General features: G+C 32.3%; 1 protein-coding gene, 1 long non-coding RNA gene and 1 other non-coding gene across 4 annotated transcripts in view; 2 read left to right on the forward strand and 1 right to left on the reverse strand.

Moving 5' to 3' along the window:
- Window positions 1–1,102: 1,102 nt before the first annotated feature.
- LOC134694786 (alpha-1,6-mannosylglycoprotein 6-beta-N-acetylglucosaminyltransferase A-like) lies at window positions 1,103–65,243 on the reverse strand. Of its 2 annotated transcripts, XM_063555837.1 has the most exons (19): window positions 65,161–65,243; window positions 48,773–48,950; window positions 46,873–46,972; window positions 43,854–44,024; window positions 37,282–37,364; window positions 36,332–36,421; window positions 35,033–35,110; window positions 34,308–34,478; window positions 33,733–33,799; window positions 26,346–26,448; window positions 23,710–23,844; window positions 21,326–21,340; window positions 18,981–19,114; window positions 18,177–18,301; window positions 13,593–13,757; window positions 13,066–13,212; window positions 12,114–12,233; window positions 9,305–9,488; window positions 1,103–8,869 (listed from the first exon to the last, which is right to left on the reverse strand). In XM_063555837.1, exons 2-19 carry the CDS (start codon window positions 48,917–48,919, stop codon window positions 8,610–8,612), a joined length of 2,295 nt encoding a protein of 764 aa, XP_063411907.1. In that variant the 5' UTR covers window positions 48,920–48,950; window positions 65,161–65,243; the 3' UTR covers window positions 1,103–8,609. The 2 variants fall into 2 exon arrangements, with proteins under 2 accessions (XP_063411907.1, XP_063411908.1); XM_063555838.1 differs by lacking the exon at window positions 21,326–21,340.
- Window positions 65,244–80,626: 15,383 nt separating this feature from the next.
- On the forward strand, window positions 80,627–80,746 carry LOC134695553 (U5 spliceosomal RNA). Its single transcript, XR_010102796.1, has one exon. It is a non-coding gene; the product is annotated as a U5 spliceosomal RNA (small nuclear RNA).
- Window positions 80,747–128,735: 47,989 nt separating this feature from the next.
- Window positions 128,736–144,179, forward strand: part of LOC134694975 (uncharacterized) — a 15,727-nt gene continuing 283 nt past the window's right edge. Inside the window, exons 1-3 of the long non-coding RNA XR_010102663.1 lie at window positions 128,736–128,931; window positions 129,351–129,462; window positions 143,941–144,179. The exon at window positions 143,941–144,179 is cut by the window's right edge and continues 283 nt beyond it. This is a non-coding gene — a long non-coding RNA (uncharacterized LOC134694975). The remainder of the gene's footprint in view (window positions 128,932–129,350; window positions 129,463–143,940) is intronic.

Consider the following 144,179-nt stretch of genomic DNA (forward strand, 5'->3'; position numbering starts at 1 on the left):
GGGACCAAAAATTAAGAATATTCATACACAGTTAGATTTGGAATATCAAAGAACCCCAATCATTCAATTTTTGATAAAAATCAAACAAAAGTTTAATTTTGGCCCCCGATTTTGGCCAACTTGAAAACCAGGCCAATAATAAAAAATCTAAGTACATTTTTAGATGCAGCATATGTCAAAGAACCCCACGGATTCAATTTTTGTTAAAATCAAACTAAGTTTAATATGGACCCTTTGGACCTTAATGTAGAGCACTTTGAAAATGGGACCAAAAATTAAGAATCTACATACACAGTTAAATTCGGCATATCAAAGAACCCAAATTATTCAATTTTTGATTAAATCAAACAAAGTTTAACTTTGGACCCCATATCCCTAAACTGTTGGGACCAAAACTCCCAAAATCAATCACAACCTTCCTTTTATGGTCAAAAACCTTGTGTTTAAATTTCATAGACTTCTTTTAACGTATACTAAAGTTATGGTGCCAAAACCAAGAAAATGCTTATTTGGGTCCCTTTTTGGCCCTTAATTCCTAAACTCTTAAAATCAATCCAAACCTTCCTTTTGTGGTCATAAACTTTGTCTTTAAATTTCATTGATTTCTATTTACTTATATTTAAATTAATGTGCAAAAACCAAGAATAATGCTTATTTGGGCCCTTTTTTGGCCCCTAATTCTTAAACTGTTGGAACGAAAACTTCCAAAATCAATCCCAACCTTTCTTATGTAGTCATAAACCTTGTGTTAAAATTTCATAGATTTCTATTCATTATTACTAAAGTAACTAAAAGTATTCAGACACCACAGACAAGGATGCAAACGTGATAGCAATATAAGACCAAATTTTTTTTAATTTTTGTGGTCGTATAATAAAATTGTACTTCTATAGATAAGGCCTTCAAACATCCACTTTAACTACCAGTTAACCTGTTAGTCAGTCGAACGATTATCTAAGTAACGGATTAGGCAATACTATACAATTTGGCAAAACTTAAATATTTATGTTGCAGTGTTAAATAACTTTGCCTACCTTTGTTTTTTCCTTTTAACATGAATTCCATCATTTCATCTTTTTCATAAGAAACACTAAAAGCTCAGAAAAGGTTAAATCATTTATTTGTATATTTCATGTAAACATAGACATTATATCACATATTTTCATAACAATTTCATCATTTCTATTTATAGTAACAATGAGACAAAAAGGACATAATTCACAACATAAATTAAGAGGGTTTAATTATGGAAGTTCACACAAAGCACTGCATAGCTAACTTTTTTTGTTAGCTTGATTTCTTTTTTAATATGGTAAAACCTGTTTAGTAGAGTTATTTCCCCTTATAAAGGTACTTCCAACCTTTTTCAAAGATACAGAGCTCTTGATGTCTTTACTACAGACATTGTTTACAATTAATCCAAATTTTCTACACCACTGAAGTCATTGCAGTGATTCTTTTTATAGTTTCCTTTACATTTACTTTTAGTCTGCAATAGTTATTCCTAAAAATCGTTATTTTAGATATAATACGACACTTCAGCAATCATATGTTTTAGAGTGTGGTATACATGTATGTATATTTTATGTGTAAAATGTAAATCCCTTTTGAGAAGATATCCAATTATGGACATAATTTTTAAAATGCACCATATTTGCTAAAATCTTTGAAATTATTCAGTCTTGGCAGGCAAAGCATATCTATGGCAATTGAAAATATCATAAAAAGAAAAACTATTACTTGTTGGTTATAAAATTTCAAAGTTTAAATGGCACTGAACAATGTTTGATTAAAGAAGTTTTGAATAAATTTTTAAACAAAAGGCACTGATCATATGGTGTACTCTAGTAGAAATTTAGATTGTCTCAGTATTTATATAAACTTTTACCCTAAAACAATACAGCAATTTTTTCAAAGGAATTGCACATTTTTAATGATTAAAATAGACTTAAAATGCATTGTATGACAAATAAATGCTAAATATATCTAAACATGCTAACCCCTAAAAACACTAAATAAGTACAATTTTAATTAAAATTTGATTTTCTGATTCATCAGTGTATAGCAACTAAGCACCATCTAATTTGTCAATAATTCAAAATCTTGCGTAGTTTTGTTGAATCAAGAATAATATTAGTTTAAATTCAAATATGAATACTGTGGATTCATTTATTTGGAACAAATCTGTGTGAATTGAGTAAAACTTACATTTGTAACTCATTGAACATTTAAATTTGTTGTTCAACTTTACCCACAAAATCCACTAAAATTTGTATCCAATGATTAATAAAGAATCCACAGCATAAGGGATGTACATCAATTTAAATCAGTTACTCAATGACAAAACTAACCATCTAGGAGGCAACATACAATACACAGGTTTCTATAAAACATGTCAAGCTTCTAGTGGTCCAGAGTTTATAAAAGATAAAATTCTAAAAAAGTTAAAAGGGACGATTAAAGATTAACGTACTCAGACTCTGAATTCAACCAATCAAAATACTGGATTTGGTGTTTCCAGCACAGAATATCAGAGCATGGAGTTAAGTTTATTATACTCAAGACTTCAACCAATCAAAAGACTGGATTTGGCGTTTCCAGCACAGAATATTAGAGCAGCAAGTTAAGTTTATTATACTCAAGACTTCAACCAATCAATACTGGATTTAGTATTTCCAACACAGATTCCTGTACTCTGAGCAATGAGTTAAGTTTAACATCTGCCGATTCTCATAATAATAAATAACATTAAACCAGAAAAAAACATTTACTGACTTCGGACATACAAATTTAAATGAGGTGGATAAAACATTTTTTTATGAGATCTCAACCCTCACTCATTTTTTCAAAATTTTAAATCAATAAATAAATAACCCATACATAAGCTTTAAACTGCTTAGGGATAATTATTTTGTTCAACACATTTTTAGTAAGGACCTTTCCAAAGTAATTGTATAAGTTAATATAATGGATTCCAATTTGAACTATTTGTCTAATTTATATGAAAAATAACAATATGTTATTGCAAAAATACAAATATTAAGCATGATAGTGTTCTCTATATAAAAATGCAGTTATCAACAAGACTTTAAGTTATGACCTTTCATTCTAGCTAAGGTCACATGATATATCTAGTATAGATATATCGTCTATTTATATATGAATGTATATTGACCTCTTGTACACTGTTGTGTCTGAGGATAATAAAACTTTGAAACTTGAAAACTTGAAAACGGTCTCTCTCATTGCTGACATAACTAACTGCAAGTTCACAAATTTTGCTCGCATTTATTATTATGATTTTAAAAAAAATCATGGATGTTATGTTAATAAGTGCAATTTCAGAAAATAATGCATACTATTATCAAAAGTTCAAAACTGCAATTTTTTATTAGGTATTTTTTTTGTTGGTTTTAGTAATTATTTTTTTATTTTTTGCAAATCCAAGTCAAGTGGCAATTTTCTCAATATTGAAAGAATGGCAAAACATTCTGAATTTCCAGTCATTGAGTGTTCTCTCTTATATTTACAGACTAGGCGCTACTAATATGGAAAAGACAAATATATTTGGTTAATAATTGTACATCTGTTGAGGTAATATGTTAGCCTTTGCTTGAAATCTTATGCAACACTCCTAAATATAAATGAACGCGAAAATCAGATAAAGTTCCTTGTTTCACCAGTCAATGCACAACTGAAGAAATTCAAAAGATCTATTTTTAAACTATAACATATCAAAGATATGGGGCCAACTTATCCTAAATAATAAAAGATATGATATCATAGAAAAAACTATCCAATCTACACCACATGATTTAGATTGAGGCAATTTTATCATACACACTTGACTGCAACATATATATACAATGGAACACTAATATAAGTGAGGTAAATATGACCCAATTTTATCGTAATAGAAATACTGTGGATTCATTTAGATTCTTTCAGTACTCATTTACGTATATTTTGAAGGTATATGTGAAGCTAAAATTAAGCTGTGCATGTGTAAAGCCACTATCAGCGCTCCTAATTATATCATGGCAGCCATATTTTATTGTTGGAGGTAGCAGAGAACACCAAACATCAGGATTTAAAGCAGGTAAAAAGGTTATCTCTATAAAGCATTTTCTCTAGTCTATAAATATTGTACCAAATGATAATAAATGAATGCACAGTACATATGGTGCTGCCTGTGTTACATGATTAACATTAATAAATGCGAAAGGCCATAGTTGACAATGTATTTGTTTCCTCTTTTCCAGGGGTATCATTTACTGTTGTTTTCTTTCTAAAATGTCATTTTGATTTATCAATTGTTAATTGCTAAATATGTTTAACTTGCTGTATATTTTTGATATCTATAGTATATACATATGGTTCACCTAGAAACTGCTCTGCATATGGATGTTGACTTGTCAACTACACATAATACAAACAGGTGTGATGTCCAAGGGGGTCTCATTGGGGGTTCCAATCCCAGATCCCGCTTACTGTAATGTCAGATTCACTTATACTGCTTACACTATGTACATAAGCAATTCTCATTTTTTTTGTCATATCCCGGGTCCTGCAAGACCTTATTTCCCGTTTTCACGACACAATAATTTGACTTTCACGTGTCCTGTTTACAAAAAATAGGCAATCCCGCATCATGCTTATTTATACCCCAATGAGACCCACAATATAAAGTATCAGATATTTCATGCTCATTCAGGAAGAGACCAAATAAGGAGAAAACATAGATAGGTTATGTATAGATTAATTCGAAGGGTAGAAAAATGTTCAATGTCTTAAAACAATTAAAGCCAATTTATTAAGTGAAGTTATTGACACAAAAGAACAAATTCTATTTCATGTCTGGTTGAACAATTAATAAACTTTCTAATTCACTGAAAATCCAACCAAACCTCTGTTTTTAAGAATTGTTACAAAATTTTTTATTAAAGCAAAAACATCTAAGTAAAGCTATGTTTGAAAGAGTTAAAAGATTTGATGTCAGATTAAAATCAAATTAAACAAAAAGGTGTGATTTTGGTTTAATATTAAAGAAATCACATATTAAAACATCTCAGAATTCATAAAGGCAGCTTTGTTACAGATAGGAATATGGAGAATTAAACACTGCTTGCTAACAATTTGTCAGCATGGTAGTAAAATTGCTAGAAGGCATCCCTCCCCTCTCTGTTAAAAATTCAATAACAGCTCTTGAAAAAAATTCTGACAAAAAAAAAGACATATACCTATTCTCTTTTTCACTAAAAACTGAGTCAGTTGAATTGGTTATGAAATCAAGAAATTATCCTAAAATTGCAATTGGATTACAGTTATCTTACTTTATCATGCAAATGAAGATTTTGATTAATTGATGGAAGGATTCAACAAACTGAAAGATACATGTTTTGAATAAAAATGTTGATATAAAATATTATAAAATGAATTATTTGACATTTGGAATAGTTTACAATAAATTAAATATACAATTACCGGGAACAACACACATTCAAAAAGCTATATCTTTTTTTATACATATTTACCATATTTTTAAGTCTACAGTGTAATGAAAATAAAATTATGTCAAAAAAAATAAAATGCAATGGTTTTTTCTTTTCTATCAAAATTTCAACCCAAAACACATGTCAAATGCCTAAGCCTGAAATACTTTTGATATCTGATTCTTTCCACAATAATTCATATGACAGTTCAAAAATCAAAATAGCAAAGGTTAAAACATGAAATTAAAAGGACACTGGCTACTGGGTTTGCAGAGAGGTAGTCATTACTAGTTTTTACTAAGTACATCTAATTCTCCATTGGAGACCTCATGATTCATGACATGAAAATGAATTGACAACAAATTTATATGCATGTTTTTAACCTCTTCTACTGATATGATCAGAGGCGGATTAAGAGGGGTTTTCAGGGGGACCAGTCCCCCCCCCCTTTTCTGGGAAAAAAGGTTGATTATATAGGAATCACTGAAGCATGACTGAAGTGAGCCCCTTCTTAGGCAGTCAATGGGCCCCCAATTATGAGAATTTCTGAATCCGCCAGAGATGATCGTAAACTGTAAGTGTGAAGCTTTAAAATGTACAATTATGAAGAAAATATTAAATTTGAAAAATATTAATTGAAGACACTTTCATATAAACCATTTCCCAATGCATATGATTTACAACCTTCACAGAAATAAACATTTCAAATACTATTAAACTGCTAACCCTTTTTTCAAGCTCAAGGCTTGGAAGGCTGACTGCGTATTTTTTTTTAAAATTGGCATCTCTATAATTAAGCATAGTAACATACAAATTGCTAAAATCTTAAAATTGATTTTTAAATGAGCTATGTCAGATAGAAAGTGACCTTATGGGTATGCAAAAAGCACATATACATGTACATGTATAAAAACTTTGATTGATTTTGGAACATTCAAATACAAAATAAAATATGAATTTGGGTCTTTTTTGTAGGGTTCTGGTCCGAGACCACAATTGTCGTCCCTTGATTTTTCGTTGTTCACGAATATAGTCCCTAGTGTTAACAGTGGGTTACTTGCCAATAATTTTTATACCCATTCCAAATTTATTTCTCCGAGTTTAATGCCTCAAATTGTAAGTAGGGGGGTGAAATTACACTGTAAAAATTTGGGTCCAGAATTTTACAGGAAAGTAGTGATTTGGTCCAGCTGAAAAAGGTTAAAAATTAGCACTTCGGAAGCTGTCAAAAGATTTCAAGACACCCTAAACACAAAATTGTCCATATTTTGAGTTAGAGGCGATGAAGTTTTCTATAATTTTGATATAATTTGTCCCAAAAGTAGTACAACACACTGTAAAAGTTTCATTGAGAAAGCGCAGGTGGGATTTTTTTAATTTTCATTTATGTTCTAAAAGAAATGCACTACGAATTAATTGTGTTCTCGGACCTTCTTATATCAACTCTATTTTAAACCAGTTACAGACTTTGCATAGAGATTTTTAAACTGAAGATAAGTTTTGATTTTTCATTTGCATCAGGTCGATTTTTATTTGACACAGCTAATATCTTTACAAAATGTAATAAATCAAGCTATATATTAATTCATATTGAATAATCACATACATACATATATATGCAATGTAAGTAACATTGCTAATTTTTCTCAAAGTTTCAATTTGGTTAAAAATAAATGAGATCTACACAAAGACTAATTATGCATTTATAATACACTTCATAAAATTAATGATTTTTTAATAAATAGTTTTAGACATATTAAATATTACAGAAATAATTACATCATCATTGGCATTGCCATGCATGGCACCAAAGTTATTTATATAATTATATATATTTTATAAAGCATTTACTTTTAAGTAGCTCTCGGACAAGCATTTAATTTAGGATGTTATAATCAAATGCTACGTTTATCATTTCTATAAACTTAAAACTTCTCTTGATTGTTAGATTTTAATTTGTCTGTTCAGAATCTAATGCATTCTGGGTAATATTTTTAAAAGCATACACCAAAACCTTTTTGCTTGGCAAACACAAAGGAAATTTGACCAATGGAGTGAGGTTATTAGCAATGAACAGTAAAAGGCAATGGCACCAATTAAATTTATAGTGCTGTAGCTTATAAATTGAAACAATGAATGCTTTATTTTGTTGCAAATGAAAACTGTTTTGGGGTATTTTTCCCAATATTTTCCCCAAAAATCTGCATTGTATATTTAAAAGATTTACTTTAAATTTTGATATTTTTTTCACAATTTACAAGATATATTGCACTCTAACAGACATTAACGTTATAAACATAAGCACCATTTCTGATACAATACAATTGACCATTTTCAAATAAAGCCTTATATTCCAGAATATATAATCTTTCGAGAGGTTACCTTCTCTACGGGTAGGACTTCCTAGTACTCAGTCAAGTAAGAGCCACCAAAAGGAATAAAACCAACATATAATGGGTGCAATTTGGTGGGCGGTTGACTGTTCTTCAGATAATTTATAACAGTTTCCCCTAAATTGTACCAATTGTAAGTTTGTTTTTACTTCTATAAGTTGATCTTACATGACGGAGTCCAAGATATCTACAGAAAAGGTAAACTTGTCGAAAAAACATAAATTCCAAAAGTTGAAAGTCAGATATAAGAAATGGTATTTTTAAATGCAAATTTCTAAGTGTTACTACTATTATCCTTAAAAACAGATAACATATCTGCTAGACAAACTACAAATATAATGGGAGGGTAGAAAAGGAATTTTTGGCATGGGTCATGGGTCATTTATGGTTGCAAGTCCAAATGATATAAGTTAAATTATCAGAAGAAATTATGTTGATAGATAGGTGATTTTTGAAGTCCCTTCCTACCCAACCACATCCTATCTAATGGAATAATCCTACAATAACTACAATAATTCTACCATGATCTAAATTTTTAACAAATTGGTAACACACACCTCACCACAAATGAGATGATTTGATTTTCAAAACACACTTAATTTCAAAATCTCATAGAGAAAATAATTAATCAAAATTTCTAAACGAAAAAAAAAGTTTCAGACCCGAACTATGAAACAAAAGTACAATATCACAAAATGTCATTCTATCTGTAACCATGGCAACATCATACTTCACAACCTTGACACAATGCTGTTTGAACTTTGATATAGTTCCGACAAGGACAAAGTCTCTGTAATTCTAAGTGTTCCCCAACACAACTAAATAAAAATTCTTCCTTCTGAATTTCACACTCGTTAGTCACTGTATTAAATGATGGATAAAGTATACCGGTAATTTCTTTACTTTGAGCACATGTTGCTCCGTTTTCAAGCAACGATTCTTTTGAGTTTATATCTCGGAAGTGACTAGGATCACAGATTAAATCTGAAAAGAAAAGAATAAATAAAAACATATTCTTTTTCTAATTCTATTGGCAAAAATTTGCAAACAAAATTAAACAAAATGGTTCCAGTAGCAAAGCAAAAGCAAAAGCAAAAGTTAAAAATCACTTTTTTTTTTAAAGGTATAAAACGTTTGAACAAACAACTTTATATAAGTTATTATTTTTCAAAATTCATAATAAAGGTGCTGAAATGTTACCCTTTCCTCCCCATTCCTTACAGAATGACAATTAACAAGGTGCCATTGGTTGAGCAAGACCAGAGCAACAAAAATTGCCAATGGTTTTGTTGGTGTTAGTATTATTTATTCTTTTAGAATTTTATGTATGAAGACTGTTGATTATATTTAGACAAACATGCATCTTTACATATAACTAACTTAAAGCCCAACAGGCCAAGCATCTTTTCATAAACTTACTTTTAGCCCAGCAGGCATCTTTACATGACACTCCTTTTTCACCAAGGATAAACTTTACAGCACTATTTGGAGGCCACTTTGCTGGTTGTTTTTGAAACTGACAGAAGTTTTGATGTTCTATATAAGCATTCATTCTCTGTAACATACCTTCCTCAGTATACTCGTATGGCATGTAAGGATGGAACTGAAAATAAAAGGAATACAGTATAAAACAAATCTTTTGCAATATTGCTTTAGGTTCCCATTGGTTGATATATACTTATGCGGTATGGGCTCTGCTCATTGTTGAAGGCCGTACGAAGACCTATAGTTGTTAATGTCTCATTGGCAATCAAACCACATCTTCTTTTTTATATTAATTAACTTTAGATTTCTCTTTCTTTTTTTTTTTTTTTTTTTTTTGGTTAGTTTTTTTAAGTACAACACACAGGCACTTGTCTCAATTTTTTTTCCCCTATATACCTTAATATAACACAAGGTACTTAACTAAATTTTTGAATAATGACACCCAGTCCCAAATTCCCGTTATTTTTTTATTTCTCGGTTGTCAAACCTACTTAAACTTAATATGCCGTAAATCTAAATTGATATATCTACACAATGGTATATGACACGACTATCATTGTTATCGGGATCATTAGTAGCAGGCCTCAGAAGTCGGTCAACGGGATGTTTTTTGCATTCGTCTCAATTTTTGGCAACACCCAGCCCGCAGTGATTGAATTATTATTAAAAATTATTAAAATAAAAACTGTCAGCTTCCCTCTGACTATGAATTATTACCTTTATTGTAAATTCTTTACAGATTATGTGAAACAAACCCAAATAAGTTTGTTATGAAACACACGTGTACACAACGACACTAATGTAGAGTTATAAATTGACCAAAATTTCCCACATTTATTTTTAGCCAGGCGATTGACCAATGAGAAAACAGTATAAAATTACATGCGGACTGGGTGTTGCCAAAAATTGAGACGAATGCAAAAAAACATCCCGTTGACCGACTTCTGAGGCCTGCTACTAATGATCCCGACAACAATGATAGTCGTGTTATATTCCATTGTGTAGATAAATCAATTTAGATTTACGGCATATTAAGTTTTAGTAGGTTTGACATTCGAAAAATAAAAAAAATAACGGGAATTTGGGACTGGGTGTCATTATTCAAAAATTTAGTTAAGTACCTTGTGTTATATTAAGGTATATAGGAAATTTTTTTGAGACAAGTGCCTGTGGTACAACATACTGATCTTTTGGGTCAAGCAAATTGTTTTATTTTCATTTTTTCCATTACAGCATTTGATATTAATAACTGATCTTTGAAAGTTTCTGTAGAAAACTCCATTTAAAATTGTTTTCAGACTTGAACGAGAGATTTAAAGGAGGGTTGAGAGCTCACTTCAGATATGTAGAGCTTTACATAATATAATGCCGTTTGTCTTGTCCGCTCAATATGATAATCCTTATGACTTTTGTTTGTTTGTGTGTTAATTTGTTTGTTAGTATGTTAATTTGTTGCTGCCACCAATGAAATGTATTTGTCATCACCTGCTATTCAAATTTAGACATTTCAATGATGGTATCAATGGTTGATTAGGCCCCAAAATGAACCTTCTCCAGTGTGCTGTGTACTGTGGATTTATAATTATTCATTGGGTACCCATTTTTTTAACCACATATTTTATTTTCAACAACTTTTTTAAACTAATTGTATGCAGAGATTGTCAAAACCATGAAATCAAGTATCCACAAAAATGTAGGTTTTCCTCAATCCACGAAAATTGGTACTCATGAAAAAAATTGAATCCACAGCATTATGTTGCCCAGTATTTCAAGGTTGGGCGGTAAATACCACCCCAGGTATTTACAAGTGGTATTTACCGGTATTTACCGCCCTGGACAATACTCCCCAAGTGGTCAATACTGGCAAATACTGGTCAATTGAAATTTTTATGGTTGTATCTACTATTAATTGAAGTAAAATCTTGATAAAAAGTCAAATATAATGTGTCAGCTTATAACATTAATGAATTTGATATGTTTTATACATTTATAACACTTATTGTTACTGTCACTGATTTAAAATTTTAGTTTTTATGAATTATGATATTACATACTTAAGATATATATATATACAAATTTATATTTTATTTCAACATGTTTAAATAAATGAATTTTTTATTCAAAATGTATGATTTTACAGGTAATTAAAATTGAAGGTAAATAAAACTACAGGTAAATGAAGTTACATGGGTCTTTTTACCTATCACCTGGCATTGCTAGGTGTCAAAATTTAATTACTAATACAACAGCCTCCAATAAAAGTTGACAGTACATGGGTTGAAAGTAATAAAATTGATATTTGAAGACTCCCCTAAACAATAAATATTTCCTGTCTATCATGTCTATAGCTATGTAACTGTGAGATAAAAACCTTCTTCATGCTGGAAATGAAAATTTGAAATAGGGACAAAAAGTTTTTATCCTTTATTATAATATTATGTTCACATTAATCAATATAGATTCCTGTTTGAATTTACAATAGAATTAAAAATTAAAGCATTAAAATGATTTCTATATAAATTAATTGTTAATTGTAATTATAATTGACCAAATAGATAGTGGTTTTTATAGTAATGACCACTCAAAATTTCAATTGACCAGTATTTGCCGGTATTTCCCAGTATTTGCCAGTATTTCCCGGTAAATACCGGTATTTACCACTGGCATGGTCAATACTAGTATTGACCACTTTTTTGCCAACCATGCAGTATTTCATCTGAACCTATCTATGTAAAACACTAACCTCATTTCTATGCAATATTCTTGCCACTGTATCTTTAACTTGCTGTATATTTTTGATATCTATAGTATATACATATGGTTCACCTAGAAACTGTTCTGCATATGGATGTTGACTTGTCAACTACAAAAAATACAAACAGTTGTGATGTCCAACAATCTAAACAAATCTATTTACACACATTATATGACTTTTGTTTGCTTTGGACCATTTCCATAAAATTTTTCCATGACAGTTGTCAATTAATACAACGAAATGTTGACAAATGTGAATGCTAACCAAACCTGCAAAGGTAGAAATTTTACTGTGTTTTTTTTATATTTACTCAAATTGTATGAAGTTTAAGTATCACTCTTGAAATCTATAAGCTTTTCAGTACACATGATTGCTGTTGACATATTTCTCTTTTCAGACTGTTGTGCAAATGGGGTGTAAACATGGTAAAAAGATAGCAAAGTCTCCTCGACTTCACTCTTTTAGGTTGTTTTTTTTATCAGAAAGTATCTGAAGTGTTAGAAGAGACATTACATTCATTTTGAATAGCTGTCATAAAAGCTGGAAGTTTAAGGCTAGATTCATTAATACTTTTAACTTGTGAGTTGACCTACATTTTTGATTTGAAAATGCAAGTGACAAATAAGAAAGTTATTTTGTTTTTAATGATTAGATTTCAAATCATTTTGTGTAGGTAATAAATTAAACAAGAAGTTGAATGCCCTCTCACCAAGCATACGTCCCAATTGTAATTCAAAGTATTAATAAACAGAAGTAGGTGTCTGACAGATCTGAATTGAGCCTGTAAATTACATCCATCTCTGTTCAGAATCTGAGAAAAATGTGATGAAAAATGTTTGTTGGACAAACAGAAAAATTGACTGAAAGATTAAAATGTAGCCCTGAAATCTAGAGAGGAATATAGCAATTACAAATAGAATAATAGATACTCAATACATACCTTCCTTTCTGTGGGTTTTCCTTTAAAAAATTTGGTATTTTTACTACTATGAGGTGGGTTAAATTTAGGATTTATAAATACGGCACCATTTGCTATGGCTTCTAGAGGGGCTGGTCCTTCATAGGGAAATCCCAGTCCTATAAATATCTGGAATAAAAAGGTCTTTAATTAATAATAATTAAACTTAACTGCTATATTCTTCAATAATTGCATTTCGTTAAAAATTCTGACCAATTTACAATGTTTTTCATCAAAATCAATATAAATGTTTACAAACTTTATCAACCTGCTCTAAGAGAGACAAATTTTCAACATCAATGCTTTGTCCTGGCAATAGAACCTCTTCCACTAATTTCTCAACTGTGGCTCTTTGAGTTGGTAATACATGTATTTGCATGTAAATATGCCTAAGTTTTGAACAAGTACACTATAGGACTAACAATTGCAATATCTGGAAATTTAAACCTATCCTACTTCAATATTGGCAATAATAAAAACATGCAAAAAAGTGGAATTTCTACACTTACTTTTGATTGGCGTAGTAATGTGTGTAGATCTTCTCCATTTAATAAACCGTGATTATTTACATAAGATGGAATGGTATGAGTTTTATTTTTAGCTTCTGTATCTATATATACTGTCCCATGTATTTCTACCAATGATTTAATGACCTCCAAGTATGCTGCTTTACCCTGTAAATATAAAATAATAACAGTTTAAATGCTATTACTTAAACAAAGTTCATCGGCATTCTTTCTTTCAAAATGACTTATGCAGCTATATATAATCACTGAAATATCATTAATTTGTGAGTGTATTAATTATTATTGTGATTATGGAACAAAAAACATAAAGCAAGATTTTTATTATTCAGATTTTAGTAAATGGTTCCTTCAAATAATGTTATCAACCATTTCAAATGCAAATCTTTATTTCTTTTTGCTGAATATATATTTTCATCACAATTTTCAACATAAAAAAAACCCATAGCGAAATCGAATTTACAGTACGAAAATTTATGATTAGAATTCAAAAAGATAATATAACATATGGATTTGATTAGGATGTTAATTTTGCAAAGCTGTCTAGATAGTGCATGTATAACCCTTTTATAGAAAAACCTATCTGAAATCTCACTGTCTGAAAGGCTTTTAAAATATGAAAGTTGTAGCTCTAAAACCATTGACTTTGTTTATAAACGATGACTTATAATTGACACTCAGTTGTTCTATGAACATCATTGTATGAATACAAACAAACCAACATGATATATATATGCCTGCCAACTGTCACTATTTGTGGGGGATATCCCCCATGGAGGCTCCCAAATTGAAATTTGAAGGAGCATTTTTGTCCACAATTTAAAGAAAACAATAATAATATAATGGCAATAGGCTTATAAAAGTATGAAAAAGCCAAAAAAAAACATTAACATGTATTTGAAGGCCCCCTTCAAGGTTTTTGAGAACAATGACAGCCATCTTGCACACAAAACCCCCATAGGCATTTTGAAAAGTTGGCAGGTATCATATGTATCATTTAAAAATTTCTTATACATGTTCATGATGTTAGTAAACAAAAAAAAAACAAAAAATTGGAGTCTCATGTTATAAATTTATCACAACAAAACTGTGTTTAGTGTTAAATTTTATCTAAGCATTTCACTAATTTAAAAACACACATAATATCATTTAGACTGGAGGGAGCCATTTTATTGTCTTTACACCTCAGAAGTCCTCTATAGGTCTCTTCATGTTTAATTACATTGTTTGGTTACTGTCCAGGTGATGTATTTTGCACATTTGAAGAGGGCTTACATTGGCTTGGCTTGTTGTTCAATCCAATTTAATTCATTTTAAAATAAACCAATTAAAATATATTACACTTTTATTAAGCATGATAGTATGCAGACAAACATTTGTATCACTTGTTCAATACACTGATATAAGTTCATCTTCTAACCTGCTCTTATTATGAGCAAGGGCAAGTGACAAATTAATCTATCAATAAAGGTCTAAACAACATCAATTTCATTTACAAAGGCATAGTGGATGGGAAGGGAAAATTATAAAAAAAAAAACCAAGCATCAATAAAAAAGCCTATTAGCTATACAATAACAGTCAGGGTACACATTGAAAAAGGAAAAAAACTAAATGTCTTCTGAGATTGACTGTGTTGTATGGATTATGCCCTTTGTTAAAAACTGACAGTGAGTTATGATTACTAGTTACATCAAACTAGTTTGAACTCTGGTGGATAGTTGTTACATTTGAAATCATAAAATAGTGGCTGATCCACAGGGGGATTGGACAATCAACAGATCAAGGCATTTGAATGGGGATATATTTATCCTGGTTTGGAACCCTCTTTTAAGAATGGCTGTACATATTACAACAAATGGAAGTTTTTAACGACCTTGACTGGTTATACAGCCCTTGCACGGTTGGAATGGCTGTATTCACATTTTATTTTACATAGGACGTTATGTCCTGCATATGAGAACTGAAAGGGTCTTCTTATTGACTACCTACAATAAAATTCATCACCCCATTAGCTCTCTGGTTCCATCTATGTACTATCAGCCATGCAATACCAGTAATACCTCATTTCTCCATTCCAATTAAATTTAAATATTACAGTTAAACATCATATTCCACATCATCTCAAAACTCGCATATCAACCCGAGTGTAAAGCCAAAGGTCTGATATGGATTCCAAGGATAACAGCTTGACTGTTATTCATAATAATTTTTCGAAACTTAAAAAAATACACTTTCAAACAAAAATTTTATTCTTAATAATAAAAGCATTGAATTCTAAATCCTTTGAATGAAATTTAGACTTTTTACTAAAAGTTGAATCCAAGCCTAGTTTTTTACACACTGATGTAATTCCCATCATATCTAACACTGTTAAGTATCTGATACTATAAAATTAATCATAACATTGAACATTTAATATCTGCAAAAATAAATGTCAATTCAAGATGTAAAATAAATACAGCATGGCTCCTCAATTGCTCGGTCTATATTTATATCTTGTATGAAAACAGGTATCACCAATCTGCAAGACCATTTCTTGGCCTAATTAAAATTGGTATATTGTTCAGAAGTTATCAGATTTATTGGTTTCACTTTCAAACACTATAGATTCCATTAAACTATTTCAGGAATTTTCAGTATAAGCAAAAAATTGAAATTTAAAACATAATAAAAATATAAATATTACTTTGATAGAAGCAAATGATATAACCATGAAATAATATTTCTCAAATAACAAAAATAATATCAACTCAAAATATAAATCAACAGTAATAATATCAATAGCCCTTTAAGTCCTGTTCCGTAGGAATCTTCATTTCATTTATATTCCAAAAACCAGTATTTAAAAATGTTTAAAATTAAAATCAGCATCTATTGAGGTAAAAAAGGATCTATGAACAGAAAATTTCTAATGATAAAAATCCCTTCAATACCATTCTGGATGGTGCTCCCTCAAAAGGAGGAATGTTTTTGTTAATTAAAAAAACAAAATCACTCTGCAACAATTTAAAGCAAGTGTACATCTATAAAAGTAGTGTTGAAATAAAACATTTTTAATACATTTTTCTTATTAACAGCAAAACCCATTTATAAATATGTTCACTAATTTCTTGCATGTGGTCAGTTCATTCACATTACTATAGGAATTTTCAAGAACAATTAGTTTTTAAAAAACTAGCCCTGCCAAATTAGAAATTGGGTTAATCTATAATCATTGCTTTACAGATTTTTCTCTTTCCACCAGTTTTTTTTTTTAGTGTAAACAATATTTTATTTAAAGAAAAATAAACAAATACACAAATAGAACATCAATACACCGATAGGAAAACATGTGACAAGTCACTTAAACAAATTTCTCTCCTTTTCTTTTACATATTAAACTGACCACTGGCAAGAAAATTGGTTGTAAACAATGAAATGGTTTATGCTTCACGACAACTCCCAAACCATGACCTTACCTGAACTAAATCATTGTCCTGGAAGATATGAATGTTAATAGGTCAAAGGTAAATATTTTTGGGGTCAAGGTCATACATACTTATTTGCAACATAGATACCAAGTTAAGGCCATACAAATCTCATTTGTATCATTTTATATTGTTTCAAATTGTCTGAAAACAAACTAACATTCACAATCAAAACATTCATGCTTTACTGTGCATTGATTTATCATCTTATATTTATAGCATGCAATATACTTATAGTTAAAGTGACAAAGACATGTTTTATATAATTAGGAAAAAACTACAATTCAATGTTCATGGGTGCAATATTACATGCTATGTTTAGAGTAATGTGTTATGGCTCATGCTTTGCACATTTATATATCATATGCTGACAGAAAATTTCACAATATGTAAAATAAAAATTTAAAGATATTGTTTCTTATGTTGTTGTCCATGTACCAATTAATACTGTAACAAGTGTAAGAGCATATTTAATTAAAAAAATAAAGTGCGAGATAAAAATAAAGTTGATAAAAGTGCTAAATGTCTTTCTGTATACTGTACATCATGGTGGTGCACCTTAGAAAAGGAGGCTTATACAATGTAAACTGAGCATATCAGAAAAAGGTTCATGCACCCAAAAATAATTTAATGCAAGTGGTAATTTTTAATAACTTCCATAAGTAAAATGTTTATACAGGTGTATTTATAAATAAATTTCTTGAAATTAATATGCAAAGTGTGCCTTAAAAATTTTATACCATAAACAATGTAAATAGAAACTTTACATTCTGAATGCATCCAAGTCATATAAAGTTTGTAACACAAGACTAAAAATGGTGGCCATGGATTCATCAATTTTCGTGGAGTTAAAAATTATGAAATTTTTCATGTGATTCTTTTACCAAAATCTGTGCAGTATGCATGCTTATCGAAAATGGGTACTTCTTTTAACATTTAAATTCATAGTTTTACCCATGAAACTCATAAAATTTTTCAATTTAACCATGAAATCCATGGTATCCCCATGAAAAATCAAGATTCCATACACAAAATAGTACATCCCCAAAAATGTGGTGCCATTCTTGTAAGAATATTCATTGATAATTTTATACCACTCACCTCCCACATATATTCATTTTTCCCATAAACTAATGCTTGGTTTCTCCGTTCAATCTTTACAACATTGGTATCATTTAAATGTTGTTCCACTACAAATCCCATAAAAGAATTATCCGGACTATGAGCTGAAAGTAAATGAAGAACTGACTGGTTAAATATATGTATAGTATAGTCTTAGATACATGATTTTTTTATTAGATGTTACTGTAAACCAACTTATTTTTGTGACTTTTGCGAGTAGAAAAATAAAGCAAAAATAAATCGTCATGAATATGTATAACTTGGATCTTTCCATATCAAACTACATCAAGTAAATTAGAAAATCGTGAAATTAAATAGCTGCAAAGTGGATTACAAAAGGTCAAGCGTGAAATGAAGTATCCGCGAAAATAAACTGGTTTACATTATTGGCTTTGAACTAGCTGTCAGTAACTGTGAGTACTCTCAGGTCAGTACTTAAAAGTGTCTTTTTTCTTGTTAGCATGTATAGATATACTGCCACTTCCTTTTTCCAACTAATTTTTATAGTCTGTTCATATGTTGAATTTCTACACCCCTCTCTTGGGTTAGGGGAGGGTTGGGATCCAGCTAACATGTTTGCAATCACAGTCTGTATGTATGTACCTGTCCCAAGTTAGGAGACTGTAGTTTAGTGGTTGTTTTTTGTTGCTATATATCATATTTGTATGTCATTCATTCTTTTTTAAATTAATCAGACCTTTAGAGTTTTACTCTGGGACACATAGGTAAGAATTTTATTCATTATCAATATTTTTTATATGTTTTCCTCTAAAAAAGACTTACGAAACATAGTAAAAAATTGCTGAGGCTGTAGATCTTGTCCTCCCCATGTTGTAAGAATCTTATGTGCCTTGGCCCATGACCTCAAGTTATATGCTGGCTCTGTTCCAAAAGAGTCCACTATTCTTAGTAAACAACTGAAAAAGAAATAAAGACAATGTTAACTTAAAAATAGTCTTAAAATATCAAATTAAAATTGGTTTTCTGGTACTAGTTTAATGCCAAGAGTACTGTAAATATTATGTTATAACAAAGCTTTTAATACTCTGAATGTTGATTTTTCAATATATATATCCATGTCCAGTATATTATAACATGCATAATGAATGAATATAATTAAAAGTGTTAATCATTGTACAATGAAATGTTTTTTAATGTTCACAAATTACTGAATTAACAATACTTAATTATCATGTTTAGGTAATAATTTGAAGACCAGCCCTATTTAAGGGTCATCTTAATTTCAACTGGTTGAGATTGAACTGAAACAAATTTGGATGATTTGTTTCAGAAACTTGAGGACTTTTCAAATTTTCATATTTAATACTGTTAATTATTGTTAATTATTCAAGAATGTTTTAATCTTACAAACAAAATACTAGTTTTTGAAATGGTTACTTGGTGTGCTTAGATTTGTTCTGTTTCTTCCTCTGATGACACAGATACAATTTTATAGCAAGTCAGTGAAACATATTTTTATCTAATGTTTAAGCTTGGAGGTTATAAAATAAAATCTAAATGGTTCCAACATCATCCTTCTTTTTACTGTTGATAGAATATGTGAAAAGGAAAAGTAACTCTTGTTCAATTTGATGCACAAAGACTTTTAAAATATTTTAGGAAATAAATACATGTGCAAAATGTCTTTTATACAAAAAACTATAAAAACAACATATTCGTCATATTCTTTTAAAATTCAAACAATGAAAAAAAAATATCATTAAAAAATAACAAGAAAAGGAGGGGAAAAATACCAAGTTACTAAACCACTCCATACAAGACTGAAGATTTGAGTTAATTCAATGGTACATAGTATACTGGTAGTTATTAGTCTTCACTTATCCAGAGAATCACCAGAAAAATGGCTTATATTCCAAAGAAATTAGATGTGTAGGGGTTAACTGATATACATCATTACTTTATTTAGAGATAAACTCATCATAGATACCAGGACTAAATTTAGTATGTACGCCAGACGCATGTTTCGTCTACAAAAGACTCATCAGTGACGCTTGAATCCAAAACAATTAATCCAAAAAAGAGAATGACCAGAAAGATGTATTGCAATTCAATATGTGTAGGGACACCATTACATTGACAGTCTCTTGCCTAATTCCAAGGGCCATAACTCCTAATAAAATATTGGTATGATCTTATGATGACAAAAGGACAGACATTCTTTCTTTTTTTGCAAATTGAATCTTTAGGGCAGATTTTTTTTAATTCATTGTTTTTATTAAATTTATTTACTTTTTATAAACTCTGGACACATATTGAAAAATCAAGAGCTCATAATTCTTCAAAAACAGATAAGAGTCTATACAACACTTTTCTGTTTTTAAAGAATTATTATTCCCTTTGTAAACTTGTGGTAACAGCAATTTTATTAAAAAGCGTTTGCCTATAAAAGTATTATATCCATCAAAATCTTAGGTGCTCTGCATACATAAGCATACTCATTATTAGCATAGCCATTCTACTGACTTCAAATTACTACATTCTGCACATGCATTTTAGCAAAGCAACTTATATCATGAATTACAGCTAGCTCTAACATAGGGACATATAATGGAATAAATAATGTCCCAGACATTGGTTTTGCAGTTTTATTTTTTAATCCGTCTGATCCCATCGTATCATAAAGAACCAAAAAACTGGTCCAACACATGCTTATTGATGACAAGCCAAGGTATTGTAATATTCCTTGAACAACTGCAACATTGAGGTAGGCATGTATGAGAGTTACCTCCCCTTATACAATAGAAGAAACTCAGTCTATGGAGAAATGTATCTACTTAGAAAGATTAATTGATCGAATCCATAAGTGCAACAGAGATCATGTGCATACATTTATAAATTGACTGCAAGATTGATTTACAACAAATGACCTTCATGATTGTAAAGAAATACTAATTTTCTGACCAGACTTGAAATGCTAATATTTGAGGTATCAAGAATACTAAGAACATAAATATAAAAGGCATATACACATTTAAAAGTCATAAAGAAACCACAGCCAGACTCAGGTTGCTATAGAAACAGAAGTTTACATTTAGATCAGCAAGAAATATCATGTGACCAGCCATGCACATGATGAAGACCATGTGACTAGTCAAGTGACCTCTTACCTGTTCTGTATCTTACTACAAATGGAATTTTAATTGTTTTACACAGCTTACAATATAACGAAAAGTTTTTTACACTTTTTTTGTTTATTTGTTGCCACTGATTTTTTGATAAGGAAAACAGAAGAATTCATCGATTGACAAAAATGGGCATGCTCATGAAAAGTTGTTGTACATACAGGGGTTGAAATTAGCACTAGTCCGGTAGTCTTGGAGTGGTAAAATTTGCTTCGGACCAGTAGAAATTTATCGATAAAAATCTCCGTTTGTTTACAATACAATCTACCTGTGAAATCAATTACACGGTACTGGGGGGTATTACAATTGACCAAGTTAATTAATATCTTGGGTGAGTGTCCTTCACAACAATATAAATGTGGAAATTTTTGGAAGGAGTTAAAACGCCAGACAAAAAATTAAGATAATTTAATCCTGTCCCTTCCTGCTCATTCTGCTGATGCAGAAAGGGGTTTTTCTGAGATGAAACTTGTAAAGAATGATTGGCGATCAAAATTGCGTCCAACTGTTTTATCAGATCTTTTATTCATTATGTTTTACACTGAATATATAGCATCATTTGATCAAGTCCCGGCTATTGAAATGTGGAATATTTCTGGACAGCGCTCCAGACGATCTAGTCAGGCACCCTATGGTCGTGAGGATTGCGATGACGTGGAAGACAATGTTGATATTTTTTCTGTCCTTGATCCTGATTTTGATAAAGAAAATCATTGAGATTACCAAATCCTTTATCAAAATCAGAATAAAGACTATTCCTTTGTTACTGTCTAACTTATGGAAACAAAAGCATCAAAATTAAACATATGTCATTTATATTAGTGTTTGTCAAATTAATGTCATTTTTGCAGGACCAGTATATTTGGAGCCAGACCAGTAGAGTTTTAAGTCCACTGGTCTGGCTGGCCAGTACACAAAAAAGCTTAAATTCGACCCCTGTGTACATATGTTATCAGATCATAGGATCATTGTTGTACATCTTAAGGTAACCTTGTAAGTGGAAGCCTTCTAAAATAAACCTGGCATTAAGAGGGCCTGGTCTTGATTGAACCCTATGTTAAAGTGTGAACAGAAACCTATTTTCATGTTAAACTGAACTCTAAACAGAAAGTATTGTATAGGACCTCCTTACTGGTAACATAACCCTACTTAAACTTAACCCTGTGTACCCTTTATGATGGACAAAACAACAAATTCCAGATCCTAAGCTCAATACTCACCCATTCTCCCTCATAAATTTTCTGTTTGAATATCATTATTTACACTTATATATACTGACAATTTTGTTTTATGAAAAAAGTTTACAAAAAGACTTGATTGTATTTTGTTGAGTTTACATAGCTCAATCTAATTTCATCTGTGTGTTTTGATGACAGTTGTTAGTTTTCAAGGCAGTACAATTATGAATAAACAATTACATATAACTGTGAACTCAGAAGGTTTTTTTATGGGATTTTTTTGTTGCAAAAATTGCAATTGGGTACTTTTCCATAAATTCAAACTAGCAATATAAATTTTGCTATAATTTATCTGCAGCATCTGAAGTCGCTAATTAATTTCATAATTTTGTCCATTATTCATTCAATAATAAATGCATGCCGAAAAATTTAATAATCAACATTACTTAAACATCTATAGTATATATATAAAAAATTCAACAATTATATTATTTTATTTATCATTTTTGATTACCTTAACCATTTTACTTTCCACAATAAAAACCTTTTGACACAACTTTATAAAACGAATTATCATTATCAAAATAATAAGATGTTGAATGATTGCGAAAGAGAAAACTATCCACCAGATATGTTGTTGATGTAAGCAATTATAGGCCAACTTTCATCCTTTAACAATGAGTAAAACCCATACTGTATAGTCAGCTATAAAAAGCCCCAACATTGACTACTATTTGCTATTTTCATGCATAAGCTAAAAATAAATCTTATTAGGCCATATAGAAGAGGTCAGACTGGTTTTTCCATCATCTACCCTTATCCAACATAACACTTTTCTGCTAATTAATTATCTGAAAAAGGGATTTTTTTTATTTTGGGAGTTTAAATTGCCCTTTTTTTAATATTACAAACTAAGAAGCAAAAAAGATCACAAATACTTTTGACACTTTGGGAATCATTGGAAATGACAAGTGCTAGCAAACTCATTGATGAAAAGAGCTGATGGTATAAAAAAAAATCTAAATAATCTGTATTGCTAGCAATGACCAATTTAATACAGCGAAGTTTAAATGCAAAAATAAATAACATTATACATGAAGTGATAAATAAACAAAATATAAACCCCGTAAAATAACAACATGAAGATAGATTATCTCCTGAGGCAATTACGCCTTGAAAAAAACTTCTTACCTAAATTTACCATAGCCACCTTTGACATGCTTTTTAAACTGTCGCAGACCAACTATGTCAGTATATATAATATCAACAGGTAACTCTTTTCTACTCTGGCAAGGAGAATTGGCAGCTGGGAGTTTGTTTAAAATCCTGAAAACACAAAAAAGAAAATATATTACTTATTCTTTATTTGATATAGGGATACAGGGCAGTTAACCCCACCACATTTTTGCACCTGTCCAACATCAGGAAACTTTTGTCTTCATTAGTCTTGTTGATTTTTTTATTTGGTTCATTTGTATATTTGGGAGTTCAGTGTGGCGTCCAGTATACATTATTGTTGAGAGCTAGGTCAGCTGAAGCCCACCTCTAGGTGCAGGATTTGTTTTGCTGCGTTGAAGACCAGTGGGGTAGCCCTATATTATGAATCACTTACTGAAAAACATGCCCAAATGAAGACTGAAGTCATGACTTTGTGTAATATAATAAAGAATAAGGTTGTTTTTACTCCCATAAGGGAATGTTGGGAAATTTACTTCAGGGATGACAAGCAAGGAGGTTAAATTTTGTTGTATAAAATATTGGGAGTCTCAATCCCCAATTCATGAAGAAGCAATGTTAAGCAATAAATGGTTATGTCAATAATAAAGTAATGGACATGATCTGAATATTTTTAATACTGGACTTTTTTTCAATGATTTTATATTATTACAAAATTTGCAAAAAATTTAGGCAACTAAAAAATATGAACTCTCATTCAGTCCAATATTCAACAAATGCACATTCTAATTTACAATATTGTAGATTCATTATTATTGGTGGGATTTCAATTTTGTAGATTTCATGGGAACAGATGATCAATTTTATTTGGAGTAACAACAAAATAAAATATACAGGGACATGCAATTTTCTTCAACTGAAAAATATTAGTACCCACGAATATATCATTCGACGAAAAATAGACGAATGCACAAAAACCAATTTTCTATTGAAACTTTTAATTTCATGATGATATTAAATGTATAAGTATGATTCATTCAATGTTGGCATGTACATTGACCAGGAAATAAATTTTAAAATATTTGGTCTAGATACATGCATGTGGTTTTAGCTGTTCCTGCTGTTTTTTTAGAAGCTCCAAAATAGCTCACCTGCAAAAATTTGAAATGGATTATGGAGGAGCTATCTATAGAATCATTTCTGTTTGAAGGAACCAGTCATGTTGGATGACTTAATTGGTTACACAACTTCAAACAAAAGCTTTCACTGGAGGAAGTTATTTTTTTCAAAATTAGCATCAATAAATTCTACTTTTTTTTCTGTAATACATGTAATATTGCATCTAGTATTAATCTAAGAATTTAATAGTACCTGTCCAATGTACATGTTGAAATTAAATATCTATATGCAATATGATGAATATAAAAGTATCCCTCTTTCGAGCAAGTCCCTCTTTTTAACAAATCCCTCTTTTGAACTTACCTTTACATAAATGAGCTATGTAGTAAAATCATATAGTTACTAAAAAGATTCATTCTGACAAAAACTTTCACTTTTGTTTTTTATGAAAGCAGTTGTAGACTTTGCTTTAACAAAATGACAGAGTAAGGTTTTTCAAAGCAGTAAACAGACTTAAAGGATTTTATGGTAATGAAGGCAATTTTTTAACAATTTACCTATATTTGCTAAAGGATGTTATGGTAATGTGGGCAATCATTTACATATTGAAATTGTAAGATATCTGCTTATCAGCCATGAGTCACAATATGAAGCTTTTTTTAAGGGTGGCCTTAGGCATGTTAGAAGAAAAATATTGTTGTCCTCTCCTCATATAAAAGTCACTATGCTATGAGTAGGGATATATAAAGTGCATGTGTACCTATACTTTTCATTCATTACTTTTCTATAAAACAAGTTGTTGGACAAGCTCAAATATCCAAATATATCAAAACCAGCAACTGACTGAAAAGAATGACTTCAGTTTTATATATTTTCATCTTTGTCCTAATTGAATCGTAATAATTTATGCAAACTGTAGATTTTCAATTTCATATGGCCTAGGTTGATATTGGTTTATTTTATCCCTAGCTTTATAGATGCTGTTTTCTACAAACTATCAAAAATAAATAAACCCCTACCTGGAAAAAAACTAAGTGTGTTGAAATAATAAAAATATTATACAGTGATATTATTACATAATAAATCATTTAAATGTAAAAAAGTATTTTCTGATACAGTGTGTTCAATGATTGGTTATGAGATACAAGCTTTTCCCCAATAATCTCTGAAATGCATTTGATGAAAATGACAAAAGATTTTAAAGAGGGTGGTGTGTATGCTTTTTAAACTAATAAACAAAATTCTAAGTTACAATTAACGCTTCATCAACCCTCTTGAAGAAGTAAGCAACTATATATTTTGGGTAAAAAGTGTGGATTATACACAACCAATTATGATACCTACATCATGTACATGAAATAGTGAAATTGAAATGTTAAACAATTAATCTGGTAAAACTAGTTTCCCTAAAACCCATTAAAAATTCTAGAATATTCCACAAAGCTTACACTAACTGTTAGGCAATTATTAAATGATGTGCTGACGAGATATTATCATTTTATTTCTTCATCATTACAATTCTTCTATCTTACCCTGCTAATTGTTCTGCTTCACTGGTTATCGTTAATTGATGCCCCAATAAAAACAATGTCGCTACGAGATCACTCCACTGTACAAGTTCTCCTAAAGGTCCACCTACAAATTAACATTAAAAATAAGAAAACTACCTCATTGAGATGGGATTTTATTTCTTTGATGCATATATGAAGTGCCCTGTACTTGTACATCCCTTCATTAATGTTATTGTACTATGGAATATTTGTTTATTCTTGTCTTTGGTTTTTGCTAATATGCTTGGTCTTTATGCCATTTTGTGCTTCTTTTTTACATTTTTTTTTACTGATTAAGATTATAACACATTTGTTGACTGTTGTACCCCTATTTTGACATTTTTACCTATTATGTCTGTTTGTTTTGTTCACACATTAATGTCAATATAATTATGGAATTTGATGCCACTATCATACAAGTGAGAGGTTTAGCTAGCTTTAACCAGATGCTCCGCAGGGCGTAGCTTTATACGACCGCAGAGGTTGAACCCTGAACGGTTGGGGCAAGTATGGACACAACATTCAAGCTGGATTCAGCTCTAAATTTGGATTGTGATTAAATAGTTGACACAGCATAGGTTTCTGACACAGAATGAATGTGTTCTAATGAAATTAAAATTTTTGTTTTCTCTTAGAGCAATTCACTATGCTGTTGAATATTATTCCTCTCAAAAAAATGTTTGAAGAAATTTCCTTTTTATTTATGAAATTTCAAATGAGAAAATTGAACCCAATTTTTTTAATCACATCCCCCTTTCCCTTATTCCAAAACTAATCTCAATTAAAATTTCTAATGGAGTTTGCAACAATTACTACTCATTTAAATACATCATAAAATATTAAGATGTAAAAAAAACTGCTTGTTATCACTGAATGGTAAAGATTATTTTAATTTATCAGTTGGTAGTAAAAAGTGAATATACATTGTATATTGTATATATAACAAAGATTTAAGTTGATTCTGGACAAAGAAAGATAACTCCAAATAAAAAAAATTCTTACAATTAGATATTTCTTGCTTACTATTCTGGACAAAGAAAGATAACTCTAATTAAAAACAAAATTGCTATTTCACAATATTTTGCAATAAGATATTTCTTGCCATTGCGCAATACTGTGCAATTGAAAAGACCTGCTATTGCACAAAACTTAATATAATAATTTCAGATCCTGATTTGGACCAACTTGAAAACTGGGCCCAGAATCAAAAATCTAAGTACATGATTGGATTCAGCATATCAAAGAACCCCAAGATTTCATTTTTTGTTAAAATCAAACTAAGTTTAATTTTGGACCCTTTGGACTTTAATGTAGACCAATTTGAAAACAAGACCAACTAGAGGCTCCAAAGAGCCTGTGTCGCTCACCTTGGTCTATGTGAATATTAAACAAAGGAAGCAGATGGATTCATGACAAAATTGTGTTTTGGTGATGGTGATGTGTTTGTAAATCTTACTTTACTAAACAGTCTTGCTGCTAACATTTATCTCTATCTATAATGAACTTGGCCCAGTAGTTTCAGTGGAAAATGTTAATAAAAATTTACAAATTTTATGAAAATTGTTAAAAATTGACTATTTTAAGGACAATAACTCCTTAGGGGGTCAATTGACCATTTCGGTCATGTTGACTTAATTGTAAATCTTACTTTGCTGAACATAATTGCTGTTTACATTTTATCTCTTTCTATAATAATATTCAAGATAATAACCAAAAACAGCAAAATTTCCTTAAAATTACCTTAAAAGAGGCAGCAACCCAACAATGGGTTGTCAGATTTATCTGATAATTATAGGGCAGATAGATCTTCATCTGTTAAACAATTTTACCCCACGTCCGATTTGCTCTAAATGCTTTGGTTTTTGAGTTATAAGCCAAAAACTGCATTTTACCCCTATGTTCTATTTTTAGCTGTGGCGGCCATCTTGATTTGATAGTCGGGTCACCGGACACATTTTTAAAACTAGATACCCCAAAGATGATTGTTGCCAACTGGCCCAAGTCTGGATTAATTTGGCCTAGTAGTTTCATAGGAGAAGATTTTTGTAAAAGATAACTAAGATTTACGAAAAATGGTTAAACATTGACTATAAAGGGCAATAACTCCTAAAGGGGTCAACTGACCATTTCGGTCATGTTGACTTATTTGTAAATCCTACTTTGCTAAACATTATTGCTGTTTACAGTTTATCTCTATCTATAATAATATTCAAGATAATAACCAAAAACAGCAAGATTTCCTTTAAATTACCAATTCAGGGGCAGCAACCCAACAAAGGGTTGTCTAATTCGTATGGAAATTTCAGGGCAGATAGATCTTGATCTGATAAACAATTGTACCCCATGTCAAATTAGCTCTAAATGCTTTGATTTTTGAGTTATAAGCCAAAAACAGTATTTTACCCCTATGTTCTATTTTTGGCCGTGGCAGCCATTTTGTTTGGTGGACCGGGTCACCGGACACATTTTTTTAACTAGATACCCCAATAACAATTGTGGCCAAGTTTGATTGAATTTGGCCCAGTAGTTTCAGAGGAGAAGATTTTTGTAAAAGATAACTTTAATTTAAGAAAAATGGTTAAAAATTGACTAAAAAGGACAATAACTCCTTAACGGGTCAACTGACCATTTCGGTCATGATGACTTATTTGTAAATCTAACTTTGCTGAACATTATTGCTGTTTACAGTTTATCTCTATCTATAATAATATTCAAGATAATAACAAAAAACTGCAAAATTTCCACAAAATTACCAATTCAGGGGCAGCAACCCAACAACAGGTTGACCGATTCATCTGAAAATTTCAGGGCAGATAGATCTTGACCTGATAAACATTTGTACCCCTTGTCAGATTTCCTCTAAATCCTTTGGTTTTTGAGTTATAAGCCAAAAACTACATTTTACCCCTATGTTCTATTTTTAGCCGTGGCGGCCATCTTGGTTGGTTGACCGGGTCACCCCACACATTTTTTAAACTAGATACCCCAATGATGATTGTGGCCAAGTTTGGTTCAATTTGGCCCAGTAGTTTCAGAGGAGAAGATTTTTGTAAAAGTTAACAACGACGACGGACGACGGACGACGCCGGACGCCGGACGCAAAGTGATGGGAAAAGCTCACTTGGCCCTTCGGGCCAGGTGAGCTAAAAATGAGGAATCTACATACACAGTTAGATTTGGCATATCAAAGAACCCCATTTATTCAATTTTTGATGAAATCAAACAAAGTTTAATTTTGGACCCCGATTTGGACCAACTTGAAAACTGGGCCGAAAATCAAGAATCGAAGTACATTTTTAGATTCAGCATATCAAAGAACCCAACCGATTAAATTTTTGTCAAAATCAAACGAAGTTTAATTTTGGACCCTTTAGACCTTAATGAAGACCAATTTGAAAACGGGACCAAAAGTTAAAAATCTACATACACAGTTAGATTCGGCATATCAAAGAACCCCCATTATTCAATTTTGATGAAATCAAACAAAGTTTAATTTTGGACCCTTTGGGCCCCTTTTTCCTAAACTGTTGGGACCAAAACTCCCAAAATCATTACCAACCTTCCTTTTATGGTCATAAACCTTGTGTTTAAATTTCATAGATTTCTATTTACTTAAACTAAAGTTATGGTGCGAAAACCAAGAAAAATGCTTATTTGGGTCCCTTTTTGGCCCCTAATTCCTAAACTGTTGGGAACTTAACTCCCAAAATCAATACCAACCTTCCTTTTGTGGTCATAAACATTGTGTTTAAATTTCATTATTTTCTATTTACTTAAACTAAAGTTATTGTGCGAAAACCAAGAATAATGCTTATTTGGGCCCTTTTTTTGGCCCCTAATTCCTACACTATTGGGACCAAAACTCCCAAAATCAATACCAACCTTCCTTGTGTGGTCATAAACCTTGTGATAAAATTTTATAGATTTATATTCACTTTTACTCAAGTTAGAGTACGAAAACTAAAAGTATTCGGACGACGACGACGACGCAGACGACGACGCCAACGTCATAGCAATATACGACGAAAATTTTTTCAAAATTTGCGGTCGTATAAAAATCATAAAAGCTATTTATTACGATTAAGAGTTATATCATTATGATAAAGAGGTTTTAATATGATATAGATAGTAACCAGATGCTCCGCAGGGCGTAGCTTTATACGACCGCAGAGGTTGAACCCTGAACGGTTGGGGCAAGTATGGACACAACATTCAAGCTGGATTCCGCTCTAAATTTGGATTGTGATTAAATAGTTGACACAGCATAGGTTTCTGACACAGAATGAATGTATTCAAATGAACTTAAAATTTTTGTTTTCTCTTAGAGCAATTCACTTTGCTGTTGATTATTAATCCTCTCAAAAAAATGTTTGAAGAAATTTCCTTTTTATTTATGAAATTTCAAATGAGAAAAATTGAACCCAATTTTTTAATCACATCCCCCTTTCCCTTATTCCAAAACTAATTTCAATTAAAATATTCTAATGGAGTTTGCAACAATTACTACTCATTTAAATACATCATAAAATATTAAGATGTAAAAAAAACTGCTTGTTATCACTGAATGGTAAAGATTATTTAAATTTATCAGTTGGTAGTAAAAAGTGAATAAACATTGTATATTGTATATAACAAAGATTTAAGTTGATTCTGGACAAAGAAAGATAACTCCAATGAAAACCAGATGCTCCGCAGGGCGTAGCTTTATACGACCGCAGAGGTTGAACCCTGAACGGTTGGGGCAAGTATGGACACAACATTCAAGCTGGATTCCACTCTAAAATTGGATTGTGATTAAATAGTTGACACAGCATAGGTTTCTGACACAGAATGAATGTATTCAAATGAACTTAAAATTTTTGTTTTCTCTTAGAGCAATTCACTATGCTGTTGAATATTAATCCTCTCAAAAAAATGTTTGAAGAAATTTTCTTTTTATTTATGAAATTTCAAATGAGAAAAATTGAACCCAATTTTTTATTCACATCCCCCTCTCCCTTATTCCAAAACTAATTTCAATTAAAATATTCTAAAGGAGTTTGCAACAATTACTACTCATTTAAATACATCATAAAATATTAAGATGTGAAAAAACTGCTTGTTATCACTGAATGGTAAAGATTATTTAAATTTACCAGTTGGTAGTAAAAAGTGAATATACATTGTATAGTGTATATAACAAAGATTTAAGTTGATTCTGGACAAAGAAAGATAACTCCAATTAAAAAAAATTCTTGCAGATATTTCTTGCTTACTATACTGGACAAAGAAAGATAACTCTTAATTAAAAAAAATTTGCTATTTCACAATATTGTGAAATTAGATATTTCTTGCCATTGCACAATACTGTGCAATTGAAAAGACTTGCTATTGCACAATACTTAATATAATAATTTTAGATCCTGATTTGGACCAACTTGAAAACTGGGCCCATAATCAAAAATCTAAGTACATGTTTAGATTCAGCATATCAAAGAGGTCCAAGAATTTAATTTTTGTTAAAATCAAACTTAGTTTAATTTTGGACCCTTTGCACTTTAATGTAGACCAATTTTAAAACTGGACCAAAAATTAAGAATCTACATACACAGTTAGATTTGGCATATCAAAGAACCCCAATTATTCAATTTTTGATGAAATCAAACAATGTTTAATTTTGGACCCCGATTTGGACCAACTTGAAAACTGGGCCAATAATCAAAAATCTAAGTACATTTTTAGATTCAGCATATCAAAGAACCCCAAGGTTTCATTTTTTGTTAAAATCAAACTAAGTTTAATTTTGGACCCTTTGGACCTTAATGTAGACCAATTTGAAAACGGGACCAAAAATTAAGAATCTACACACACAGTTAGATTCGGCATATTAAAGAACCCCAATTATTCAATTTTGATGAAATCAAACAAAGTTTAATTTTGGACCCTTTGGGCCCCTTTTTCCTTAACTGTTGGGACCAAAACTCCCAAAATCAATACCAACCTTCCTTTTATAGTCATAAACCTTGTGTTTAAATTTCATAGATTTCTATTTACTTATACTAACGCTATGGTGTGAAAACCAAGAAAAATGCTTATTTGGGTCCCTTTTTGGCCCCTAATTCCTAAACTGTTAGGACCGAAACTCCCAAAATCAATACCAACCTTCCTTTTGTGGTCATAAACATTGTGTATAAATTTCATTGATTTCTATTTACTTTAACTAAAGTTATTGTGCGAAAACCAAGAATAATGCTTATTTGGGCCCTTTTTTGGCCCCTAATTCTTAAACTGTTGAAACCAAAACTCCCAAAATCAATCCCAACCTTTCTTTTGTGGTCATAAACCTTGTGTCAAAATTTCATAGATTTCTATTAACTTAAACTAAAGTTATAGTGCGAAAACCAAGAAAATGCTTATTTGGGCCCTTTTTGGCCCCTAACTCCTAAAATGTTGGGACCAAAACTCCCAAAATCAATACCAGCCTTCCTTTTATGGTCATAAACCTTGTGTTTAAATTTCATAGATTTCTATTCACTTTTACTAAAGTTAGAGTGCGAAAACTAAAAGTATTCGGACGACGACGACGACGACGACGACGACGCCAACGTGATAGCAATATACGACGAAAATTTTTTCAAAATTTGCGGTCGTATAAAAACAGGTTTAATCCACCATTTTCTACAAAATGAGAATATGACAGTAGTTATCCATTTGCTTTGTTAAGTTTGAGCTTTTGATTTTGCCATTTGTTTAGGGACTTTCCTTTTTGAATATACCTCAGAGCTCAGTATTTTTGTGTTTTACTTTTTTTATTTCAACTGGAACCATGTATTTTTACCTTGACCTTTGACCTAGGAAGTTGTGCAATCATTATGAAATACAAAATTTCCTTATTTCTTTAACATTAGGGTTGTTTCATTAAAACATGAATGGCACTTCATAATCTCATCTATGGTAAGTTGTTTTTGTACAATAAAAGTATAAGTGAAGTGAAATTCTAAAATTGCCTCTTTAGGATGTTACCTTTTTTCAAAGAGCCTCCTTGGGTGTCATGTATTTTTAAATAGGACAGCCCTTAGTATGTCAAAACACTGCAGCATGTTTGCGCCTGTCCCAAGTCAGGAGCTTTTGTTAGTCTTGTAGTTGTTTTTTTTTAGTTCATTTATATGTTTCAGAGTTTAGTTTGACTTCTAGTTTTTGTTTAGGGGCTAGCCTAGGACCACCTCCAGTGTAGGATTTTCTGGCTTTTAGGAAGACCCATTGGTGACCTTTGGTTATTTTCTTCTCTTTGGTCCAGTTTTTGTCTCTTTGACACATTCCATATTTCCATTCCCAATTTCATCTGATAAACATGGTATTGGTATTTTATACTAAGCACATGGCTTTTTACCTTTAAACTGGCTTTCCGCAAATTTCCATCCTGACTGTTTAGATAAAAGTCCTAAATGTACCAAGATCTACAATAATACATTAAAGAATCTTAATGTGGTACCTACCACTACAGGGAGATAACTCTGTAAAGTCAGCTAAACATTTTAATTACGTTGTGTTGTAAAGGGAATATTAAGCTTCTCAATGATCAAAATTGGTGTTTGTCAAACTGCTATATAACCAGTGTAATTTTTCTGACAAAGCGGTTGATTCAAAATTTTCATTTTTTTTTATTATATTTTTGTTAAAGGTTCAAAGTAAATACATTGTCAAAATATTATGAAAATTAAAGGAGCCAAATTAATTTAAGTGAAAGTGTTGGGTACCACCTTAACTAGTTAGCAAGCTCACATGACCACACACCTTGATATAAAGAGGTTATGACCTTAATATTAGAAAAAAGTTACTTCCAGGGATCAAATCGTATTTAGTTGTTCTAATTCTTTGGGACATGATTGACCGTAAAATCAATAGAACTCATCCTTTTACCAGATGTACCATAAAGATATTTATAAATATCTAAATGTATGTTACCTTTTTCTTCCTTCTGCCATTCATATCTTGTTTTAATTGGAGACTTTTCATGGCTTTACTAAACCTAGGCCACATTCTTCTTATCCTCATTCTTATCCAAGCATATCCCTGTCTTTCATTGGGATCTACTAATACTTTCATTAATTCTTCTATATCTGTACTTATATTTGCCTAAAAAAGATAATGGATACATTATTTTTGCAGTCATACATAAAATTAGAGGCTACAAACAGTCTTTATCCAGTCACAAATTTAATATTATCATTCTATAGTATATCAAATAAAATCCTTCCTTAAATAGTGCTAGTTATATCAAACCTTTATTCATTTAATTTCCATCATTCAAATATTCATTTCAAAATTTATTGTAATCAGATGTAATCATACATCTATTAAATGTAATCGTACAATTGACCAGTTACATTAATTGACAGTTATAAAACCCATCCTTGATCCTGTCTAATTTAATCCCACTACTTTTGAATGTTTCAGAATGGATAGAAATTCATTATTTACTTCAGCTATCACACTCATAACCCCCTTTCAAATGATGCTGAAAAAATATTTTGCTTTGGTGAAAAAGGTGGCATAAAGAAATTATCCAAGGGAAAACCTTCCTAGGTAAATTACACAGGCTCTTTACAGACTCTAGTTATTTTTAATATCACATTCCTAATCCCCTTCACAATGCTCATTTAACGTCAAAATAAAATGATTTTTCTTACATATCTTATCAATTTTGTATCTTCTGGTATAATCTGTACTTTCCCTCTCCATGCTTTCTTGGGACACCATCCTTCAACCTGTCAAAATATAAAAAAACAAAAACATTTACAAAATTACAATTACATACTTGTCTCTCTTATCACATGTAATATTTATTAGTAAGATTTGTTTTTTCATTAAGACAACCAAATGGGTATCCTTATTCCAAATTTGAGTAATCCTAATATCAAAGTTTTCACAAAACTCCACTTTTTGAAATTTTCTTCACACTTTTTTTCATTTTTACTCTAGATCCCCCTTAGTATCCCCTATATCCCTCATCCCCACTTATTACACTTCAAACCTCCAGTGAAGATTAATTACCTAAAAAATAAGCTGAAAAACATGACTGATGCATTATTTAACATGTTTAAGGAATGACTAATATTTTTTTCTGTCTATGAAGAAATAACATAAAAATGTGGTGCACACTGAATAACGCGCGTAGCGGGTTATTTAACAGTGTGCACCACCTTTTTTTATGTTATCTCGTTCTAAATTTTAATTCTTAATTCAACTTTAAAACTGTAGAAAACCATGAAAAAACGTTGATGACGTCACGGTCATATTACTAAATTATGTCTATGGGCTCATAACAAAATAACGTCAGCCAATCAGAAGACATCCAAAATTAAATTATTGGTTAGTAAGTCAATAATTCAACCTCATCTGAACCTGTATGCATGTAACTTTTAATCTAACCTCGAGTATATAGTACAAAATTAAAATCAAGTTTCCACAATTTTAAGCTTATTACTTGCATACATACATCCTTCTTTGGTAAACACTACAGCCAGTTATAACAGCTTCTTTGTTTATTCCATACATATGCCGCAAGGGTTTATAAATTACAAGTCTACAGTACTGTTTGTGTTTAATCATACCTTATTTCCCATTTTCATTATCAAAAGCCAGGTTTATGAAGATACTAAGTCAATTAATCTATCAATTAATTTAACAATTAATCTATCAATTAATTAACAATTAATCTATCAATTAATTAACAATTAATCTATCAATTAATTTAACAATTAATCTATCAATTAATTAACAATTAATCTATCAATTAATCTATCAATTAATTAACAATTAATCTATCAATTAATTAACAATTAATCTATCAATTAATTAACAATTAATCTATCAATTAAATAACGATTAATCTATCTATTAATTAACCATTAATCTATCAATTAATTAACCATTAATCTATCAATTAATTAACAATTAATCTTTCAATTAATTAACAACCAACTCACTTCACTTAGGTACATAACAAATGAGCATTCTGAGCCGTCCACGCCATAGGCCCCATAACATGGATCTGACTTCCACATCTGTCTCATCCACTGTAACAAACAATACAATTTTATAGAGAGGTTTAATGTTGTACATAACACTACAGGAAGATAACTTTGTAAAGTTAGCTGAATGTTTTAATCACTATCAATTGTTATGGAAATGTAAAACTTCTCAATGATTAACATTAGTGCCTGTCAAATTGCTATGATTCCAATGAAAAACAAATTCTGATAAAGTGTGAAGTTCAAAAGTTATGTAACTTTGACATTTTAGTCAAAAATTAAATAATGAGTCAAAATTTTCTGAAAATTTAAACAAACAAAAGTTTTTTTAGCTAAGGTGTTTGGACCTACGAAATAAGTTTGTCTCTTATTTTCTGAAATATTACTGAATGAAATGTTTCAAAAACAGGTGAGCATTTGTACGTTAATCACATAATAAGAGAAACACCACTCTTTCTGTACCCCCATTGCTTTTTATGTTCAATTTCTAGCCATCCGCTCTATTGTCTTAAGATCTTTATTAAGTGTTGTGTGTAAGTTTCATAACATTTGGTTGATACAAACTAAATTAAGAGAATGGAAACACAAAAATTCAGCATTTTTTTCCATTTGTAAAGGGGCATAACTCTAGAATGGTGCTACAGTAGGGGCATAAAAACTCAATCCTTGGTGTTTCGTTCAGCTTTTTTTCAAAGCTGTGCATTTGGATAATTTTTATTTGTTACTTTTCGTGGGATACCAAATTTTGTGGATTTCATGCAAATCCTAAAATGTGGTAACAACGAAAATAATTGAATCCACAGTAAGTTAGATGTTCAAATGTATGTTTTGTAATTTCTATCATGATCTGGATAAATGCCATACATTTAATATGTCACAATAGACACTTATAAACAATTTCATACCATGACTTTGCCCTCACAGTTAGGAAAGAGCTGTTTATCTTCAGCGGTTAAGGCGCATTCTTCTGTGACACCATTAATTACATCTGGAAAATATAATAATACAATATTACATCTATACCCCTTAATCAACTCAAACTTTTAAATGTGCAACAAAATTCAACACTGTATGGACACAATCAAATTTTGTATTGTTTTTTTTTGTTTAGTTTAAGAGGTTCTCCATACATTGATATAGTATATTTAGTTATTTTAAAACGTGCATGAAAATAATTCTTTTTCACACTGATAATTTTTACTGTGTCCATCAGGTGTTGAATATGTGGAAATATCCATGTTTGTGATGATAGAAGTCATAAAGGCCCTATTGTAAGACTATTGTGTCATTAAAGGGGGGTTGGCCTAAGTTCAGGGAGATAACTCTTTAAACTAATTATGGGTTTGTTAAAGTCAAGTTTCATACAAATTTTTAAAGCATTTACCTGAAACCGATTGGAAATTATCTATGTATTTTAGAAATTTGTGAAAATGGCTGACGCAAATGAAATGATGATTTTAAGAGTTATTTCCCTTAACCTAGGTCTACCTTCTTAATGCTTAGCATGTACACAGCATGCAATAACAACTGTAAATTGTAAAATCAAAAATTAATGCGAGGTTTTTATTATTGCGAAAAATGAGACTGAGTTGTAAACGCAATAATTTAAACTCGCATTTTAAAATATTTTATATGAATTTAACAGGATTTTTCTCAAAATCGTAAAAATTACAATCGCATATAAGTCTAAAATGACAAAATCACATTAATAAATGCATGCAATGATTTCTGAATTTACAGTATTAAATAGGTAAGGTTTCAGGATCATATATGTGGTATGGTTTTACATGTTTCAGGAGTGTTTATTATGAATACAACGTAGGAGGATAGAAAGTCAAAGGACCTGTTGAATATATCAACTTTCAGTTCAATTTAAAATTCAAATAAAAACATTAATCAATCAAAGCAAACAAATGGAAAAATAAAAAATTACTTGTGATAGTGATAACGTATTCTAATGCAACAACGTTTGTAACATTCATTTTGATTGAATAACGTCACTTATTTACATGGCATCAATTGAAAATTGATGCTATGAGAATTACGCGCAAGCGCAGACGGCATATGACAGATTTTAAATACATGTTTTAACGTTGTTTTCTGACAGTTTCATTAGAATGGAGATAACAATATTGTATTTTAAGCTCCGACGGCATCAATTGGTGATTTGATGGTCGCAAATACCTGTTTACTGTCTCTGCTAACACGTCGCCAGTAAACTTAATTTGCGACCATCAAATCCCCAATTGATGCCGTCGGAGCTTAAAATACAATACAGTTATCTCCTAATTATATGTAAATTAAGCACAAGACCAGCAACCCATATCTATGGTGGTACATTAAATTGAAATGAAAATACATTACACCAATACGTTGTAAAAACTTTTTAAAAAACATATATATGTGTACATAGTATTAGTAATAGCAACATACTTATAAATTAAATTGCAAAAAGGAAATAGCAGTACTATTATGCAACCCTTGAAATCAAAAGCAAAAATTAGCAGCTGCTAAAATGATACATATGTTTTTAAACGAAAAGGAATGGTTCTGGGTACATTATTGTGATGTAAAAATTGTTTCCATGGCTCTTCCAATCTATAATATCACATACGAAAAATCTTGTTGTTGTTGTAAATTAAATGCACCTAACTTAAGGTTGCAAAGCGGCTTTCAACAATGAGCAAAATAACCACACATAGCAAACTTTAAAAAAACAACAACATAACAAAATATTAAACAATTCAAATGAGAAAACCAAAATCTGGATTTTTTATACATAACAACAAAGAGATGGTAAAGAGTAACGAAAAGGCTCCTCAAGAATTAGGACAGGCACAAACTAATATTATTTTATTAAATTTACTTTTCATTTCATTGGTTAAATAGTTATACAATATAAGCAAGTATAGTATGCTAGAAAATCATGAAATAACACAAGATTTTGACTGTTTGACAGGGCCGAAAATAAAATATTATTTGTTTCCCCAATTCCGACTGACCCTGCAAAAACGGTGCTACTCACAAAACTTTATTGTCATAACTAAGTCAAAAATTATTTTATTCATTTCAGATGTTAATTTAGGCCCCAGTTATGTACAATTGATAAGAAATAATGTAAAGCACAAGCTTGGAAAATAAAAGTGTTGAGTAACATTCACTCTCCTTTTCAATAAAACAAAATGTAACAATTTTTTTGGCGAAAATCTTACATATACCCCTTGTGACTTCACTTTAAAAACATTACAGTTGATTTAGTCTTCAGCCGAAGCATATATAAGCCTTTAGTCTGAATATATAATATATATTATATTGATGACAAGAGAACAAAAAAATCTTTAAAAATTAAAGAAAATTTGAAACTATTTGATTCATATACAAATTCCAGGTAGGGTGCTTTTTAGGTCAATTAATAAGAAAAATAAAACAATTTAACTATTATGTGTCGGCGTCAATAGCAAGTCTCACTTATTCAAGGTTGATAGTTATCAAAAGTACCAGGATTATAATTTTATACGCCAGACGCGTGTTTCGTCTACATAAGACTCATCAGTGACGCTCAGATCAAAATAACCTATGCGGTCCTGTAGCCTCCTCCATTTGAACGCAGCAGTTAAAGAATCTGGCTCGGAGTGTTATTTAGTACAAAGTAAGATTCATATTTAGATCACATCAACATGTTCTCAGCCTGAACATAAAGTTAACTTGACATGGTCCCTAACACTACAGGGAGATAACTCTGTAAAAATCAGTTGAGCGTTTTAATTATTTTCTATAGTTAAGGGAATATTAGGCATCTCACTAATCAAAATAAGTGTTTGTCAAACTGCTCTTTATATCCAATGAAATTTTACCGATAAAGTGTGTGGTTCAAGGTTTTTGAAATTTTCATGTTTAAATCAAAGGGTAAAAGTAAATAGATTGTCAAAATCTTATGAAATTTCAATGTGCCATATTAATTTAAGTCAAGGTGTTTGGGACCACCTAAAACAGCTAGCAGTATCAACTAACATTCATGTTAATTTACCAAACTTTAAAAAGCGTGCATTAAATGTTCCTCATTCATTCAACTTAGGCTCTTGTTAGTAACCTCGTTTTTTAAGTGCTATGAAGATTGAATTTGATTTAAAACCAACAGAAAACATAACAATAAACTTTCTAATTGTCTGTAGAATAAAAAAAGCAAAGTCCAAAATATGTAACAAGTGAGCGTTACCCAATCCTAAGGCAAGCCTAATTCTGCTAAAAAGCCAGCTTCTTATTCCCTCTGAAAACATCAATTCACGATCATTTATATTTATATTCTATTTTCTAATTTTTTTTTTAACTTTTGCATATATTTTCAAACACACATGAAAAAAAAAGTCAAATAAAATTAAAGGACATAATAAACATAAAATAGTTATGAGGGAACATGTGATAAATATTTATGTATGCTATTTTCTATTCAAGTATTTTTTAACTCATGCATATAATTTCAAATGCACACAAAGAATATATTTAACAAATAAAATAAAAGGACAGGATTAGCAGTGCACTTTGCATGCTCAATCACACATAAAATAGTTATGATGGAACATGTGATGAAAAAAATTCCAAAAGAAGATGTACTGTTGATTCTTAATTGTTTAGCATTGTTTAGTGGATACCAGTTTTTTTAATGATTTTGTGTGTTCAGCCAATTTTGGGAAACATCAAATTTAAATGTTGAACTAAATGTGAATTTTCTATAGGCTTGTAAACAAACATTTGCAAAACAGGAAAATCAAACATTGATACGTGAAAAAATTTGTCCAATCCACGAAAATTGGCACCCACTTAAACAAATGAATCCACATCCTTTATATTTCAATCAATAATATGATCATGTTTTTCTCATTTTAAAAATAAAAACCAGATGCTCCGCAGGGCGTAGCTTTATACGACCGCAGAGGTTGAACCCTGAACGGTTGGGGCAAGTATGGACACAACATTCAAGCTGGATTCTGCTCTAAATTTGGATTGTGATTAAATAGTTGACACAGCATAGGTTTCTGACACAGAATGAATGTATTCAAATGAACTTAAAATTTTTGTTTTCTCTTAGAGCAATTCACTATGCTGTTGAATATTAATCCTCTCAAAAGATGTTTGAAGAAATTTTCTTTTTATTTATGAAATTTCAAATGAGAAAAATTGAACCCAATTTTTTATTCACATCCCCCTTTCCCTTATTCCAAAACTAATTTCAATTAAAATATTCTAATGGAGTTTGCAACAATTACTACTCATTTAAATACACCATAAAATATTAAGATGTAAAAAAAACTGCTTGTTATCACTGAATGGTAAAGATTATTTAAATTTATCAGTTGGTAGTAAAAAGTGAATATACATTGTATATTGTATATAACAAAGATTTAAGTTGATTCTGGACAAAGAAAGATAACTCCAATTAAAAAAAATTCATGAGATATTTCTTGCTTACTATACTGGACAAAGAAAGATAACTCTTAATTAAAAAAAAATTTGCTATTTCACAATATTGTCAAATTAGATATTTCTTGCCATTGCACAATACTTTGCAATTGAAAAGACTTGCTATTGCACAATACTTAATATAATAATTTTAGATCCTGATTTGGACCAACTTGAAAACTGGGCCCATAATCAAAAATCTAAGTACATGTTTAGATTCAGCATATCAAAGAGGCCCAAGAATTGAATTTTTGTTAAAATCAAACTTAGTTTAATTTTGGACCCTTTGCACTTTAATTTAGACCAATTTTAAAACTGGACCAAAAATTAAGAATTTACATACACAGTTAGATTCAGCATATCAAAGAACCCCAAGGTTTCAATTTTTGTTAAAATCAAACTAAGTTTAATTTTGGACCCTTTGGACCTTAATGTAGACCAATTTGAAAACGGGACCAAAAATTAAGAATCTACATACACAGTTAGATTCGGCATATTAAAGAACCCCAATTATTCAATTTTGATGAAATCAAACAAAGTTTAATTTTGGACCCTTTGGGCCCCTTTTTCCTTAACTGTTGGGACCAAAACTCCCAAAATCAATACCAACCTTCCTTTTATAGTCATAAACCTTGTGTTTAAATTTCATAGATTTCTATTTACTTATACTAACGCTATGGTGCGAAAACCAAGAAAAATGCTTATTTGGGTCCCTTTTTGGCCCCTAATTCCTAAACTGTTGGGACCGAAACTTCCAAAATCAATACCAACCTTCCTTTTGTGGTCATAAACATTATGTTTAAATTTCATTGATTTCTATTTACTTTAACTAAAGTTATTGTGCGAAAACCAAGAATAATGCTTATTTGGGCCCTTTTTTGGCCCCTAATTCCTAAACTGTTGAAACCAAAACTCCCAAAATCAATCCCAACCTTTCTTTTGTGGTCATAAACCTTGTGTCAAAATTTCATAGATTTCTATTAACTTAAACTAAAGTTATAGTGCGAAAACCAAGAAAATGCTTATTTGGGCCCTTTTTGGCCCCTAATTCCTAAAATGTTGGGACCAAAACTCCCAAAATCAATACCAGCCTTCCTTTTATGGTCATAAACCTTGTGTTAAAATTTCATAGATTTCTATTCACTTTTACTAAAGTTAGAGTGCGAAAACTAAAAGTATTCGGACGACGACGACGACGACGACGACGACGCCAACGTGATAGCAATATACGACGAAAATTTTTTCAAAATTTGCGGTCGTATAATAAATTTTATAATGAAAGCATCTATTTAAACTGTTGATATATTTACCTCAGTATTAAGAATGTTCCCTTCTCCTTGTTTTGAATTTTTACCAGATATTCGTAATTCTCTGATTTTGTCAATGAAGTGCCATTTAAATTTTTGCTAACACCTTCTTTTCTTTTCATAATTATTATTACATGTAATTTAAAAAGCCATTATTCAAAATCTTACAAAATGCTTGATATTTTTCCTAGCTTTTGAAAGAAAAATCTAGAAAGCACATGGACCATTATTTTTTACCAGTTTTAAAGTTCCTTTAATAAATACACTATCAGTTCATTACCTTTTAAAAAGCTTGATATTTTGAAAAAGAGTAGCGAACATCCTTAAAATCCATTATCATATATAAATAAGATAATCATGGCAATGTGACAACAACTAGCAGTGCAGAACCTAAACTTAAGGTGGTACCTAACACTACAGGGAGGTTACTCTGTAAAATCAGCAGAACGTTTTAATGAGATTGTGTTCTTAAAGGAATATTAAGCTTCTCAATGATCAAAATAAGTGTTTGTTAAACTGCTATATAACCAGTGAAATTTTTATGATTAAACAGTTGGTTCAAATTTTTAGAAATTTTTACATATTTGTCAGAGGGTCAAAATAAATACTTTGTAAAAATTTGAAGAAAATTAAAAAGCCAAATTAATTTTAGTTACGATGTTAGGTACCACCTAAATGTAATATTTCATTCCTACTAAAAACCTTGTAATTACCTTCTGCGTTGATTATGCCTTTAGCTGGATTGACATTACTATTTAGATGTTGTGATAAATTTGATGACAAGCCAAACAATCCCCCTAATCTTGTGATGTTAACTTTAGCTTCTAGCTGATCTATTCTGTCCAACATGCTTTCCAGTAATACAGCTATAGTCTTCTTCAAATCTGTAAAATTAATAAATATCATTAAAATACTCTTGTCTGATCTGGAAAATTACATATACATGTATCATAAAAAAATTCTTCATTTCTTTAAACTTATATATATCATTAAAATTTTCTTCAGATCTTTAAAATTATATTTCTTTCAAATCTAGATCTTCTTCAAACAAAGAAATGCTTGAAGAGCGCCAAAAAGTCAAAAAAAGTTGACTATAAACACAAAAATAAAGTCTAGTTTTAGCAAATATTTTTCAATGCATTCCTTTCAATCATCTTGTCCATGTTGTTTTAAGCTTTCTATATAAATCTATCAGAGAACATTTGCAATCTTGAAAGTTTAAATGCAACATTAATATTTAATCCTTTCATTTTAATGGGAGAGATCCGTTTGCGCAAAAAATGCGTCCTTTTGCGCCACAACTTTTTTTCTCTAATGCTACGTTTGCCCAACCTGTTTTAAAATCACATGGTATCATTTGCGCCAAAAAAAAAATATACTATTGCGCCAATTTAAAAAAAAAATCCTGAAGCAATGAAAACATTTTTCTATTACAATCTCCTGATTTGGAAGGCAAAAGGCAATATAAAAGTGGAATATGAGTTAAATGTCCATTCCTGAATCCATGTATTGTATACAATTGCTGGAAATACTTCGGACAATACTTAAATGTTCCATCAACAAAAACATCTTCTGCCTGCATACAAAGAAATTTCAAGTTAGCTTCACAACCGAGAATAACAATGCCACTTTCAATATCATTTTCTAAAACAAACTCTTCTTCTTTATTTGTGATCACTCCTACTTCACTTTAAATTAATTGAAATTCAATTCTACTGAACTTTTTGGTTGGGCAGGGTACAGTTATCTTCTCTCTCTGTACATAGACTGTCTTATGCACTTAAAGTCATTTTTCTGTAGATGTTCCTCTTCATGATAAAAAAAGCTCCGTACACATGAGCTTAGCTGGTCTTTCGGATATATTTTCTGTAGCTTTTCTTTTGCATGCTGTTCGTAGTATTTGACGCTCTAGCTTTTGTGGGTCTGTCTCATGTATATGTGCAAGATTTCCACTCAGACAAAAATGATACTAAATATATATTAATCTTTAATATGTACGATCAATATGTGTTCAGTTAAATTGGCGCAAATGAGTTCCGAAAACTGGCGCAATTGATACATTTGAATTTTTTTTTTTTGCGCAAATGATACCTCTGAAAAACAGTAATTGGCGCAAAAGGAGTGCTGCCATTTTAATAATGTATTGTAGGGGCATTCAATTATTAGATCATATTTTCATTTTTTCCTGGAAATGCATGAACTATATGTCACCCGAAATTAAGTAAATAACAGTAAATCTTTAATTCTAAATCTCAATTTGGTGTCAAAGATTGTTTATGGGAAAATACTTGATGAAATTTTTTATTAAATAGATCATGTGTATAGTTTTTCTCATCAAGTTCACATACACTAGTTTATTCCTTATATTCAACATTTTCAATAGCACCTCTTTATACACAAATTTAAATCTCAGTAAAAACTTATTAAAAATCAGAAACCATCAGTTGTTCAGTTGAGCATGTAACCAAAATTGTTCATTTAAAATATTTTCACCACTAAAAATCAAATTCAAAACTACTATACAGAAATTTTGTAAATAAAAGGGTTATTAACTTTATGCTTATAGAATTACATTTGTTATTAACCATACAAAACATCTACATAATGAACTTTAAAAATTCGCATAAAATAAAACTGTTCAAGTTTTAGATTTGAACTTATCATTTAAGTATGCTTAATAATTTTTATGATTTTATTCAGAACTTCTAGATTTCTCTATAATCAATTTTAATTGACTAAATCTTTAACAGATTTGGTAGTTTGCTGTTTCTTTTACATTTATTTTACAATTTGTTATGGTATATAGTTTACTATGCATGTCACTGGCAGATCTAGAAATTTTCATAAGTGGGGGCCCACTGACTGTCTAAGTGGGGGCCCAATCCAGTCACGCTTTAGTGTTTCCCTATATAAGCAACCAATTTTTTTTTCCTCCCCCTAAATCCGCCTCTGTATGTTTCATTGGCAATAATAATACCACATCAGCTTATTCCTAATGGTTGTTTATGATTATTGTTTTAATAATGCCATATAAGCTATAATCTAATTGTTTTCTGCTAGTGATAACTAAGTTGCTTAACTGTATTCAATTTGGCTTTGCTAATTGTTGAATAGTTGTCTCATTGGCAATCACATCACAGGGGGTCTCATTGGAGGGTTCCGATCCCGGATCCTGCTTACTGATTTGTCAGATTCTCGTATCCCGCTTACATTATGTACATAAGCAATTATCATTTTTTTGTCATTTCCAGGGTCCCGCTAGACCTTATTTCCCATTTTTACGACAATTATTTGACTTTCACATGTCCCGCTTACAAAAAATTGGCAATCCCGCGTCACGCCTAGACCCCAATGAGACCCACATCACATCTCCCTGTGATTTTCATTAATGTTTTTCTTATTGCTGATTAGGTAGGCAGACTGATGACCTAAAACTGTAACATCCTCATCCTTTGGTTTAGTTTCAACATATTTTATTTGCTTAAATGTGCTAAAGGGTTGAGACACAAGTTAATCAAACTTATATAGTCTTCTCCCATCCTTTTGTCTTCAGTGGATACAGTAGTGTGGATTCATTAATTCTAGTAGATACCAACTTCATGGATTGTGGGAAATTTGTATATTTTTGTAGTTTTGTAGGAGTCTGCGTACAAGCCTTTAATTTTTTTTCTTTATTGAACATATTGGAAATCAAACCACATCTTTTAATTTTCAAAACATAAGTTAACAAACCATAAGCTGTAAATCTGCCAGCATACGGACCATCTACGATGTCAGAGTTCTCCCTGGCGAGTGCTCGCACATAATTCTCGCTTAGTCGAATGATTTCAGCCTAAAAATAAACAATAATAACTATTCAGTATACTGGTAATTTAAAATCGTTCCCAATTTCTTAAGACTTTTGGCAATGGTCATGATCTTGAAATGTACACAAATATTGTAAAGAAAATTTGGTTTTGGTTAAAGACTACAGGGTTTAAAATAACATGAGAAACATGACAGGTACCAAATGTGGAGCTGAATCTGCCTTCCAGAGTGCACCTGTTATCAACCCCTGTTGTGTTGGGTTTGTGTTGCTTTTTGTATTCTATGTTTAGGTTTCTGTCCTTCTGTTTATCTTTTCATCTTTTTTTTTTGTTATTTGCCATGGCATTGTTAGTTGTTTTTTTGCATTATGAGAAATCCCTTTAATATCTTTCTCCTCTCTTTTAACATGTTTAAAGTGTAAACAATTACTTAATGCTTTTCAAAGGACAATTATTGGATGTGATATCACTCTAAATAGCAATCCTTTATCATGTAACATATATGTATAATATACTGTAAATTCAGAAATTATTGTTTTATTTTTGCGTAAAATGCAACAGAGTTGTAAACGCAATAATTTAAACTTGCATTTTGAAATATTTCATATGAATGAAACAGGATTTTTCTCAAAATCGTAATAATTAAAATCGCATTTAAGTGTAAAATGACAAAATTGCATTTAAGTGTAAAATGACAAAATCGCATTTAAGTGTAAAATGACAAAATCACAATAATTTTTGAATTTACAGTATTCATGGTATAAGGGCAAATATTTCAGTGTCAATCAATCACCATAAACAACTTCAATATAAAAATTCCCCAACATTAGCGATTTTAAACTGTATAAACATATGTGTACTCTGAGTCAATTATCCTGTGTGTATTTTATTCCAATAAACAAGATAAATATTTTACTGCAATAAGGTAACAGATGATAGGGATTGTATAACAGATTCATTAGAGTGCTATAGCTTTAAACTGTTCATAGCAGATCATTTGGCCTAAATTAATATATTGTTTAATTGTTTCCCCAATCATGACCCTGCCAAGCCAGGTGTGGGTAGGTAGGAAGGGAAATAATTTTATTTTTTTCCAACAGCTGAACAATATCCATTGATCTGGCATTAGTCTGAAAACCGGAAATGAATGAAATAATATTTGACTTAGTTTTGACAATAAAATTTTACGAGTCCAACCGTTTTTGCAGGGTTGGTAGGGATTGGGGAAACAAACAATATTTTATTTTAGGCCTTGTTAATACATAAATACATTGTATTTATCCATAAACTATCATAATATATTTTAATAAATAATACACTTGAATATTCCAATTTGTGAAGCAGTTTTGGTCTGATTGTCTTCTTGTATAGCATGTCATTTGAACGCTTAATTATCACATTCAATTTTACTGTATGGAATTGGGAGCTGTGAAGAGTACCCATTAATATTTATAAATCAACGATTTTAAAAGTACATTCAAACTGCTATTCTACCTGTAAATGTAATTTGGCCTCCAGTTGAGAGTTGTCTCATTGGCAATTATACCACATCTTCATCAATTTATTTCCTAATGAAGACCTATCTGTATCATTGGTTTAATGCAATATTTACAATAAATAAAATTACTTTTACTAAGCAGAACCAATGTGCATTTCCCATAAAAATAAGATATAATAATATTAAAATCACAGCCAACTTTGTGGGCAAAATAATGTTCACTACAAGTGTAGTTCTAATTTTGGGGAGCATGTGCCCCCATCTCCTAACATCAAATCCAGCCTTATTATCTCTGGGCATTATGAAACTATAAGTCACATACATGTACCTTAAGTAAATCACTCTCTCTTGATTGGTTGATGGTTGTTACTCTGTATAAGGATAAACACCAGAATAAGAAGAGGAAACAGGCTGTCACTAACAGTTGGCGACTATTTGGAGCTCGGCCACAAAGTCTCCATATCGTTATCGCCATAATTCTTTTACCAACTTTCGTACCATGATTTCTGCAAATAGAAAAGAAATATCATTTAGAAGAGAGTCAATTGCCTTTATTTGATGAAGTGGATTTTTTAGCATTAATAAAAAAAAACATTGGAATAATTTTTGAATTTGCAATATATATATAATTCAGCAATTTAGGCTACAACAAAAAAATTGCAAAGGATAACTTCCGAAAAAACAAGTCCAGTTATGAATAAAGAAAAACAACATATTGCTAAGAATGATGAATGTATATATATCTTTAAATTATAGGGAAACTCTTCAGAATCAGTAATAGCTTTGTAAAATACCATGAAGGTTTGTTAAAATTTATTGAAAAATTAATAAATATTTAACCATAATTTGTACCTACAATTAAATGTTGACCGCCAAGAAACAAAGTCCATTTATTAATCAAAGAGCAGAATGCTCTGAGGGATACGATTGCCATAGTTTTCATTGACATAGCAGTTCTGCCAAATTTTCATTAAACAAATGCAGGAGATTTGGCCAAAATTAAAGAGATCAAAGAGGAAAAAAATAGATCCAAGAATACTGCCGCAAAAAAGCATGAACATGCGGGAGTCTCAAGCATTTTTTGCTGGTAACCCTGGTACAGCTGGATAGTATGAGCCATGTACTTATTGTGTTTTATCAAATTATAGTTATCCTGTACCATTGTAAACTCGTACCACTAAAACAAACTTGTACCAATGCAAACTCGTACCATTGCTCACTCGTACCAACTTATTTAAATGCATTCAAATGATGTTAAATGATGAATATACATGATATACGTTACTTTCACCCAATACCTCTGAAGTCTGTAAAATGTATATAATTTGAAAGTACAATGACCAATTTGTAGCTAATGTTCCTTGTATATTGGATAGAAAATACTGTGGCAGATGTAGATAATTAAAGTATAAACAGTTTCACCCGAAGAAAATTTTTCATGAATGATTCAGTCTTAGCAGTTAGTCCAAATGATTGCCAAAATTATTTTTACTGTCTATAAATAAATGTAACAATGAAATGTAAGTGATTCCTGTTAAGGGGGTCCGCATTTTCCCCCGCAAAAAAAGCACATGGCTTTCAACAATTGTAAACATAGCATTCAATTTGTGATCATGGATTACAGCTTTAATTAACTTAAATTGGATATATATATATTCAACATGTTCAATTTTAATAAGGTACAGTTAAAGCAATGTTTTAACTTTCCTCTGGATTAAGTTCTACAGTGGCGGATCCAGATCTTTTCCTAAGGGGGAGCCTACTGACTAACCTAAGAGGGGGCCCGCTCCAGTCATGCTTCAATGATTCCCTTTATAATCAACCAAATTTTTTCCACGAAAAAGGGGGGGGGGGGGGGGGGGCATGGATCCGCCTATGTTCTAGCTTGAAAGATCAGTTAAAACATTAATGCTTTAAAACATTCTTTATTTTTGTCTAAGTTTTCATTTAACTCCTGTGTAAAATTCAAGTAATTCAACTTTGTTTCTATTAAGTTTTCAAACAGAAACCCATAAAACATCATATTTTTTAATATATTTTTCTGAATGGTACGACTTCCCAGTAGTACAAGTTAACTTTTTTGGTTCCAATGCCGTGGTACGAGTTAACTTGCTTCCATATCAGAATAATCTTATCACCGTAATTCTAGGAGGAACCCTAAACTGGACCCCTGTTGTGTTCACTTATCGCTACACTGACCTTCGGTGCTAAGCTATATATAGAACGGCGGACCAGTTTAGGAGGAACCCCATTTCTTACTCTTTAATTATTGAAGTTCCTTTGGGTCAGAGGGCATGACTCCTTTCCGTACACACTCCTCTGTTTACATTGAGATCGTTCTTAATATAATACGACGTTTATCGGCATTCACGAGTTAATTCTTCTTGACGAATACTTCGAAAAGGTAGACAACTCCAAACGATAATATGGAAGATTCCATTTCTGCTGCAGGGGTGTTATAGGTAATTTTTACGATGAAACATTTATTTTAATTTAAATTATGCATATGATTTAAAATTATGCAACAACAATAGCCCTCCATACGCAGACAGACATAGAAAGAATCTCATGAGTTTCAAATTAATCAATGAAGCGGGGAAACACTCAATCTGATACCCCTTGAAATCAGGAAAACTACACGCATGTGGGGTCTCACTAATTAGCGACAAAAAGCGTCAAGAAGCGACAAGAAGAAAAATAATATAAGTGACAAAAAGCAACAAGAAGCTATTTAGCGACAAGAATACATTTTGTCATCACATACATCAAAATATTTTTTTAGGATTACATTGAAAGATGAAGAAATAAAAAAAAATTCGAGGAAGAGATTGTGTACTTTTTATATCATATTGATAGATGAAGAAATTAAACATGTGTAAGAGCAAAGGAAATGTAAACGCTATAAAATGAAAAATAAAAACAAAGATTTGTCACCTTCCTTTTGAAGGATTTAATAAAACAAAAACATGACATATTATTTCCTTCCTAACTGTACAATTATTTTTTCCTGATAGGACCAACATTAGCTGTGGCTTCACTCTAAGGTAATACACAATTAAGAGCAACAAATGAGATTAACTAGGTGCGTGTCCTTTGTTTTATTGCTACAATAACATCCATTAACACCTTCATCAATTAATAGAATATACAATTATTGTACCGAATAGTGAACACCTGTTGAAAACTCAAGATTGTCATCAGTTTCCTTTAATCTTCAATCTATATGCATAAACATGATAAATGAGACAATACACTATAAAAATGATGAAAAATATTCACATTTTAATTATGTTTTCCTCTTGTTTGATTTCAGTTCTTAATTTGTAATTCACAATTTGTGTATGTATTTTCTGGACAATTATGCACAAATAATGCATTTTGCAAGTTAAGTATATATTGTACAAAAATAGTTTTAAGAACAAATAAAAAGACAAAATATATTATTGTTCTAAAACACAAGTAAAAGTTATACCATTAAACGACAGGGTAAAGGTAATACTTCCTGTGATACCTTATAAAATATCATGTAAATAAATGTAGCAACTGAATTTCATTTTTTCCCCTATCAAAATTAACTTTCCTGTCGTTGAAATTGTTTTCTTTTGCATATCTTTTTAATATTTATTTCGAATAAGTAATATAAATAAAAAAATGTTTTCTTATTGCTTATATTATTCTTCTTGTTGCTTCTTGACGCTTTTTGTCTCTACAATTCTTTTTGTCTCTAATTAGTGAGACCACGCATGGGCATTAATACATAAACAATCCGCGACTTGCGATTTGGAACAAGAACGTTTATTAAATGATATGATGAATGGTTCTGCATTTCTTTATGAGAGTACAGTATCAAATATCAGTTTCATAACGGTAAAATATAGAAATACTCCTCTTCAGTTCTTGTGACAGAAATAGAATTATCGATCGGCTTTCAGAGAACTCTCGCAAGTTATCAAAATTTGGTAATTCCCTCTGACGTGTTTCTAAATTTATAAAAACACTAAATATAAATACTGTTTAATTCTGATTTTCCGTATTGTTACAAACACGCATATAAGTCAAGGAAAATATCACACATGAAGATTATGAGTAAAACATTACAGGAAAGTTGTTTATGTTCAATTGTTTTGCTTGTTTTTACCTTTTAAAGCAAGACAATCATAAGAATCTGAGATGTTGCTGAATGTTTAGAATAAAACGAATGACGTGAGGGAGTGTATCATAGGGTCAACGGTAAAAGTCTACAGATTGCTTGACAGCAATCGTATCCCAAAAACAGAGGACAGCTACATGTAAATAGATAGTGTAAATTTTAATCGTTGTTTCTAATTAGTGTGGGGGTTGGTTTTTTTAAGAGAATAGGAATTAATTCTACTTACACTTTAGTGTAAATCAGCATGATCAGTAATTAAATAGATACTTGAGGGTTTGGATGGGGTTTACATAATAGAAAATAGTAGGTCAATAGTGGAAAAAAAAATGGCCAAAAAATATAAGATTTGGAGCTAAAATATAAAGAATATAGAGATTAATTTAATAAACAAAAAAAACAGAACAGAGAACATTCGTGAGTTAAAATATAAGGAATAGAGAAAAAAAGATATAAAATTAAAGAATATAAATATAAGGACCCCCTCCCCCTAATCCAGACCCTAATACTTAGCACGGGTTTTCCTTACATCATTTACAAAAATTACTTAAGTTACCATCACATGCACTTACCTTTCTTATAAGGAAGTAAATTGACTGACAATAACTTTTCTTTATACTGTGTAAATTTTCACATTATTTTCAGAAACCCATTTCCTGATTTCTGTATATTTGTACAAACCACCAAGTTGTTTACTTTGTTTTATTTAAAGTTATATAAACACATTATATGTCACCATGAACTTTAATGAATTTTTCAAAGCTTTTTTGTTTAAATTATAACACTACAATGTAAATTTGTAATATACAGCATTGAATGTATAATGTCATATCTTTTTGTAAATGAGGAAGACCTCACTAGCTAGTGATTTAGAATTACGTACATATCTTCTAAACAAATATACATAGAACATGTACATGTAGAAAGGGATAAAAGGAATCACCAAAAATACAACACCAGTCTTCATGATTTACTTTTGTAACCACAGGTCTCTGACTCTCATTTTTAAAAACTTGTTCTAGACCCTAAGCAGTATTGAAAGAAAACAAATACTTTTCAATGCAAAAAATAACTAATTTTAACAACTGAAAGCACTTTTACATCTATAAATCCAGCAAAAATAGATTAAATTTATTCAATTCAATCTAAATGTATAACGTGATGGTACCCAAATTGCACCTATTTTGACAGTTTTTTCACCTGCGTTTTTTTATGATCAAGAAAAAAATGTCCATACTGTGTTTATTTTGTAGCACTATCCTTCTTTATTGTACAGGTACACCAATTTGATTTTTAATCCATATTGAGTCATAAAAAAATGGGTTTGAATCAACCTCCAAACTATCCATGATTCTGTAATGAGGAGTACCCAAATTGCATCCATGCTTAAATTCACATCGTCAAAAGTCTAATAACCGAGCTTTTGTTTTATTTCTTCAAATATTTTGAACAATTGGATATTAGTCCATGCTTACTCTTCATATTTTACGAAATGGATACTTATAATATATTGTTTTTGCTAATTTTAAAAAGATGACGTTTTGATGACGTCGCATGGTGACGTTTTTTGTACATTTTGCCTTTTCGGTAAACAGTCCATCTGTTGATAAATATTGTGAACGTTTTGTGTATATCTAAATATGTTTACCTATGTTTAAAAACGTGCATAGTATCAAATCATAAAAATACAAATTGTTAAGTCTCTAAGAAATCTTGTAAGATTTTCATAGTTATTTTTTCTAAATAGGTGCAATTTGGGTACCCTTACGTTAATCATGATCTATTAAACTGTCCAATTTCAGACTAGAAACTATCTTAACAAATATTGTGCCACTCTGTCCCTCAATCCTACATGTAGCTAGAGCATACATATTTAACAGGCTTTTATTTGAACTTGGAATTATTTTTAATTATGGAATTTGCATAATTTCTTGGGTTTAAAATTTTTAATAAATTCCATGTTTATTTGGTACTATAATCTTTTGGGCGTTTAATAACACTTTCCATACAATGTATTTTGGTTAGATAGTGTTGTGTGCGGCACAGTACATTTTATTGAAAATATACTATTTTCTTTGTAATACAAAGTGTTGTACACAGCACAGAACATTTCAGTACAGAATAAACATGGAATTTATTAAAAATTTCAATAACAAGAAATCAAGCAAATTCCATAATTAAAAATAATTCCAAGTTCAAATAATAGCCTGTTATTTATACATCATGTACATGGACTGAGGGACCAGTGAAGTTATTATAAATACTGAAATATAAGCTTAGCCTACCTGCCCTATATAGTTAAATGTATATATATAAATGGATCAGAATTGAATGAAGAATTGATTACTTACTTAGCCATTCCAATTAAATGTAAAATGATATATTATAAATATAACTGGTGCGTGTTACTCAAACATATGGTTTATGTGTTATCCAATATGGTCAAAAAGCTTTGACAATGTCATTCAATTCATTTGTTATTAACTTAAATATTTATGAACCAAATTTAATTGCTGATCTTTATCTAAACTTGCAATTTTAACAACTTTAACAGATTAGCTGCACTGCAATTAAGTGCAAGATGATGTCTAAAGGCAATGTCAACTACATGTACGTTCATGTACTAAATTTAAATGAGTTTATGCTAATTTCAATTTTTAGTTTATTAATCACAATCATTGCTTCTCCCTTAGTATTTAAACAAAAATTGACTGAGATCTCCCTATTTAAACAAAAATTGACTAGAGTTTTTTTTTTAAATCCAGTGGCAAATATTTCATGAATCATATATAATTCAATCAGATCATTAAATATATTTATCGCTATTTGTGCATTTTTCCTTTGATCTTTTTTTGTGATAATTTTCATATAGTGCTTCTCGCCTGAGATGGAAAAAGTTATCGCTAAAAACTAAGGAGGCCACCTTGCGTTGCTAACGAAATTGACATTAGATTGACAATGTCGTCACAGGTAAATTAGCGATAAATAGATTATCATTGGTCATCGCAACTCGATTGCTTTTCTCACTTTCGCTGTACCAGCTCAAGAGAGATCAATGTCGTTGAGTTGATCAACGATAATCTATAAATAATATTATATCCACTGAAAAGTTGGTCAATTGGGATGATGAGCATAAAACTTGTAGTGCTATTTCTAAAAGAGAGTATATATAATAAACACTGGATATAGACAAAAAATTAACATTCTATAGGTGTCTGTCCCAAGTCAGGAGCCTGTATTTCAGTGATTGTTGTTGGTTCATGTCTGTTATATTTGTTTTTCAGAATAGTTTTGTTACAACCTATGTGTAGGCGGTTAGTTTTCTCAATTGAATTGTTTCATATTTTTTATGACAGGGACTTGTTGTTTATTCTATGGTCGGGTTGTTGTCTCTTTGATACATTCCCCATTTCCATTCTCAATTTTATATAGGTTTTCATCATTGAAGAAGGCTGTACGTTGCTTGCATCCTTCACTTGAACTTTTGTGGATAAATAGTTGTCTTATTACCGGTAGGAGTCATACCAGTTCTCCTTATTTTCATATGAATTATGATGACTTCTCAGACAGATAAAAGTACCAGATCATGCAGATCTAAATAAGGTTAATGCATTGTTGTCTAATGTTCAGTGGCATAACATGTTAAGGCAAAACTTGATGTGGCATTATGTGTAGTGGCATCAAAGTCACTTAAAGGACATTTAGAGATTAGACACATACATAATTATCTCTAAGATCGTTTACTTTACCAAAACACCTCAAACAAATTTGCTATTTAATATATATATTAATACTTATTCTGAAAACAAGACCATTATAAATTTAAACTGTTATTAAATAAAACAATTTTATAACAAAATGAAAATAGGAAAAATTTTACCTGTGAAATGTCAAATGTAATTTATCATTCTAGCTACCTATGTTACAAAGAAGACAGTTTTATATATTTAATGATACTGATGCATAGAAATCAATATAAACTCAATCAGCATCAAGGTGCAAATTAATTTCAGGTATTAATTATAAATGATTACAACATTTGTTCACAATATCAATGCACTTTGACACTTGAATCAATTTTTTTTTTAATTTAAGGCCCAAAAAAATATATTTTTATTTGTTTCCTGTAACCAGACAGAAAAAAAACAGTAATATATATGTAATGGTATTAGGTAGCGTTAGATGTTAAATCATAAAATGATTTCATCCTTAAATAATTTTCATGTTTTAAAAACATAAAATGAGGAAATGTTGTGGACTTTCATGAAGTGTACGTACTAACAAAAATGACTGGACTTTAAAGGTGAATAGTAAAAAATGCTGATTAAAACAAATTAAGGGTAGGTACATGTACATGTATAGCTTTGATGGAGACAGGAACTCAATTATTTTGGCCTGATATTTGGAAGGAAAAAAAAGGTACAAAATGTAAGGTCAAATAAAGTAGTATTTGTGGTTCTAGTTACAATAATTAAAACTAGTTATAAGGGTATGTACAATGTAGGAACAGATTTAAAGAGGGTATTTTTTTATTATATGTTTTTTTAAAGTTGAGTAGAAAGCCATACTTGTGAAAAAAATGTTTGAAGCCAAATTAAGGAAACAGAAAACAGAACATAAAAATATATATGACTTACATATATTCCCATAGTGAAGTACAAAACCAGACATTAAATATATTTAAATGTCATAAATGTAAAACCTCAGGGAATGAAAGTTTATATCTATCTATTGGAGTATAGAAATAAATCCAATTTCACAACAATCAAAGGAACATTGTTACGCATTTATTCCTTATATAAATACAAATTATAGAAGATAACATAATTGTACTGATTATATAGTGTTAAGTGTTAGTATATTTATACATTTAAACTCTTCATACTAATTGATCATATTATTCAAGAACTTTACTAACTGTATCCAACAATTCATTAATTTCATTTTTAAAGCATTTCTTCAGATGTATGCCAAATTGAGACTGAAAATGGTATACAATTTTAAAGAAAGGTAATTTTTTTCTGTATTTGTGATTTAAGGACATGAAGGAGTCTCATGGGTACAAAAATTTCAAAAAAAAATTTAACATTTGTTTCTTTTTATTACAAATCATATTTATTACAGTTTTGGTTATTACTTTATGATATGGTACAAAAATCAACCAACAAAATAGATTCGATTTGGCCCCAGATCACTTTTAAAATGGTTATATCATCGAAAAAGCTCCAAATTATCTCCCTTTGGTGCAGAAATGCCATTTTTTGGCATTAAAATTGACATTTTTTTTTTAACACATCAGTGACCTATATTTTTTAATAAAGTTTTTAAATGAGCTGTACATAAACTAAATAATTGTACAATTTAAGCAATTTCTGTAATTAGGTTATTTTTTATTTTGATATTACCTCTATTTCTCCTACATGTAAATGTAAATGTACCATATGCCATGCCATCTACAGTATTCTTATATATAGCATCTAAATTTGTTTTAAACAATGTCGTACATTTTGAATTTCATACAGTACATAATGCAATAGCACTTCTAGTACTAACCCAACCCCTTTTTATAAAATGTAAGAGCTTGAAAAGTATCTATGGTAAAAAAATCTGGGAAAGTTCATGATTTTGGCAGATAAACAACATGGCAAGATACATGTATGATATCATTTGCACATGAATACATTCAAATTCAAGGTTATTCTGTTACTTTTATAGAGTCAAATTTGGATGAAATCTTATTCAAATGACATTTTTGAGGTTACTGAGATTTTGCGTTATTCTCAATTATAGCGTAATAATCAAACATTTGTGAATTCCAGTAATTCAAAATGGCGACCTGAGGCATGTAAATTGTGGATTTGACAGCCTGTTTTAGCTAAAGGTTGTTACATAAAGATTGTATTAGAATGTAATTAAATGTGTCTGATTGTACTTTCAGTTCCCTGGAGTTAAAACATTTTTAACAAACAGTCTTTTAGCTATAATGAAGATTCAAAGGCAAATGAAGGACAAATAAGTTTTTTTTCTTTCTTACAAGGATCATTTTGATAAGGTTTATACATTTATGTAAATTTGATGATCATGTGACATATCAAAGTATAGTATTTTTATAGAAATTAAACTTTTTTGTAATTGTACAATGTAGTCCAATTGGTTAAAATAATTGACATACAATGTATATTGACTACTTTTAAGCATACAACTTTCCCATTTTTTAAGGGGCATAACTCAAGAACTGTTACAAATGTAAAGTCACCCAACTGAAATACAAACTTGATCTGTGTTTTGTGGTAACTAGCATTTTCAATTAGTTTCATAAAATTTGGTTGAGGCAAACTTAAAGTAGTGATGGGAAACAAACTTTGGGACATACGTACAGATGTCTGTACAGAGTGATAAGGGTAAAACTTTAGTCCCCCTTCGCCATGGCAGGGGCATAAAAACATGAACACGAAGTCAAATTCAAATTGATATTTTTATCTTTACAAATAGTTTCTATTGGTTATTTAAATCCCTTCCTTTAAGTTAATTAATCATTTAATCATCCAATTTCATTTTCATATATATATACAAAGATATATATACAATACTGTTTGTATTACATCACTTCCCAATACTGTGTGTATTACATCCTAAGTTCCCAATACATTTGTATTACACTCCACTTATTTGAAACAATATAAATCAATGAACAAATATACCTGCTATAAATAAAAAACATTGCTTAACAAAACATCAAAACCATTGAGATACAGTTACAAATTAGAAAATCCATAGAAATATCAGATAGACTAAGGCCAAATAAAAAATATGTGTGGTTCCACTTACCCTACCTACCCTACTTTTCATTAATAGACATTCATACATTTAATTAATAGTCTGCCCTTAAGATTTTTGTCATCATTTTCCATTAAGCACTGTTAAAAGTCAGAATGTTGCTCCAATGCATAGACTCAATATAAAAAAAAAAAAAATTAAAAAAATCACTACCTGCCTTCTTAGCCTTACTTTTTTTTTAGATGTAAATGGAACCACACATACTATTTTATTTGGCCTAACTACCTACACAATGTGTCATCTCAATAGTCTGACAGTTAATAATTTCTATTTTTGTTCCAATCATTTTTTTTTTCACAAAAAGGTTTCACGAATTATTGAATTATTGATGAAATCATTTTGTTTGTGATATACTTGTTCTGATTAAACTTTTTTAACAAAAAGGTTTCATCAATTATTTAATTTTTTGATGAAATCATTTTATTTGAGATAACAGAATACAGGTAGTTAAGTGTCTGCATTGAGAGTATGAATAAGTCAAAGTCTTAAATAATAAATGAAGTAGATTCTCTGGTGAAGAGTTGTTTTATCATGTTAATTGGCAATTATACCACATCTTCTCTAGATCTGTTTAAATCTGCATTGTTTCTATTTCTATGTTCTCTTAGTTCTCCGATTCTCTGGTGAAGAGTTGTCTCATTGGCAATTATACCACATCTTCTCATTTTTATATCTCTAGATGTGTTTAAATCTGCATTGTTTCTATTTCTATTTTCTCTAGTTCTCCGATTCTCTGGTGAAGAGTTGTCTCATTGGCAATAATACCACATCTTTTATATATCTCTAGATCTGTTTAAAAATCTGCATTGATTTTCATGTAATGGAATATTGTATGTGGTATTTTTCTATGGATAAAATTGTATTGTTTTTTCTATGCATAGACAGACTTCCCTAACATGACTAACCAATGTAGTATTATCAATTTATTTCTAGATCTCATTTAGGAGATAACTTTGCTGTGCCACTATTTAAAATAGTATTTTACATGTACATGTATGTATAAATTCAGTAAACAATTGTCACCAGACACGAAGAGTAAACATTGTTGATGTACAATAAATTATTGACACAGAGAAATGTCTTGCCTGTCAGCAGAAATTTCAGAAAAGGACAATCTAATGGACAGCATCAAAACAGAGGTGGATTTAGGGGGGGAGCCAGAGGGCCCGGGCCCCCCCTTTTTGGGAAAAAATTTGTTTGCTTATATAGGGAATCACTGAAGCGTGACTGGAACGGGCCCCCTCTTAGGTCAGTCAGCGGGCCCCCACTTATGAAAATTTCTAGATCCGCCACTGCAAAATGCTGGAGGGTGAGGGTGGTAAAGTGATTGTCAAACTTAGAAGCACTGCATGCTGATACTAATATTAATGCATCGTTATAGGAATTATCATTGATCTATCACATATCACATGCAGAAAGATCATATCATGGGGAACATGTGTACTAAGTTTCAAATTGATTGGACTTCAACTTCATCAAAAACGACCTCGACCAAAACCTGTAACCTGAAGCGGGACGAACGGACGCACAGACGGATGGACGAATGAACAAACGGAGGCACAGACCAGAAAACATAATGCCCCTCTACTATCATAGGTGGGGCATAAAAATTGCTAATTGATTTAGAGTCTGGGAAAACATGACCTAGGCCCCAGCCAGCAGGACCTGAAAATAGTTCTTAAACTAATACATGTACAAAGATACAAATGAACATGTATCAATGTATATATACGTACTGATAGTAATGCATATTTATCATTGATCTACATCAGGGTTCTCACTAAGAAATTTAGAAGGCGAGTCCAGGGACTCATCATTTTTAGTCATGATGAGTCCAACAGCAAAGAGAAAATATTTTATGGCAATATAATGTTATATTTTAGTCTCCATTTCCTAACAGAGAAATGAAATGACTTAAAATTCAGATCATTTTTTAACTTTTGCTATAAAAAGATGATATTTGTGTTTAACTGTGCTCAGTTTATACAAATTATTTCAATCTTGATGCATTTGTGGAGAACCCTGCTACATTTTTATCAGACACAAGTACATGTAGTTCCAACATATACATATTTCAAGCTAGCTTATAATTACTTGAGCAGGAAAACTTAAAATCCTTTCAAATAGAAAGTGAGAAGAAAGTGTTCAAGCAACCACAGTCCACTTACAAAATGTATAAGCAATTTTACAATTTGGCCTGTGGCTCTATCTTGTCATATTACTATTGTAATATATAAATACAAATTATTGTTTTTTTTCCATACATAGTGTCCAAAAATAATATCCACTTGAATTTCAGTATTAAATGATATTGATGAGGTACTTATTGATTTTAGGAAACAATTAAATAACGATTTACCATATACATTAATGGTAAAAACAATATTTAGTTTAATCATTGTGTTTATTTAAATATTCATCAAGCCTTTTAAAAAGAAATGTGAACTTTAAATTTACACTAACCAAATAACTTTCAGAGTCAATACTACAAATTTTTCAAGAAAATGTTTATTTTTCATTTTACAAAAATGTTTTTAATAATTACTTATTATGGATTGAAATTGTTTGCCAGTTGATTTACTCCAGTGTTTACAATGAAAGAGATAACAGCCAATTAACAGGTTGAACTATGATAATGACACCCCCCTCCCAAGGGTTCTCACTAAGGTCAGTCTATCAGTACAGGACTCTAGAAAATCTATCTGGACTCTGAAGATGCCTCAAAATTGTAAAATATTACATCAACTAAATGCACAAATAGCATCTTTTCGTGAAAAAAGTTTAAAATAAAGAAAACTTATAAAATGGCATTCCCTTGCTCCATACATGTATATATTTTGTCTTGCTGACTGAAATGATATGTTTACATGTACACAATAGCCCAAGTAGATTTTTCTTTTCCAACCTGCCAATAGTGAGCAGCTAACCTGTGCCCACTCTAGCTACAGTTGTACATGTACAATGTACAATGTACATGTTTAACCCCTGTTTTGTAAAAATTATACAAATGCTTATCTGCTTTTTCAATTGATTGTACATTTGTACCCACATAAGTCTTTTGATTCAGCAAGAAATTGCATCACGCCATGCCCACTCCTACATGTATGAGTGGGCAGAGTGGACAAGCTAGAAATTTTGCCCACCGGCACTGGGTGACCACTGCAAAATCCACCTGAGCTGTAGTGTACGTACATGTAGCAATTAAATTTTTTTTTTATTGACAGTCTCTGGTTTCACCTTCAAATATTCTAATTACCCTGTAATATAAATATTGTAAGTAATAAATGTGGGTAGTATTGTTTAGTGCATGATCTATGTGAAAACACATTGATCACACATCATGCACATATGAAACTTGAATTCAAATTACTGATAGCCTTAAAATTTGTAGTTCCTGAAAAAATGTGACAAAATTTCACAACTTGGCCATTACAATGCACATTCCGTCGTCATGACATCTGACATCATCCACAAATATTCACTCTGTGATTAAAGTTTTTGAATTTAAATTAAATACCTTTCTTAAACTATCCTTGTTTTCTACCAAACTTGGAATTTATAAGCTTGTTTATCTTGTTTATAATCATAAACATGATAAAATAGTATTAAGAAGTAAATTTATTAAAAAAAAAACAACATTTATCCGTATTTTACTTATAAAATGTATAAATCTTTAATTGTCGCCAGTTTTACATGGAAAAAAGTCGTTTGGAAATAGTTTTCCTAGTCCGATAGTTTAAATTATTCCCTGTGTGACTTGTAAATTAGAACTTGTCTCCCTTATCATGCTTAAACCAATTTTTTAAATAGCAATTTGAGTTTGCTATGAAGTCAGTCGGACGGTGAGTTTTAACGATTTTCTACATTCTTTAATTTTTTGGTGACTTAAATTGTCTTTTCGCTGGCAAGAATATAATAAATGTACTATCTGACTATCATGACTATGCTTGTTTCATGCCTCAGGTATATCTGCAAGATGAAGTAATATATAACTATTCTTTTTACCATATAATCATGATAATGTAGATGTGGTATAATTGCCATTGAGACAACTCTCAACAAGAGAACAAAAGACAAAGGAATCAACAGCTATATATAGGTCATTGTACCGCCTTCATGATTTACTTCATATGCAATTTTTTTTGTTTTTAATAATCTGACGAAAGACACATACCTTGTGGGGTCTGCTGACAGGTGACTAAGATTCAAAGCAAGGTTGGGTTGAATAGAAATTGCATTCATGGATTTTTTAAACCTTCATTTCAAAGTTTTCTTTATTTTCTTGGTCTTTTCCCATCATAATTAGACATATCATATTGTGATTTATTCTTAACAATTGAGCGTATCTAACGACAAAATTTGTTGCAAAGTATAAACACTAGTAAACTCAATTATTATGATGAATACAAATTAACATTAATGACCCATATACATTTAAGGATTAAGATCATGGGATAATATAACATTTCTCAAATAAATCACATACATGTAAATTGTTCATGGAAATAGTCAGTTACATCAGAGCAAGTTTGTTGCTGCAATATATCATTGTGGGTTATTAAGCATGTAAGTTTTTTTATATTTTTATTTTTATACACTTATTACTACAAAATGTGATCATCTATTCTTAATGTCACCATAGCTATTTATTACAGTACATTTATATACTAGTACTACACTATACGTTGTGTGTACTATCTATTTACTACGTTCATTCATACATTCTTAAATGTACATTCATTCATTCATTGTTGGACAGACTTTATTCAATTTCTATACTACTCTGCACAAAGTTATTATGCTTACAACCCGCCACTTTTTCTAGCACTATAAATACATGAAATACGGTGAACTCGCACTAATGCGAGTTTCACACACTTTAGCACACACGCTACATAGGGACATCTTACTTTATTCCCTACTTTCAGGTAAGCACATTTTCTTTTAGGCCTTATCATGCATGTACTTATATCCAATTAATAGTTCAATTTATAAGGAAACTTAAAGTTAACATTTGAAATAAATGTTGATTATAATTATCTACTTTCAGTGTGAATAAATGGTTTTGCTACATCGTTATTCGTCACAATATTCAACGCCCTAATGATTAGACCAAGTGGCCATATTACCCTGTGACATTAAGACATTAGACATAAAGTGTTATTTAGAGTATGTATATGCAAAGCAAGTACAAACATTCGTAAATATGGTAGAGATTTAGTCACGGGTCTCATTGGGGTCTATGCATGACGCAGGATTGCCGATATTTTGTAAGCATGACACGGAAAAGTCAGAGCATGACACGGAAAAGTCAGATTATTATGGCGTGAATACGGGAAATGAAGTCTAGAAGGACATAGGAAATTACAAAAAATATATGAATTGCTTACATACATAGTGTAAGTGGGATACAGGAATCTGACAAAACAGTAAGTGGGATTCGTTATCAGAAAGAATATTAACTTCTTGGTATGTACCCATAATTAGGTGTGCTATTTTAACTGTTGCATTTTTCTGTTAACGTTTTTATTTTTTACGTTTTACAAACTCAAAAGGAGAAAAATAATATAAAATAAATAAACCTTCATCAGACGTCATGACTAAGTTTTTTCATGTGGTTTACTACATACAAGCATTTGCTGGTCCATGAGTAAGTTTATACATACGAATGATTAAAATATTGAGATCTTTAAACCTGTTCTGCAATCATTAAATGGAAAATTTATACCTACCACAAGCTTCTGTATGTCAACATTGCCATTTGCTGTTGTCAAAATTTTCAGCATGAATAATTTTACTTCCGGTTAAAATTATTTCATTTCCGACAATCCTTTTATTTCACTTCAGTAGATATTTATTGATTAATTTATATTTGCATACAACTTGCTAGTAAATACAAAAATGTTTTTAATAAATATGGGATCAAAGAGAAGATTTTTAGAGTGAAAATGTACATTTAAAATAACTAATCGGAATCGATAATATTTTATCCCATTCGGACTATATTTTCTGCTAAAGCACAAAAAAGCAATGCTTTTGTTTCGTTTCTTTAAAGAACCTGTAATTATAAGTCTTTTGTTTCTTTACCAAAACTTCTTCAAACAAAGATTTAATAACCAGTTGCTCATTTGTTGTTTTGTACCTTTAATTTTAATAGTTGATAAAAAAAAAAGGGGGGTCCATTCAAAATATGCACAATATGATTGGAAAAAAAGAAAAACAAGAACCTATACAAGGAATATTTTAATTATCTAGGCACATCAGCTGAGTTCTCTCTATGTGTTTTTTACTATCTATCTTTCTCAATTCTTAGATCATGAGTACTTTATATTCTCATTTTACATATCTATAGCTCTACTTATAATTAAGAATTGAATGCCTTCTTTTTGTAAATTTATTGGGTGGTAAAAGCGTTGACCGAAAAATGTACGCACGGACAACGCTTTTACAACCCTATAAAGTTTCAAAAAGAAGTATTCAATACTTATAATTACATTTTATTAGCTAAAATCATGAAAACACGATTTTTATCCAGTTTTATTTAATTCACCTGTGCACTTTTTTGTGGGACCTCGTGTCATCATGCATGATAAATGTTATTGTCTGATGCAATTGTTTACGGAATAACATGTTAGCCAATCAGAATAACGTATTATAATGAAACTTACATCTAATGTAATTATTATTGATTAAAATTTGTAATTGATAAAGTAAGCCAGTATACGTATTGGGACCAAATTTCGTTCGCCTAGTGGCTCTCGAAATTTCACAGTCCCTTGAATGTATGTGAAGTTAGCAGCCGGTTCGTTATTCGTTATTCGATATTCAATATACAATCGGCTGCTAGCAGCCGGTTTGATATTCAAAATTTAGTGAAAAAAATTATAAGAAAATTAAATACTTGATAACATAAAAAGCATGATTTTCATATTTAAAAAGACTGATAAAATACGTAGGAAATCGTTAAATGACCTTTTCAAGCTGTCGTAATTTCTCGTCGTAATTTCTCGTTGTCCTCGAATATAAACCCTTTTTCATGTTACATATTTGTCTATATGTAATATAGAGTTTTGTCAATAAAACGACTTCAAAGATGTACTTTTGTGTATAATATTTCTAAAGACAAAAAGAAAAACCCATAACTCTAGAAATATTTATAACTATCAATAGAAATATATATGACAAAAAAACCAAAACAAAACAAATCATTCGAAAAATGTCAAAATTTTAGGACAAAAGGCACAGGGTAATGGTGAGAGCCCCCTGATCTCTCAATCTTTCTAATATTTGACAGACATTTAGTCAATAGGTAGATACATCGTGACTAAAAGGAATTTGGGTACACTTCCTGTCTTCTATGTTTACGGAGCGCCCAAAGTGCCAGTTGGATATTCCAAATATATAGCGAAAACCTACCCGAGACCGCTTAAATGAGGTTGAGACCCCCCGGGTCTTTCAATGTCCATAAAATTCAACCAAATCATTGACTCGGTATATATAAAGGTTGTATTATATGGATTTACCAGAATAACATCATCTTCCATATCTACGGAGGGCTAAGATTGTCACTTTTCAGTCGAAAAATGTCAAAATTTTAGGACAAAGGGCACAGGGTAATGGTGAGATCCCCCTGATCTCTCAATCTTTCTAATATTTGACAGACATTTAGTCAATAGGTAGATACAAACGTGACTAAAAGGAATTTGGGTACACTTCCTGTCTTCTATGTTTACGGTGCGCCCAAAGTGCCAGTTGGATATTCCAAATATATAGCGAAAACCTACCCGAGACCGCTTAAATGAGGTTGAGACCCCCCGGGTCTTTCAATGTCCATAAAATTCAACCAAGTCATTGACTCTGTATATATAAAGGTTGTATTAGATGGATTTACCAGAATAACATCATCTTCCATATCTACGGAGGGCTAAGATTGTCACTTTTCAGTCGAAAAATGTCAAAATTTTAGGACAAAGGGCACAGGGTAATGGTGAGAGCCCCCTGATCTCTCAATCTTTCTAATATTTGACAGACATTTAGTCAATAGGTAGATACAAACGTGACTTAAAGGAATTTGGGTACACTTCCTGTCTTCTATGTTTACGGAGCGCCCAAAGTGCCAGTTGGATATTCAAAATATATAGCGAAAACCTACCCGAGACCGCTTAAATGAGGTTGAGACCCCCCGGGTCTTTCAATGTCCATAAAATTCAACCAAATCATAGATTCTATATATATATATAAAGATTGCATTAAAAGGGGGATGTTCTTGAACGGACTGTTTGATCCAGATCAGATCAAACCATAACCCTAGTAGAATCGAGTTGTTTCAAGTACAAACCGTCACCATAGGTTGAAGTTAGCTTGGCGGGGGAAGATATACAGACCTATACCACGCACCTTCACACAGTTTACACAACCACCCCGTTTGATGTAAAATCCAGGTCCAAATGCGTTATTGGCGGCTTTATTTCACACAGGCAACTTATAAGGCTCCAACACTTCATGCTGGCAGAATTGTGTTCGCCAAAATAGGAAGGGCTCGCATAGCCATTCCCGCTAACTTGGGTAGGAATCCCCTTTCTTTTTGAATGTTTTTCTTCAATTGGGTAGTGCTTATTTTCAGAGTCATACCACTAGAACCTTTTCTAGGAGCTTTTTCAATCTGTCGCAGGGTAAGCAACATTTTGTGTGCACCTTGCAGGTTTGTGTGGGATAAACGAATGGTGACCGGGCAAACTTTTTTGACTGCTTTCTGTAATTTATTAGCTTGACCTTTTATCAAGTTCAAACCGTATTTTGATAGACTTTTTATGCATACTTCGCGAAAATGGAAGCGGATGGTGAGATGTTCACTGCGGAGATTGATAGGATCGCCGTTTTGATCGGTGAGGTATGTCTGCATGCGATTGATGGTTCTCAAGGTCACGGGTAAGTACACCATGCTTTTTGGCTTTTGAATGATCTTTATCCCGGGATCAATTGCGGGGGGAAAGCTGTAGATAGTGGACTGTTGGGTGACGTGTACGTAGCTTCCATTGATGATGCTACTGTTCACCAGGATGCTGTTGATGCTTCTGATGCTAACAATGTATTCACCCTCTTTGTAACCGCTTGTTGCCCGATCAAATGTGTAGAGATGTCGCTTAAATCCCAATATGGTGTTCGATTCCTTAAATTGTAGTTAGGTAAGGGGGTCAAACCAGGTAAGAATGCGACTATCGTTTCCAGAGACAAGAATGGAAAACCCTTGTTTTGAGTCTGTGTTGTTGACGATTTGTTGCAACAGTATGGTGTCCGTTTATTTATTAAAACACGACGTTCAACTTCTGACCGTTCGATTCGAACTGAAGGACATTGCAAGTGCAAATTCTTCGGTGTTGGCGGGAACATAACGCTCGAAATCCGCTCGAATCTGGATGTCCACTCGGACTGATGACTTACATCGATGACAAACAGCGGCTATAAATCAATGAAACCAGAGGGGTTGACGCCACCGTTACTGAGGAGGGTGTCAATGTTGTAGAATTTCTTTCTGAAGTCTACAGCCTTCTCGAACACTATGGCAACCTTGTTTTGTGAGAAACCGGCATTAAAGTGGACGACTGAGTAGTAATCGAACACGGAAGCATTATGGATTTTGTCATTATCTCTGTCGGTTTGGAAGGCAATGGTGATATATCTTTTCGCGACCACTATTGGCAGCTAGGCAGCACTTAAACTGTGAGGCTTGGGGATGTCTCATGCAAAATCCACAGTGGATCTTGGATTTATTCTGGATGGTTTTGTACAGTTGCATCTTGTTTTAGTCTGCAGGAGTGACGTGAGGGAGGAACCAAGAGATTTAAATCAGGATTATTTTTGCCACGTTATTGACGGCGGCTGCCCTAAGAATGACATTTGCATCTGAATTGCGAACGAGTGGGAGTTTGTGCCTGTCCAATATTTTGTTGTAATCATCCCAAAATATGTTTCAGGGGGATGGCAAACGAGTATGATCCTTTGTTGGTGGTCTTGGTGATAATGAATCCATGCAGTGTTCTCAGTCTCGGCATCGGTGGAAGAATCCTTTTGCCAAAGTTGGGACCCTGCGATTTTGAGAAGTCGTCGGGGTAGGTTAACATTCCCAGCATAGTGGTGGCGATGCCGGGGTCGTTAATGTGTTCAATTTGCTGGCCGGAGAGTCGATAACAGATAGTTTTGAAGAGATACATGATACCATTGTGAATGAGATCAACGTCTGCATATGGAGTGCCGTCGTGCTTTTTAAGTCGCCCTCCTACCAAGAGATAACGCTCGGTTTGGTGGAGGAACAGGTCCTGCGTTTCGATGTTGATTCGGGTCTCCGCTCCAGAGTTGGTTAGTTGGGCGCCGTCTCAAGGTTCGAATACGTGAACTTGGTATTTATATTTTTGAAGACTTTCATCGAAGGTCAACACTTCTGTGATTGTAAGGATGTCAGACATTATGTATTTATCTATAGCGTTGGAGGAAGTTGTGGATGATAGCGATGCCACGACCAGAGATGAGATTGCTTTACTGGGTTTGGTTGTGGGGCTTACTGCGTTTAACAATTAGCTGTTGATTGGGTTTGCTGCGTTGGATACTGGGTTTTCAAGGGCGGGTCACTTTGTCAACGACATGGTCGACGACTTTGGCTACCACCTTTTTAACTCCTATCATTGCTGCATTGGTGGCAGCGCTCATAGCCTTACTTTCCAAGGTCTTGGCAGCAAAGGAGGTGAACATGCGACCAGCGATAGATAACGCAGATAGTGACAAACAAACTTCTACCACCGTATGCATACTTTCGAGCAAAACCTTTCTTAACTCATGATATTACGATGGAGTTGCTTATATTCCTTGATACTGATGTGTTCACCTTTCTTCATGGCATCGAGGATCGCTACAATTGCGTTGCGCACACCATTGTTTCCAGCACTGTAGGCAGCGTTGCACAGATCCAAGCGATATAGGAGCTGGTCAAAGTCGGAGGGTAGAAATAAAGTTTGAAATCCGCTACATTGCTCATCTTGCTTTAGATGTGCGACACAATCTTCTTTATTGCCTTTGGGTTCTCGAGAGGTTTAACTGCCTTGATACATGGCACCGGAACTGTTCAGGATCTCTGCATAGTCGACAAGGTCTTAAAAACTTCGGGCTCGAACGATTCTGGTTTCTTTTTCACCATGAGTTCCCAGAGGTCAAGGGTTCCTTTGTACCTTACACCATCCACGAAAATATCATCGCCGTCAGAAGTAACTGCATGCTGGTTAGCTTCCGATGAAGATACCATCGGTTTCAGGTGTGGTCGGCGGAAGGATTGTTACTCATCTGCAAAAACTGCTGTGCTTGAGGTCCGAGGATGATGTCTGTAGGTGGTGCTATGGGTAGTGGGTAGTCAAACTTGGGCGGTGTAGGAGGGATGGCTGTCACTGCTGCAGGAAGGTATACGATCGTTTTGGTGACCGGTGAAGCTGCCTCTCGCAGAGCCTCAACCACATGCTTAACACCTTGGAAAGGTCCCGGTTGAGTTCAATCTTCTCGAGGCGATGCTGCATGTTACTGGCTTAAATCTTTCGCTTGATCTCTTGCAACTCCCTGGCGAGCGCCTCACACTGTTTAGGGTCTGTAATCTTTATAAACTTTATTTATTTATAGCGTTGACGTGAACTCCCCTAGGCGATGATTTGAACACCTCTCAGCGTTTGTTTTTAACGTCCCTAAGCGTTGGTTTGAACAGTGATACCTTTCCTGAAACCATAATCTATCGAAAAGTAAAAAAAATAAAAAAATACATGCATTTCTGATCGTTTTTCAATAAAATTGAATTGAAAAGATCGAGCGATAAATCTTTGTTGATAAACACTACAATAATTTATGGACCTATGGGTGGTAGGAATAGGAAAATACGGACTGTCAAACAGGTAAATGCCATATAAAACATGCTAAAAACAATCTAAATGTTCATATAACCCCACTATGAAGGCTATATTATTCTTCAATTGTCTAAAAATCTATTTTATTGTACAAAAACTTTCATATTAAAAAAATTCACCATGTCCATAATGCGTAACTAAACTTCTAACTGTGTATTGCTACCTTATCGTTTTTATTTTTAACATTATCGGTAAATTAAAGCACTCAAAGTCCGCGTACACCACGAAAGAGACTCTCATCGAATGGGTGGTGTTGACAAAGGTATTTCCCTTTTTAGGCAGCTCGATCTTGACTGCCTTACGGTTGACGCAACACTCTTTGTTGGTCTCCAGGACTTTTTTGCTATAAAAGTGTTTCGAGCACCTGTAGCCTTCGATCAGCAATAAGTTGAGTTCTCTCTCCCGCTGTTTACCAACGTTTGAAATGTGCAGCGGGTATACTTCACTATCATCTATTCTAGATACAGTAACCGCCAGGGTGGAATTGGCCTTCTCAAATTCATTAATATCCTTAAGGCTAACAAGATTGAGCTCTGTGTAACCTTGTCCGTTTGTTTTGGGTCTACCTTTTTTCTGCCTATTTTTCACATTGATTACAGTCTTCTTGGCTTTGATCCACACCGGCTAATCAATGTACTAGGACTCACCCAGCGGTCGGTGTTTGTTAATATTGACTTGAAGTTTTACAATTGCCTTCGATGTCCAGCCCTTTTTTCAGAGGTCCACTGTGCAATCTTTTCTCCGATCTTTTCATCCATCTCCTCAAGACCTAGGTTTCATGCAAGTCCGTGGTTAAGATGAAAATCTGGTTTCCCGAGTGAAAGTATCCCTCGTTCTCATCATCCATCTTACCTGTTTGGTTAATTTTCACTGTGCAGCATTACATTGACTTTTTGATCCTTTTTATCCTTTCAATGCACAATCGTCTATAAGTTCCACCCTTGACATCCGAGAGACCTCAAGGTAGGTCGTCACATCCATGTCAATAATGGGGTCATTTTTCAAGTAGTTTTGAAAATACCTTCTTCAGTGGACAAATGGTGGATGTACCTCAATTTTATCCCCAATGGCTTTCCTATCTTCTCTGAATTTTCTTGTAACTTCTCCAGTAGTTGATCTTTCGACATCCTGCTAACCCCTATCAACTCATCCTTTTTGGCCTGGGTGATAATATCCTTCCTCGTATAGGGTTGGGACAAAGCTCAAATAATGTTGATCTTCGTTTCGATCAACTGAACCAACTGATCCTTCCTCATCCGAGAGTACCATCGGAGTCGGTTCATTTTGGCAATACCTCTCAGGGCATTAACGTTTTCAACAACTAATTCCAGCTATTTTAAGCTATTGGATCCATGTCTTTATCCTAACAATCCAAAATAAACTCATTTTAGGTCACCCAAAACAACTACTAGTATACCCAATTCAATGGGTTTTCAAAAAGTATAAAATTCGTGGTAATCATACCCGGTGCGCCTGGTTTTTTCATCCCAAAGATCACAATTTGCAGAGCTCAATTGGTCTCTCTCTTTGCCAAGACGGTGGTCAGCTGCTTGTTTAATCTCTCACAATCCCAATTGGGGACAGTTGCCCCCTTCCAACATAAGGTTATAATTTTTGCCTACCTATTAACTATCTGTCTGCTTAATATTTGGCAGATTGAGAGATCAGGGGGCTATCGCCATAGCCCTGTGCCCTTTGTCCTAAAATTTTGAGAATTTTTAGCTGAAAAGTGAGAACATAAGCCCTCCATAAATTTCGAATATGACAATATTCTGGGAAATCCTTCTAATACAACCTTTATATATACAGAGTCTATGATTTTATTCAATTTTATGGACATTGAATGACCAGGGGAGTCTCACCCTCATTTTAACGGTCTTAGGTAGGTTTTCACTATATATTTTGAATATCCAACTGGCACTTTGGGCGCTCCGTAAACATGAAAGACAGGAAGTGTACCCAAATTCCTTTTAGTCACGTTTGTATCTACCTATTGACTAGATGTCTGCCTAATATTAGGCAGATTGAACGATCAGGGGGCTATCACCATTGCCCTGTGCCCTTTGTCCTAAAATTTTGATAATTTTTAACTGAAAAGTGACAATATAAGCCCTCCATAGATATCGAATATAACAATATTCTTGGAAATCCTTCTAATACAACCTTTATATATACAGAGTCTATAATTTAATTAAATTTTATGAACATTGAATGACCAGGGGGGTCTCACACTCATTTAAGCGGTCTCAGGTAGGTTTTCACTTGTCTATATATTTCTTTTTTTGGGCATTCCATAAATATTTCTATTTATAATTCATAATGTTTTCTATAGTTAGTGGTTTTTCTTTTTGTTTAAAGAAATATCATGTATAAAAGTAAATCTTTGAAGTTGTTTTATTGACAACAATCTATATTATATAAAGACAAACATGCAACATAGAAAAGGGTTGATATTCGAGGACAACGAGAACTTACAACAGCTTGGAGAGGTCATTTTACGATTTCCTACGTATCTTATCAGTCATTATAACTATGAAAATCATGTTTTTAATGTTATCAAGTATTTCTTTTTTTTCAAGATTTTCAACAAATTTTTGAATATCCAACCGACTGCTAGCAGCCGGTTAGATATTGAATATCGAATAACGAATAACGAACCGGCTGCTAACTTCACATACATGTCCCATGACTGATTTTTTTCTTTTAGCAAATATCCCTCAATAACAAGATATATCTGTTCAAAAGTCCTCTGAAGTGAACGTGAATAAAATCGGCATGATATATATATACAAGGATTGAAATTTTGTACGCCGGACCCACGTTTCTTCTACCAAAGACTAATCAATGGTGCACGAATAAAATCAAAGTTTGAATAGCTAAATAAAGTACGAAGTCACAATTGTTAAAAAAAAGTTTGGCCTAAGCCGGCTCAGTTAACGACTTCTCGCAAGCCGTACCGTAAGTTCTAGATCAATTACTAAGCATTCTAATATGACGTCCCTGTTAGGCTTTGTTAACAAAGCCGTGTTCTAATGAGCACAAAAAATATGTTTGACACATGCGCACGGACTTACTGTTTATATTAACGTTATTTTCATCGTTATCCTTTAAATATTTACATTTAAGCAGCTAACATAAATTTTTATTATATATTTTATCAAACAACATATATTTTCCCTGCTCGTAGTTTTTAAACTTATCAAATTAAACATGAAATGTAATATACAGACTCCTCGGGGAGGACACGGGAACAGCCGAACATTCTTACGGTATTTTAGTACGCTTCGACCTATAAATATATTGTATTTGTCATATTAGAATCGAAATAATTCCTTCATGGCATACTCTATGCTCATTTTAACATGGGTAGGCAATATATTTGACCACATTTTACACCTCGCTAACGCTCAGTGTAAAATATCGACAAATATAATGCCTACCCATGTTAAAATGAGCATAGAGCATGACATGAAGGAATTATTTCTTAATTAATTTATTGTATGAAAATAACATGATAATGTATATAAATTGTATGCATGTATTTTAGTTATATGGAATAAAAGTATCCCCCACCCCACCCTGCCATAAAAGAATATCAACAGTCTCTGTTAATGTGTATGATATAGACTTTGTCGCTAACCTATCAATTGTTGGTTACTTTAATGATCTTTAATGAAAAATGCAATTTCTTTATATTATCTAACAGTCTTAGCTCAATGTTATTTTTTTTCTACAATTTATATTACAGTCGTCGTGCTTATATCACCCCAGTTACCCAGAGAATATATACACACGTGTCTGTATGTCTCTTAGTTACCGATACAAATGTGAAATTTTTAGCGGAAAATTGATAGTACATGTATATAGAACTTTAATATACAAAGGAGACATAATTAGATTATAACATGGCATTATGTTTTCTGGTCTGTGCATCGGTGTACTATTTTGACACATTCTTGTTCATCAGATCCATCGCCTGAAATAATTATTTAGTACAATGAAAATAACAAAATGTGTGATTAAAACTAAATACACAATGCACAATCTATTTTTTTTGTTATTAAATAACAGTAAATGCAGTACAGAGAACGACAGGAGTGAGCTGATGGTAGCAACTTCCAAGCAAGGACCGAAGCTCATAAACTAACAGGACTTCGGAAAAGTTCGGAAAGTCTATACATTGTAGTATTGTGTATAGAAAATATGAGTGTTTATATGAGTTTTCATCGGGGAGTCACACGTTAGACGTAGACGGGCTACCGCGGGTCTCTCGACCATCGAAGACGGCAAACTATACCCTCGGTCTTCCGGCGCCGTATTTATTTATACATAAGTATCCTGTATGTGAGAATAAGTTTTTTCATGTTTTTTCCTGGTTCTTGAGTATGCTTGTATACATAAGTTTGTCAGATGGAATTTGAACAAGATGGTATGATATCTTTTACAATATTACCTATCTTGTAAGTAGCCTACATTAATCTGATAAAGTAATGTGGTAAGCATATTTGTAAAACTTTTTGTTTCGTATATCTGTCGTAGATAAACCGAGCAGATCCTCGTTAGACCAACTCAATTACGGATACCGATTCGATTGTGTGAGGGTCTCACACAGAACAAGGATGTTCAAGTTTAGGTCGGTCGAGTGCTTTGTATGCCTGGGTTTTTGTATGTAAGTGTGTTGTAAGATTTCGATTAAGGGAACCGAGTGACTTGTTACTTTTGGATGTTATGTCATTTATATGTTTGTCCAATTTGTGGTTTGACTGTATTGTGATACCAAGGTACCTATCTGAGGTTTCTGATGTACGTGTATGACCATTTAAAATGTACACGTAGCTGTGCTGAATATGTTGCTTCTTTTTGGTGACAGATAGCACAGTACATTTATCTCGAATGAAAGTCATCATGCAATCCCCCTCCCAACTAATTGTCGCGTCTAGATCTACTATGGAGTTTATCACAGTCACTCTGGGATCTGATCGGTCTGTTTATTATGCAATCATCTTCTAATAGCCTGAACTTACTTTTGGTCAATGTTTTTCAACATATAAATGGTAGCATACGCCATACATTTACTACTTTGTGATACCATAAGGCATATTTTGTTAATAGTAAACAAAAGGGCAAAACATGCTACACTGATCAAAAAGGGATCAGCATGCAAGAGTTTCTTATTGACAACATATTTGTTGATTTCGGAGGAAGACTTTTCAACAATATGTCGGAAAAGAACTGTGCGCCTGTCCTTGCCGATCTCTTCTTATTTTCACAGGAATCTGAGTTCATTCAGACACTGGTCAAAGCAAGAAGATCAAAGAAGCCTGGTTATTTAAATTCACTTTCAGATATATCAATGATGTTCTTTCCATTAACAATCCGAACATTTTTTTATTGGGTTCTATTAATATATCCCTCAGAACTAGAGATTAAAGAAACAACAGATACAACTTCGTGCGTCTCATTTTAAGACTTATACCTCGAATTACACATACACAGTCATCGGAATACCAAAAGTATGCCAAACGAGGCGATTTTTATTTTGAAATTATCAATTTCCACCATCTTAGTAGCAATATACTAACTTCCCCTGCATATGGAATATACATTTTCCAACCAATTCGGTATTCAAAAGCTTGCAGCTCCTCCTCAGCCTTTGGTTTTTTTACCTTCAGATGATTTTTTTTTAAAAGACGAGACGTTCTTTCGCATACCCCTGGTTCTGCCACTTTCTGCTCAGATAGATACTGGTGACGTTTTACAAACTTTGTAAAGTCTTCCACTTTCTGCTCAGATGATACTGGTGACGTTTTACAAACTTTGTGAAGTCTTCCACTTTCTGCTCAGATAGATACTGGTGACGTTTTACAAACTTTGTAAAGTCACACTTTACAAAGTTTGTAAAACGTCACCAGTATCTGAGCAGAAAGTGGAAGTGACTTTACAAAATTTGTGAAACGTCACCAGTATCTGAGCAGAAAGTGGACGAACCAGGAGTATGTCAAAGAACGTCTCGTCTTTAAAAAAAAAAAATCATCTGAAGGTACCAAGACCTTGTTGATAAATATTCCGTATCAACTTCATATATAATACACGATGGTCTTGAAGTATAGATTCTGCGTACTGACATAGTTTTGTTATCTTAAAGGGGCACTAGATACGAGATAGATAAAAAAAAATCTAATAATATTATTTTTTTATGCTCAATCATTAATGATTTGCAAATAGTGAAGAAGTAATTCGCTTTTAGCAGCCAGTATGGTTCAATTTTGTCAAACTCAGCTATGCAAGTTAATAATTCGACCTCATTGAATCCGTATTCATGTGAACTTAAATTCAATTTTACCCCATGGCTTGAGATGAATAACACGTGAATTGTATGTGTAAAGTTATTTAAGGGAACATTGCAAGTGAAACAAAGGTTTATCATTTGATTAACTGATTCGATCCCCAACAAATCTTTCTTTTACAGGTAAAAATGATGATAAACATTTATTTCTCGTCTATAATATGAAATTAAATAGACCTAGAATATTTCAACAGCAAAAGTTTGCTTAATCTATTTATATCTATATTTATATTACCATCGCTAATATGGTCATCGGATGACTTTAGAGGTCAACTCGATAATTAATTAAATGACGTCTAGACTAACATAAACACAAAACGAAGCTACGCATTTCATGACCGTGGCTTGTAAATTGTTTATTTAAGACTTTAAATAGTTTGGATACATGTTTAACATTGTTATATATATCAAATATGAGAATTTGATTAACATCGGTGAACATGAATTTGACTGCTAATGTCCCTTTAATGAAGCATTATAGTATTCTTTGATTTGTCTTTATTAATATTACTTTTACTGTTAAGTCTGGTTTTGTGATATCCATTTGACGATACTCTGTACATATGCATCCCGTCATACTTTGAACAACATAATTATCGTTTATCTACGTGTGTGACGTCAAACGCGCGATTCTACGTCGCAATTCTACGTCAGAGTTAATATCAATCTCACCATGTGTCTATCAAGGTAAGGAGTCGCTCTCAATACGTAAAATCTTTTAACCCTTTCAATCAAAAATTAAAAAAAGCAAAATGAGGTAGTCAAATTTTGATGTTTGCCTTTTTGTGCTTCTTTGTGACATTTGTTAGTTTTTATAGTGACTTAGATGATAACACAACGTTGTCTTATGTACCCCTGTTTTTTCCAGTTTTGCCTATAGTGTTTGTTTTTTGGTCACGCATCGCTGTCAATATAGTGAAATTGATGCGACTGTCATACAAGTTTGAGGTTTAGCTAGCTATAAAACTGGTTCAATCCACCATTTTCTACATAAGGTAAAACTATACATAGTCAGGTATATGACAGTTAGTGTCTATTCGTTTGATGTGTTTGAGCTTTTGATTTTGCCATTTAACTTTCTTTTTTGAATTCTTGGAGTTTAGCAGTTTTGATATTTTACTTTTTATTAAAACAATGTTTTCATCCGCTGCAATGAATATCAAAATTCGATTCATATTTGGAACAAAAGACTTGATCTGGGCTATCAATATTTGTTTAATCACCACTATTTGTTATAGAAGAAATAGTTCAACATTACTAGCATTAGAGAGTATTCAGCTGTAAACTTGAGTGAGTTATGTTTCGCCCACAAAACACAGAAACGTGCATTTGCAGTGTTGTTCTGATCTATTTTGCTTGCATACTTTTTATAACGCGACATATATATCAACAAATAAAAACTGAACGTTCAATTAATATAACAATATGATTAAATGTACATATTCTTATACATTAATTAAAATTAGTAAATAAACTGGTTTGCATTCTAGTTTTATCACCAACTGTATTGTATTTCTTTATGCACTGTAAACCTAGTCTACCACACTCTCCTATACCTCTATTATTTCCGCCTGGCGGTACTGCCACCGTTCCCAATAGCAACAGGTGTATCAGAAGTCAAAGAGCGGTATTTATGCAGCACTAAAACGTATATATTTAAAAAAAAAAAAAAAAAAAAAAAAAAAAAAACCACGAAAGAAATTCAATTATGCTGAAACCTTGCTTTAATATAATTACTACAATTTTTAGCACATACACTTGACATTCCTAAATGATACAAATCAAATATCATAATGACCATTATTGTTTCCTTTTTTTAAATTTCAAAGTTTTCACTACATTATTCTGTCCAATTTCATTTAACTCTGTCTTGTTTTTTGTAAATTTAAATATATTTATTTTACTATTAACAAACATTTTTAATGAATTTCCTGTAAAACAAAACTGTACCTTAGTCTAATACATCTAAGTTTTTCATATTTTGATTTTCCATAAAAAGAAGATCACAAAGATATAACAATGCAATATACTAAGGAAGTCCAGTAGCTCATGAATGCTTCAAGAATACCCTGGAACGTTGACGAAACTTTATACAGTTAAAATGAATTTGATTTATACTTATAAATTCCTCCGTTTTTTGGTTGAAAACCTTGATATCCAAGATATCTTCCATCCTCGGTAATTGGAAACGTATCTTTCATGGTGTTCTCATTTATTCCCCGATAATCCACACATAACGTCATTGTGAGTTAATTTTTCGTACTGATACAATGGGAGCAAATCATCGACTACATAACTTTTGATTTTGTCAAAATAACGCTAAGAATCTGCTAAAATGTCTTTCTATGAGGTAATTTATGTGTGAGAGTTTGACATGTCAACGCTTTATTGTTCCTCCCTGAGGTTCCCTTCTAACAGAGCCTCATGAGAAACCTTAGTTTAAACCAATGCTATGTAATATTTGCTGCTTTTCGAACTTATATTATTTCTTTTTATAACGTATTATTTGATTTTCTTCCATACAGTGTACATAATATTCCATTATATGTACGATTTTAAAACTGAAATTATCGAGGGTATTATCAAGGAAACTATATTCCATTGCAGACTAACATAAACTTAATAAAAACTTAATATAATAAAAATAATAACAATTTCATTACCTCCCTTATTATTTAGCGTTTGACAAATGTTGTCTATTCACAACTTTATTTCTTTTAAGAATAAATCAATTTTCTTATTGCTAAATGTTAAGTTTTGTTTTTAGTATTTTCTTCTATATTATTTTATAAGACTAATCTTTTAGAATCAGTACAGATAATATTTGAAGCATGAAATTCTACAAAATTTTACAGCAACACCATCAACTTAGAATAAGTTTTATTTATATATTAACCTTTAAATTGCGATTAACAATTACTCTGGTTTCTCTTCAATCCACGAATAAATCTTTCGCCTTTTACTAAAGATTTCCGTGGAGAGGAACAAGTTAATGAGTCTATAGACTATTTTTGCCGCCCTGTATTGGTCAGGGTAATATAATAATACAAAAATACAACATATGGAACAAAACACCCTTACTATTAGAAATAAACCTTTCAGTTACCATGGTTACGTCAAGGAAGGACAAAATAGTTGATTTATACACACTACACTTGGCATGCTGTTCTGTTAATAGCATACTAATAGTTTCCCAGTATTTATCTCGTTACATATCAAAATGGTTAGAAAAGCCAAACAAGTATAAAGTTGAAAAGCATTGAGGTACGAAAATTCCCAAAAGTTGTGCCAAATACGGCTATGGTAATTTATGCCTGGGATAAGAAGATCCATAGAATTAAAACATATTCATATAACGATTGTGATATCAAATATTTCGTTTGATTTAAAGTATTTAAGAAAAGTATATAAAATAATCAAATCAAGGATATTTCATGTAAGCACAATTAGCTGAATACTGTGCTGACTTTACGCCTGCTATCGATGATGTATCGAATGGTTGTAAAATCGTATAAAAGATATCATGCCTATTTGATGGTTATTAATTAGTCAAATGAAAAAATTGAATACAAAGTTGTTTCTTTTTTTGTCTATCTGTTCAAGTTTGTGATTAAAAAGCTAAAGCGTTCATTACACTAGTAGTCCAATTATTTATTTAAAATCATCATTTTCTATTGATACATTTTCTTAATACACTAGCCATTAATTAAAATGATGATTTATTTATTAGATTTAGTATGTGGATATAGATGTGGAAATCACTTATATATAGGTCCTTTTCAAAACTAATATTCTCAGTTTTCTATTTTATAGTTCCTTTTTACAGATTCATAGAGTTATGAATCAAGGCAACAGTTGTATTTAAGCAGTACTGATCTACATATTCTCTGTATCATAACTGGGGCCAATATATATATATATTTAGTTGGTCAATATACCGAATCAGTGACGCAAATACGATACGGAGTTGAAGATTAATGAGGACTGAAAATTCCAATAGATTTGACCAAATACAACTAAGGTAATGTTTACCTGGTGTTGAAAATCCTGAATATCTCGAACAATTCAAGTATTTGTTAGTTAATGCATTATAAGTCCCAGTAAATAGTGTCATGATATGATCACAAAAGAATTCTTTTTAATATTATGATGTGGTATACTAAGATATATTGATATATGTTATATATGTAATATAAATGTATTCTTAATGTGTGTTTTACAGTCTCTCATAACTGTTTTTAGAGTGGTTCTTTTATAAATTAATCTGTTTAAATTATATTGTATTTTATAACTAATGTTTTAAAGAGGTGATACTCTGATATAGTATTTGTTGTTCTTTGTTATTTTGTTAATTATACAAATTAAATTTAACATGAATAATAGTCTTTTTTGAGTACAACATGGAGACACTTCCACATTTAAAACTAAACTAACCGACAAAGATAAAAAAAAAAAAAAAGAAAAAAAAAGAAATAAAAAAGAAAAAGTAAAGTATGTGAAATGGCTTACACACCATGCACACGTCAAATGATTTAAATTCTATACGCGCCTTCACACGTCAAATGATTTAAATCCAATAAGCGCCTTCACACGTCAAATGATTTAAATCCAATACGCGCCTTCACACGTCAAATGATTTAAATCCAATACGCGCCTTCACACGTCAAATGATATAAATCCAATACGCACCTTCACACGTCAAATGATTTAAATCCAATAAGCGCCTTCACACGTCAAATGATTTAAATCCAATAAGCGCCTTCACACGTCAAATGATTTAAATCCAATAAGCGCCTTCACACGTCAAATGATTTAAATCCAATACGCGCCTTCGCACGTCAAATGATATAAATCCAATACGCACCTTCGCACGTCAAATGTGTGTTTTCTTAAAATACTTCAGAGTTGTTTCGCTTTGAATATACCATGTATACAGCATGTGCATTTTCTTCCAGCTCATTTAGAAAATTTCAGAGTAGGTAAATTTAATGGATTTGAGTTAATTTTTTTTCGAATTGTTTGTTTGATAATGAATTACAATTATTTTACAGTTTGTTTTACATATTTGCCCGATTATACAAACTGCAGATTATATAGAATGGTTTATGAAAATTCGTTTTAATTTTATAATGTAGTATTATATCGAAAAATTTATTAAAAAATCCGCAAAGATTTCAGTTTAATTTCTGTCTTTACATTAGAAGCGATGCTTAGTCTTCTGTAGGGTTGATGAAAAATCTTTGTAGGCGTTAATCCAGTATTCAAGACTAGGGTGCGATCAAATAAAAAAAATTGTACAAAGAAGATTCAATGTTCCCTCCGATGTCCGTTTGAACTCGCCTCTTCTTCTGCTTCTGTATCTATATCATTTATCAACCACTTGCTAGAAAACTTGTATATACTTAGATTGCCTTTGTGATGTATATGTCGTGTACAAGTTGCAATTTTGTACAGGTTATAAAATATTGTACATGTTATAACCTGTACAATGCTAAAATACAAGTTATAACATGTACAAAAGTACCTCATACATGTTATAACATTGTACAAAATATTGCTTAAAAATGGGTTTAACTTGTACAAAATTTGAAAATAAAAAATATATTTCTATTATTACAATACATGCCATTAAGCTCACTACTATATTCATCCTATATTTTATTGTCCATTCATGTTAATGTGTTTTTTATACAGTTAATAACCAGATTAATAGTTTTTCTGGTGGTGATATTCCTCATGTCAATACTAGTGAGGATTTATTTGACATTTCAAATATTGACATCAAGCGTTCACGAAAGAGGGCACTTTCTGGCCAACAGGTACAAGCTGATGCACTGACAAAAAACACAAAGCTAGACTAACTGTTCTCTCCCAGGCGGACAACGTTATCATTCCAATTCCGTCAATTGAAAGGGGCCCTGCCGACGAGAGAAACATTAAAGGTGTGGTGATGAATGTAAATGAACATGGCGGCTATAAAATTGGAACTAATTAAGGGATACTTAAGTAGAAACCAGGTTCAATTCTTTGCAAATGCCACTTGAAATGTGTGTGAAGTCCCGATGAGTGATATGAGTGTGAGAGAGATAATGCGTAAGATATCGTTGAGTGGAGGGCAAGGCTTTGTGCATTGTCAGTGTAAGAAAGGCAGTTGTAAGTCTTGTAGGTGTAAATGTAGAAGAATGAAAGGTTTGTGCAACTCAAGGTGTCACATGTCTCTGTCTTGTAGCAACAAGTAAGAAATATATATGAAATGTAGTATTTTGTGCATGCTGTAAATAATGCACCTTCTTTAGCATTTGATTATTGTTCTTAATTATGTAATAAATTTCAAATGTGTATTCAGCTTTATTTGAATTTATTCTAAAAATTTTGTACAGGTTAGAACCATTTTTTAGCAATATTTTGTACATGTTATAACATGTATGAGGTACTTTTGTACATGTTATAACTTGTATTTTAGCATTGTAAATGTTATAGCATGTACAATATTTTTGTACATGTTATAACCTGTACAAAATTACAACTTGTACACGACATATATAATGGTTTGCTTATGAACTTTTACCAGAAAATATAAATAGTTTAAAATTTAACCTTATATTAAACATTGACTTTCCTGTTATACAAAACGTGTATTACACTCACCGAGCATGAATAATTTCAACCATGTCAATTCAACGTAGAAACGAAGGAATACAACCTGTAACCATCGTAACTTTATAATTATTAGTATAATTTTGTCATGTATCAATCTCAGTCACCCATGTAACTTTACCCACAAATGAATTGAACAACGAATGTGACCTACCGAAATAAACTATATACCGGGTTTGAATAACATGAGCAACACAATGTGAGCCACATGTGTAGCAGGATCAGCCTACCTTCCGGAGCACCTGAGATCACCCCAGTTTTTTGGGGGGCTAAGTCTTTAGGTGTTCTGTGTTGTGTATTGTGTACTATTAATTGTCTGTTTGTATTTTTATTTTTTAGCCATTGCGTTGTCAGTTTATTTTCGATCTATGAGGTTGACTTTCCCTCTGGTATCTTTCTCCCCCTTTCTTTAAACTGAATCATTAACATCTCTTTGACATTTGACAATATCTTGGATACATTTGAGTTAATAGACACTGATCAATGATATCATTATTAAAACGAGAAAGACAACTCCATGTGTCAGATAATCCCACGTTTTAACCAAAAAACCAGACATATCAATAAATAGAAAACTGTACTGTCTATTAAACCGCTATCTATATTCGGCTTTGAGCGTTCCTGGAAAAGGTTAAACAAGAAAAGCGCATCGGACACATGATATTTTTAACGTTTTCTTTTCATTTTTTTACATAGAAAACATGACCAAAAAAATAGTTTTAGAATGTTGAGATCTACATTTTCTTCATTTACATCTGCACTTTTATACAACTTGAATTATACTTTATTATTTTATGTTAAAGATTGTTCATCGTTAGGAATGCCAACATATTAAGCTGATGGACATGAAAATAGTTATCAAAGGTACCAGGATTATAATTTAATACTCGCGTTTCGTCTACATAAGACTCATCTGTGACGCTCAGATCAAAATAGTTATAAAGCCAAACAAATGCAAAGTTGAAAAGCATTGAGGACCCAAAATTCCCAAAAGTTGTGCCAAATACGGCTAATGTAATCCATTCCTAGGATAAGAAAATCCTTAGTTTTTCGAAAAAAAATAGTTTTGTTACAGGAAATTTAAAAAAAAATGACCATATAATTGATATTCATGTCAACACCGAGGTACTGACTACTGGGGTGGTGATACCCTCGGGTACGAAACGTCCACCAGCAGTGGCATCGACCCAGTGGTGTAAATTGTTATCAAATGTACCAGGATTATAATTTAATACGTCAGACGCGCGTTTCGTCTACACAAGACTCATCAGTGGCGCTTAGATTAAAATAGTTATTAAGCCAAACAAGTACAAAGTTAAAGAGCATTGAGGACCCAAAATTCCAAAAGGTAATCTGTTCCTGGGATAGGAAAATCCTTAGTTTTTCGAAACAAATCAGTTTTGTAACAGGAAATAAATAAAAAAAAAAAAAAGAAACAACTGAGAAGCAGTACTGCTGTACGTCGTTTAACAAACAAAACCCGAATTGAGCACCTGTAATATTTTTGGGCCCTGTTAGGTGTGAGCTCCGTGTTGAAAATAGTACTTTGACCTCTAATGGTTTACTTTTATGAATTGTGACTTAGATGGAGAGTTGTCGTATTGGCACTCATACCACATCTTGATATATATTGTAGAAATTCGAGAAAGTTATTTGTATCCTACTTTTTCTATTTATGCTACCTCTGATATCGGGCTTATTCTAATTCTTATACATAATTAAAGCCTGTATTTCTTGTTTTACATTGTTTTTCTCTTTTATCATTTTTTTTCCTTTTCCAAACACAATTTTTCTGAACAATCTGCACATGGTGAGTAGCTTAAAATAACCTCTACACTGAGTATAGCTTTATAACTTCCTTCATTGTCATCTCATTTTCTATCATTATCTATTCAGTATGCCACCACCTTTATTTTTTGTAGATGGTATATTCTTTATTCTTTTCCGAGTGTCCTCGTGAATGTCTTTATACTTAGTTGTTGCATTTGAGCTGTATTTATACAGAAGAATTGTAGAACGAGGTTAACTTGATCCATATATTTCATATGCATAAAGATATGCAAAGCATTTACGAAATTTTTCTTCTGATACAAAATGTTTCTTGTTTCCACCTGAAGTAAATACTATGCATTTCAACTCGAAAAGTATTATAACAATCGATTGCAGTTTTTTTAATTGATTGTCATAGTCGTCTGAAATCCTTAATTAACTATTTTATAAGAAAACTATTTTGTTATTGTATAATATCTTTATAATCAAGTAAAATATTAGATAATCTGGTAGCCTTTTAATTCACTAATTTATTTTTCACAAATGATTAAGATTATTGTCTATTTAAAAAAAACGTAATTTGTTTAACCACACGATATGACAAAAATGTTCCTTTAATGTATTTCTTATTTACTACTTATGTTAAACATAATGATCAATAAATCCTTCTGCATGGATCCATTTTATAATCAGCTTCATCAATGTTGTGTAATGCGTTGTGCCGAAACATCTCCAATATGTTGCTGTGGGACGAGAGATAGGCTTCAATACTTTTAACTAGTTGAGTAATTTCGTCGTTCTCGTTTTAGTACATGCAGATTTGAAGCCCTCGTGTTTGTGATTTTCTCCATATACATTGAATTAATTGGAAGAAACAACATCTGGGAAATCCGTGTATGGTGCATTATTGATTGATGTTCCGTAATCGATAAGCACTGTGTCAGGTAGGAATTGAAGTTAGAGTTGAATAATATTGCAATTACACATGTAGAGCTTGGCTAACGTTTCATTTACGAACTTCAAAGATTATTATAACGGATGCAACTGTAGGATCACTTTATGTCGCTTATTATTTCTATTTAATATTAAATCTGAATGTTTGCTTAGATATTATGATAAGAAAATATCAAATGGTAATATTCAACAAGAACGTTAATATTACAAAACCTTTATTTCAATTTCGAACATTTCACAAATGTTTTTACTAAATAATTTAAGCACATGTATTCTGTTAATAACTTAATTCTTTTTCTCTAAAAACTTTGTGTTATACTATTGTAAAATAATGATATAAAGACTTTAACCAAAAGTGTTTTCATTTTTAAGGTATTATTCCACAAAAAATAAATACAACACAGTTCTAATTTTATTTATATTGAAACATGCCAAAAAGATTTTTTCTCAATTATTTGAGCACATGTATTAAAGAAATATCCTTTAAATATAGTAACAAGTCTACGATGAATGACATGTACACATAATCAGGACAATCTATACACAAATTTTAATTACTAAAACAACAAATAACCAAATATTAATATAGGCATGTTATTAAAAGTTTGAGAATCAGGATGTCATCATAACTATAAACTATAACATTGCAACTTCTGTTACATGCGAAACAAGTTTTTTATGAGCTTTATCTTAGTGTGTCATAGTTAACTGACACAATTGCTTTTTAACTAAACGCATGCCTACATCTTTGAACAATTTAGATATTCATTGCTTTTTAGCTCACCTGGCGTCCGACGTCCGTCGTCCGTCGTCGTCGTCCGTCGTCGTTAACTTTTACAAAAATCTTCTCCTCTGAGACTACTGGGTCAAATTAAACTAAACTTGGCCACAATCATCATTGGGGTATCTAGTTTAAAAAAAATGTGTGGCGTGACCCCGCCAACCAACCAAGATGGCCAGCATGGCTAAAAATACAACATAGGGGTAAAATGCAGTTTTTGGCTTATAACTCAAAAACCAAAGCATTTAGAGCAAATCTGACGGGGTAAAATTGTTTATCAGGTCAAGATCTATCCGCCCTCAAATTTTCAGATGAATCCGACAACCCGTTGTTGGGTTTCTGCCCCTGAATTGGTAATTTTAGGGAATTTTTGCTGTTTTTGGTTATTATCTTGAATATTATTATAGATAGAGATAAACTGTAAACAGCAATAATGTTCAGCAAAGTAAGATTTACAAATAAGTCAACATGACCGAAATGGTCAGTTGACCCCTTTAGGAGTTATTGCCCTTTATAGTCAATTTTTAACCATTTTTCGTAAATCTTAGTAATCTTTTACAAAAATCTTCTCCTCTGAAAATACTGGGCCAAATTAATCCAAACTTGCCCACAATCATCATTGGGATAGATAGTTTAAAAAATGTGTGGCGTGACCAGGCCAACCAACCAAGATGGCCGCCACGGCTAAAAATAGAATATAGGGGTAAAATTCAGTTTTTGGCTTATAACTCAAAAATCAAAGCATTTAGAGCAAATCTGAGACTGGGTAAAATTAGTTATCAGGTCAAGATCTATCTGCCCTGAAATTTTCAGATGAATCGGACAACCCGTTGTTGGGTTGCTGCCCCTGAATTGGTAATTTTAAGGAAATTTTGCTGTTTTTGGTTATCTTGAATATTAGTATAGATAGAGATAAACTGTAAACAGCAATAATGTTCAGCAAAGTAAGATTTACAAATAAGTCAACATGACTGAAATGGTCAGTTGACCCATTTAGGAGTTATTGTCCTTTATAGTCAATTTTTAACCATTTTTCGTAAATCTTTGTAATATTTTACAAAAATCTTCTCCTCTGAAACTACTGGGCCAAATTAAACCAAACTTGGCCACAATCATCATTGGGATATCTAGTTTAAAAAGTGTGTGGCGTGACCCGGCTTACTAACCAAGATGGCCGCCACGGCTAAAAATAGAACATGGGGGTAAAATTCAGTTTTTGGCATATAACTCAAAAACCAAAGCATTTAAAGTAAATCTGACAGAAGTAAAATTGTTTATCAGGTCAAGATCTATCTGCCCTGAAATTTTCAGATGAATTGGACAACCCGTTGTTGGGTTGCTGCCCCTGAATTGGTAATTTTAAGGAAATTTTGCTGTTTTTGGTTATTACCTTGAATATTTTTATAGATAGAGATAAACTGTAAAAAGCAATAAATGTCGGCAAAGTAAGATCTACGAATAAGTCAACATGAACGAAATGTTCAGTTGACCCCTTTAGGAGTTATTGCCCTTTAAAGTCAATGTTTAACCATTTTTCGTATATCTTAGTTATCTTTTACAAAAATCTTCTCCTCTGAAACTACTGGGCCAAGTTCATTATAGATAGAGATAATTGTAAGCAGCAATAATGTTCAGCAAAGTAAGATTTACAAATAAGTCAACATGACTGAAATGGTCAGTTGACCCATTTAGGAGTTATTGCCCTTTATAGTCAATTTTTAACCATTTTTCGTAAATCTTTGTAATCTTTTACAAAAATCTTCTCCTCTGAAACTACTGGGCCAAATTAAACCAAACTTGGCCACAATCATCATTGGGATATCTAGTTTAAAAAGTGTGTGGCGTGACCCGGCTAACTAACCAAGATGGCCGCCACGGCTAAAAATATAACATGGGGGTAAAATTCAGTTTTTGGCATATAACTCAAAAACCAAAGCATTTAAAGTAAATCTGACAGAAATAAAATTGTTTATCAGGTCAATATCTATCTGCCCTGAAATTTTCAGATGAATTGGACAACCCGTTGTTGGGTTGCGGCCCCTGAATTGGTAATTTTAAGGAAATTTTGCTGTTTTTGGTTATTACCTTGAATATTTTTATAGATAGAGATAAACTGTAAAAAGCAATAAATGTCGGCAAAGTAAGATCTACGAATAAGTCAACATGACCGAAATGTTCAGTTGACCCCTTTAGGAGTTATTGTCCTTTAAAGTCAATGTTTAACCATTTTTCGTATATCTTAGTTATCTTTTACAAAAATCTTCTCCTCTGAAACTACTGGGCCAAGTTCATTATAGATAGAGATAATTGTAAGCAGCAAGAATGTTCAGTAAAGTAAGATGTACAAACACATCACCATCACCAAAACACAATTTTGTCATGAATCCATCTGCTTCCTTTGTTTAATATTCACATAGACCAAGGTGAGCGACACAGGCTCTTTAGAGCCTCTAGTTTAGAAATGAACTTGCAAATCCAATCAATATTAACATCTGCTTTCATTGAATTCAGTGGGGTTGTCAAGAGTGTTACTACAACAGTATGACATGTGATTTTTTTCACAAACTACATAACAAATCATAAATTAGTCCTTTAAACAAGGTATTACTAAGTCTTTTGTCATGGTGATGAATCAAATACTTTACTGTGTTTATTCTGCATAATTATATCATCAATTATATATAAGCTTAATGTTTGCCTCTTCCATATAAAAAAAAACAAAAAATTTTTGAATTGGATATCACTTGATATAAACTCGCAAGCCATTATGAGTTGCTTGACCGTCTGGAATAACCGTTTCACAAATAATATCGGATATGTTCCTCACGTCGTAACTACAATCCCATTCCCTTTCATGAATGTGACCTACTGAATTAGACTGTATACCGGATTTGTTATAAGATTAGCAAACGACGGGTATCACATGTTGAGCAGGATCTTTTTACCCTTCCGGAGCACCTGAGATCACCCCTAGTTTTTGGTGGGGTTCCTGTTTCTTATTCTTTAGTTTTTAATGTTGTTTCATGTGTTCTATTGTTTGTCTGTTTGCCTTCTTTCATTTTTAGCCAGACGTTGTCAGTTGATTTTCGATTTATGAGTTTGACTGTCCCTCTGGTATCTTTATCCCCTCTTTTATTAATTTCAATATAATGATAAACGAACAGTAACAAGTTCATCTTCATGTTTTATAGGATATTACAAGCGATTTTAAATTCTCACGAAAAATTATGTTTGAAGAAAAGAAAGTAATATTCATCAAAACTTTGTACTTGTCTTTTACAACTCAATATGTAAAACATCATAATACCACTTGCAGTGTCAAACATTGTCAGCATCAACTTTAAGCAATCAGTAGCATCAGAATGGACTCAAATTTAGATAGAAAATACTGTAATGGAAAATTTAGAAGAAAAGAATGACTTTGTTAAATGTATATACAGTGATCTTGAAGCACCACTTGTTAAAGAAAACGCATCTATCCCATCGAACTAGAGATAGATGATACTACAGTATACAGTTAAGTCGGCCTCATACCTTGACTTCTGCCAGAAATTGACAATGAGGGTCGGTTGAAAACAAAACTTTACGACAAAAGAGATGATTTCAACTTTCCAATTGTGAACTTTCCTTTTCTAAGTAATAACATTCCAGCAGTACCAGCATACGGTGTATATATCTCCCAATTGATACGATATTCCCGTGCTTGCATTTCCTATCATGATTTCTTTGATAGAGGGTTGCTGCTCACAAGGAAGCTATTAAACTAAGAGTTCCAAATGGTGAATTTGAAATCTTCACTTCGTAAATTTTACGGACACCATCACGAGTTGGTTGACCTTTATGGAACAGCCATTTCACAAATGATATCGGATATGTTCCTTACGTCGTAACTACAAACCTCTTCCCTTTCATGAATGTGACCCACCGAATTAGACTATTTACCGGATTTGTAATTACATAAGCAACAGCTCACATTCTAATATATCTTCATTCATAAAATCATTAATATCATTTAGGCAAAACAGCTGTGCCTCTGCAGTCTAAACAATCTATCAAAAAAGAAGAGATGGAAGAGAGTCAAAAGATCTTCCCAATTCAAAAAAACAGAATGGAGTTCTTCTGGCTCACTACCGAAGTAAAAACAAAACCCGCGCACCATTAATATGTTTTAAAAAAGCCTTTCCCTAACCTTTTTTCCAAAACAAAAAATGGCATTGTTAGATATATATACATATATATAATCATCATTAACATGCTATTGTATTTTTATAAGTCCTACGTTACTACATGATCTGTGACTAATGACATCTATCTATAAGTCCAAGCATACAGTAAACTGTTATAATATGAATATGTTTCTTGTTTAGATAACCACATATGTTGCGATCAAATAGAGAATAGACATAGGAATGTGTTAAGGAGACAACAACCCGATCATAAAGCAGACAACAGCCGAGACCTCCAAAAGGTCTTCAATGCAGCGAGAAACTCCCGCACCCGGATGCGTCCTTCAGCTGGCCGCTAAACAAATATGTATACTGGTTCAGTGATAATGGACATCATACTTAACTCCGAATTATACACTTTGACAAGATACTAAAAGTAGAAATGATACAAGACTAATAGAGGAAAGAGGCTCCTGACTTGGGACAGGTGCAAACTTGCTACGGGGTTAAACATGTTTTTATGAGTCTGAGTCACCATTTATCAGGATAGGAATTGGGTTTACAAAGAGAGAATAATGTGCAAAAAATAGATAAAGGGCGGGACCAACTGAACCTAAAGCCGATAACATAATAAAGAAAAGATGAAACATAAAGAATACGTGTATTACTTTTTAATTACCTTATGTCCAGTGGCATATATTTCACGCATGTTTCGGACAAATATGGTAGAGATCAAAGGATAAAGAATAGAGTGAAATAGTAAAACATTAAAGATATAGAATTATAGAAACGATCATTAATCTGAACCCACTCCCATTCCCCAGTCGCACACACCATACGGCCAATACTCGCACATATACATCTCTATACAAATATATCAAGCTGAACCCATCCCTCCGATCCTAGACACCGAAGTTCTGCATCCGTTCTTGTTAAATGTATCTTATTACATACATTTTGTACGGGTCTAGATAATAAAGCTATCTTTTTGTATTATATATACTGTGTCACGAAATAAAGTAATTCTACTTGTATAACCCCAACACCCCCTCCCCTAAAAAAGCATTATTGAAGAGTAAATTACCATTTAAAAGTCCTGCAGAAAACATATATGAAAGCATATACTCAAAGCACCGGAAAACAAGCAAAACAAGGGAGACACTAGCTATGTACTTTTGTTTTTATTTCAATGTGTAGACTGTAGGGGTGTTTCTTCAGAAAGGGTTTTCATTGGAGACTTGTTTGCCATGTGCACCGCAGATATCTGTTTCTGTCCATGGACAGGTTATGTGTCTAATTAATTATAATAACATGTCATTCGCATTTTTTGCTCGACCCTGCCAGTACACGAACTCGCACGAACTCTCAAGAACGCCATATTTTATAAGAATGGCGATATTGCCACGCGTTTTTTTTTAATTATGGGTCACTCATGTTTAAAGAAAGGGGAGAAATCCAAACAAAAACCGACCAATCACAAACAATGTTGCAAATTTGACCTTGTGACGTTAAAGAATTACCCATAATGCAATTATGTGATATAAATAAAAAAAAAACTACTATACCAATTGAATAGAAAATATTGCCTTCAAAATGAAAAGTTATATTAATTGAATGAAAAATATGAAAAATATTGCATTTGAATAACAAGTCATACCATTTGAATAAAAAGTAATGCATTTAAATGAAAAACCTATTGTTTTTAAATGAAACTAGAGGCTCTCAAGAGCCTGTATCGCTCACCTGATTCTACTTGGGTTTTTGAAATCATAAAAAAAAGATAAAATTTGGCTACAGTCACAAAACTTGGCCAGCACCTCATTAAGAAAGGAACATTTATGCTATGTTTGGTTTCAGTCAATTCAGTGATTCTCTAAAAGAAATCATTTATTTGTATTTCCCATAGGGTCCTATGTTAACCCAAGTCCCCTGCTGGCCGCCATCTTGGATAATGGATCGGCTACAAAGTAACAACACTTGGTCAGCATATCATAAGGAACATTCATGCTATGTTTGACTTCATTCCATTCAGTGGTTCTCTAAAAGAAAACATTTGTATGTATTTCCTATTGGTTTCAATGTTGAACTAAGTCCCCAGCTGATAGCCATCGTGGATGATGGATCGGCTGCAAAGTAACAACACTTGGTCAGCATGTCATAAGGAACATTTATGCTATGTTTGGTTTCAGTCAATTCAGTGATTCTCTAAAAGAAGTCATTTATTTGTATTTCCCATAGGGTCCTATGTTAACCCAAGTCCCCCATTGGCAGCCATCTTGGATGATGGATCTGCTACAAAGTAACAACACTTGTTCAACACCTCCTAAGGAACATTCATGCCATGTTTGGTTTCATTCCATTCAGTGGTTCTCTAAAAGAAGTCATTTGCATGCATTTCCCATAGGGACCTATGTTAAACTAAGTCCCCCACTGGCGGCCATCTTGGATGATGGATCGGCTACAAAGTAACAACACTTGGTCAGCACCTAATAAGGAACATTCATACCATGTTTAGTTTCATTCCATTCAGTGGTTCTCTAAAAGGAGTCATTTGTATGCATTTCTCATAGAGTCCTTTGTTAAACTAAGTCCCCCGCTGGGTGCCATCTTTGATGATGGATCGGCTACAAAGTAACAACACTTGGCCAGCACCTCGTCAAAAACATTCATGCCATGTTTGGTTTCATTCCATTCAGTGGTTCTCTAAAAGAAGTCATTTGTATGCATTTCCCATAGGGTCCTATGTTAAACTAAGTCTCCCGCTGGTGGCCATCTTGTATCATGGATCCGCTTCAAAGTAACAACCCTTGGTCAGCACCTCATAAAGAACACTCATGCCATGTTTGGTTTCATTCAGTTCAGTGGTTGTCTAAAAGAAGTCATTTGTATGCATTTCCCATTGGGGTCCTATGTTAAACTAAGTCCCCCGCTGGCGGCCATCTTGGATGATGAATCGGCTATGACATGTATAAAGTAACAACACTTGGTCAACACCTTATAAGGAACATTCATGCCATGTTTGGTTTCATTCCATTCAGTGGTTCTCTAAAAGAAGTTCAAAATGTAAAAAGTTAACGCTGACGACGGACGACGAACGCCAAGTGATGAGAAAATATACCATTCAAATGAAAACTTACACCATTTAAATGAAAAATTATACCATTTGAATAAAAGTATTGCTTTTAAATGAAAAAAATTTACCATTCAAATGAAAAAATATTGCATTTAAATAAAGACATATACCAATTAAATAAAAAATATTGCATTTAAATGAAAATATTGAATTTTTGAAACTAATACCATGCCATATTTTTTATTTATTATGTTACGGCCAGAAATCGCCTTTAAATTGTAGCCAACAAAAGACACAAATCAATAATAAAACTTAACAATATTTATTATACAAAAGTTTACAAGAAATATTACACAAATATTACTGTCAACTTAACTGTCAAAATATGAGTCCAATCTTTTATCTTTGTCTGTATCCGGATATCTTTCGGAATCCAATCTGAATATTACGTTCACTACTATGGTCACAATCCAGTATGATGTTGTTTGTAGAATTAAAGTGTCAATCCAAATGCGGTGAATACTAATGTCTATCGATGTCTAAGTCTAAGTCCAAGAGTGAGTGTTTAACTTTAGTGTCTGTATATATAGTTGTCATGGAAGATTCTAGAACAGTCTATAATGGAACATCCTAGAAAGTTCCAACAGAAGTTTCTAGTAAAATGTAGAAGTTTATATAACGCATCTTTTCTTAGGATCATTCTGGAAAGTTCCAATTATTCTGTAATTGTTCCAGTGATTTCTAAACTGCACAGTTCTAAGATTATTCTGTAAACAACTATCAGGCCACACAACACAAATCAGGCCAACATAAATAAATACAATAATTACAATATCATAACAATTACGAATTCTTGCAGAAATTTTTTCAAGCAAAATGAAAATACACCAAACATTCTAAATTGAAATCAAAGTTAATGTACTAATATGCTTCAGTTGGATTTTCATTTCTGCTTTATTTTCGTTCATCAAGAATGCTCGGTGCTCGATTTTCAATATTTTTTTTCTTGGTGATATTTGCAAGCAAAACGTAAACAAAACTACACCAAACATTTTCTTCTGCTGGATTCAAGTTTCCGCTTTTTTATTCATCAAGAATGATTGCACATAATTTTCAAGGGCTACAGCCCAGTACCCTGTTTATACAGCAATCATTTCTAATGACTGCTCCTTCCCCATGGTACCATTAAACACCAATACGTGTATGCTACCAACAAATGCATGCCTTATTATCAAATCAAATCAAATATTTTATTGTCATATAAACTTTACAGTTTGTGACCAGCATATATTACCACAATAAACACAATAAACATACATATTAAACATACACAATAACAACAGCATAATTTTTTTTTAACAACAAACAAGTTGTTAAGAGTCCCCTGCCCTCAGTTCTTATGACTTTTTCAAGAAGGATCCTAACTTATTTGTTTGTAAAGGCGATGATGGATTTAGTAAATATTGAAATTTTTCTTCTTCATTTAAATTATTAAAGTTATTATTTTCAGTACATATGTGATGAAAAAAATCATTTCTTAGAGTTTTATTATACTCACAATAGAGTAAAAAATGTTTCTCATCCTCTAGTATTTTACATTTATGGCAAAGTCGTTCCTCTCTTGGGATTTTAAATTACCTCCCCTTTTCAATCAAAAAAGAGTGATCACTTATTCTAAATTTAGTGATTAATCTCCTTATCTGAAAATTAGATGTTTTAAGATAAGATTCTAGTTTGTAATCTTTTTTAATTTTTTTATAAAGAAAAAATTTACTTTTATCATCAATGTTTTGAAATTTATTTTGAATTAAATCTTCATATCTATTTTTCATTTTTAACTTTATATCGTTTTTTATTTTATTTACATCTTTTATGTCCTTACAAGTAGAAAGAATATTAAGGTCAACATTAGTCTCTTTAACAATATTTTTTGCATATGTATACCATCAGTAAGTTCCTGTCAAATCTAGAGACTGTGCTAGAGAAAAAACTTCCTTTATTAATGGATTAATATTATTATTATATTGTCTAGCTAAATATAAAAGGGTTTGTGTTTTAATAAAACATTCGATAGGCAATCTCCCTAATTCAGCTCTTGCTCCTAAATTGGATGCATTTTTTCTTATTCCTAGAGTAGATTTACAAAATTTAAGATGCATATTTTCAATTGGGGTTTTGTCTATAAAATCAAGTTGATTAATTTCTTTTCCTGAAGATAAGGCTCTGTTATTGGCTCGATGAAAAGAAATATATGTATCCAAATATTTTACTTCTGAATTATAGGTCATAATTGGTTTTACTAAAGAATCAAAAAGAGTATTTGCTACTTTTATAGGTCGATTATTCAATGATTTAGTATAGGATTTTATTGCAAAAAATACTTTTTTTGCCTTTTTTGTCAACTCTAAAGTACTTTGTGATAAATTTCCATTACATTTTATCAACATTCCCAAAAATGAATATTCTGTTACACTCTCTATGGCTTTATTCTCATAGCAAATATGTGATGTTTCACTATTATGTTTTGATTGACTAAAAATCATGGATTTAGTTTTGTTTGTATTCAAAGAGAGTTGTCATTTGTTACAATATAATTTAACATTATTTAAACCGTTTTTTTAAGACCCTCTTTTGATTCTGACAGGATTAAAAGATCATCTGCAAAAAGGAGGCATCCCACCTTACTATTTATAAGCTAAAGGGGACTTGAATCATTTCCCTCAAAATTTTTTACAATATCATTTATAAAGACATTAAATAAAGTGGGGCTTAGTGTGTCTCCTTGTTTAACCCCTCTAGCAATATTAAAATATTCTGATACATAATCTTTATATTTTAAAGGTGATTTAGTATTTAAGTATTGTTGTTTTAAAACTCTATAAAAAGACCTGCCAACTCCCATTTTACATAATTTATAAAGTAAAGCAGTTCTCCATACTGAATCAAAAGCCTTTTTTAGATCTATGAAGCAGGCATAAATCTTTTTTTTCTCTTTATGTAAATATTTATTTATCAAGGACTTTAATAAAAAGATGCTATCAGCTGTTCTGTGATTTTCTCTAAAACCAAACTGACAATCACTTAATTGTTTGTCAACAATCTTGATTAGTCTATTATTCAATATGGCATTAAAAAATTTGGGTAGATTACTTATAAGAGAAATTCCTCTATAATTATTAGGGTCTAACTTGTCACCTTTTTTATGTAAAGGGATCATGAAAGATAATTTCCAAGAATCTGGATAATTACCTGTCTTTAAAATCAAATTAAAAACTTTTACAATAGAATTAATTATCACAGGTTGTGAGTGTTTGAGTATTTCATTCACAATTCTATCTGGGCCTGCTGATTTTTTTACTTTAAGGTTTGAAATACCCAATTTTACCTCAGCAAATGTAATTGGTGCATCAGTTTCAATATTCAATTCAATATTATCTTCTAGAATGTTTAGTTCACGTTCCAGTTTATTTACAAAGGATTTATCATATGAGGCTGGTGTACCCTGATCCTGAAAATGTTTTATGATTTTATTTTCATTCATTAAAATTTCAGGAATATCTTCTTCAATATTTGGTTACTTTTTTATTGCCTTTAGAATATTCCAGTATTTTTTTGGATTATTTTTTAAATTATCTGAAAGTGATTTATAAAGTTTTTGGTGATATTCAAATTTTTTTTGTTTAATCATTTTTTTTAGTTTTTTACATAATTCAAAATATTTAGGTTTTAAACTTTTGTCATTTAAGTTATTCTTGATTTTATTTCCTAAAAAGTTTATTTGTCTTTTTGTTTCATATACTACATTATCTGACCATACTTGTTTAATTTTTTTCTTTTTCTTTTTTGTTGGTTTAGATATGAGTTTACATGTATTTTCTGCAATAGTTTGTATAATTTTGGTAAGTTTTTCAGTTGCACCATCAACGCCTAGTTTATTGCTATCAAAATGTTGCATCTCTAAATCTAAAATTTCCTTTTTAACATTTTCTGTTGATAGAACATCAATTAATTTTGAAGATGACAATTCTATCCATTTGTATGATTTTATCAAATGCCATCTCTTTTCATCTAAACATTTCTTCATACATGTATCTGATATAATAGAACAATTCATATATAAGTTTATTTGAACATGATCTGATAAATATGTAAAGTCATTTGTTTTAAAGTATTTTACCTCAGGCAGGAGACTCTCACTTGCAATAGCATAATCAACTGTACTGAACCCAGTATTACACATATAAGTAAAATATCCCAGGGAATCTCCCAAAAAACTACCATTGAGTATACGTAGCCTTGAGGACGAACATAATTCAAGTAATTTATTCCCAAATGTATTCAAAGTGCTATCTTGGTTTACTCTTCTGATTTCAATATCAGTTATATAGCTCTCTGGAAGAAGGTCAATACCATCAAAATTATTTATTTCATCTGAGTCATTGTCTATGTAGTCTGCTTTCATTGCAGTTCTAGAATTAAAATCCCCTATTAAAATAATTTGTCCTTCCATAGAAAATGAACGAATTTCATTTTCAAGATTTTCCAAGTCACTATCATAGTGTGCTGATGAAAAAGGGGGAATATAAACAGCAAAAAGATATAAATCTTATTTAAGTCCAAAGAAATACTTATCAAGCTTTAACCATAATCTATTCTGGGATGACGTAGCATCTTTAAGATAAGAAATCCCCTTGTAAAATTGTTTTTTTAATCGTGAGTATAATGCCACCACTATGTCTTTTGGCTTTTTTTGTTTTCTTGCGTATTTTAGAGATAATGTTATAGCGTTCAATTTTAAAATCTTCTGATCCCCCCTTCCGGGTTTCTAACAGTATATTTATATCTTTATTTAAAAAATCCAGAAACATTGGGTCTTTCATCTTATCCCCAAGGCCATGTACATTCCATGAGGAAATTGACAATTTTTTATGAATTCTGTTCATTTTTTAATATTTACTATTGTCAGTTATATATTAAACCTTCTTGTTAGCCTGAAAACCTTCAATTATAATTAAACAGTCTGGTTAATGTTTCTATAAACATGATAGATTAAACAATAATAATACATAGTTCCAAATAATATTTTTTTTTATCATTATTCATGACTGCTAACAATACAACAGTCTAAGGGAAATAACTCTTTTCATTGTTAAAATGAATATTACAAGTATTCTGTAAAACTAACTTTAACATAATAAATCACCCCAAAAAATATATATACAGCTATTTCTACATTTCATCATAAAAATTATATGTTTTCTGAAACACCCATCACTTACATATACAATGTATATTGAAAATAAGCAGTTTTATTTCATTACATGTAGTTTTTTTATCATCTTATTGTTGTAATAATACTACTAGTTGATCCATTTTATTATTTTGACTAAAATTTTCTTATCAAAACTTAAATATATACATTCTAAAATGCAAGTGTACCTACATGTACATTTGATATTGCATATTTTTTTTTAACTTATTACCTCATATTTCTCATTTCTTGGAGCATATATTCCATCATTTCAAGCATTCTATCTCTGTTTCCATTACCCTCAACTTGATCTTTTCTATAGTTATTAGAATGATTACTTTGTGAAAACATGTTTTGATTTTGATTATGACCATAGTAACTATTTAATTGATCTTTTTTCATATAATTACCAGTGTGAGTCTGATAATTTTATTGCATATATTGTACACCTTTCTGACCATAATTTAGTACTTTTTTATAATCAGATGTATGTGTTTTCTGATATCTTCTATCTCCTGATTTTACAACAATTAAAGGATTAAGTACCCTTTTCATGCAACTAACAAGTATTGCAATACCATAACCTCTTAGATGTATGCCATCGCTAAAATGATCTGGACTAATATAATCATATTTTATGAAATGACAATTTGTTTCTTTACACAGTTCTGACACTTCTAAATTTAGAATGTGTCCACGTTCATTGAACTCTTTAGTATGTAGTTTGTCCCTGTATATTCTTGGTAGGCATTCCCCAAATGTTATAGTAGCTTCAGGTACACATTCTTTAGTTTGTTGTATAAGATTTTCTATCTCCATAATGACTTGGTCTGCCTGTCGTTCTTCGATGTCATTTGATCCAATCTGGAATACAATATTTTTGGCTTTAACCTTGCCTGAGGCTATGAATTTAGTTACACCAAAAACTGTCTTGTCATGTAAAGTAGGTACTTTTACTCTTTTGTATTGATACATTTTTTTGGCATCTAAGTCTTTAATGATCGAAGATCCTATAATCCATACATCTCTTATGTCTTTCATTTCATTTTTGATTTGTTCTGTTGAGCTGTTATTTGAAGCTGTGACAGAATTTTTCGTAGTTTTGTTGATGGTGTTGTTTTCATCATTAGTTTTGCTACCAATGTTCAATTTGTTGGCTAATGGTTTGTTGTTCGAGTTTCTAGTAGCTACATGTTCAGTTTGATCTGCTATCAATTGTTGACTTCCCGTAATAATTTTATCACTAGTGGAGTTCACAAAATTTTCCTTTGATTTTACCCACATTTCTTTTTTTTCAATACAATAAAAAATACTAGATAAAAAATAATTTGTCAAGAATGGAGGCAGCAAAATTTTCAACAAAAACTTCTTGAAGATATTTTCAAGTTAAAACTTTAACAAAACTACACAAAATTTAAGTTAATGTTCTAATTTGCTACGTTGAATTCACGCTTCTGCCTCTTCCATTCGTCAAAAATGCTGGAAGCAAAATTTTCTAACAATTATTTCTTTGGAGATATATGTAAGTAAAAATAAAAACTACACAAAACATTCTAGATTGAAATCAAAGTTAATGTTCTATTTTGTTTCTGTTGAGGGTTTATTAGCATTTTTGATTAAAAGAAAATGTTGGCAGCCAAATTTTCAATCAATGATTTTTTGGAGATATTTTTAAGAAAAAAACAAAAGATACCAAAATTCTAGATTGCAATCAAAATTTATGTATTAATTTGCTTTGATTGGATTCACGTTTCTGCTTTTTTTATTCACCTAGAATGCTGGCAGAAAAATTTTCAATAAATTAATTCTTTTTTTTTATGCAGCAACCACCACCTACTTTTCAAGGGCCACTACCGAGTTCCCTATCATATCAACCATCAGTTCTAATGTCTGCTCCTTATCCAGGGAACCAGACAGTAGCAATATATGTAAGTTACCAACAAATGTATGCAGTCATATCAATACAATTAAAAATTCTAGATAAAACATAATGTACCTTTTTGCTACTGTTGGATTCATGTTTCTGCTTTTTTTATCACAAGAATGCTGCCGGCAGCTTACAATTAAAACAAAACTCCATGAGATAGTTTCAAGCAAAAAACAAAACTACACCAAACATTTTACATGCAATCAAAGTTAATAATTTGCTTCTGTTGGATTCTCGTTTCTGCTTCTTTTTATTTATTAAGAATTCTTGCAGCAAAATTTTCAAAATTTTATTTGTTGGGAGATATTTGCAGCGAGAAACTCCCGCACCCGGATGCATCCTTCAGCTGACCGCTAAACAGATATGTATACTGGTTCAGTGAGAATGGACATCATACTAAACTCCGAATTATACACGTTGACAAGATACTAAAATTTAAAAAGTTACAATATTGATAGAGGCTAGAGGCTCTTGACTTGGGACAGGTGCAAACTTGCTGTGGGGCTTAACATGTTTTTATGAGTCTGAGTCACCATTTATCAGGACAGGAATTGGGTTTACAAAGAGAGAAAAATGTGCAAAAAATATATAAAGGGCGGGACCAACTGAACCTAAAACCGATAACATAATAAAGAAAAGATGAAACATAAAGAATACGTTTATTGCTTTTTGGTTACCTTTATAAGTCCAGTTGCATATATTTCACGCATGTTAAGGACAAATATGATAGAGATCAAAGGATAAAGAATAGAGTGAAATAGTAAAAAATAAAAGATATAGAATTATAGAAACGATCATTAATCTGAACACACTCCCACTCTCCAGTCGCACAACCATACGGCCAATACTCGCACATATACATCTCTATACAAATATATAAAGCTGAACCCATCCCTCCGATCCTAGACACCGAAGTTCTGCATCCGTTCTTGTTAAATGTATCTTATTACATACATTTTGTACGGGTCTAGATAATTAAGCTATCTTTTTATATTATAAAGTAATTCTACTTGTATAACTCCCCCCTCCCCCCTCAAAAAAACATTATTGAAGAGTAAATTATCATTTAAAAGTCCTGCAGAAAACATATATAAAAGCATATACTCAAAGCACCGGAAAACAAGCAAAACAAAGGAGACACTAGCTATGTACATTTTTTTTTATTTCAATGTGTAGACTGTAGGGGAGTTTCTTTAGAAAGGGTTTTCATTGGAGGCGTGTTTGCCATGTGCACCGCAGATATCTGTTTCTGTCCATGGACAGGTTGTGTGTCTAATTAAATATACTAACATGTCATTCGCATTTTTTGCTCGACCCTGCCAGTACACGAACTCGCACGAACTCTCAAGAACGCCATATTTCATAAGAGTGGCGATATTGCCACGCGTTTTTTTTTAATTATGGGTCACTAATGTTTAAAGAAAGGGGAGAAATCCAAACAAAAACCGACCAATTACAAACAATGTTGCAAATTTGACCTTGTGACGTTAAAGAATTACCCATAATGCAATTATTGCATATAAATAAAAAAAAAAAAACTACTATACCAATTGAATAGAAAATATTGCCTTCAAATGAAAAGTTATATTAATTGAATGAAAAATATTGCATTTTGAATAACAAGTCATACCATTTGAATAAAAAGTTTTACATTGAAATGAAAAACTATTGCATTTAAATGAAACTAGAGGCTCTCAAGAGCCTGTATCGCTCACCTGATTCTACTTGGGTTTTTGAAATCATAAAAAAAAAAGATAAAATATGGCTACAGTCACAAAACTTGGCCAGGTCCTTATTAAGAAAGGAACATTTATGGTATGTTTGGTTTCAGTCAATTCAGTGATTCTCCTTAAAGGAGTCATTTGTTTGTATTTCCCATAAGGTCCTATGTTAACCCAAGTACCCTTCTGGCCGCCATCTTGGATAATGGATCGGCTACAAAGTAACAACACTTGGTCAGCACCACATAAGGAACATTCATGCCATGTTTGGTTTCATTCCATTCAGTGGTTCACTAGAAGAAGTGATTTGTATGCATTTACTATTGGGTCCTATGTTGAACTAAGTCCCCAGCTGACAGCCATTTTGGATGATGGATCGGCTGCAAAGCAACAACACTTGGTCAGGATGTCATAAGGAACATTTATGCTATGTTTCGTTTCATTCCATTCAGTGATTCTCGAAAAGAAGTCATTTGTTTACATGTCCCATAGGGTCTTATATATTAAACTTAGTCCCCCACTGGCAGCCATCTTGGATGATGGATCGGCTACAAAGTAACAACACTTGTTCAACACCTCCTAAGAACATTCATGCCATGTTTGGTTTCATTCCATTCAGTGGTTCTCTAAAAGAAGTCATTTGCATGCATTTCCCATAGGGTCCTATGTTAAACTAAGTCCCCCACTGGCGGCCATCTTGGATGATGGATCGGCTACAAAGTAACAACAGTTGGTCAGCACCTAATAAGGAACATCCATACCATGTTTGGTTTCATTCCATTCAGTGGTTCTCTAAAAGGAGTCATTTGTATGCATTTCCCATGGGGTCCTTTGTTAAACTAAGTCTCCCGCTGACGGCCATCTTGTATCATGGATCCGTTTCAAAGTAACAACACTTGGTCAGCACCTCATAAAGAACATTTATGCCGTGTTTGGTTTCATTCAATTCAATAGTTCTCTAAAAGAAGTCATTTGTATGCATTTTCCATAGGGTCCTATGTTAAACTAAGTCCCCCGCTGGCGGCCATCTTGGATGTTGGATCGGCTATAAAGTAACAACACTTGGTCAACACCTCATAAGGAACATTCATGCCATGTTTGGTTTCATTCCATTCAGTGGTTTTCTAAAAGAAGTTCAAAATGTAAAAAGATAACGCTGACCACGGACGACGGACGACAGACGCCAAGTAATGAGAAAACATACAATTCAAATGAAAACATATACCATTTAAATGAAACATTATACCATTTGAATAAAAGTATTGCTTTTCAATGAAAAATTTTACCATTCAAATGAAAAAATATTGCATTCAAATGAAGACATATACCAATCAAATAAAAAATATTGCATTTAAATGAAGACACATACCAATTAAATAAAAAATATTGCATTTAAATGAAAAATATTGAATTTTAAAAACCAATGCAATGCCATATCTGTTGGGTTTTCTTCTCTATTTTTTTTTTAATTTTTATTTATTACGAATTCTTGCAGAAAAATTTTCAATAAAGTATTTGTTTGGAGATATTTGCAAGCAAAATCAAAACTACAGCAAAATTCTTGATTAAAATCAAAATGAAGTACTAAGTTGCTTCTGATGGATTCAAGTCTCTGCTTTTTGTATTTATCAAGAATGCAGGCAGCAAATATTTCGATGAATTATTTCTTGGAAATATTTTGCAAGCAAAATGAAAATACACCAAACATTCTAAATTGAAATCAAAGTTAATGTACTAATATGCTTCAGTTGGATTCTCATTTCTGCTTTATTTTCGTTCATCAAGAATGCTCGGTGCACGATTTTCAATAAATTTTTTCTTGGTGATATTTGCAAGAAAAACGTAAACAAAACTACACCAAACATTTTCTTCTGTTGGATTCAAGACCCCAAATTAGACTTTTGACCCCAATTTATTCAGCAAGAATGATTGCACATAATTTTTAAGGGCTACAGCCCAGTACCCTGTTTATACAGCAATCATTTTTAATGACTGCTCCTTCCCCATGGTACCATTAAACACCAATACGTGTATGTTACCAACAAATGCATGCCTTATTATCAATACAATTACAAATTCTAGATAAAAAATAATTTATCTTTTTGCCTCTGTTTGATTCACGTTTGTGATTTTTTAATTTGTCAAGAATGGAGGCTGCAAAATTTTCAATAAATACTTCTTGAAGATATTTGCAAGTGGAAACTTTAACACAACTACACAAAATCTAGTTAATGTTTTAATTTGCTACGTTGAATTCACGCTTCTGCCTTTTCGATTCGTCAAAAATGCTGGAAGCAAAATTTTCTAAAAATTATTTCTTGGTAGATATATGCAAGCAAAAATAAAAACTACACAAAACATTCTAGATTGAAATCAAAGTTAATGTTCTATTTTGTTTCTGTTGAGGGTTCATTTGGATATTTGATTAATAAAAAATGCTGGCAGCCAAATTTTCAATCAATGATTTTTTGGAGATATTTTTAAGAAAAAACAAAATATACCAAAATTCTAGATTGCAATCATAATCAGTACTAATTGGCTTTTCTTGGATTCACGTTTCTGCTTTTTTTATTCACCTAGAATGCTGGCAGCCAAATTTTCAATAAATCATTTCTTTTTTCTTTATGCAGCAACCACAGACCAATTTTCAAGGGCCACAACCGAGTACTCTATCAAATCAACCATCAGTTCAAATGTCTGCACCTAATCCAGGGAACCAGACTGTAGCAATATATGTAAGTTACCAACAAATGTATGCAGTCATATCAATACAATTAAAAATTCTAGATAAAACATAATGTACCTTTTTGCTACTGTTGGATTCATGTTTCTGCTTTTTTATCACAAGAATGCTGCCGGCAGCTTACAATAAAAAAAAACTCTATGAGATAATTGCAAGCAAAAAACAAAACTACACCAAACATTTTACATGAAATCAAAGTTAATAATTTGCTTCTGTTGAATTCTCGTTTCTGCTTCTTTTTATTTATTAAGAATTCTTGCAGCAAAATTTTCAATAAACTATTTGTTGGGAGATATTTGCAAGCACAATCAATACTTCACCAAACATTCTAGATTGAAGTCAAAATTAATGTATTAATTTGATTCTGTTGGATTCACATTTCTTCATTTTTTTATTCATCAAGAATGCTGGCAGAAAAAAAAACAATAGATCAAGTCTGGAAGATATTTGAAGGTTACAACGTAAACAAAACTACACAAAACATTCTAGATTGAAATTAAAGTTAATATCCTAGTTTGATTCATAAATATATTATTGATTAGGGACTTTCCGTTTTGTATTTTCCTCGGATTTCAGTAATTTTGTGATTTTACTTTTTATCAAGAATGCTGGCAGCAAAATGTTCAATAAATTATTTCTTTAGGTTGTTTTTTTTTGCAGCATCCACCACCTCCTTTTCAATGTCAACAACTCAGTTTCCTGTCACACCAACCACCAGTTCGAATGACTGCTCCTTATCTAGGGAACCAGACAGTACCAATATATGTAGGTTACCAACAAAACATGTATTTATATTTCTTATTTTTTCATTCATCAATCATGCTGGCAGAAAAATGTTCAATAAATTACTTCTTGAAGATATCAGAAGGCACAACATGAACAAAACTACACCAAACATTCTAGATTGAAATAAAAGTTAAAGCACTAATTTGATTCGGAGATACAAGGAGATATAACAAATGGAATTTTATAACGACCATGACTGGCTATACAGCCCTTGCACGGTGGTTAAAAGGAGATGTCGTATCAAGAATACTGGCAGCAAAATGTTCAATAAATTTTTTTTTTTATTTTTTTTTTTATTTAACAGCAGCCACGTTCTTTTCAATGGCAACAATCCAGTGTCCTGTTAAATCAACCATTGATTCCAGTGACTCCTCCTTATCTAAGGAACCAGACAGGACCAATAAATGTAAGTTACCAACACATACATGCAGTTATATCAATACAATTAAATGTTCTAGATAAACGTACTTTTTTGCATCGGTTGGATTCATGTTTTTGCTTTTTTTTATTCAGCAAGAATGCTGACACCCAAATTTTCCCTTCCGTTTCGAATAAAACATTTAGAACATCACAGAGACATTGCTTGCATTTACTCAATCTTGCTGCCAATGAATTGAATCATCAGAAGCTTTTATCTCAGATAAATGAAGTTATTATTTGATATTTAATGAAAGGAATACAAAAGTTATCTGTACTTTAATAGTTATATGCGATATTTAGTTTGATTTATGATTAATTGCAGGTTGCTCCTCCTGGAATATTGCAGAGAGGTCAGTATATATATATAAAAATAATTTCAAAGACCCTGTATTTGTTCTTCAAATAACTAATCTCTTTGAACCCATTGCAATATCAAAATTCAGTTCATTCGAAGTTCTCAATACGTTTATTTCTATCCTCTTTTTACATTGTTATTCCCGTAATATTCTTTTTCAATTATAACTTTTCAAAATATATTTCTGTTTTAAAGATAGTTCGTTCTTATGTTGTACTATTATAACACTGTCCCAGGTTATGGGGAGGGTTTGGATCCCGCTAACATGTTTAACCCCGCCGCATTCTGTATGTATGTGCCTGTCCCAAGTTCGTTTATGTGTTACACATTTGATTTTCGTTCATGTTTTATATAAGTAAGACCGTTAGTTTTCTGGTTTAAATTGTTTTACATTGTCATTTCGGGGTATTTTATAGCTTACTATGCGGTATGGGCTTTGTTCATTGTTGAAGGCCTTACGGTGACTTAAAATTGTTAATTTCTGTGTCATTTTGGTCTCTTTTGGAGAGTTGTCTCATTGGCAATCATACCACATCTTCTTTTTTATAAATACTTGGGATGCGTAATACTTGATCCTGTCCAGTACTATAGCAAATTCACCTAACAATAAATTGTATTTAAGAAAAGAGGGTCTAAAGACATCAAAGGGACATCCAAACTCACAAAGTGATAATAAACTGACAATGCCATTGCTAAAATATAAATAACAAACAGACAAATACTAGTACAAAAGACACAACTGAGGAAACTAAAGACTAAGCACAAATACTTGGGGTGATCTCAGGTGCTCCGGAAAGGTCAGCAGATCCTGATCCACATGAGGCATCCATCGTTTTGCTCATGTTATTACAAACCCGGTAAATAGTTTTTTATTGGTATAAGTCAATGTCGTGATGGAAACGGAAGTGGATTGTTGTAACGACATAAGAAAATAACCATCACTTGAAATTAACCAATTAAATATTTGTACCTTCACACAAGCTTTAACCATGTAACCTCAAGTTTCCAAAGTATACTATAAAAACTGCAAATAAGGAAATAATGGTGATTTGAAATGCCCAAGATATATATTTATGACCCAGAAGATGTTTTATTGCAATGAATGACGAATCAATTACCTACAACTGTCAAATTCAAGGAAATATTATTTTTTTACCCATTTTCGTATGCACCGGAGGTGACGTACCATGATTTGGTGGTTTAACACATAAAGAAGACTTTTTTGTTGAGTAAACTGAATGCGACTTTTTTCCTTTGAAATACAGGTTATGTCAAGCAGTCCTGTGAGGCTTTGTCATAATCAGTTAAATTGTTTAGAAAAATCTAGTATAATGTAAGACTACATCTGCAGTGATTCGAGCAATATTTCTTTAAAAATTCAAAACATTAATTTAATCTGCTTACAATCAGTTTAATATGATACAAAAGATGAATTCAGTGTGACAAATAACACTAATAAAGTCTTTTTTGGTCTTTGTTGGCTCTTATTTCCTCAAAATTCCAACTTTTTATGCCAATAAATAAAACGTTTGGGGTAACTTTCACTCATTTATGATGAACAAATGAGTAATTGGACAGGAGTGTTCAAGCTAAACGAACTATCCATATAAAAATGTATTGTCTCCAAGGAGGTTTCAATAAGTTCCTACGTAAAACTTAAATTTACGCCGCATTCCAGAGAGGGACATAAAAAACTTTCTCTTTTAGACGATAATTTGTTGTTACAGCTTTATTAATAATTTCATTTACTTATAACTATGAATTCATTAAATTTTTTCTATTATATAATGATATAAGAAATAGGGAGAAAAAGCTCCCCAAAACACTAAATACGGTTTAATTTGTCTACTAATATTCATGGTAGAGTCCTATTTCAAGGAAGAAAAAGAAATTTACTTCCAAGACATGTATTTTCTCAAATACCCCTCCATAACATGATATATCTGTTTAATTACATCGAATAGCGATTTTGATTGAAACTGTTTGTATAAGTGAAAGGAAATCGTAGTACTGCGAGAATTATACATTAAATTATGCGAGTTTTTGCTGTCTTTTTGTAACGTCATGGTATCTTCGTGTAAACGTCTTTGTTATGCCATAATTAAATCGTTTGAACGGATGTATTTTTGTTCACTTGATATGTATATCTCTGACATTTTAGTTTACAGTTTTTGGTTTAATTTAACTTTTTTGGGGCTTATTACAGTTTCTATCAATCTACTCTAGTCATGAAGATTTTAGGCAATTATGCAAAACAGTGGTAAAATGGTCATTAAAGAATGACAGCTCCTTTAAGAATGGTAGTCAGAACATTTTAATCATGTTGACATATTTTGTTGATCTTGACTGGTTGACAATATTTGCTTATTTAAGTTTCAATTTATCTATTATACTTGTTATAGTATTTCTAATATTGGTCAAAAATGAAAACAAAATTAGTAAAAAATAGTTATAAAAGGGTAATCACTCCAATAAGGGGTTCATAGATGATTTCAGCAGTATAATATCAAATGTAGATCTTGTCTTGCTGATCATTTTGCTAATTTTAGTTTCTTTCAAGCTATTTTAGTTTTTCCAGATATTATTCCAAAAACGCTGAATAATCATAAAATACATCATTAAAGTGCATTAACTTCAATAACTCGTCTGACGATTTGAATATCTTGACTTTCTTATCATTTTGATTTTCGATGTTTCTGTCATTTAAGGGCAATTGCGCAAATAAAGAGTCGTCTGAATATACATTTTGATAAAATAATTTAAAAGTAACTTTTTTCATTTCCTGGTTAAAAAAAGTACTTTTCTTCATCTAAACTTTTCAAACCTCTTGCTAGTCTTATTTATATATATCCTGGGCTTCATGTTTTAACTTAACTGAAATGAGAAATTACAGCTATATATAGAGTCCCTAGTGCATGTGTCGAAGTCATCACATTATCACAATATTTTTGCCAATATAATCATATAATCATTGATTATTTTTTAAACAAGATACTTTGATAATCAAAAATGCAGTCCTTAATTATCAGATAGTCAAATATTCAATTTTAGAAGTTTACAAACTTGAACATGATACCTCCAGAAAACATAAATATCTTCATCACGTTTTCAAACTTCTATAAACATTACATACGAAAAAGGTTTAATAAACCTCATGATTAATTATATTGAACTTGATGCATTCAAAGATGGTAATTTTTAATGCCACTGGTTGATACTATTGCCAATCGGTTAACATCACAAATAAGAGACAGAAATAGAATAAAAAGAGAGAGCGTTGGAAAAAAATTCTACATAAGCTGATTTGGATCAGTCATTCTGGATCTTATCATGCACTTTAAGACTAAATTATAAACATATATCTATCCTGCTTTGAAATTATTTAACCCAACATGCTATTTTGTGTCTATTTTATTAGAGTAACTATGAAATTCATACAAATCATTTTCCCCAGAATGTGCAAAAGACTTGTAATGTGTTTCACTGTCAGATGGACATTTAAATTATACCATGGCTTGTGATTTGGCTCTATATTTTTAAGTGCTTTATGAATTATAAACAAAATTTTTATGAAAAAATATTTAATGTAATTTTAAATTAACTTTTTTGGTGTAATTAATTTTCACTTATAGCTGGTAACTTCAGTCGCAGATCCACTAATTTTTTAAAGAAGGAGGGTAAAAGAGGGTTCCAACCATGTTTTCTTTGAAAGCATTGATCATTAAAAAGGGATTTCAAACCTAGGAACCCCCATAGGCTCAAAGTCAATCAAATCAAACTCTGTCAAATGTTCTTGAAAAAATCAAAGTCAACAATATCTTGAAAAATATAATTTGTGACATTATTAGCTAGAAAAAAGAAAGAATAATGAAAAGTTAGCAAACACATAAACATATAAACAAATACAATATGTTAAAGAAAGACAGAAAGGGAAATAAACAACAGTCCACAATCCTATAAGAAAAGAGTTCATACTTTTTAAGGAGCGTTTTTTTAAATAGTTCAAATTAAAGGTTAAAAATTATACCTTTCATTTTATCTAAAGATAATTTGATAATAATGTTATCCAACGTTTCATTTGTGAAAATAAATATTACTTCCTTTTTCTCTTCTTTTTGCTTATCACATTTTAAAAATTTATTAGGGTATAATTTATTGTTATTTATCTTAATTTCTTCATCAATAATAATATTATTGTGGTGAAATATCCTCTTTATGCATATTTTTTACTACTGTAACAGTGATTGGGTGTGCAAGATTTGTAATATGTGAAACCCAGTACTTTTGTAATGGGGAAATATAAATCAACAAAATACTGAGAAAACAAATAGAAAGTTTAAGCTTTATTAAATTAAGGAGAAATGGAGACTGATGACAATGAGACTTCTGTCCAACAGTTAAAACTCAGATTAAATCTCTTAAAATCATTGCTTTTACTTCAGGCGCAAACAACCAGACTCTTGTATCATTAAAGGATATTCAAGAAAAATTTGCTATTCCATATACATATGGTGATAAATCAAAACCCTGGCCACGTACAACAATTCTACTGTATAAATACAGCTCAAATGCAATCCCAGAGAACACTTTGCAAAGGATAGACAATGATCCAAAGGATAGAGATTACAAAGGAAAACATGCTGAATCTATTCTGATAGAACAATTGGAGGGAATTCACAAAGACCTGAAAGAACAAACAGATTATGAAGGAGGATGTTATAAAGGCATCCACACCATAGATGTCTTTCTAAACTACTCTCCATGTAATGAAGACCCTCATTGTTGTTCCACTAAATTATTAGATTTTAGGAATACTCTAGAGAGAGACGTCTCTGCTCTTGGATTAATTTTTGGCAGAAACTTTCCAATAGATGAAGATGATGATATTGCAACAATGTTTCAACCATTACGTATAAAAGGAAAAGTAACTATGAATATTACGTTTGCCAACTTCTATAGACATTATTCTAAGGTAAACATGGAAGGTTTAAAAGAGCTCTTGGAAAACAATATAGAACTTGATATCCTGACAGGTGACAAATGGCTAAACTTTTTTGATGCTGTTGGATTGGATAGGACAACAAAACTGCCTATAGGACGAACAGATAGAGAAAAAGAAGATAAGAAGATATTTGAAAGGTTAATGCTGGAAATAAATTAACTTTAATTTAAAACAATCTATGACGTATAAATGTGTCCTTTTCATGATGATAAAATATAGAAAAGGGATCTTTATCTTAATCCTTACAATTTTTTTTAATTATTTATCAAAATATAATAAAAGAATGGCTCACGCTACAATATCAGATTTTGTATAGATTATGCTTGGAAAATCCAGTTTTGTGTGATATAAAGAAAGCTACCTAATAAAATTTTATTATAAAATGTGAAAAAATAACTTCTATTTCAGTTAAGAGAAAAAATTGGTTCACCAGATTTGTGTTCTTGGTACATATGTAAATTCACAAAACTTTCTATTAAATTTTTTTTTTTGTCTTAGATGCAATGTGTTATTTACATCATTTGGTCAATTTTGTCATAACATTACATTATGAGATTTATGTATGCCCCAGTCACGATAGTAGAGTGGCATTATGTGTTTTCTGGTCTATGCGTCCGTTCGTTCGTTTGTCTGTCCCGCTTCAGGTTAAGCGTTTTTGTTCGAGGTAATTTTTTATGAAGTAGAAGTCCAATCAACTTGAAACTTAGTACACACGTTCCTGTTGATAATGTCTTCCTAATTTTAGAGATTTTACCCAAATTTCACGGTCTACTGAACAAAGAAAATGATACTACCGCGTATTATGGAAACATTCTTTTTTCTTTGGGTTTTTTTTTTAATAGTCTGTTTGTATTAGACTTTATTGTATAAAAATCATACCAAATAATTAATAACCAATGATTTTGTTATTTTATTTAGTTACAAATGTTATACTGTATTATATACTTTGTTATGTAATTAAAATGATTATTCTGATCAGTAATGGGCACTGTGATTTGCACAATAAAATATCTAGTTGCTTGTACTAATATTTCCTCAGGTCAACTATAAATGTGATTTTAGTTTTATCAATACTGTTGGGTTGCTGTGTCAATAAATATGCTATATAATCAACATCCTCTTTCATAAAAAAAAAATCTTTTTTGATGATCATATATCAGCTGATAATGTTTACTGCCAACACATTGTGACACATCATATTTAATTTTTGGACAAAACGAAAAAAAAAAAGTTTATTAACTAACTATTTGACTATGTTACTTATTTGTAGAAATTGTCTTGTTGATCATTTTTACTGTTTACAGTGTTTTATCCATTGAAGTCTTTGCCAAAAAGGATTAAAAAAAAAAAAAATCAATCCACCATATTTGTCAAGATGGTAGCCATTAAACACACAATATTTCCATAAATTGTCATTAACAGGCCATTGATATTTGAACTGTGCCAATTAAGACCATTTTTACTTATTTTCAGATTTTGCAATTCAAAATGCTCTTCAACTTTGTACTTGTTTGGCTTTATAACTATTTTGAACAGAGCGTCACTGGTGAGTCTTATGAAGACGAAACGCAGGTCTGGCGTACTAAATTATAATCCTGGTACCTTTGATGACTATTTTTACTAACTCCCCAGTTCAAGATTATTGGAAAACAATCTGTTCTAGTTTCAAAATAGTAGGCAATGAATGGTATAGATTATTGTAAAGCAAAAAAAAAAAAATAATTCAGATATGGTTGTTTTATCTTTTCTGGGTGATTATTTCTGATCTATCCAGTTACTATCTATCACAGATAAGAGGTGAACTTGCCAAAAATTAAATATCATGTAATTTAAGGGCAAAACGAACAGTAGATATCTCACCATTCTTAATATATCTCATTCATGTCAAATTGTCTTTATCTATTGGGGTTTTCAAGATAAAAAAAACAAACTTGTATTTAACCCCATGTTCTATTTTTATTCATGTTGTTTTTGTTTGTTGACAAACAGGATAATCAGACACACTAGATACCCCCTCCCCTCAGTGATTATTGCAGAGAATTTTGTTACAATTGTCTCCGCAATTAAACAGAAGCACAATTTTTATAAAAGTTAATGGATGACAAAGACAAAGACACAAAGTGTCTTTTGAAAGTGATGAGAACGAGTTTCTTGACCCTTATGATCTGGTGATCATGAAAGTATGTATACAATGAATATAAGCTTTGCTAAAAAGGTTGATTGGTTATCAGTCGGTCAACTCATTTTGTATCTAAAATAACATCTGACAAAGTTTACCCGAATTATTTTGCAATTCTACCCAACCCTCATTGTCAATTTCTAAATCTAAGTCAAGATATGAGGTCGACTTAACTGTATCTGTGGTATCCTTTATCACTAGTTCGATGGGATAGGTGCATGTAACATAGTCACCAAATTTTGAATTATTTGGTGAAAGAACATCATCTATATTGCTGATAGAAGAGTTAAAGGATATTGCTAACTTCTTATCTTTCTTCCTAAGGAGTTCCTGTATGAAGTGAGCCTTATAATAATTAAGAAACAAGTCGGCAAGTAGAGGGGCACAGTTTGTTCCAATTGGAATGCCGACAGTCTGTTGAAAAATTCGACCTCCTAACGTACCAAATATGTTGTCTTTCAAGAAATCAAGTATATTGATAATGTCAGTTTCAAAAAATGTTTTGTTTGAATCAGAGTGATCCTTTACAAAGTAAGATTTATCCCTCCCTAATACAAGATACTTGTATCTACGTTGGTCATTCTTTTTTATGAAACAAAGCAATACCAACTCTCTCAATATGTCTTTTAGTTTAGAATGTGGACTACATGTATAAAGTGTAGAAAAGTCAAATGTTTTAATACTATTACATGATGAAAGAGAGTTAGATTGTATGTACTCTAAAAGATCTTTGGAATTTTTAAGTATCCACATCTGATCTCTGATCTGAATAGGCAGTTTCACAATAACTTTGAAACCCGACTTTAATTGCTGATAAAATAAATGTTAATAATTTATAAATAAGTTTCGTGGAGCACTTGGAAGACCCAGCAATATACCGTTGTTTGTAAGGACACTTATGTAATTCAGGTATCCAATACAGTGATGGAAAATCCCGTTCTTCATCTTTGGTTGAAATCCCAAAGGAACATAGAGCAGACCTATGATTATCTAAGATTTCCTCTTTGGTAAGTGTCGTAAGGGTATATGTTGAGTTTCCAAGTAAATTGTCAAAACTTAATTCGTTTATCATGCAGTTAATGTAATGAGTTTTAAATACAAAAACAATATTGTTTTGGGCTTTATCTGCGGAGACAACAACATATTTGTCACGAAAGTATGATAAGTGTTTTGCAACATTTGGTTCTTTAAAGATTGACGTAGCATGGGCATTGATAGACCCATTAGTTTCATAATTCTGATTTGTATTAGAGGTCACACTGTGTAAAGCAATACGAAATGCATGTGCAAATGGGACAGGGTAATTGCTGAACAAGGTGTGTCTACATAAATCATCCTTTCTTCTTTATTTTCTTTGTCTTTATGTTCAATAGTCTACAACAATGTTACTGTAACGTGCTGTTGATATCTTTTTCCATTGATGTTCAAAAGTCTACACAACTGTTACTGTAAGCTGTAATAGTGGCTATAATTAAATTCAAATATTTGATATTTTCCCAAACTTGATTCCTAGAGTCATTTTATTATCTGATAAGTATACTTAACTAAGTGACAAGTAGACGAAAAGACTGACAAGTCGACATATTTAACTAATTATGGCAACTGTACTTAGTGACAGATATGGCACCATAGTAATTATTGAATTATGGCTACGAATGACAATGTCTTTGATAAGAAAGATTTCCTTTAGTTATTGTTCCTATTTGATTCAAATATTTAATATTTTCTCAAAGTTAATCCCTAGAGTACTGAACATACATGTTTATCTATATCAATTATGACAAAAATACGAGCGGGTGGATCAAGCTATTTTGTATAGGGGTTCCCAACCAAAGAGAAGGTGGGGGCTAACCCTCGGACCTTCCCTCTCTAATCGGCTACTGAGGACATGATTCTTGAATCGAGGCTTGGGAATTAGTGAGTGTAAAGTTAGAGCGAATTGGGCGGGAAAAACAGAAAAACAAAAAAAATTCTATGCTTCACAAAAAAAGTAAGAGGGATTGAAGTGGGAACTTTCCCATGGCCCTCCTCATTTACAGGGACTTGAACCAGACGAAGAGGATCCCTAGTGTATTGTAAATATGCCAATTATTACACGATTATTGGGAATGAGTTGGAGTTCGGTTAGAAGGAATTGGGGGTCGGGCGGAAACCAGGTGACGAGAATAATAAAATAGAAAAATGCTTTGCTTTTCAGAAAAATAAAGGGGATGGAAGTGGGAACTACCCCATGTTCACCCCTCAATTACAGGAATGGGAACCATATGAAGAGGGTAGGAAACAAGGGTCAATCTTTGCCTCACTGACAAAGTTGTCAGGGAGAGAGAAGTGGGAATCGTCCCATGTTCATTCCCTCAAATACAGGGGTCAGTGTATTAAGTCACTAAACGAATTGAAGAATTAAAGATTTTTTTTTTTTTTTTTTTTTTTTTTTTTAGATTTTTCACAATTTCTTTACCCAAATTTCATAGTTTTATTTATAGTACTACTTTTAACTCTCAACCATACATCGCTCAAAATATTATTGAGTTAATTGATGGAATATTTCAGCTGTATACATTTTTATACGCCTGTGTTTGAATACGGAAAAAATTATGGTATACCTTTGTCTTGATCGTCTGTCTGACATGATAAGGTGTTACAATAACTACAACCTGCTGTCACCATTTCACAAGACACTTTGGTAAATTACTTATGAATAAATATATATTGATGTAAGCTCCCTCTCGATTTTTTTTAGAAATTTCAGATTAAATGTTTTGGGTAAAAAGAGGTGGGGTGGCAGTTTTCAGACTATAGTTCAAATGTTTTTAACCAATTCCTATGTTACTTTGGTGAATAGGTTGTCTACTGATGTAATGTCCCTTCAAATTTTTATAAACTTCAGATCTTACGTGCGGACCATTAATTGGACTTGATATAAATTGTGTGGGGATTTTCCATGTACATATAGCTCAGTTTCCTTTTTAACCTTTGTAGGATATGCCGTTTCCAATCATATACCGTAGAGCGGGCTATTTTCGCGGGGTGTACATTTAACTTTATTTCGCTGATAAAAAAAATCTCCAAAATAAATTCCGCTAATTTAAAAGTGTACTTGCATTTTATTAATGGTATTTATGAATTGTTTTAATTCGACAAAATAATAACCGCCAAAATATTTCGTATATTCAAGATAAATCGTGAAATATCCCCCTTGAAAACAACCCGCTATACGATATCCCATTCAAATGTTTTTAAAAAGGGGGTAAAAAGGAGATTCAACCCTCGGAACCCCCTTTCCCCAATGATCTATTCTGGAATTAAAGCTTTGTAATGAGTGGGAGTTGGGTTGAAGGAAATTGAGAGACAACTAGGCAGGTAACGAGGATAAGTATTAAGGGGTAGGGAAGTGGCAATCATCCCATGTTCACCCATAATTAAGGAGGTACAAAACACTGCACGAATGATATGTCATTCCATTTTTATATGGTTTTAAATGAGTTGCAGCTCAATGAAATTTGTCTCTCCCTTCAGTAGTATAGATCTCACGGCATATTAACACAACATTGAGCTTGACAGAAGGAGCTCTCTTTCGATTTAAAAAAAACTGTTTTCTGTAAAAAAAAAAGATAGATTCACAGAAAAAAATGAAAGTACAAAACTCTGTTGGTGGACTATCAGTCCCCAAGGGTATCATCAGCACAGTAGTCAGTACTTCAGTTCTGACATGACTTATAACAAACCTTTCTAAAATTGTCCGTTATAAATTTTGAAATTATAAAGAAACTAAGTATTCAACACCCTCAGGCAAAAATGACCTTAGATGAATTTGGCTTTTTTGTTTCAGGTATTTTTGTCATATAGCTCTTCAACTGTTTCGGTACTTATATTTCCCTCGGATTTCAAATATTTAGCTTTGAGTGATCCTAGTGAAGGTAAATCCAGAAAAGCGCTTCAGGCGCATGTAATTATTAAACGTGTTGTTTTCAATTTTTATACGTAATATCTCAAATATTTGTGGCTTTGTATGGTCAGTTTATAAATTTCCTATAAACAAAACTTTGAATTTTTCGGAAAACTAAGGATTTTTTTTTATCCCAGGAATGTATTACCTTACCTGTATTTGGCACATTTTGTTGGAATTTTCGACCCTCAATGCTATTCAAATTCGTACTTGTTTGGCTTTATAAATATTTTGATATGAGCGTCACTGATGAGTCTTATGAAGACGAAACGCGCGTCTGGCGTACTTAATTATAATCCTGGTACCTTTGATAACTATTTACACCACTGGGTCGATGCTACTGCTTGTGGACGTTTCGTCCCCGATGGTATCACCAGCCAGGTAGAGAGCACTTCAGTGTTGATATGAATATCAATTATGTGGTCAGTTTTATAAATTACCTGTGAACAAAACTTAAGATTAATGACATGTTATCTAAATATAATGTGATATTGTTTTTTTATGACATTTAACCCCTCACACCGGCCGTAAAGGAAAGATATTAAACCTTACCATTATCTGTCTGTATCATGTATGTCCCAAAATTGGTTACCATTCTCTAACAAATGTTATGAACGTATACATTATGTTTATTACTATGAAACATAGATAACGTTTGAATTCGGGTAGCGTCATTTTTCCATTCTACAGCTATGGCCCTTTATGAGTGTGGAAAAAATGCTGAATTTATTTTTCCTTTCTTTAACTTTCGTTTGCCTCAATCAAAGGTTATGAAACTAACAAACAATGTTTATTACCACAAAAATCAGATAAAGCACACAGTTCGGTAGTGTCACTTTTACCGTTCCTGGATTACGTTCCGCTATAATCTCAGTATATATGCAAGCAGGGTTATCACCTGTGTCCCATGGACACATATCCCTTTTATCTTATCTGGTGCCTGTTTATCCAAAATTCAATGTCGTAAATCTTTGAGTGCATAAATATTTAGGACATATTCGAGCTCAAAGTTTTTGTTTAGTGGACAATAACAATTATTGGAGATGTTAAATTTTGGAGAGTACTGTTTTTGTACATCTTGGATAGTTTAACAGGGAACACTTCAGCAAGGTCAATGATACGTGGTATGTAGTGTACTATAAAACAGTTAGGGGAGAATTTGCATATCTCATTCTATTGGTATAAGGGCTTCTGACACAAAAACTCATTGATTAGTTTATATGCTGAATCTGATTAGTTCAGTTTGAAGTATACCAGTAATGGTAAGTCAACAGTATTTGGTGAGTTGTTGTCGGCAGCATTACAATCTCTCATCCATGGGGATTAGTTAGTCACCCTACTTACTCATGGTTGTCAAAGTCAAATCTAATGACATTAAATCTTAATCATGTTGCAGCATAAAATTAAATGGTCAAATCTCAGAAAATAACATGAAGACTACAATCAACATCTGAACAAATGTACATGACATGCATATTAATATTTTACAGTGGTGAAAGAAGTTCTCCTTCGATCTTCTTTGTCATATTCCTTTCATTCATTTAAATGTATGCCACGTTGGTATATACATGTCCAACACAAATGCCAGAAGTACTTAAAGACGTCTCGGACGGTTGGAAGGACTAGACAAAATAATGAATATAAATAGGGCATAAAAACCACAACTTTCAGGTGGTTTTAAAACTTTTTTTTAAACATCTGTGTTGTCTGCTGAAGAAGTCTTATGCCTCGTTCACACGTACATTCAATTTGAATCGAACACGAATCGAATTCACTAATCGCGTTCACACACTCTTCTTTTTTAATTCGAATTGATTCGAATTCGCCAATTCACATTATTCAATTACCATGCGGTTTTTTTAAACGAATCAAAAGTTAACGTCGTTCGGACAGTAAAACGAATTTAACGCGCATTGCAATTCGAATTAGAATTTATTTTCGGACGTAAAACGTTTCGAAAGCGAATTAAACTATTCATGTGAACGTAGCATCAATTTGGATGATCATTGACTTAAGCATATATACTGGTAATGTAAGTAAGTGTCATGTTTAAATCCTTTTGACCTTCAGTCCTGTTCATATCTAAACGAATTTGTATCAGTTTGTAGGAGTTAAGATCATCTATAATGGTATGTGGCTTAAAACATAATATAGCTTAATAGAAACACTTCAAACATTTAAATTAAAGGTTTTACTGATGATACTGGGAAAATCCTGAACATGTTTACAGTTTTGTTTAGGACAAACCCAACTAAGAAATTAACACCTCAAAGGAGCACAAATAGAACCATACAAATATAATATTGATGCAGGTTCTTGGATGCAATGTCGCATCATAGAATCAAATCATGCAAAAATGCACCTTATGTGATCCTCATCTTATTTCGAGCTTTTTCTGCTATCCGAAATAAAAAGTGTAGAACATTTGACATGGAATCCTTTGGCAATACATGCAATCTTCTCATTTACGCAAATCTCTGAGGTGTTGGAGCCAACTCAGCTAGCTGTTCCCTTAAAGGATAATTGTTAAAAATGTAAATGTATTCAAAAAGAAGTTAAACCAAATATTAAAGGAAATTCCCGAAATTCCTTAACTGAAAGTTTGAAATACACAAGTACGCAGTGGCGATTCCAGAACTTTTCATAAAAGGGGCGATGGCTGAATTTAGGGGGTTCCAGTCATGCTTCAGTGATTCCCTATATAATCAACCAAATGTTTCTTCCGAAAGGGGGCGACCATCCCCACCCCCGGGATCCGCTCATGGGAACGTACATATTATTTACACGAAGCAGTCATAGTATTTTGGCCAATCGGCAGATTTGATATCGATAGCAATTTCTATCTAAAAAAATCTCTGAAAGGTTGTCACAGATTTAGATTATTGTTTCCTTCACGACAGTCTTGAACATTAAAACTGAATATTGAATAAAAGACACTGCTATTCTTAGTGTTTGATACATGATTGCTGATACGGTGCATCAAAGTTCAACATTAAACTAATTGGGGAAAAACATAGAGTTCTCTATGTCAGAAAACACTGTTAAACATTCAAATATACTTTCAACACTGCTCTGTGTCCACACTTGTTCTTTAAAAATTAAATTATTTTCATAATTGCTGAATGTAAAGTTTTGTTATTAATACGCTTTACTAACTCATTATACAAAACTAACATTTTAGAAACACAACAGACAATATTTGAAGCATAACATTTTGCAAAATTATTCAACAATACCATTAACCATGTTGACTGAGTATACGTTTTATTCATATATAAATGGACAATATAGTAAGCAATTAAACTCACGAAGATTTACCCAAATATATACTAATAATACTATTGCTTTTGTTGGCATTGGTAGCGGGCTTGCAGTTGTCAGATATCGTTTTCTGTGAAAGTAACATTTAATTTACGCAATGGACGTGCAAACACTACACTTGGTATGCTGTTCTATTGATAGCATACTAACAATTTTCCAATATCTATCTCGTTATAATTCTACTCAAGTTTTAAAAAAGGTCATCGAAAAATATCCATTCTCTTTGGAATTCACACACAATTTGACAAAAATATTATAATAAAAAATATCCTTTTGGAAAAAACCTTTTTGGATAAGTATCCACATTAAAATCAACATTTGTTCATGCCTGTTAAAACTGAGAAGGTCATGTTTTAAATATCAATATAACGATTGTGATATCAAGTATTTCGTTTGATTTGAAGAATTTTAGAATAGTATATGAAATAACCTATTCAAGGATATTCTATGTAAGCACAGATGGACTGAATACTGTTCTGACTTACACCTGTTATCTTTGATGTTAACCGAGTGGTCGTTATATCGAAAAAGAAAAAAAAAACAGATATCATGCTGATTTGTATGTTTTTGATTAGTCAAATTTTCAAAATATGATTCCAAACTAGCTTTTTTATCTATTTGTTTAGATTTTGGATATAAAAAAAAACAGAACTTTCATTAAACTAGTAGTCCAGTTGTATATTTTGTAAATTCGTTTCCAATTTGATAGCTTTTCTAAATATCAATCATGATTTATTTATGAAATGTAGTATGTGGATATAGATGGGAAAGTCCTTTTTATCAAATTTAATAATCTCAAATTTTTATATTCTAGTTTCTAGTCACAAATATTTAGCATTCTTTGTTTTACATATACACATTGCATTTATTCATAGATAAATAAAAAATATATTGTTCCCTTACATTCAATCACAGCGTTTCTAATTTGACTTCCTTCACCTGCCTTGGATACACAAAAGGCCAACATAATGCTGGGAAAATTTAATACTACCGTTTTCCCTAGAAGAGACGACGGGTGATTTGATACTGTATGATATCAGTTCAACAAAGACAGAATCTGATACATTATCAAAAATAGTGTTTGTTGAAGATATAAATCTAAGTGTTTTGTAAATGACACATATACAAATATTAAGTCCTAATCAAGATGTATGTTGTAAGTGTCATACTTGTAACTGAAATGCTGAAATGCTGTATTTCTCATTTATCTACATGGAGACTATGATCAGGCATATCATACAGTTAACAAAAACTACAGAAAACTAAAGATTGAATTACAAAAATTGCACAAGAATGAAAACCTGAAGGGTAGTCAATTATAGTTCTTGAGTTTACACTTATGGTCTTGATCATGCAATACGACTTCTAAACCAAGTCGTATTCAGTTCCGAAACTAGATAAGGGAGGAGGGGAAGGGATTGCAATTACAGCACATGAGCATATTTGTTCAAAACCTTCATAGTAATGTTCAAGAGGGAAAGTTAGAATGTATCAATGCATATTCCATACACAGGTGTTGCTGTGGATATCAATATATATATTAATGTTGAAATGAAAAGATCATATGGGATGATTAAGTGCTATTTTTTTATATCATGGATCAAATTATAATGATATATTTTTTCAATAAGATTGATAGTATACATTATTAATCAACCGTCAAATCATAGTGAAATATATGTTTTCATTCGCCACGCTTTTAAATAAAGGCAACAGTAGTTTATTGTTGTTCAAAAGTAATAAATCAATTGAGAGAAAATAAATCCGAGTTACAAACAAAAACTGAGGGACTACATCAACTATAAGAGGATAACAAATAAAAAAACAGATACCCTGAGATGCAACATACATAGAACCGAACTAGTTGATATCAACTACCATATTCCTGATAAGTCCATAATCACATGGAAAAATCAAATAACAAAACGCATCTAAAACGAATGGACAAGAATTGTCATATTCCTGACTTGGTACAGGCATTTTCAAATGTAGAAAATGGTGGATTAAACCTGGTTCTATAGCGCTAACCCTCTCACTTTGATGACAGTCTCGTCAAATTCCGTATAATTTACATTGATGCGTAAACCAAACAGACACAATAAACAAATGTCAAAATATGGGTATATCAATGCATGATTTCCTGATTGACAACATATTTGTCACGTTAGGAGAACGTCTTTTTTAACAGTCTGACGGCATGCATTCAAATGGGAACCAATTGTGTCCCTCTTCTTGTCTTGTCGACTTGCTACTTTATCATTATGATGCTGACTTCATATATGTAAGAAGTTAGAAATATCCTTTTCTTTCCATTATATAGAAAATATTCCTTCACTAATTCAAAATTTGGTGACTATGTTGAATGCATCTTTGCACCGGAACTAAACACATTTATTAAAAAAAGGGTTATGTTATTCTCATATATTTTATGATAGTACGATACTACACCCCTTACGGGAAGGATTGTGCCTGATATTCATATGATGAAGAAATAATCATTCAATCAGTTTAATTGAGGTTTGGAGCTGGCATGTCAGTTAACTGCTAGTAGTCTATTGTTATTTATGTATTATTGTCATTTTTTTTTTGTTACATCTTCTGACATCTGACTCGGACTCGAACTCTTGAACTGAATTTTAATGTGATTATTGTTATGCGTTGACTTTTCTACATTGGCTAGAGGTATAGGAATAGGGTTGAGATCTCATAAACATGTTTAACCCCGCCGCAATTTTGCGCCTGTCCCAAGTCCAGAGCCTCTGGCCTTTGTTAGTCTTGTATGATTTTTAATTTTAGTTTCTTGTGTATATTTTGGAGTTTATTATGACGTCCATCTTCACTGAAATAGTACACATATTTTTAGGGTCCAGCTGAAGGACGCTTTCGTGTCCGGAAGATTCTCGCTACATTGGAGACCCATTGGTGGCCTTCGGCTGTTGTCTTGTCTATGGTCGGGTTGTTGTTTCTTTGACATATTCCCCATTTCTTTTCTCAATTTTGTTATCTATCCCATCGATCTACAGATAAAGGTTACAACAGATGCAGATAAGTCTGCCTTATATCTTGACTTATATCTAGAAATTGACATTGAGGGTTGGTTGAAAACAAAACTTTACGACAAACGAGATTATTTCAGCTTCCCGTAGTGAACGTTCCAATTATATGTAGCATCATTCTAGCAGCGCCTGTATAAGGAGTATGCCAATTGATACGATAGTCCCGGGCTTGTTTTTCCTATCATGATTTTCTTGATAGAGGGTTACTGCTCACACGGAAGCTATTAAACCAAGAGTTCCAAATGGTGAAGTTGAAATCATGCCTTCGTAAATGTTACGGACATCATCACAAGTTGGTTGACCGTTATGGAATAACCGTTTCACATATGATATCGAATTTGTTACTTATGTCGTACTTACTACCCCTTCCCTTTTCACGAATGTAAATGTAACCTACCGAATTAGAAATTTACCGGGTTTGTAATAATATGAGTTACATGAATAACACGACGGATGCCACATGTGGAGGTAGATCTGCCTACCCTTCCGGAACACCTGAGATCAATTTCATTTTCTGGTGGGGTTTGTGTTGCTTGGTCTGAAGTTTTTTATGTTGTGTCTTGTGTACTATAAATTGTCTGTTTGTCTTCTTTTCTGTTTTAGCCACGGTGTTGCCAGTTTATTTTCGATCATGAGTTTGACTGTCCCTCTTGTATCTTTCTTTTTTTACAGCTTGATTAATGCAAAACAATATACGAACAACAAATATGACATCATGAATCTACATGACAACTATTGAATTACAAATGCTAATTATTGGGGAAATATTACTAGTATTTCATTTCATAAAGATATGAAGATTCCTGTCCCAAGTCAGGAATATGATAGTTGTTATCAAATATTAGCAACAAATCCGTGTTTCTTTTGTTCCGTTGTTTTCCTCTTAAAATTCATTAGTTTACCTCAGTTTTAGTCTGTAACCCGGATTTGCTTTCTCTTAATTGATTGATAACATTTGAACAGCGGTGAACAACTATTGCTTTTATTTTTAATAAAGCCATCAGATCAGTTATCCAATTATAACAAACATCGCACATTATTGTTTTAGTAAAAAATAATGAAAAGACATCTAGTGGAAATAATTTCTTTTTGTTTTGCACATGAAAACCCTGGAATGAAATTTAATCGGGAATACAACTAAAAATTAACCATACGTCAAAGAAACGTATACAGGTTTGAGCAATAGAGAGAATTGATGACAAGTGTTTGTCAGTCTTTAATTTTCCATGTTGTGTTTTGTAAACTGTTGTTTTTCTTTTCTTTCTCATTGCACGGTCAGTATTTGTTTTCGACTAAAGAGCTTGATTTTCTCTTTGGTAAACATGGTATATTGCTTCTCCTATTTTGGACAGGACCACATTTTAACATAGCTTTTCAACATTTTAAATTCACTGACATTTGTTATGTGTGTATATCAACGAATCATAAACAAACAATAAGAATTATTGCCATAATTCTTATAATGACTGAAAAATTTCAACATCATCTGAAAAATTTCGTGATAAATCACAATACAGATTATTTTAAGCTCAATGAATCATGTAAATAAGGCAAAGTGCAACGGACATATGTCAGCCGGAAACTTCAGAACACCAGGCAACTATAAAAGATATGAAGAATACCCATGCATGTTTCGTTACCAAAAAAAAGTTTTAATATAAAATTCGTTGGGTATCATTCTTACTTACAGAATGAATTTAGTTCTACGTTTACTGATCATAATTGTTTTGTGTGCAGGCTTGTTGTTAGATTAATGCTAATATAAAATGTTGCATTTATACACATGACGAGAAAAGTATTACAAAAATCCAATTGGTAATGGGTCAAAATGGGGCTTCGTATTGCAACCAATTGTATTTCCAGTAGATATTTTATTTCCATATTTACTACAGAATATTTCATACAATTTTACATTCTTTTTCAACATATTCGAATAGGCAATGCATGTATCACAAAATCATCTTACAACATGTCTCGCTTTAAATACTATACAAATACTGTCTTTTGATGAGGTAACTGTGTGGTTTGACTTTGGAAAAACTGATATTCACTGAGGCAAACGGCCGAACTGAATGTCACTTGGATTTTTAAAAGTCAATTGAGCCATATATTTACCGACACAAAAGACATCAATCGTTTTATTCCATGTTCCAAAAAAAGGAAAAAAATATGAATTCGATTACATTAATCTACTTGCAGTAGCACTATCTAGGGCTTATCAAACACAATTCTGTTCACCAGTATATAGAAAAGTGCTGTCCAGCATACAAGAACAAAAGTGGTGACTTGCCATGGCTTTGTTTGGACTTGTTTGTTTGTCCCTAATATTTTATTTACTGTGCATTTGCATTCAGATATCGCAGATCGAATTTATTCGTTTATAGTGTATTAATGTACGTTTTTGATTGAGTTAAGCCTGCCAAATGATATTTTAATGTGTGTTTTTCTATGTTGTGATGTTATGCCATTTTATATAGATTATACCGTTGGTTTTCCCGTTTAAATGGTTTTACATCTATAATTTGGGGCCCTTTATAGCGTGTTGTTCGGTGTGAGCCAAGGCTCCATGTTGAAGGCCGTACATTGACCTATAATGGTTTATTTTTTTTAATTGTTATTTGGATGGAGAGTTGTCTCATTGGCACTCATGTGGTAGTGTGGATTTTTATCATATTAATCATTTATATATTTTATATGTTTTATAGGTTAGTCCGAGACACCATTAATTGTATTCTTTCATTTGCAGAGTAGTTTACTTAAGTTTACCTTTATTCTATTGATTGCCTATTGATTATTCATTGATCCATAAAATCTAACTGTTTACCTTGTAGCATTTACCTATTATTGATTTTACTATCAGTATTCACTGTTCACTAGAGTGTATAGGTTTTCTTGTATGATTGGTTTATTAAGCCTTGCCCCCAGTTTTGGTGGTAGTTTTGAAAACAGTAATGGAGGATTGATGTCTTTGTTGTGATCCTGATATATTTGTATGTTTTGATGCACTTTGTGCTCATAGACTTTATATTGTGTTTGATTAGTAGTTCCATAAGTTCTATGGATTAGTATAGTGATGGAATTCATTCTGGAACAGGACATCATGAGTTTATATGGTAAGTTACATTTTGTACTCTTTGAGGTGTCTTGGATGAACTGGATCCTTAACTTTGAAATGAATGTTTCTTGCATTCATTTTGGTAAGATTCCCAGCCCTAGTGTGTTTTGAGTTGTTTGAATCTGATTTATTTGAGAGATTTTAGTATGAATGTTAGAAAGAGAGATTTAATCTATTTTTATGAATGACCTTGACCTTTTGTGATGCAGTCATGAAATGACATTGTTAAATCCAATGTGATGTAATTAACAGTACAATTGTACTTGTACTTAATGTTTTTAGTATTGAAATAAGATTACTTATTTGTAATTGTAAATTCGAGATGAAAGATAAAGATTAGTATAATAATTATGAATTGTATAATGCCTTTAAGATATTAAAGTCAGATTACTTATTATTGTCATACATTGTTTACAGAACCATATTTGATGTGAACCTCTGTTACCATTACTGTAGAAGTATGAAGATCGTTACTGTTAGTATTGTGTAGACTGTCGATGTTAGTTATTAAACTCAGTTCCACAGACTGGTGAGTTTATGTACACTTGAAATAGCATAATATATAGTGTTCATGTAAGACAGTGAAGAACATTTGATATAATATAGAGTTATCTACCGTTGATATATATGCTACGGTTATTTGTAGAATATGGATTTACATATATCTATTGAGTTAATTGAAATAGTGTTATATGATCTTGACATTATAGTAGTATGTTTAATTGTCAAAGCTGATGATTTTATATGAACGATGAGTGAATATTTGCAAGTGTTAATTATCATCAGGCATGTCATGTCACCTTGTGTATAGATATTGTATAAGAACTATAAACATTCAATGTTCTGATTTTATGTTGATCTGCAGTAATGTTATATTAACTGTAACACAGTATGATATAGTATTTTTAGATTAATGTGTTTAATATGTATCTTGTTATATTTTGTAGGGTTTATAATAATTATATGATTACATCATTGTTGAATAAAGAACCCTAGACTAAGATGAAATGGACTTGTTATTATTTGACCGTCCAGAAATCACCGTTTACATTGGCGCCCAACGTTTTGAAGAACCTGGCATGTACAGCAGATATGAATGCAGTTATAAAACAGATTATGAGCCTTACTAGATATTGACTATTTGTACTTGGTTCGAAATGTGGAAAAATATATAAAGATTTTACCATACGATTATAAAGACAAACTGTATATAAGTGATTATTATTAATACATGAATAAACTAGATTGACATTGAATAGATATAGTGTATAGTAGTGTACTTTAGTTAGAATACTTAGAGTATAATTAGTTGTGAAAGAATTACTACTTTAGTGTGTATTGACAGATACAGATAAAAACTGTTTAGTGGAACTACATGTTTATGTTTTAATTTTTGTGTGTATATTAAATTCAAATAATCATTTGATTGTTTCATTTTTTTGTGAATTTAAACTATTTTTTTTTTCAAAAGTGTGGACACAGATTGGTGTATAATTTTTTTTTCTTCAAAAGTGTGGACACAGATAAGTGTATATTTTTTTATTTAAAAGAGAAAGTTATCTTTAATTTTTGGCTTCAGTTTTTCAAAATTTGAGCTTATTAATTTTCTTTGGAATTTCTATTAATTGTTATTTGCAGTAACACTGTATTAGTTACTAGGTGAAACTATATTGTAATTACATTGTGTCATATTGTTATATCTGAAATTGTGTCTATATAGATATAAATTGATATTTCTGTAATTGTGTAATAAAAAATAAAATATGTATGTGTAAAAGTGAGCAAAAATGAGTCCCATTTAGCATTACATAAGACTTTTTGAGGAAACCATCAGGTAAAAGGCACATTATAGCAGAACACTATAGAATACATGTAGCACTACAGGAATTGAGATATCATAATAAAACAGGTTAGTAAATAAGTAAGACATACCCAGTTGTAGTTGTCCTTTCGGTTTAGTGTTCATCTGTCAGAAGTATTTAAGCTTATAGTGGAAATAGGAATCCACATTAAGTAAGTATAAACGAAAGTTCACGAAGACCAGGGTTACTTTGATTAATAATCAGGTATTTATTGGTTTGGTTTGGTTATTGTTGTCCTTGGTTATTGTGACTGGTGTTTGAGACTGAGTTTGTTCATAGTTGTACATCTTTGTAGTTCTAGTTCTTGCTACTAGGTATATCTTTTGGGTGTACACATATTGACTTATAGTGATCACACATAGGTAAGATAGTGAATGTGTGATTGAAGACACAGAGGAATTACAAAGCAGGGGTGAGTATTAAGTTTTATTACTTTGTCATATTAGATTAGTGTTATTTTGTATATACATACATAGTTAAGCAGGCAATTCTTATTTCAGGTTACTGTCATTGCTTTCACCATTCTAATTCTTATTTTTCGTTAATTGTAGGTACTTAATAACATATTTTGGTATTTATTTTAGCATTAGTTCTCATGACTCTTGAGTACATTACTTTTAGATTATTTTTTCTTACACTGATTTTTTATCAGTTGTCTATTATCATGGATACATCAGTTGATTTAACAGAAGAGGAAGTTCGGAACATCATTGCTGCCTTCAAAGACATGCATATGAAGCCAAATGCAGAATCTCCAGATGCATTTAAAGATTGGATGAAGGAGTTCTCAACACAGAAATCATTATATACTGGATATATACCAAGGATTCCTACCTTCTCCGGGGACAATAAAGGAGACAACACCTATGAAGTATGGAGGTATCAAGTGTTATGTCTTATCATAGAGAACTACGCACACGAAGTTATTGCTCAGTCCATTAGACGTTCACTTAGAAGAGAACCTAGCAAGATAGTCATGCGATTAGGCCCTAAAGCTACTGTCGACGACATCATTGACAAAATGGATAGCATTTATGGAATTGTAGATCCAAAGGAAGCGTTATTGGCACAGTTTTACACAGCCAGACAGGAACAATATGAAGATGTTTCCACTTGGGGATGTCGCCTAGAAGACATTTACAACAAAGCACGCCGACAAGGAAAGATTTATGAGGAAGATGTAGAAGATATGTTACGATCAATGTTTTGGAAAGGATTAAAACCGGAACTCAAGAGAATATCAGGATACAAGTTTGATACGATCAAGGATTACAACCATCTTTTATTGGCGATGCGAGAATTGGAACATCAACAGAAGGAATATACTAAAGAGAACACATCTCCAGTTGAAAAGAAACCAACACCAGCTAAGAGAGCAAATGTACCAAGGAAAAAAGGATAAGAACTAAATGGAGACCGTAGTCAAGCAATTGATGTCACAGATTGAACTTTTAGAAAAACGACAAGACCAATTGATCAACAACAGTAAGCATAACAGGACAGATCTGATACACCAAACACGTGATGAAACTATAGCATATAGACCATTGGATATGAATAAGAGAAAAGAGAAACATCAGAAAACATGTTGGAGATGCGGACAACTTGGCCATATTGCCATTGGATGTAAAGTAAGACTGGATAACTCTAGGAAATTTTATCGAGCCATGAATTATCAACTAGTCACAAATGAGTATCAACCAACACCAACTTCTTACAACAAAGAAGACAGATTATGCGGACCGGCAAATGAAGTTGCCATCAGAATAAATGGAATAGATACAAAAGCATTGCTAGATACAGGATCATCGGTTTCAACCATCAGTGAGTCATTTTACAACAGACACATGCGATCTACACCGATTGAATCACTTACTCGTATATTGAAGATAGAATGTGCAGACGGACTATCAATGCCTTATCTTGGTTACATCGAAGCAGATCTTCAACTACATGGAATATCTTCTATAAGATCATCATATCCAGGCATATTTCTAGTAGTACCGGACAGCGAATACAACACAACTGTACCATTATTGATAGGAACAAACATTATGTCAATTGTAATGCAGGAGGTAGAACAGAACACTGGACCAAGGTATTTACAAGAAGCCAATCTACACACTCCATGGTATTTGGCATTCCGATGCATGAATCTGAGAAACAAGGAACTGTAAAGATGTCATAACCGATTAGCAGTTGTGAAATCCGCTGAAATACCCTAGACTACAATACCAGCTAATTCTCAAGTTGTAATCAATGGATATTTAGACAAACAGCTTCAACAACAACAAATGTGTGCTATACTACAACCAACTTTTAATTCAGCTTTACCAGAAGATTTAGATATCATGCCAATAGTAATTACTTACGATTGTCAACAACGAGGAAGTATACCCATACACATATCAAACGTCACAACAAGAACCGTTACACTACAACCACGAGCTCTCATTTGCGAAATTCAACCAGTTGACATTGAAGATATTGTTACACCGGCGGAAAAAGAATTTAAAGATATTATGAAGGACATTAAATTACCGATGGATGATTTAACTGATGATGACTATGAAAGAGGAAAAGAGCTCATACACAGATACCAGGATATATTTTCTAAAGGAGATGACGATATTGGACACACTTCAGCAGTACGTCACCGTATCGACTTGATAGACAATGTTCCCTTTAAGCAGCGTCACAGACGAATACCACCATCTATGCTAGAAGAAGTACGTAACCATTTGCAACAACTGTTATCAGCAGGAGTGATAAGAAGATCCCATTCACCCTGGTCATCGAATGTAGTATTAGTACGTAAGAAGGACGGAAAGCTTAGAATGTGTGTAGACTACCGTCAGCTTAACCTAAAGACCATAACAGACTCATATGCACTTCCCCGCATTGAAGAGATTCTAGATTCCTTAGGAGGCAACACATATTTTACAGTGCTAGATATGAAGAGCGGGTACCATCAAGTGGAGATCGAGGAGGAACATAAACAACGCACCGCCTTCACAGTTGGACCGTTAGGATTTATCGAATTTAACAGACTTCCATTTGGACTCTCCAACGCACCAGCTACGTACCAACGACTCATGGAGGAATGCTTAGGTGATTTATACACACGTATATGTTACATCTACCTAGACGATCTTATTATCTTCTCGAAGTCCATAGATGAACACCTTGTACGCCTAGAACGAATTTTCCAGCGACTCCGTGATGTAGGACTTAAGCTATCTATCGTGAAGGAAACAAAAGTTCTAAGGTGTATATTTGTATTGCAGTAGCCACATTCATGTATAAAGTAACAACAACAAAAGAATGACGTTACAATGAAAGTTCCTTACCGACGTCCGGAGGACGTCACGCTAAAGTTCGTGGGTTTCTCAACATTCTCCGGGGCCGCAGAAAGTGTCTCAAATATACTGAATGAACTTTTACGAATAAATGAAATGAAATATTCCTTTTAAAATTAATGTCTGATAAAAATTAAATAATTTAAATTTACTGTCACTTCACTTGAATATAATTGAAAAATGTCACTTTAAACACTCTCTGATTTTCTCTACGGCATCTGTCTTGGCTCTTCGTTGATATCTTTGCGTCTGTGTTGTAATTGAGTCGGATTCACAAATCTCCAAAGGATATAACTTTACAATTGGTCTGTTTAGTTTAGATTTAGATGTTCGGACCGTCGCAGATCGCACAAGGTTATCGTTTCCATAGGTAAGTTCTTCAATTACACCGAGTTTCCATGTCGTACGTGGAGAATTATCATCATATATCTGGACAACATCTCCTAGTTTTACACTTTGATTGTTATTTCCAGACACTCGGTGAAATTCACGTAAGGAGGTCAAATACTCATGTTTCCATCTTGCTAAAAATTGTTCAATAAGACGGAATCTCCTTTTCGCTTGATTATTCATAGTTTCATGATTGGTTGTTAAATCGGCACTATAACAGTCTGTTTCATCTGTATATAACGGATACGGGAAAGATTTAATTTGTCTTCCATACAATAGATGCGACGGGGTAAGCGGTTCTGGATCGGCAATGTCCGACGATATATAGGTAAGCGGTCTATTGTTAGGGTTAGCTTCAATTTCCACAACTAATGTCTGTAACAGAGGTAAATCTATACATGCGCGTCCAAGAATCTTTTTTAGACAGTTTTTAGTTAGTCCAACCAGTCTTTCCCAAAATCCGCCGTACCATGGGGCACGTTTTGGTATGAATTTCCATGTGGTTCCAAATTGGCACAATTTGTCATGTAAAGATTTAGAGTCTGTTAACTTTTGTATTTCCTCCGCGGCGGCAACAAATGTTGTAGCATTGTCCGATATCATAACTCTTGGTATCGATTTTCTGCTTATGAATCTACGAAAAGCTAGCATGAACGATTTTTCAGTCATATCTGGAACTATTTCAAGATGAATAGCTCGAGTATTGGCACATGTAAACAAACATATATATACTTTTCGAAGTAGTCCATCGTCTCCTTTGATGTTAAGCGCACCACTGAAATCGACGCCTGATATAGTAAATGGTTCTTCGGACGATAATCTATCTTTTGGTAGAGGTGGAGGATCTGGTGCTTTGTATGCAACTCCTGTTACTTTTCGACAACTTACGCATTTTCGAATTACGCATCCAACTTCTTGTCGTGCTGAAGGTATCCAATATTTTTGCCTCAAATAAGTTACGGTAGCTCCTATGCCGGAATGTAAATTTTCAATGTAAATATCATTTATGAGTAGTTTTGTTAATCTATGCTTTGTTGGTATTAAATACGGGAATTTTGCATTCTCTGGAAGTGGTGCGTTATTAATGCGTCCACCACATCGTATTAATCCGTCTTTGTCCAGATACAAACGTAATTGACGTATCAAACTATGCGTTGACTTTGTACATAAGCTTTCAAAAACATCATTGTATCTTTCGTGTTGCACAGCTTTAATTAACTTCATTGTTGCATTATGTATATCATTTGGTGTTAGATATGTTGTAATCAGTCTTCTAGTATTAGGAGCTGTATTACGGCAGTTATCTATGAATTTCTGTACGTAACCTAAGATACGCCCGGTTTTGTTGAATGAATGGTATCTATCAACGTTGATTATGTTCAATACGTTGTTCTTCGTCCGTATAATGCCATCTTGCGTTTCTTGATTTTCATAGTCCCTACTAATTGTGGTCATCACTTTATTGTCGATTCGAAATTCATCCGGCCATTGTTTCTCGTCTGTTAACCAGTCTGGACCATGCATCCATAGTTTGTTATTTTTCAATTGTTCATACGATAAGCCACGTGATAATAAATCAGCAGGGTTGTGTTCTGTAGGGCAATATTTCCAGCTATGTTCACATGTGAGCTCTTTGATTTCAATAACTCTGTTTGCTATAAAGGTTTTAAGTTGCTTCCTTGAAGATATCCAGTGTAAAATAATTTGACTGTCGCTCCATAGTACACACTTTTTAACGTTCCGTAAACTTGACATTATATGTGAAGTTAACCGTCCTCCAACTAATGCTGCCATAAGTTCAAGTTGTGGTAAAGTTAACTTTTTCAAAGGTGCCACTCTATTTTTAGCCATGACAAAGTTAGACTCTTCTCCTTTTATTAAGTACGCACAAGCGCCGTACGCTACTGCGCTTGCATCGGTAAATACATGTAAGGTAGGTTCATCGGTAGTGTCCATATTTTCAAAGTAACGTCTCGAAAATTCAATCTCTGTGCATTTTTTCAAGTCTTGATCGATAGAATGCCACTGCGGTCTAATTTCATCAGGTATTTGTTCGTCCCACCCTAGTTTCTGTGTCCATAAATCCTGCAATAGTATCTTGCTACGCACTGTAACTGGGCTTAGAATTCCAAGTGGGTCGTAGATTTTTGACGATCTTCTTAATATTTCTCTTTTCGTGATTTGATAATCTGGTAGCATAGACAATGGTTTGAATCCAAAACTAACACGGTCATCTTTGGTGTTCCATCGTAATCCTAAAACTTTAATACATTTGTCTCCATCGTTAACGTTTTGAGATGTAGCTAAATCGTTAAGTGCTGTACAATTCGATGCCCATGAACGTAAGTTGAATCCACCTTTAGTCATCAGTGTTCTTGACTCTTCATAAAACTTCAATAGTTCAGTTGTGGTGTCGAAGCCTGCAATTATGTTGTCTACGTATAATCCATCTATGAGTGTTTCAGATGTATGACTAGACTGTTCACGTAAATGCTTTAATAAGGTCGCATTCAATATAAAAGGTGAACACGTTGCGCCGAATAGGATAGCTTTAAAGCGGTAAGTAATCAACTTTGATGTAGGGTCTGTTGAGTCCTTTAGCCAGAAAAATCTCGTCATATCTCTGTCTTTCTCGTCTAGCGTGATTTGAAGAAACGCCTTCTCTATATCGGTAACAACAGCATATCTATTCTCTCTAAATCGCATCAAAAGTGTTGATATGTCATTTAAGATCGGGGGTTCTTTGCGCAAACAATCATTCAGACTGGGCGTGTCTTGTGATCGACGACAGGTACAGTCATAAACAATACGGATGGGTGTCGTTGCGGAATCTTTCTTGACTGAATGGTGAGGAATATAATGCGCATGTTCTGTGCTTGTTGTTGGGTTGTCTATGCGTTCAATAAATCCTCTCTTTTCCTGGTCGTTTATAATCTCACCATATTTTCTAAGTAAAAACGGATCGTTGCTGAGTCTTCGTACTACATTTTCTGTTCTTCGTCTAGCTATGTCGATGTTGGACGGAAGTGGTTCATGGTCGTCTTTCCATGGAAGTTTTGCTGTGTATTTACAAGTATTGGCATCGTACGATATATTTGTAGATATGAAGTTTTCCAAATATTCTGCGTTTGATTTCTCCTTATTCTGTGGTGTTATTCCTAATGACTCGATTTTCCAGAAGTTTTCTAAATCATATTCCTCTTCTTTGTGTCCAATTAAAATGTTCATCATTGAAGTAGTTCCTTCTGTTGATTTCTGTGTCGGGCCGGATAGCAAATACCCTATTCTTGACTTGACTGCAGTTGGACCGTTGCCTCGTATTATCTTATCTTCCATGAAATCCCAATAATGGTCAGCGCCTATCAATAAATTTACGGAGAAAACGTCATGTCCTGAAAGCGGGTGTGCCAATTTTAATCCGCGCAAGTAAGGTAAGTTAGTTGTCTCGGTAGTATGTATCCGTATCGGTGAAGCTATTTCAGGAACAATGAGTATATTCAGCTGTATGCGGCTTCCGTCTTCCGTGAGTACAAATATGTCAGCGGTTTTCAAATGGCGTATTGATCCGTTACCTCTTCGTTTTCTAGCAAGAGGTAACGGATCAATACGCCAATTTTAATCCGCGCAAGTAAGGTAAGTTAGTTGTCTCGGTAGTATGTATCCGTATCGGTGAAGCTATTTCAGGAACAATGAGTATATTCAGCTGTATGCGGCTTCCGTCTTCCGTGAGTACAAATATGTCAGCGGTTTTCAAATGGCGTATTGATCCGTTACCTCCTCCAAATCCAGAAATTGATATGGCTTCTGTTCCGTTTTGTTTTAGTTCTAATTGCTCCGCTAGACTTTCTGTGATAAACGAGCGCTGAGCCCCTTCGTCGAATAGTATGTTTGCGTCCATACTGACTTGCGCGTTTGAGTGCACCGTAGCTATCGCGGTCTTGAGAAGTACTTGTGAATATGTAGTACAGTGCATTGCTGATGCGGTTTCGGGTATATCTTGCTTATCTGATGAAGCGGGTTTATTATCTTTATTGTTATGATTCGAAATACTGTTGCTAGAAAACGAAGACTGACTCTTATTTAAACAAATACTGGTATGATGTTTTCGTTCACATTGTTTACAAGTTCCTTTAGACTTACAATCTGTAACTCGGTGGTTGCCAAGACAATTAAAACAAGCTTTCTTTTGTTTAAGGATTTCTAGACGGGCTTTTTGGTCAACAATTTTCATACATGTATTAGGGCTATGAGACTCACCGCAATAAATACATGGTTTCCGCGTGTGAACGGCTACCTCACTTCTCTGTGGCTTTCTGTTATTGTTATTGTAGTTATTTTTTGTGTCAGTTTTTGCAAGGTATACTGTGCTATGCAATGTTTCATATGATTCTAAATTAACTCTTTTCGCCGGCTTCTAATATAATTATCTCATTAAATAAGTGTTGTCTGAGTTCATCAAGCGACCACTGTTTTAAACCATGTTCACGGGTTATATTCTCCTTAATTCTACTTGGTAATTTGTTGAGCATAATAGGTATGAGTAATGCACCATATGATTCCTGACTTTGACCTAGTGATTCTAGTCCTCTTATGAGCGTTTCTGACTTGTCATAAAATCTGCGGCATGATTGAACTGTACTATCGGGTGCGGGTAGAGCTAACAAAGTCTGCATGTACGTGTGCGTGATTTTTTGAGTCTGTCCAAATCGCTGGTGTAACAAATCTATTGCTTTACTGTAGTTTAAATTTGTGAGCGTAAAACCCGAAACTGTAGTCAAAGCCTCGTTTTGAAGTAGTGTTTTCAAATAGTTGAATTTCTGGGCGTCTGTTAATGAGGGATTACTGTGAATTGCTGTGTCGTAAGATTCCCAGAATGCTTGCCAATTAAGAATGTTGCCGTCGAATTTAGAAAGTTCTAACTTTGGTAATTTGTGAAATTGGTTGTTGCTGTTTGACATATGAGGAGCGTACATTAGTTGCGAATTGAACGATGCTGTTTGGTTTCTATTGACATCAAAACTCTGAGCTAAGGGGTTAAGTGAACTATCTGTTATTGGGAGTGAATAGCTACGGGCGGTTGGTTCTAGAAATTTACGCATTTTGCGTATTTTTGTCTCTAAAGTTATAGAATACTCATCTGAATCAGAAATTTCCACTTCAAGTTCCTCTTCCGATAATTCACTAATAATTTGATTGTTCAAGTCTGACAAAAATCTTTGCTTATCAATGATCAAATCCAAAATGGTTGAAACTTCGTCTCTGTCAAATTCTTCTTTAGATGTCACATCGTCAAATCTCCGCAAAAGCCTTGTGAGAGCGCTCCTGTGTCCCGAACGTGTTCCTTTTAACTTTGTTGACATTTTCCAGCAGTCACGGCACCATAATATCGTGAAGGAAACAAAAGTTCTAATGTGTATATTTGTATTGCAGTAGCCACATTCATGTATAAAGTAACAACAACAAAAGAATGACGTTACAATGAAAGTTCCTTACCGACGTCCGGAGGACGTCACGCTAAAGTTCGTGGGTTTCTCAACACTATCACCTAAGAAATGTTCATTCTTACAGAGAAGAGTAAAGTACATCGGACACATTGTTTCTGCTGATGGTGTAGAGCCAGATCCTGAGAAAGTGGAAAAAGTAACCAACTGGCCAAGACCAAAGACTCCAGAAGAAGTACGCCAATTCCTGGGATTTGTTGGCTATTACAGGAAATTTACAGGGATTTTTCGAAGATAGCACGACCATTAACAGACTTGATGCCAACAACTTGTAAGAAGAAGACCCGAGGAAAGAAGAAACCAACAGAACCAACATCTTGACACTGGAACAAAGAACAGAATGAAGCGTTTGAGACATTGAAGTCACACTTGTCATCACCGCCGATTCTTGGTTTTCCTGACTACAGGCAGCCTTTCGAAGTGCATACAGATGCATGTCAGACAGGACTTGGAGCCGTTTTATACCAGCAACAGGGAGAACACAAGAGAGTTATAGCCTATGCCAGCCGAGGTCTCTCAAAGACAGAACGGAATTACCCAGTCCATAAGCAGGAATTCCTAGCACTAAAGTGGGCAGTTACAGAGAAGTTTGGAGATTATCTGCAGGGTAACAAGTTCACCGTCTACACAGATAATAATCCATTGACATACGTATTGACGTCTGCGAAGCTTGATGCGACAGGTCACAGATGGATTGCTGCTTTAGCTGCCTTTGATTTTAACATCATATACAGACCAGGCCGTAACAACGCCGACGCTGATGGATTATCTAGATTGCCAGCTATAATCAGTCAACAAGACTGCACACCAGATATACGTGGAAAAGAGAGTATTAAAGATCCAACAAGCATCTCAACTGAAAGTGTGAAAGCTATTTGTAGTTCGATACAACAACAACCATATGTAGAATGTCTTGCAGTAACTACAAAGGATCTTGCTAGTAAAGTGGATACATCACCAACCACAAAGATCGACATCAGAGAAGAGCAACTACGTGATCCAGTGATAAGAACTTGGATAAATTATATATCGCATGGACAGAAACCACGAAAGGAAGATATACCGTCTTCACCTGCGCATAACCAGCTATTCGCCAACTTTGACAAACTGGTTATACAGAATGGAATCCTTTACCGTAGAACAACTGTTAATGGAGACACAAAAGATCAGCTTGTCTTGCCAAACTCACAGATACCATCTATACTCCGTTCACTTCACAACGACATGGGTCATCAAGGTCGTGATAGGACAACATCTTTAGTGAAGGATAGATTTTATTGGCATGGAATGACAAAGGATATTGAAGAATGGATTCAGAAATGCCCAAGATGTTTAAAAAGAAAACAGTTACCCAACCAAAGAGCTCCATTGACGAACATCCGAACAACACAACCAATGGAAATAGTTTGTATGGACTTCCTTACACTAGAGCTTTCGAAAGGTGGTTTCCAGCACATCTTGGTGATAACCGACCATTTTACAAGATACACACAGGCGATACCAACTAGGAACATGAGTGCAAGAACAACAGCAGAAGCGTTCTTTAATAACTACGTGGTACACTATGGTCTTCCAGAACGCATACACTCGGACCAAGGAGGAAACTTTGAAAGCCGTTTGATGAAAGAACTTTACAGTATAACTGGTGTCAAGAAGTCAAGAACAACACCATACCATCCCATGGGTAATGGCCAATTCGAACGTTTCAATCGCACATTATTGGGTATGCTTGGCACATTACAGAATCACCAGAAAGCCGATTGGAAATCATACCTTGGTCCAATTGTTCACGCATACAACAGCACAAAACAGGAAACGACAGGATTTTCACCATTTGCTCTGATGTTTGTCAGAGAACCACGCCTGCCTATAGATCTTGCACTAGGAATAGAAACAACGAAAGAACAGAAGACAAATACGAAGTATGTTGAGAATTTAAAAGAAAGACTGAAGAAATCGTATGAGTTAGCTACGAATTCAGCAAAGATAGCTCAAGGACGTCAGAAGAAAGATTATGACAACAAAGTGCGTGGAGCCATATTACATCCAGGCGACCGAGTACTCGTAAAGATTCTAATTTCGATGGAAAGCACAAGCTATCTGATAAATGGGAGAATGACAGCTACGTCATATTAGATCAGCCTAACTCCACTATCCCAGTCTTTACAGTCAGGATGGAAACAGGACATGGAAGAAAGAGAACCTTACATAGGAACCTTCTGTTGTCTATTGGTTCAGTTTCCATTGATGAAGATGCTGAAAAGGAGAAGCCTAAACCTACTCCTGCACCACGATTAAGACCCAGGAAGAATAAAGAAACAGATCCACAACCAACGCCAAGTCTTCATGATTGCACTTTGACAAGTTCTGATGAAGAAATTGATGACGATTATTTGGTTTATGTGGTTACAGAACCTGACGTTGAAGACTTAAGTGCTCCACACAGTGCTATTGATGAGTTAGAAACGCAGGATGATGATGATACCGTTCAGGACGAGGATGATGACGATCAGGAACACGTTGCTGAACAGCAAGATACTGGAATTGAGGGTGACGACCTTCCATCTGAAGAGAGTGATACAGTTGATCCAGTACTTGAACCTGATGATGTGTCAGAGACCGATCAACAAGTAGCTGACACTACATTATCTGATGATACAGAGGAACCTGGGCAAGACGACACTGTTGATTAAACAGTAGATAATGTTCCTCAACCGGACATTGAAGCACCATGGATAGAACATCGACAGCTACCACGAAGTATAAGGATTTTATAGTATCCAAGAAGAGTCAGCCACAACCTGACTGGAAGAGTAGAGCTGATTATCTGAAGGATATTGCTTCTAGCGGTACTTTCAAAGGCATGGAGGACCAGATTCTAGCAGGTCTTTTGAAGATTGCCACTGAGAAGTGATTGATTACGAGGACGTCATATTTTTTTCTCAGGAGGAGGAGAGATATTTGTGATGTCATGGAAGACATTCTCCAACAGAGAGGAGGATGTGGTAGTGTGGATTTTTATCATATTAATCATTTATATATTTTATATGTTTTATAGGTTAGTCCGAGACACCATTAATTATATTCTTTCATTTGCAGAGTAGTTTACTTAAGTTTACCTTTATTCTATTGATTGCCTATTGATTATTCATTGATCCATAAAATCTAACTGTTTACCTTGTAGCATTTACCTATTATTGATTTTACTATCAGTATTCACTGTTCACTAGAGTGTATAGGTTTTCTTGTATTCTGATTGGTTTATTAAGCATTGCCCCCAGTTTTGGGGGTAGTTTTGAAAACAGTAATGGAGGATTGATGTCTTTGTTGTGATCCTGATATATTTGTATGTTTTGATGCACTTTGTGCTCATAGACTTTATATTGTGTTTGATTAGCAGTTCCATAAGTTCTATGGATTAGTATAGTGATGGAATTCATTCTGGAACAGGACATCATGAGTTTATATGGTAAGTTACATTTTGTACTCTTTGAGGTGTCTTGGATGAACTGGATCCTTAACTTTGAAATGAATGTTTCTTGCATTCATTTTGGTAAGATTCCCAGCCCTATGAAAGAGTGTGTTTTGAGTTGTTTGAATCTGATTTATTTGAGAGATTTTAGTATGAATGTTAGAAAGAGAGATTTAATCTATTTTTATGAATGACCTTGACCTTTTGTCATGCAGTCATGAAATGACATTGTTAAATCCAATGTGATGTAATTAACAGTACAATTGTACTTGTACTTAATTTTTTTAGTATTGAAATAAGATTACTTATTTGTAATTGTAAATTCGAGATGAAAGATAAAGATTAGTATAATTATTATGAATTGTATAATGCCTTTAAGATATTAAAGTCAGATTACTTATTAGTGTCATACATTGTTTACAGAACCATATTTGATGTGAACCTCTGTTACCATTACTGTAGAAGTATGAAGATCGTTACTGTTAGTATTGTGTAGACTGTCGATGTTAGTTATTAAACTCAGTTCCACAGACTGGTGAGTTTATGTATACTTGAAATAGCATAATATATAGTGTTCATGTAAGACAGTGAAGAACATTTGATATAATATAGAGTTATCTACCGTTGATATATATGCTACGGTTATTTGTAGAATATGGATT

The sequence above is a fragment of the Mytilus trossulus genome, chromosome 13, assembly GCF_036588685.1.
Source record: "Mytilus trossulus isolate FHL-02 chromosome 13, PNRI_Mtr1.1.1.hap1, whole genome shotgun sequence".
NCBI classification, from domain to species: domain Eukaryota; kingdom Metazoa; phylum Mollusca; class Bivalvia; order Mytilida; family Mytilidae; genus Mytilus; species Mytilus trossulus.

Bases quoted from the DNA above. Each gene is read 5' to 3' on its own strand.
- LOC134694786 (XM_063555837.1), bottom strand. From the start codon at position 48,919: ATGGCGATAACGATATGGAGACTTTGTGGCCGAGCTCCAAATAGTCGC. The intron at 44,025-46,872 runs GTTTGTTAACTT...TTAATTTTACAG, and splicing joins TGGCAGATTTACAGCTTATG to ATTTGAAGAAGACTATAGCT. The intron at 35,111-36,331 runs GTGAGTTGGTTG...ATATTTTGACAG, and splicing joins TTGTTATGTACCTAAGTGAA to GTTGAAGGATGGTGTCCCAA.